General features: G+C 43.1%; 1 protein-coding gene and 2 pseudogenes across 1 annotated transcript; 2 read left to right on the top strand and 1 right to left on the bottom strand.

Annotated features, from left to right (window-relative positions):
- Positions 1-32,423: 32,423 nt before the first annotated feature.
- LOC108410597 lies at positions 32,424-115,844 on the bottom strand (annotated as a pseudogene).
- Positions 39,410-60,486, top strand: LOC108410596 (zinc finger protein 850-like). The gene is made up of 3 exons (XM_037532851.1): positions 39,410-39,489; positions 40,630-44,050; positions 58,801-60,486. The coding sequence occupies exons 2-3, from the start codon at positions 40,741-40,743 to the stop codon at positions 59,898-59,900; spliced, it is 4,410 nt and encodes a 1,469-aa protein (XP_037388748.1). The 5' UTR covers positions 39,410-39,489; positions 40,630-40,740; the 3' UTR covers positions 59,901-60,486.
- Positions 72,997-94,035, top strand: LOC119262037 (annotated as a pseudogene).
- Positions 115,845-126,737: the final 10,893 nt, after the last annotated feature.

Raw genomic sequence — 126,737 nt, 5'->3', positions numbered from 1 at the left:
GCAATTGCGACTGTGTCTGTTCCCTGAATCAAACAGAATTTCAGAAAACCTTTTCTACTAATCAATACCAGACGTGTTGAGCCAATTTGCAATGACAGCACCTTTGGGCTAAAACTTCTTAAGATAAGATCTCTTGCGTCTAAGGCGGTCATTGTAAATTAACTTTATACCGATCATGATTTTAATGCTCTGTGCGTGGTATAGACCTGAGGAAAACTTGGCTCTAAATGAAGCCACCTCCACAGGTTATAATAATGTTCATAGGCCTCACTTAAGTAGCTGGTGTGGAAGTATAGCTATCATTTATACACATGATATAGACTTCTTCTTCTTCTTCTTTCTACTGCTCCCTTTAGGGGTGGCCACAGCAGATCATTTGCCTCCATCTTGCCCTATCCATTGCCTCCTCTACTTTCACACCAACCATCTCCATGTCCACCTTCACTACATCCATAAACCTTCTCTGAGGTCTACCTCTTCTCCTTCTACACGGCAGCTCCATCTCCAACATTCTTTGACCAATATATCCACTATTCCTCCTCAACACATGTCCAAACCATCTCAACCTGGCCTCTCTGGCTATATTTCCAACCTTCTCCACCTTCACTGTCCCTCTGATCTGCTCATTTCTAATCTTGTCCATCCTTGTCACTCCCAACGAAAATCTCTTCATCTTCATCTCCGCCACCTCCAGCTCAGCCTCCTGTCTTTTAGACAGAGTCACAGTCTAAAACCATACATCATAGCAGGACGCACTACTGTCTTGTAAACCTTCCCTTTCACTCTTGCTGCTATCCTTCTGTCACACATCAGCCCTGACATCCGTCTCCACATCCGTCACCGATCCACAAAGACACAATGCAGCTCCTTCTGACCTTCTCTGTACTTCTCTACCAACACTCTCAATGCAAAAATTGCATCTGTGGTACTCTTTCAGGGCAGGAAAACAAACTGCTGCTCACTGATCTGGACCTCTCGCCTTAGCCTTGCTTCAACAACTCTTTCCCATACCTTCATGGTGTGGCTCATCAACTTTATACCTCTGTAGTTACTGCAGCTCTGCACATCACCCTTGTTCTTAAAAATGGGGACCAGTACACTGCTTCTCCACTCATCAGGCATCCTCTCACGCTCCAGGATTTTGTTAAACAACCTGGTTAAAAAGTCCACTGCCTTCTCTAGTATACATCTCCATACCTCCACAGGTATGTCATCTGGACCAACTGCCTTTCCATTCTTCATCCTTTTTAAAGCTGCCCTCACTTCCACCTAATTCTCTGCACTTCCTGATCCACTATCTCTCCCCCCGTTGTCCTCCTCTCTCTCTCGTTTTCCTCATTCATTAGTTCTTCAAAGTACTCCTTTCATCTACTCAACACTCTCTGTTCACTCACTAGTACATTTCCATCTCTATACTTTATCAGCCTAACCTGCTGTACATCCTTTCCAGCTCTATCTCTCTGTTTAGCCAAACGATACAAGTCCTTTACTCCTTCTTTACTGTCCAGCCTCTCATACAGCTCATCATAGGCCTGAGCCTTTGCCTTTGCCACCATTCTTTTTGCTATGCGACTAGCCTCACAGTACTCCTGCCTACTTCCTTCATCTCTCTGGTTATCCCACTTTTTCTTAGCTGCCTTCTTCTTCTAAATACTCTCCTGGACTTCCTCATTCCACCACCAACTTTCCTTGTCTTCTTTTCTCTGACCAGACGAAACACCCAAAACATTCTTGCCAGTTTCTCTCACCACCTTAGCTGTAGTTTCCCAATCCTCAGGTAGCTCCTCACTGCCCCCAAGGGCCTGTTGCAATTTTTCCCTGAACTGCCTGCAACCATCCTCCTCCTTCAGCTTCCACCATCTAATCTTTGGCTCTGTCTTCACTCTCTTCCGCTTCTTTGTTTCTAATTTCATTCTACAGACAACCACCCTATGCTGCCTTGCTACACTTTCCCGTGGTACAACTTTACAATCTCCAATCTCCTTTAGGTGGCATCTCCTGCTAAGGATATAATCCACCTGTGTGCACCTCCCTCCACTCTTGTATGACACCCTGTGTTCTTCCGTCTTCTGAAAATACGTGTTCACCACATCCATTTCCATTCTCTTTGCAAAATCTACAACCATCTGACCTTCCGCATTTCTGTCTTTCACACCATACATACCCAGCACCTCTTCATCCCCTCTGTTCCCTTCACCAACATGTCCATTGAAGTCTGCACCAATCACTAATCTCTCCTCTCTAGGGACACCATCTACCACTTCATCCATCTTACTCCAAAATTCCTCTTTCTCCTCTAACTGACAACCAACCTGTGGTGCATATGAACTGACCACATTCAAAACTACACCATCAACCTCCAACTTCAGGCTTATGATCCTGTCTGATACTCTCTTTACATCCAGAACACTTTTCCCAAGCTGTTCCTTTAGGATTATCCCTACTCCATTTCTCTTCCTCTCTACACCATGATAGAACAGTTTGAATCCACCTCCAATGTTCCTGGCCTTGCTTTCTTTCCATCTGGTCTCCTGGACACACAGAATATCTACCTTCCTTCTCTCCATCATGTCTGCAAGCTCTCTGCCTTTACCAGTCATTGTCCCTATGTTCAGAGTCCCTACTCTAACCTCCACACTCCTGCCTTTCCTTCTCTCTCGCTGCCTTCTAACCCGCCTTCCTCCTCTCCTCTTTGATGGTCTTCGACCTACAGTAGTCCAATTTCCACCAGCACCCTGCTGGTCAACAGGAGGCGGTCGTTGTTAACCCTCACCATTTATCCGGGCTTGGGACCGGCACCAGAAGTACACAAAGTACACCCCTAATGGCTGGTTTAAACTAAAATAAAGAATAAAACACATCATTATGGTGTAAAACACCCCTCAGACCTTACGGTACAGATAAAACGAAACTAAAATAAAGAATACAACACATCATTATGGCGAAAAAAAACCCTCAGACCTTACGCTACAGATAAAACTAAACTAAAATAAAGAATAAAACAGACCATTATGGCGAAAAACACCCCTCAGACCTTATCGTACAAATAAAACTAAACTAAAATAAAGAATAAAACAGATTATTATGGTGTAAAACACCCCTCAGACCTTATGGTCAAGATACAACTAAACTAAAATAAAGAATAAAACAGATCATTATGCTGTAAAACACCCCTCAGACCTTATGGTCAACATAAAACTAAACTAAAATAAAGAATAAAACAGATCATTATGGCGTAAAACACCCCTCACACCTTATGGTACAAATAAAACTAAACTAAAATAAATAAAACTGATCATTATGGTATAAAACACCCCTCAGACCCTATGGTACAAATAAAACTAAACTAAAATAAAGAATAAAACAAAAACACACACAACTCAGCTCTGAATACAGAACAGAGCTGGGAGAAAACGGAGCTCTCGGATTTTATAGAATTTTTCAGTCCTGGATTTCAGTCATGTCCAATACAACTCAGCCAGATCTGGCTGACTATGACAGCTGCCACTCAGCTGGAGCTGTCATTGGTTGTCATGTTCATTAGTCATTCATCACAACAGATGGGTTCATAACAAAGTCACAAAACCTGTTTAAAAAGCGATTCTAACAAACTACCTATAGTAAACGCAAAACTAACAAGAAAAAAAACAATTAGTGATTTAATGTAAATTTCAATATCCCCATCACCATCACCATCGTCATTGCTGGTTCTCATCACTATTCTACATTAAATCTCATGAACAGGTTCAAAACTACTGAGTTAGTGTCCTCATGCTGGTTATAGTCATGCTCAGAAAAACAACATTTCAAATTCATCACCTCACAATAAAGACAAACACATATACAGTAAAACATTATGATCAGTAATGTGTAAAATATGTATAATTACAGTCAGTCTGTGTGTAGAGGCAGTAAGTCAGTAACTCACTGTAGTTTCTCCAGTGCGCAGTGTGGATCCTCCAGTAGATCAGAGAGCAGCTTCACTCCACACTGTCCTGGGTGATTATAGGTCAGATCCAGTTCTCTCAGGTGGAAGGGGTTTGATTTCAGAGCTGAAGCCCGAGAAGAATAGCCCTCGTCTGTAACCATACAACCAGATAATCTGCAGAAAGGAAGAAAAATAGAAAGAGATGGCATTTACATACTATTTTAAGGGTTGATGGTGCTCACTTCAGCTGGACTGGAATTAAAAAATGACAGGACAACCTTCTTTTTGCTCGTCAACCCCAACTCCTCATCAATCCCCAACAAAATGACAACAATGATTAGATGATACACAGCTATTCCTCACCCTCTGACCAGATCATTACAGTCCAACAGACTCTGTGCCAATGTATGAGCCATATCATTTTCTTCATTTAAGTAAGGACAAAACAGAGATTAAAATTCTCAACATTATTTTGGCTCTGAGTTCACTCAGGTTCAGCTTCAGCTCACTGCTGCTCCCATAGTCCAACTGCCATCTCATGAACTAAGCAAACAATTCACGACATCTCCAGAACAAAATCTAGTATAGAAAAGTATAAAATTGAGAACAGTATTTGTAAAGAAGCTGTTTTTAAACTGTGCTATAGAGTCTATACATACATGCTATATGTCTTTACATAATATGAACTGTTTTTAAAATTGTTAAACACAAATTGATGGGGATATATTTACTGTTTATATATATATATATATATATATATATATATGTGTGTGTGTGTGTGTGTGTGTGTGTGTGTGTGTGTGTCTATATGTGTATATATATATATATATACATGTATGTGTATATATATATATATATATATATATATATATATATATATATATATATGAGATGTTACATTACGCTGCTACTCTGTACCTGCACTGTATATATACAGATCACTGTTTACACCACCAGTACTTCTGCATTTACTGTACTGTACTGCAATTCACCAGCACATTTCTGTCTATATACCTGATACACTTGAATATCTGACTATGCACTAACTGTCTATACGTCCAATATACCTGTTATAACTTTTGCCTGTGCACATTTTGTCTGCGTTCGATACTTGTACTTACTGACTATGCACATTTTGTCTTGTCTTTTACTGTCTTTTGTCTTTGCATTGTTTCCTATTTATCTTTCATTACTGCACTGGAAAAGTAGCCAGATAGTGTTTCGTTATACTGTACTACCCTGTATTGTATAATAATAAAATTGAATTGAATAGAATATATACAACCCCAATTCCATTGAAGTTGGGATGTTGTGTAAAACAAATAAAAACAGAATACGATGATTTGCAAATCCTTTTCAACTTTTCAACTCAATTGAATACACTACAAAGACAAGATATTTAATGTTCAAAGGGATAAACGTTATTGGTTTTTGCAAATATTCACTCATTTTGAATTTGATGCCTGCAACACGTTCCAAAGAATTTGGGACAAGGCCAACAAAAGACTGGGAAAGCTGAGGAATGCTCAAAAAACACCTGTTTGGAACATTCCACATCTGCTGCCATCCAAGCAGTGTCTTTTTCAGGGATGTCCCTGCTTATTTCAGCAAGACAACACCAAGCCACATTCTGCACGTGTTACAACAGAGTGGCTTCGTAGTAAAAGAGTGCGGGTACTAGACTGGCCTGCCTGCAGTCCAGACCGGTCTCCGATTGGAAATGTGGCACATGATATAGAGGCTTCTTGAGCACTTTATGTGTGAGATGATTTTATTGGCCATGCTGTGGTCACTGATTCTCTTCCTGAAGTACTCCTCTTTCCGAGGGTCACTAAACCCTCGTGCTTCCGTTACCTGGTTGAAACACTCAGGAGGGATCTGATTGGCTGCTGCTGGCCGAGTAGTGATCCATAGGAGAGCAGAAGGAAACAGATTCCCCTTGATGAGGTTTGTCAGCAGCACATCCACCGTGGCTGACTGCGTTACATCACTAAGCTCTCATTGTTCTGGAAATCTAGAGGAAGACGACACTCATCCAGACCATCGAAGATGAACATGACATTGTAGTGATGATAGTCTTTTGGTTTTAATGCTTTTATGTCTGTGAAAAATTGATGAAGAAGAGCCAGCATACTGATTTGTCTTCTTCATCAAATTCAGCTCTCTAAAAGGGAGTGGGAATATGAAGGGGACGTCCTGATTGGTTTTTCCTTCAGCCCAGTCCAGAATGAACTTCTGCACAGAGAGTGTTTTACCAATTCCAGCGATGCCTTTAGTCAGCAGAGTTCTGATGGATTTGTCTTCAAAGAGGTCATTACATTTGATAGCTTTGTCCTGTGTTGATGGCCTCCTGGATGCTGTCTCAATCTGCTTGACCTCATGTTCCTTATTGACCTCTCCACTCCCGCCCTCTGTGACGTAGAGCTCTGTGTAGATCTCATTCAGAAGGGTTGAGGTTCCAAGGTTTGGGATTCCTTCAGTAATTTTCTGAAACTTGTTCTTCAGTGTCGATTTCAGATTTTGATGACAAGAAGAAGCCAGTTCTAATAAAAACAATGCATGTTGAATAAAAGCATGTTAACAAAATAAACCCAATAGTTCTGTGACAAGTATTATTAATATTAATTTCATTTTCCTTATCAGTGAATCTCTTTATGTTAATTAATACGATGAGTCACGATCATATGATCCTGCTGGTCTTACTGGTCTGCAGTATGTTAGCGAGGTCAGTCTGGTTCATGTTCTTCAGGATGGTCAGGGTGATCTTCAGTGCCCCCTCTCTGACACCGCTCTGATCCTCCTCATCCTCGACCTCTCTCTCAGAGCATGCTGGGTAATCCACACTCAGCAGCTTCACAAACCTCTTCAGCTGATTATTCACCAGCGAGATGACTGTGTGCTCTAGATCCTGATTAAGGATCAAAGAATCAGGGTATCTTTAGCAGTTTGCGGGGGTCTGCACTATTTACTATTATTATTGTTGTTGTTGTTGTTTTGTGTCTGTTTTTAATAAGAATCATTACAGTTGTTGTAGTTCCATACACTTATTTGCAATTTGTGTCAGGAAAGATGAACTTTATTTACTTATTTACATCTTCCAAAATTCTAGTTCCTACACATGTGGCATTCAAACACTTAGATGTAACATTAGATACCTTATGCACTTACTTTATTCTCTCTCTCTCTCATTCTCTCTCTCTCACACACACACCTTAAATATGAGCTCCAGGTTTCTCCTGGTAATATCAGAGTTCTCCTCCTTGAGTCTGTTAGAAACATAATTATCAGTAGCGTATTCTGAACAAATTGAGTGGCACAATAAACACGATTCAATATATATCGTTAGAAATAATCTGTACAAACAAAACTAAAGCAAAGCCTGACGGAAAAGGAGTTCTGAGCGCTGAGCGCTGAGACTGATCACAGTACACTCTGCTAGTGCACACTTACACGTCTTTCCTGTGCAAAGAGAGACAGAGAGAGAAAGAGAGAGTGGCTCAGGCTGTGGTCTGTGATGAATTGACAAAATAAAAGTCTCTGATGATGTAGAATATCTATAAATCAAGGTTGAGTAGTAAATGTAAGGTTGTTAATATAAGCGCCCAGCCTCTGCTGCCGGCTGCCAGCAGAGGGCAATGGCGGTGAAGTGCCATAACTTCAGGGAACTCCAATTCCCAGAAGCCCTCAGGCTAATTAGGCCCTACCTGACACACCTGTGGGCTCCTCTACTTAAGGCTGCAGCAAACAGCAGCCTTTTGTCACACCTTTGTAGAGGGGTGACCGGTATGGTACACAGCCCGGGTCGGTATTTAAACACAAAGAAAAGAATAGAGGGCTGGAAAAAAACAAGAGTACTTTCCCCAAAACTACTTAAAAAAAGAAAATGACACAAGAAAGCTTGAGCTACAAACGGCTCCAAGCCATCCAAAAGCCGTTTGCTCCACTAAGAGCAAACGGGTGAAATAAAGTCGGCCTTCTCCTCATAATTCCAGAGGAAGTGAGTGATGATCTGTTTTGGTTCGTGCTGCTTATGTGAGGCAGCATTTGTTCTGTCCATGTATAGCAGGAGAAATGAACTTCACATAAATCAGTATCTCTCTGCTCATACTTCACCAGCTGCAGTCTGATCAGATCACCGTTTAGGCCAGTAAAGGCCTTTATCCACTGAGCACCGTTTATTCAGAAGACAGAAAATTGGAGCATGTGTGGTGATCTCTTGCCCACCAAATGGAATTTTTCGGTAACACTTTATTTGGATGGTCCACTGCAGAAGCTTTGTAAAGGCTTGATCTGTAACATTCAACTAAATATCTATTAAATGAAAGTGAGCTTCAAGTTCAGTCTAACCTTAACCCCAAGGCAAAACCTACACCTAACCATAACCACACTGTTGTTGATAATCAATTGAACATCACAAGAAAGTTTGTTAGTGATTTACGTATCTGTAAAGCATCTATTGGGGACCATCCAAATAAAGTGTGACCAATTTCAACAAGACCAAAATCAAACAGCAAAAACATGGCGTTATTTTATTTGCCCCCTGTTTGATTTTTGTGAACTTACTGACAAATCACTGTCATTACAAGTGAGCTGACGGAGCAGCCGTGTGCCTTCACATGCATAAGAAGAACTGTCCTCTTCCTCACAGATGCTGTTAGCATCTCCAAATCAAATCAGAGTTAGACACCTGGGCTGAATGCAAACGCTCTCCTAATGTTCCAGCTGCTGAAAGAGGTGGAACACTCTCTGCTCGTTTTCTCTTTTCGAAATGAAAAAGTGGTCATTAATTTCCATTTGGTTTGGAGTGTAGCAGCCTGAAACAGTTAAAATTGAAATTAAAATCGGAGTTAAAATGAATTGACTCTGTTTCAGTCTTATAGCCTTGACTGCACCAGGAGAAATGTCTTGTACACCTTGTGTTTGGTGAGTAAAGAGTAAGATTCTGATATAATTCAACAAAAATGAGGTACAGTGACAGGAATTTGACAGGAAAGATAAAAATAAACTGATTTAATAAAACTAGAATGATAAAATGGAAACACTACATAGATTAAACTATAGCATATGTCACGATTGAAAACCAGTAATATACAGCCAAAGTAAACACACACTAAAGAGAAAGTGGTGGAAAAAAGTAAAAGTAATGGGAGAACCCATACACAGCGTTCTATGGGATATGCAGCTCCTTCTGACACGAAAAAAGTATGTTAAGCCTTGTACATTTTTACTGGTTTTTCAAAACTTTTTTGGCTCATAAGTCATGATCAATCGATCTCATAGCTGCTGGGTTTCACTGAGTGCTCAAAACTCTTTATATAAAGAACTTCTGAAATGTCCGTGACGAAAATGAGTGAGCTTTTTACTTCTGGAATCAGAGCTGCTGAAAAAGTGGGTAGTCACTGTTTAGCTCAATAACATACAGCCCACGAACTGGCAAACTGCCACTCTACCCTCAAGCCCAAAAAACATGCTCGCCTTCATGGGAAAAGAAAAACAGGCTTGGGACTTGATTTATGAATAATATTGCAGAAAAAGAAAAACAAACACTAATTTAAAAAATCATTTGTATAAAATGTTCAGCTCTACTGCGACTAATGACTCCCCACAGATTAACGAGGGGGTGAGTTAGGGAGGTGTGAGTTCATAATGATGGGTTCCATAGCGTTTTAATGTAAAATTATTTTTCACAGCATCTGCATTTTGTGTTTACTCTAATGAGGGATGGGCTGTTTGAGGAAGCTCCTAAGTAATTGTGTGACAAGTTAATGAAATAATCCATTCTGATGTAAAACTGCCTCTACGTCAGTTCAGTAGAACTTTCTTTCCCTCAGATCAGTGGAACCGTCCTCCACTCTGAATCCTATTGGAGGGCCCATTGACCAATCGCTCTTCATGGACACACAACTGGGCTCAGGGGAGTGTGGTCTTTTTCTCTGAACCAGTCTATAACATACCAATGGGGGAAAATGATGCAACAGTAATACACACAGAAAATAAACTGGTAGGTAAATGTCAATGAACTCCCCTCTATTATTTATATATATTTAAGGTTTTAAGGCCAGTTTTAAGGTTAAAGTTTGGGAACCACTATTTTATTCATATATATATATATATATATATATATATTGTGACGATCGGCGGCGAGTCTCAGAGGCAGGAGACATGTTCTTTGCCAACAGAGCTCTTTATTTAGCTTACTACTCACTTACTGCATTTAAACTGCACGGAGAGTGAAACCAGACTTCCACCTTGAGGAAAACCGTGCCCAGGCCATCAGGCTGGCTGCACTTCTGCCAGAGGGTGAAGACGGCAGTAACCACATTTGCATAACCCCTCCCACTCTGACTGGAGGGCCGCAACGCGGCCAATCCAGGAAAACCCCGTGCTCGCCACATAACCCCCCCCTTAAGAGTCAGCCGACCCGGCGACTCCCCCATAACACACAACACAGAACCAATGCAACATTTTTTTTTTTTTTTTTTTTTTAACACCTAGTCCCTGATACAGTCTCTGAGGTGCGGGGGGGTCCGCCGAGCTCGTGTAGAAGCCCTTCTTTGGGCCCCCCCTGCGTTCTCCCCACCCAAAGTCCCTGGAGGTTCCTCAGCCACGTCATTGCCCTTAGGTCGGTAAGGGGCCAGTCGGTCACGGTGAACAACCACAGTCCTGCGGCTTGTTTGGACCCGGTAAACCACCTCAGACAGCCTGTGCAAAACGCGGCATGGCCCCTCCCAGTCGGACTGGAGCTTAGGGCAGCGTCCTGTTTTACGCCTTGGGTTGTAGAACCACACGGCAGTCCCCGGTGCCAGAGGGGCACCTTGGCAGCGCGTGTCGTACGCCCTTTTCTGGCGCGCGCTAGCCCCCTCTTGATTCTCTCGTGCAGTTCTGTGCACAGCCGCCAAGCGCTCTCTGAGGTTGCGGGCGTAACATGACTCGTTCACGGGGGTATCCAACCCCACGGGCAGTCCGAAGACCAAGTCCGTGGGCGTGCGCAGCTCCCTTCCCAGCATAAGCTGTGCTGGCGTGAAACTCGTAGACTCCTGCACTGCCGCTCGGCACGACCACAGGACCAGCGGCAGATGCCGGTCCCAGTCGCGCTGGTGTTTGTCCGTAAGGATGGCCAACTGCGTGGCGAGCGTCTTGTTGAACCGCTCGACCAACCCATCGCTCTGAGGGTGCAGGGGTGTGGTACGGGTCTTCCGGACCCCCAGACGTTGACAGACCTCAGCCATGACCTGCGACTCGAAGTTTCGCCCCTGGTCGCTGTGGAGCTCCTCCGGTAAGCCGAAACGGCAAAAGAACTCCTCGACCAGCCGCTCCGCGGTGGTGACGGCGCTTTGGTCGGGGACCGCATAGGCCTCTGGCCACTTTGTGAAGAAGTCCATGGCTACTAGTACGTAGCGATTGCCAGCCTCGGTGCGCGGAAACGGTCCCAACACGTCCACAGCGACCCTTTCCATGGGGGCGCCGGACTGCAATGGTTGGAGGGGTGCTCGGGACTTCCCCGTGGGGCCTTTCTTGGCTGTGCACGCGTCGCAGCAGTGCACAAATAGCTCAACGTCCGTCCGACAGCCCGGCCAGTAGAACCGCTGGCGGAGCTGCCTCAGTGTCTTATTGACCCCAAAGTGTCCCACCCCAACGGGCCCGTGCACCGCCTGGAGTACGCGCCGCCTCAAGCTACGCGGAACTAACAACTGCCACACGATTTTGTCGGGAACAGCGTCCTCCCAGCGCCGATACAGCAGCCCCTCGCGTTCGCTTAGACTGTCCCAGGAGGACCGATATGCTTTTAGGTCCGGCCCGTGCGGCGTAACGTCTTTCCACTCCGGCCGGTGCCCCTCCCGTTTCCACTGTAAAACTTTACGGAGGACCGGGTCCTCCCCCTGGGCCTTCTGAAACTCCTCGCGCCCGCAACTCTCTATCAATTCGCTATCTGCCACCCCCACGGCCGCTACCCGTTCTTCTACCTGCTCCGCCCTCTGCTCTAACCGCGCGCAGTATCGGCATTCTACCTCTAGACAGGGCCGGCGTGAAAGCGCGTCAGCGTTGCTATGTAACCGTCCCGCGCGATGTCGAATGACAAATTGAAACTCTTGGAGGGCAGTAATCCAACGAGCTACCTGTCCCTCTGGTTCCTTAAACTGCATCAGCCAGGTTAACGAAGCGTGGTCGGTACGCAGCACGAACGGGGTGCCATAAAGATAGTGTCTAAAGTGTCTCAGACCTGACACTACAGCAAGCAATTCTCTACGGGTTACGCAGTAGTTACGCTCTTGTTTACTGAGAGCACGGCTATAATAAGCTATCACACGCTCCTGACCCCCCTGAACCTGGGATAGCACCGCCCCGATACCGCACCCACTAGCATCAGTGTCCACAACAAACTCTCCACCCACCTGAGGGAGCGTTAACACAGGAGCCGCACACAACACTTCGCGGAGCCGCCGAAATGCCTTGTCCGCCCCGTCTGTCCACTGGAACACTGCGCCTTTCTCCGTCAACCGGTGGAGGGGAGCCGCGATGTCCGCGAACCCCTGAATGAACCTCCGGTAGTAAGAGGCTAGCCCCAGAAAGCTCCGAAGCTCACTCACGTCGCGCGGTGTCGGCCAGTGCCGGACGGACTGCACCTTTTCCGGATCGGTAGCCACCCCGTCCCCACTGACGACATGGCCCAGGAACTGCACCTTGCGCTGGAGGAGGAGACATTTCTTGGGATGCAACCGGAGATTGGCAGCTTTGATGGCGCCGATCACTTGTTCCAGGCAGGCTAAGGCCTCATCGAAGGTCGGTGCGTGAGCGAGCAGATCGTCCAGGTACAGGATACACCGTTCCTTAGGGATGCCCGCCAGGACTCGCTCCATCAGGCGCTCGAAGGTGGCGGGGGCGTTCCGGAGCCCGAATGCCATCACACGGAACTGCCATAGCCCCGCCCCCAGGGTGAATGCGGTCTTCTCCCTAGCCTCTGGCACCAGCTCCACTTGCCAGTACCCACTCCGCAAGTCCAGCGAGCTGAACCACGACGACCCTGCCACCTTATCAAGGGCATCGTCGATGCGAGGCAGTGGGTATGAGTCCGCCTTGGTGACCGCGTTGAGGCGGCGATAGTCGACACAAAAACGCCAACTGCCGTCTTTCTTTTTCACCAGCACCACAGGGGCTGCCCACGGGCTGTTAGATGGCTCGATGACTCCGCTCTCTGCCATTTCTTTCAGTTTCTGCTCAGCCGCTTGCTGCTTTGCGATGGGGAGGCGGTGCGCACGTAGTCGAATGGGTGCAGTGGAGCCCGTGTCGATCTGGTGCTGCACAAGACTTGTCCGGGTGCAATCCTCCTCCCGGGCCGCGAACGCATCCAGGTTCGCCTGCAACAGTGCCCACAGCCGCTGGCTTTGCTCCTCCGTGAGCCCCTCGCTGCTGCAGCGCCACAGTTCCCTCACCGCCTCCGGCGTGCTCTGGCTGGGGGTCTTTTCGGGAAGCGGGGTGACACCCTCCACTTCGAGCTGTGTCTGATCGGGCCCGACCGGCCCCTGGTCCCTGGCCTGTACGCTGGCCGTTGCCACTACACGGTCTTGCTCAGCAGTAGGACGCGCCGCCAGCGAAATGCGCGTCCTCCCCAGTATTAGCGCCGCAGTGGGGATGTCAAGGACTGCGCCCAGGGCCTCGAGAAAGTCCAGCCCGAGTATGCACGCATCGCGGATGGGAGCAAGGCAGAACTCATGCTGCAGGGTTCTCTTGGCTAGCCCCACGCACAGTCTTTTCTTCCCTCCCATCTTAATTCTTTCCCCGGTTACTGACCTCAGCATGGTGTCGGTGGGGTCCCATGCCACAGCGGCGTTCTTTCGGAGCAGGCACAGCACACCCGGCCGGACGAGTGACACGGTAGAGCCGGTATCCACCAGGGCTGTGACAGGCACGCCCTGTACGGTGCACTTGAGCCAGAGTCCGTGTCCTGTGCCCAGCCTCCCCACCACTAGATCTCGCTCGAGGGTGTTGGCTTTCAAGGGCACCCCATCCCTCACTGGGGGGCCCTGAACTCGTTTCCCGCTGGCTCTGGGGCGCGACACTGGCTGGCTTTGTGTCCGCGTCTCCTACAGCGCCAGCATCGGATAAGCCTTCCACCCGTGGCTCTTTCTGTACCTAGCGCTGGGTGGGCTCGGCACGTCATTGGCTCGTCCTTCTCCTCTGCTTCGACTTGGTAGCAGGCGGCAGGCCTTACGTCCTTCAGGATGAGCTCCGCTCTCTCTGCTTCCTCCACCGCTTGGCTAAGTGAGATGACTTTGCTCAGCCTGACATGCCGCTGCAGGCTACCGGGTGCTAGCGCATTGAAAAATGCGTCCAACGCGAGCTCGTCCCACACGCTGGCCGAGAAATCGGGGTAGGCTTGTCTCACCAGCGTGCGAATCTCGACTGCGAGGACACCCAGCCTTTCTCCCTTTTCTCGCCTCCTCTCTCTCAACTGTTGCCGCAAGACCTGGACCGCGGGGATCCTCCCGAAACGCTGACGGAGGATCGCTTTGAGGGCCTCCAGGTTCCCGTGTTCCTCCACCGGAAGGTCCACCAGAGCTTGCAGCGCTTTGCCCTCCAGCGCCAAGCATAACCTGGCCGCTATCGTCACCGAGGACCATCCGTAATGTCTTGCCACCACTCCCAGCTGTGCTTCATACGGCTCCCATGCGGCCTCTCCATTATAACGGGGTAGCTGGATACTCGCTGCCGTCGAAGCGAGGGGGGCGTGGCTCTGCTCGTGCCGTTCGCCGTCCTCCAGTCTCCTCTCGACGCCGCCGTCCAAACGCAGACGGTGGAGCTCGTCACTATCCAGCCGGGCTCGTGGCTGGCTAGTTCCGTCGGGCAAGGCTGGGCCGGCGTATCGCCCGGCACCCACTTCCCGCGGGTCGCCTCTTTCTCGCTGGAACTCTTCCGCATCCAGCTTGAGAATCTGCTGCTCCAGATAATCGATCTCGGCCATCACATCCCACTTCTGACACCATTGTGACGATCGGCGGCGAGTCTCAGAGGCAGGAGACATGTTCTTTGCCAACAGAGCTCTTTATTTAGCTTACTACTCACTTACTGCATTTAAACTGCACGGAGAGTGAAACCAGACTTCCACCTTGAGGAAAACCGTGCCCAGGCCATCAGGCTGGCTGCACTTCTGCCAGAGGGTGAAGACGGCAGTAACCACATTTGCATAACCCCTCCCACTCTGACTGGAGGGCCGCAACGCGGCCAATCCAGGAAAACCCCGTGCTCGCCACAATATATATATATATATATATATATATATATATATATATATATATATATATATATATATATATATATATATATACACACACACACGTATGTGTGTGTGTATGTGTGTGTGTGTATGTATATATATATATATATATATATATATATATATATATATATATATATATATACACACACACACACACACAAATATACATCCATGTGTGTATGTGTATATATTTTATATATATATAATGTGTGTGTAAAATACAGTGGTTCCCAAACTTTTTTAACCTTAAAACTGGCCTTAACCTTAAATCTGGCTACGAAACACTATGGGGCTACTTTTCCAGTGCAGTAATGCATAGTAAACAGTGCAATGACAAAAGACAGTAAAAGACCGACTTGTTGGATACACATGAGGTGCCTTCCTCAGCTACCTTAGCAGGTAGCTGTAGCCTTTGGCCAGGAGCAGATGTCATCAGGTGGTGTCCAACCTTCTCTGGGTGTTTCGGCCCTAACCACGACACCCTCCAGTTGGTAGGCCAGCAGTGAGTGGCCAGCTCACTGCCCATCTACTCCCGGCTTCCAGCTTTCCTCCTCTCTCTTACTCCAAATCCAGCATGAGGCACGTTCCGCCTCCTCCCCCATCCGGCGAGCTGCTTGCTTTTTACTGTGCTCATCCATTCCTATGGCAGAAAGGAAACTCCATGCAGACCTGGCTGGAAAGCCTCTGCACCCTATCTCCACCGGGAAGACCCATGTTTGCCAGCCTCTATCACGGCAGTCTTGAGCCAGCTGTTGGTACTTTGCAGCCTTCCTTTCATGGGCCTCCTCACAGCCCTCCTCCCATGGTACTGTCAATTCAACCAGGATTATCTTCTGGTCCTTGAATGACCACAGCACTATATCAGGGCGGAGGGATGTTTGCACCACTTCCGGAAACGGCAACCTCCTTCCAAGATCCACCCTCATCTCCCAGGAACTTGCAGTGTGGAGAATGCTAGTTCTTTTCTTTTTGGTGGTTTGTGCGGGTCTAACTCCTTCCTTGACAAAGGTGATTGCTCTCTGTGCGGTTGTGTGGGCTGGTCTCTTCTTAACCCTCTCCCGCTCTATGGTATCTGCCAATGAGAGGAGTACTTTGTCGTGGCGCCATCTATACCGCCCCTGGGTTAAAGATGTTTTGCACCCAGACAATATATGGGCCAGGGTCCCCCTCTTGTCGCACAGCTTACAAAGCGGATCCTCTCTTAGACCCCACGTGTGCAGATGTACTGGGGAGGGGAGGGTATCGTAAACCGACCGTAAGAGGAAGGAGATGCGATGGGGCTCCAGGCGCCACAGATCCCTCCATGTGACTTTGCGCCTGGGCAAGTCCCACTTTGTCCAGGCCCCCTGGGAACCTTGCTGAACTGCTCTGGCTACTCGCTTCTCCTCCTCTCTGCTCCTTACTTCCACTTGCACCATGCCTCTCCTGGTTTTTGTGTTTGCGCCTCCCCAGGTTTGGAATTGTGCAGAGCCGAGGCCTTGTCGATGGATGCACTGGTTGCCAACTATATCCCGCAACTTCAGGGAGCTGACCGCCTGCTCCACAGCTGCGTTGGCAGCCCACTTGCGTCCTGACCTAGTTATCATGCCAGCGTGTCTGATGAGGTCGTCGTTGGAGTCCCCCAGACTTAGGGCAACTCTGCATTTCGCCACCTTGTACTCCTCTACTACTGAAGACAAAGGGAGTTGCAGTTGACCAGACCAGCAGTTGACCAGACCAGCCCGGGAGTAAAGAATTGTCAATCTTCTTCAGCCACTCCTCGGTCTGCTTCACCGCCTCTGCAACATTGGCACCATCCGTCAGTGACACGTTAAACCACTTTCCCAGGCATTTTACTGGGTTGCCCTCGATGGGTGGGATGACCTCACCCTGGACTTGGAGACTAAACCTGCTGGTGACTCTGCCCTTCTTGATGACCATACTCCTGGACTTCCTGGCCTTGAACAGCATCCCTGCCCATGAGGCAACGCTGCCCAATGTATCCAGCACCCATCTTGCTTGGACATGCGTCACAGTGGTTACTGTGATGTCGTCCATAAACGCTCGCAGCACTGGCTGCACGACGCCAGTCTCCAATCTAGGGCCCCGGGTTATGCCCTCTGCGGCGGATAACAGTATGTTCATGCCCATAATAAACAAGATGGGGGAGATGGTGCACCCTGTTGGAATCCCCTTTTGGAGGTTCAGCCAATTGGTGGTAAAGAGTGCCGATGTAAACCTGAGTCGAAATCCTGCAAGGTAGTTGGTAATCAAACCTCGGATTGCCACAGGAATGTAATAATGGTCAAGTCCTTCTTGGATGAGATCGTGTGAAATTGACCCATAAGCATTGGCTAAGTCTAGCCAGACGACTGTTAGGTCGCTTTTCTTCCGTTTTGCTTCTTGGATCAGTTGGGTAATCATCGAGGTATGTTCCAGACAGCCCGAGAAACCTGGGATGCCACCTTTTTGGATGGATGGATTGATATAATGGTTTTGCATCATGTAGGAGGTAATTCTTCGTGCCAGAACAGAGAAGAAGATCTTACACTCTACGCTCAGAAGAGAGATTGTTCTGAACTGGGAGATTGCGGAGGACCCTTCCTCTTTCGGAACAAAGCATCCCTCAGCCAACTTCCAGCTTGATGGAATTGTCCCCTTGGCCCAGATCTTCCTCAAGATTTTCCACAGCCTCTTAAGAAGCTTGGGGCATTTCTTGTATACCTTATATGGTATACCATTTGGGCCAGGGGCAGCTGATGCTTTGGCCTTACGGACGACGTCCAGAACTTCTTGCCATGTGGGTTCCTTTGCATTCAACTCAGTTGTTGGCTTCTCAGGCCTTGAGATATTACAGTTGGCCCCTAGACCCTGACTCCTGTTAGGGTCGCTGTGAGCTTCCGCAAGGAACTCTTCAACCTCCATCTTTGAGCTGGAGAGTGAGCCAGATTTTTGTTGGCATAGAAGAGACTTTGCGAAGCTGTATGGATCCTTCACGAACTGAACTCTTCTCCTTTCTTTCTTCCGACGCTGCTTCCGGATGTGTTCTGCTCTTCTGACCCTGCATAGCTGTTCCCGGAGCTTTCTTGTTAGGTCTTTGATACCTTCCTTCTCGGTCGGTGAGCTGTTCTTGAAACGCTTGTTAAGGTTGAGAAGGTCCTCAAAGTATTCCTTCCACCGCCCAATGACGTCTTCAGTCGAAGTCAGCAGCACGCCGTCTCCACTATAAACAGTGCTAGTGGCACACTGCTTTCCCCTTCTGAGTCGCCTGACGGTTTGCCAGAATCTTTTCGGAGCCGACTTAGTCACTTTCCAAGGCCTCACCAAACTCTTCCCACACCCGGGTTTTTGCCTTGGCAACAACTGAAGCCGCAGATCGCTTGGCCTGTCGATAGCTGCCTCTGGTGTCCTACAGGCCAACCATGTCCGGTAGGACTCCTTCAGCTTGACGGCATCTCTCACCTGGGGTGTCCACCACCGGGTTCGAGGATTACCGCCCGACAGGCACCAACTACCTTGCGACCACAGCTACAGTCAGCCGCTTCAACAATGGAGGAGCGGAACATGGCCCATTCTGAGTCAATGTCCCCCACCTCCTATACGTTTGGGTTTGCCTGGTCTGACCGGCATCTTCCCCCACCACCTGATCCAACTCACCACCAGGTGGTGATCAGTTGACAGCTCAGCTCCTCTCTTTACCCGAGTGTCCAATACACATGGCTGCAAGTCCGCTGACACGACTAAAAAGTCAATCATTGAACTGCGGCCTAGGGTGTCCTGGTGCCATGTGCACTTATGGACATCCTTGTGTTCAAACATGGTGTTCGTTATGGACAAACTGTGGTTTGCACAGAAGTCCAAAAACTGAACACCACTCGGGTTCAGATCAGAGAGGCCATTCCTCCCAATCACACCCCTCCAGGTCTTACTGTCGTTGCCCACATGAGCGTTGAAGTCCCCCAGTAGGACAATCGAGTCTCCAGGAGGAGCACTTTCAAGCACCCCTCCCAACGACTCTATGAAGGCTGGGTATTCTGAACTGCTGTTCGGTGCATAAGCACAGACAACAGTCAGGACCCGTTCCCCAACCCGAAGGCGTAGGGAAGCTACCCTCTCATCCACCGGGGAAAACCCCAACATACAGGCGCCGAGTCGAGGGGCTATGAGAGCCCACACCTGCCCACCGCCTCTCACCATGGTCAACTCCAGAAAAGAAGAAAAGTCCAGCCCCTCTAAAGGAGATTGGACCCAGAGCCCAAGCTCTGTGTTGAGGTGAGCCCGACTATATCTAGCCGGTATCTCTCAACCTCAGGCCCCTTCCCCGCCAGTGAGGTAACTTTCCAAGTTCCAAAAGCCAGTTTCAGCAACCGAGGATCAGAACGCCAAGGCCCTTGTTTTATTTTATTCATTGTTTACTACTTTTTTGTCTTATTTTAATGTAAATAGTGTACATTGTGCATCTTATGTGATGACAAAAGACAACAATGCTGTTGTTCACTGCGCTTCTAATCAGCATTACAATCTGAAGAAAACTGGTGGAGAAGCTTAAGTTTCTACACAAATTGCATCTGGAATTCACTTCCACATACATTGCATCATCCTCAACACTCACACTTAACAAGCGCATTAAAACCTTATATACTCTACATTTTAAATCATCCTACTACAGTCCTACTTATTTACTGTAGATTTGAATGAACTGTCTTAAATCGGTGTACTGCTTTATGAATATTCTAGTGTAGGATGCAGTTCCTTTCCCCTGCCACTAGTTTTTGCCCGAAGCTGTCTGTTAATTTGCTGCAAAGAAAGCAGAAAGTGACAGTCCTGTGTTGTGTTGTGCTTTGTGAAGGTAAGATGCTTAGCTTTGTGAAGGGAGGACTATGCCATGAACGTGTGCCTAGCTGCTGTTGAGGGTCATATGAATGCCAGCCTCCAGGTTGTCCAACGTGCTGCATGTGAAAAGCCAGTTGGCGAATAAACTGCTGCTACTGTGCTGTGTTAAAAGAATCTACCAGTGTCCAGTCTCCCTCCTTCCCCAAAAGACACAAAATACACAATGCAGAGAAGAAGTGCCATTGAGGGTGGACTGAGTGTGCAGATGGTGGTGCGCACATGACACAGGGTTACACTAGTGTATGATTTTTCTCTGCTAAGTTAGTGTTATGAAAATAAATTGATGCAGAGCAAAGGACTCCTCAGTACTATCTGTGAGAAACTGAAAGCTCTGTTACCTTTTCTGAGGTTTGTCTAGGCGTCTTCAGTGAGAGTGCATCTTCGTTTGTGTTCATTTCCAGCAGATCTACAGGAGAAAACATCCCTTCATCTCCTTTTCAGTAGAGTGTCTGCTCCCATTGGAGCACGTTAGAGCATTACAGAGCTGAACTCACTCTGTCTCAGTCCAGACTGAACCACAATACGGCTGGACTCTTATCTTTGGAAAGTGAGAAACCGGTTTGAGCTCATTTCAGTCTCATTACATCACCAGAGAATCTGAAACTACACTCTGCTGCAGGTCTCTCATGGTTTGCCCATGACCAGCAATGCAGTGAATAACAGTGAATTTGTCTCCAGTTAAAGTTCTGAATTAAATTTCAGTCACACTGACCTTTCACCCGCAAACTGGTTTAACTGGTCTAAGTTATAAGTGGAACACAAGGAACGCATCATAAAGATGGTTACGCTCTGCTCGTTTGTGTCCACTGTTTGTGCAAGTCTAGGCAGTTCATCTAAATTGGACCCAGTCAGACTGCTGTTCTCGAGGTCAGTCGTTTCACTTCCTGAATGTGTTCTTGTGCAGTGGATGGTGGGGACATGTGGGACTGTGCAGGTGCCCTAGTGATGCAGATCTCCAGTGTGCAGTGCAGATTACCATTTCATTTGCAGGAGCTGCTCAGAAAGCATTTGAAGTCAGTACAGCAGTACACTTTCAACAACAAGATTCATTGTTGTTGTGGTTGTGCTTCAAGTGGTTGTTGTGGTTGTGAGAGGAGGACAACGGGTGGCGAGATAGTGGATCAGGAAGTGCAGAGAATTAGTAAGGTGGAAGTGAGGGCAGCTTTAAAAAGGATGAAGAATGGAAAGGCAGTTGGTCCAGATGACATACCTGTGGAGGTGTGGAGGTATGGAGATGTTTACTAGAGAAGGCAGTGGACTTTTTAACCAGGTTGTTTAACAAAATCCTGGAGAGTGAGAGGATGCCTGATGAGTGGAGAAGCAGTGTACTGGTCCCCATTTTTAAGAACAAGGGTGATGTGTAGAGCTGCAGTAACTACAGAGGTATAAAGTTGATTAGCCAAACCATGAAGGTATGGGAAAGAGTTGTTGAAGCAAGGCTAAGGCGAGAGGTTCAGATCAGTGAGCAGCAGTTTGGTTTCATGCCCAGAAAGGCATATGGAAAGGCATATGAGAAGGCATATGATAGATTGCCAAGACAGGAATTGTGGTACTGTATGAGGAAGTCAGGTGTAGCTGAAAAGAATGTTAGGGTGTTGCAGGACATGTATGAATATAATGAGACAGTGGTGAGGTGTGCAGTTGGAGTGACAAATAGTTTCAAGGTGAAGGTAGGGTTACATCAGGGATCAGCTTTGAGCCCCTTCTTGTTTGCAATGGTGATGGACAGGTTGACAGATGAGGTCAGGCAGGAGGCTCCCTGGACCATGATGTTTGCAGATGACATTGTAATCTGTGGTGAGAGTAGAGAGCAGGTGGAAGAGAATCTGGAGAGGTGGAGGTTTGCACTGAAGAGGAGAGGAATGAAGGTCAGTAGAGATAAGACGGAATACATGTGTGTGAATGAGAGGGAGGCAGGTGGAAAGGTGAAGATGCAAGGAGTAGAGGTCGTAAAGGTGGATGACTTCAAATATCTTGGGTCAACCATCCAGAGCAATGGACAGTGCAAAAAAAGAGGTGAGGAAGAGGCTGCAGGCAGGATGGAGTGGGTGGAGACTGATGTCAGCGCTGATGTGTGACAGAAGGATAGCAGCAAGAGTGAAAGGGAAGGTTTACAAGACAGTAGTGCGTCCTGCTATGATGTATGGTTTGGAGACTGTGGCTCTGTCTAAAAGACAGGAGGCTGAGCTGGAGGTGGCGGAGATGAAGAGATTTTCGTTGGGAGTGACAAGGATGGACAAGATTAGAAATGAGCAGATCAGAGGGACAGTGAAGGTGGAGAAGTTTGGAGATAAAGCCAGAGAGGCCAGGTTGAGATGGTTTGGACATGTGTTGAGGAGAAATAGTGGATATATTGGGCAAAGAATGTTGGAGATGGAGCTGCCGGGTAGAAGCAGAAGAGGTAGACCTCAGAGAAGGTTTATGGATGTAGTGGAGGTGGAGATGGAGATGGTTGGTGTGAAAGTAGAGGAGGAAATGGATAGGGCAAGATGGAGGCAGATGATCCGCTGTGGCGACCCCTAAAGGGAGCAGCCGAAAGAAGATTGTTGTTGTTGTTGTTGTTGTTGTTGTTGTTGTTATTATTATTATTATTATTATTATTATTATTATTATTATTATTATTATTATTATTATTATTGTCAGCAATTCACTATTTGGCCACTCTCCTGAGTACTAGCCCTGTTCCCAATCAAACCACCTGTACCGAATTTCCTCAGTCACACCTTAAATACGCCTCTCTTTCAGCCAGAGCCTTGCTGCCTTTTTTTTTGTTTTGTTTTGTTTTGTTTTTTTAACCTCTGCCTGAACCACTGGATTCTGCTTTTGCTCTGTTTGACTGGCTAACTGTTAATTTTTTTGCTTTAGTCTTTTGATTACAAGTTTTGGGCTGCCCTTTTTGCCAATAAATCTGCACATGGATCCTTCTCAAGTTCCTGAGTCTGCCTCGTCACAATTATTAATAAAACTTTATTTATATTATTTATTTTATTTTAAAATGATAATAGTTGTAAATACTGTAGTTTGTTTTAGTGAAAATAATGCAAAAATTGACTTAAATCCCTACATTTCTTTAATAAATACATAGTCGAAAAATTTAAGTAAAACAATAGATTCATGAAAAAACAAAGGTTATAATATATAACTATATAAATGTTTTTGCCTATTTTTGAATTCATTTACTGTGACTGCCTGGCAATTGGTAAATTGTTTTTGGTGTGGTAAGCATCAAACCTTGAATTTTTATTAAATTATCATTGTTAAGAATTATGATTTTTTATTATTATTATTATTGTTATTGTTATTGTTATTATTATTATTATTGTTATTATTATTATTATTATTATTATACAGTGAACTTTGAGCTCTGATTTTAACAGTGCCACCGTCCTCACTTAATCAACGCCTACATATGTGAAGGGAATCTATCCAGATGGCCAAAAAGTCTCCTCCAGAGGGCTCATTCTGTTATTAGCTGTTATAACCTTTGCCTTTGAGTGCAGTGGATGAGTTCAGCTTCTGCAGCAGCCAACTGCTCCAAAAGCAGCTGCATCTACACCAAACTATAATCCACTTTGCCATGCCTTACAACAATCCTTAACCTTTAAACATACTTACAAAGTCCTTATTCTGTCTGCTTATGGACAGAACTTCCTGCAGAGTGCAAACAGACAATATATTAAATGCTAATAACATCTGAACATGGTAGAAATTTGGTAATAAAGTGTTGATAATCTTCATTCATAGGATGCCTGAATGCTTGTGTGCTGATGTTCATAATTAGTCTGTCAGAAAACTTTAGTCAGAGGATCGTATTTATAGCCTTCAATTACTGATGCTATTTAAGCCCATTAACTTCTTAAATGTGTTCACTTGGTCAGGAACTAGCTGTCTAATTGAATCTTTGTGGGTTTTAGGGGGACGGACAAGGTTAACTTGCCAGGACTTGATGAAAGTGTGTTTTGATAAATGTGTGTTTCTATAGCAGCAAATCTGAAATGTATCTCATAAACATAGTTATTGTTTTTTTGAGCTCACATTTTAGAGAAAATAGTTGACTTTTACTCTTGTTCACTTATTTTGAATAATGTAAACTCAAAGGTATGATTTCTCTTTTACTTACAGGCTGAGATCAAACAACAAATATAGTCTCCTTGTTTGGGGGGGGGTGGGGGTGGGTGGCAGGTAGGACAGTGTCCTGTTTGTCACTTATAGCAGATGTATCTGCTATAAGTGCAGTACAGACTCCAGGAATGAGTATTGTTTCCAAACTCGCAGTCAGTCCTGAGTCCTTTCCTAGTGATTCATCTGTATGATACTGATATGCCAATGTTTCCACTCCACTGAACCTCCCAGTAACAGCATCCAGTCAGACTCTCCACACTCAGAACCTGCAGCCAGCCATCAGTCTGTCTGGATGATCTGGATAACGCTGATCCTGCAACACCCACTCCACCTTTCTGTTCCCCTCCGCCCATTTCACTGCATCCTGGGTGCACCACTTCCATCCTGTCCTGATCTCCACACCTGCTGAGGAGACCTTGGTGTCGGCGGAATCTCTGTAGAGCAGGACTTCTCTGGCTCGGATGACCTTGAACTCCTCCTCTTCCAGACTGCTGAACAGAAGCTGCAGCTTGGTGTTATGCCCAAGGAGTGCAGTGCTGCTTAGGCTCCGTGGCAGGCCCAGCCACCTGCGTAGGAACTGGATGATCTTCCTCTCAAAGCACTCCATGATGGTGATCAGGACTTCGTAAACTAGCAGCGGCCAGAGGAAACAAGGCAGGATGCTATGTTGGTAGATCCAGGCCTTAAACTTTCCAGGAAGTCCAGATTTGTCCACAGCCAAGAGCCACGTGTCGAGGTCATCGCTGGTACCTTGGCATGCAGCGGTGACATTCAGGTTGCTTTTGACACTGATGGAATATGAGTGTCTCCCAGGGTAAAGCGGAACCAGTCCGTCACTTTTCCTTTCCGCAAGACTAAGGACCTGGACTTCGTGGGCTTGAAGCTCATTCTTGCCCATGTAAAGAGTTGTTTGAGACCTTGGAGAAGCCACCTGCATCAGGGCACTGATGTTGTAGTTACCGTGAGATCGTCCATAAATGCTCTAATCGGAGGTTGTTCAGTGCCACATCTGGACAATGGACCGCTGCACTCAACTTCCGCTGACTTCATGAGCATGTTCATGGCCAGTGCAAACAGGGACACAGAGACTGTGCAGCTGGTGATAATGCCCTTCTCTAGATGATGCCACTCCAATGTTGAGGTCCCCGAGGACACCCCAGGATAAAGTTGCTATAATATTCAAGGATGAGGTTCCATATCTTCTCTGGGATGTGGTATCTGCTCAGGGCAACCTCTACCACCTTGTGTGGTATCAATCCATAAGCATTGGCAAGGTAAAGCCACAGCACTGCCAGGTCCCCCTTGCTCTCCCATGCCTCTCATCACCACACCAGTGTGCTCTACACACCCTGAGACACCTGGAACTCCTGCCATCTGCACCGAAGTGTCAATATAGGTGTTCTTCACTGCTGAGGTAACTTCCCCTTCCTCCAGATGACTCTGTAGATCTTCCAAAGACATTCCATTGCCTGGGGCAATACTTGAAGACATTATAAGGTACTCCACTGGGGCCTGGTGCTGATGCTGTTCTGGCAGATTTAAGCAAAATTTAGGCAAAATGTGACGATGTTCTGATGGTCTGCTTTGGGGTGTAGCTAGTGGTGCTAGGAGGTTCTGGGCACTGTGGGGTCTGTTCAGGCCTGGCTCCTCCTCCGTCTTACCAGGTGCTGTATCTAGTACTGGCACTGTGCGTTGCGCCACTAGCTTCCGCATGCAGCCCATATTGGTCTTATGTATCTTCAGACCTGTCGGGTTTTTGCAGACCTTGCCACATCTGCAGACTGCATTCGTAGTCAATTGAACATTCACGTAGGTCGTTGCCAGAACATCTGTCCGTTCGGGGGACTAATTTGTCTCAAAACCATGTTTTTTTTTGTGTGTGTGTGGTTTTTTTTTTTGCCGGTTTTTATCAGCTTACTTCGCTCTTCGAAGGTGAGCTTGCCTTTCATTTACTATGTAAGCAATTTTGCTGGCCTCCAAGCTCCACGTGCATTCTTAATCAAATGACTATCCTTAATCTAAGAAAAATCTATAAAATACTTGTGACATTATCAGAAACACATTAATTAACCCTTGTCAAAGGTGAATTAATGCTAAACTCCCAACACTTAGAAATTACTTTCCTTCTTGAATTGTAAACCAGTTTAATTAATTTAGGTTGTTGAGTATATCTTTGAGTTCCTTTGAATCATGGTTCCAATTTTATACCTGCTTTTTCACGTCTTCATGTAGTTTTGAAGTAGAATTAGTGTGTAGCTTGTGACTATATACATACTTGTTCTTGTAACAGTTATCAAACTGATATCAAGCTATCAAAACAATAATGATTTATATATGAAGATGCATGCTTTTAATGTTTTTTACTCAAGTTGTGACCAGACTTAAAATCCCTAGTCAGCATGCCATGAAACCTGAGCAGCCAGCAGACAAAGTAGTGCACATACATCAGAAATTGAGCATGAGGGAGGATTCTTCTCTCACTTCTTTTACTCAAGTGAGATGTTTGAATTGATTATTGTAATGATCGGTGCAAATCATTTAAACCCTGCATTTCATGTAAAATAGTACAACCCCAATTCCAATTAAGTTGTGACTTTTGTGTAAAACATAAAAACAGAATACGATGATTTGCAAATCCTTTTAAACCAATATTCAATAGAATTCACTACAAAGACAAGATATTTAATGTTCAAACGGATAAAATTTATTGTTTTTTGCAAATATTCACTCATTTTGAATTTGATGCCTGCAACACTTTCCAAAGAAGTTGGCACAGGGGCGTGTTTTACCACTGTGTTACATCACCTTTCCTTTTAACAACACTCAATAAGCATTTGGGAACTGAGGACACTAATTGTTGAAGCTTTGTAGGTGGAATTCTTTCCCATTCTTGCTTGATGTACAACTTCAGCTGCTCAACAGTCCGGGGTCTCCGTTGTCGTATTTTGTGCTTCATAATGCGCCACACATTTTCAATGGTTGACAGTTCTGGACTGCAGGCAGGCCAGTCTAGCACCTGCACTCTTTTACTACGAAGCCACACTGTAATAACGTGTGCAGAATGTGGCTTGGCATCATCTTGCTGAAATAAGCAGGACGTCCCTGAAAAAGACGTTGTTTGGATGGCAGCATATGTTGCTCCAAAACCTGTATGTACCTTTCAGCATTAATGGGGCCTTCACAGATGTGCCAGTTACCCATGCCATGGGCACTAACACACCCCCACACCATCAGAGATGCTGGCTTTTGAACTTTGCGCTGATAACAATCCGGACAGTCCTTCTCCTCTTTAGCCCGGAGGACACGACGTCCATGATTTCCAAAAACAATTTAAAATGTGGACTCGTCAGACCACAGGACACTTTTCCACTTTGCATCAGTCCATCTCAGATGAGCTCAGGCCCAGAGAAGCCAGTGGCGTTTCTGGGTGTTGTTGATATGTGGCTTTCGCTTTGCATGGCAGAGTTTTAACGTGCACTTGTAGATGGAGCGACAAACTGTGTTCACTGACAGTGGTTTTCTGAAGTGTTCCTGAGCACATGTGGGAATATCTGTTACAGAATAATGTGGGTTTTTAATGCAGTGCCCGAGGGCTCGAAGGTCACGGGCATTCAGTGTTGGATTTCTGCCTTGCCGATTACTTGCAGAGATTTCTCCAGATTCTCTGAATCTTTTGATGATCTTATGGAATGTAGATGATGAAATCCCTAAATTCCTTGCAGTTGCACGTTGAGAAACGTTCTTAAACTGTTGGACTATTTGCTCACAAAGTTGTTCACAAAGTGGTGAACCTCGCACCGTCCTTGCTGGTGAACGACTGAGCCTTTCTGGGATGTTCCCTTTTTACCCAATCATGACACTCACCTGTTTCCAGTTAACCTGTTCAGCTGTGGAATGTTCCAAACAGGTGTTTTTTGAGCATTCGTCAACTTTCCCAGTCTTCTGTTGCCCTTGTCCCAACTTCTTTGGAATGTGTTGCAGGCATCAAATTAAAAATGAGTGAATATTTGCACAAAAACAACAAATTTTATCCGTTTGAACATTAAATGTCTTTGTCTTTGTAGTGTATTCAATTGAATATAGGTTGAAAAGGATTTGCAAATCATCGTATTCTGTTTTTATTTATGTCAATTCATTGGAATTGGGGTTGTATTTGGCACAGGTTTGAATGTGCATTTTATGGTAAAATGTGAATTTTTTTTTTTTTTTTTTTTTTGTACAAAATATATCATGCACAGGCATTGTCCAACAGCTTTTGATGCCATAGAATGAATATTAAGTAAATTGATGAACGGTCAAAAAACGCACACAAAGGTAACAGTCTTACATCTTTTCGCCAATTTAACACATTGTTGAATGTGCATTTTATGAAGAAATTTGAATTTTTTTTGGACAAAATATATCATGCATAGGCATTTTCCAACAACTTTTGATGACAGAGTGAATAATAACTGAAGGAATGAATTATGAAAAAAGGCAAACAAAGGTAAGACTATAGCCTTACATATTTTGGCCAATTTGACTCAATGTTGTATGTGCGTTTTATGATGAAATTTGAATGTTTTGGACAAATCTCCTTGAGAGGGGCTGGACTTTATTCTTTTCTGGAGTTGCCCATGGTGAGAGGCGGTGGGCAGGTGTGGGCTTTCTCATAGCCCCTCGACTCAGTGCCTGTATTTTGGGGTTTTCTCCGGTGGACGAGAGGGTAGCTTCCCTACGCCTTCGGTTTGGGGAACGGGTCCTGACTGCTGTCTGTGCTTATGCATCGAACAGCAGTTCAGAGTACCCAGCCTTGTTAGAGTCCTTGGGAAGGACGCTTGAAAGTGCTCCTCCTGGAGACTCGATTGTCCTACTGGGGGACTTCAACGCTCACGTGGGCAACGACAGTAAGACCTGGAGGGGTGTGATTGGGAGGAATGGCCTCTCTGATCTGAACCCGAGTGGTGTTCAGTGCAAACCAGTTTGTCCATCACGAACACCATGTTTAAACACAAGGATGTCCATAAGTGCACATGGCACGAGGACACCCTAGGCCGCAGTTCAATGTGTTTTGGACACTCAGGTAAAGAGAGGAGCTGAGCTGTCAACTGATCACCACCTGGTGGTGAGTTGGATCAGGTGGTGGGGGAAGATGCCGGTCAGACTAGGCAAGCCCAAATGTATAGTGAGGGTTTGCTGGGAACGTCTGGCAGAAGAAGCTGTCAGATTGATCTTCAACTCACACCTCCATCAGAACTTTGACCAGATATCGGGGGATGTGGGGGACATTGACTCAGAATGGGCGATGTTCCACTCCTCCATCGTTGAAGTGGCTGACTGTAGCTGTGGCCGCAAGGTAGTTGGTGCCTGTCAGGGCGGTAATCCTCGAACCCGGTGGTGGACACCCCAGGTGAGAGATGCTGTCAAGCTGAAGGAGGAGTCCTACCGGGCATGGTTGGCCTGTGGGACACCAGAGGCAGCTGGCAGGCCAAGTGATCTGCGGCTTAAGTCGTCGCCAAGGCAAAAACCCGTGTGTGGGAGTAGTTTGGTGAGGCCTTGGAAAGTGACTAAGTCAGCTCCGAAAAGATTCTGGCAAACCGTCAGGCAACTCAGAAGGGGAAAGCAGTGTGCTACTAGCACTGTATATAGTGGAGATGGTGTGCTGCTGACTTCAACTGAAGACGTCATTGGGTGATGGAAGGAATACTTTGAAGACCTTCTCAATCCCACCGACACATTCTCCAGTGAGGAGGCAGAGTCTGGGGACATGGGAGTAGGCTTGTCCGTTACTGAGGCCGAAGTCGCTAAGGTAGTTAAGAAGCTCCTTGGTGGCAAGGCTCCAGGGGTGGATGAGATCCGCCCTGAGTTCCTCAAAGCTTTGGATGTTGTGGGGCTGTCTTGGCTGACACGCCTTTTCAACATTGCATGGACATCGGGGTGGTGCCACTGGATTGGCAGACTGGGGTGGTGGTGCTTCTTTTTAAAAAAGGGGACCGGAGGGTGTGTTCCAACTACAGGGGAATCACACTCCTCAGCCTCCCGGGCAAGGTCTATGCAGGGGTACTGGAGAAGAGAGTCCGGCTTATAGTCGAACCTCGGATCCAGGAGGAGCAGTGCGGGTTCCGCCCTGGTTGTGGAACACTAGACCAACTCTTCACCCTCTCCAGGATTCTGGCGGGTTCATGGGAGTTTGCCCAACCAGTCCACATGTGCTTTGAGGATCTGGAGAAGGCATTCGACTGTGTTCTCCTGGGTATTCTGTGGGAGGTGCTTCGGGAGTACGGGGTACATGGCTCTTTGCTACGAGCCATTCAGGCCCTGTACAAACAAAGCAGGAGTTTGATTCGCATGGCCAGCAGTAAGTCAGACTTTTTCCCAGTGAGAGTTGGACTCCGTCAGGGCTGCCCTTTGTCACCGATTAGAATTTCCTGTGAGTGAAATGAGTTTCCTCCGCAGGGTGTCTGGACTCTCCCTTAGAGATGGGGTGAGAAGTTCGGTCATCTGGGAGAGACTCGGAGTAGAGCCGCTGCTTCTTCACATCGAGAGGAGCCAGCTGAGGTGGTTCGGACATCTGGTTAGGATGCCTCCTGGATGCCTCCCTCGTGAGGTGTCACAGGCAAGTCCACCTGGGAGGAGACCCCGGGGAAGACCCAGGACACGCTGGTGTGACTATATTGCCCAGCTGGCCTGGGAGTGCATTGGAAGCCTCCTTGGCGAGCTAGTGGAAGTGGCTGGGGAAAGGGAGATCTGGGCCTCATTGCTTAGGATGCTGCCCCCGCTACCCGAACCCCGGAGAAGCGGAAGATGATGGATGGATGGATGGATGAAATGTGTCTTACCTTTGTGTGCATTTGTTGGCCATTTATAAAATCCCTTAAAATTAATTTCAAGACACCAAAATTTGTTGGGAAATGCCTTCTCATGATGTATTTTGTGCCAAAAATTCAAATTCCATTAGAAAATGTTTATTTGATATTGCACCAAATTTGCCAAAATATGTAAGACTATAGACACCTTCATGTGACATTCAAACCTTTCACTCTAAGGCAACAAAATTTGTTAAGAAATGCACCCACATAATGTATTTTGTCCAAAAAAAAATTTATAATTGATTTTGCACCAAATTTGCCAAAATGCGTAACGCTATATTGCGTAACGAGTTTTTGACCATTTATAAAATCCCTTGAAATTCACCGCAGAGCATCAAAATTTGTTGAACAATGCCCCCACATGATGTACTTTGTCCAAACATTTCAAATTCAATCATAAAATGCACATTTGATATTGCACCAAATTTGCCAAAATATGTAAAGCTTCATGTGCATTCCCTTCATGTGCATTTTTTGACCATTTATAAAATCCCTTAAATGCCTCCAAATGATGTTTTTTTTTTGTCCAAAAAATTCAAATTCCATCAGAAAATGTATACGTAAAATATGTAAGGCTACAAGTCTTCCCTTTGTGTTTTTCGGGCCATTCATAAATTAATTTAAAATTCACCCCAAGGTATCAAAATGTGTTGGAAAATATCTCCACATGATGTGTTTTGTCCAAAAAGCTAAAATTCCATCATAAAATGTACATTCCATATGGTGCCAAATTTGCCAAAATATCTAAGACTATAGTCACCTTTTGTGTGCATTTCTTCACCGTTCATAAAATCCCTTTCATTTCACTCTAAGGCAACAAAATATGTTGGGAAATGCACCCACACATGATGTATTTTATCCAAAAAATTCCATTTTAAAATGTATAGTTGATTTTGTGCCAAATGTGCTAAAAAAAAAGATGTTAAATAATAAATTCCAAAAAGAGTCGCAAATTCGATGCCTAGGTAGGCTTGTTGGCTGGGTCCATAGAGGGTGGGGTTTTAAAAACAACGAAGCTTGGCAATGACAGCAAAATGGACCAGTTCTTTAGTAAACAGTGTGAATGAAAAGAACACGCATTAGCAAACATATTAACAAAGGCTTAACTAAACTTTAAAAAGGGTTTGTCAAAACATCCAGCACTGCTTCAGAAACACTATGCTAGCTTTGATCTACTAAATTAAAAAGAGCCCCTCAGTACTGAATGTGGAGCTTCTTGGTTGTTTTCCACATATAATAGAAATAATACACATTTTGAGGAGAACATGAAGTACCACATCTCATTAGGTTTATGAGCTTTAGGCATGACTTAAAAAAAAAACAAAAAAAAAAACAAGAGGTGGTTGTCCCCAAAAACAGACTGAAATGTGGCATTGAATCACCATTTTCTGTTGAATTTTACTCTCAGACTGTGTTAAGGTTACACTCATTACTGCTGATTTCTGACTGTCCTTAGTGCACTTGTGTGTTTTTACAGTCTTTTAAAGCCTGAAATTCTTCCCACACTTTCAGCATTGATACGGCTTCTCTCCTGTGTGGATGTGCTGGTGCAGTTGGAGAGCCCTCTGTTGAGTAAAGTTTATCCCACACTCTGAGCAGTAATACGGTTTTACTCCTGTGTGAATGAGCTGGTGATCTCGGCGAACCCCTCTCTGCTGTGTGAATGCACTGGTGTTTTTGGAGATTACCCAGTCCATCAAAACTCTTTCCTCACTATAAGCAGTGGTGATTACTCTCTTTGCTGCATTTCCATGTTTGTGGGATGTGTTCATGTGGAGGGTACCAGATGGCGTTTCCGGAGTACGAGAATGTCTTCTGGATGCCATTTTTTTTCTCAACTGTTTCAGCAGCTTAACTTTCCTCTTGGTGGAATGTTCTGACATGTTTAAAAAAAGTGCAGAAGAAGACTTGAAAGAGGACATCATTAATTTCTACAAGGAAAAGAAAAGTGAAAATAAACTCAATTTGCAACAAAACCAGTCTAATGCAAATCAAAAACACTTACATCAACTGGCAGAAAGTGTAACGAAAGAATAAACTTCCATGTCTTGTGGAAAAAAACACAAAACCCACATATACTGGAAACTACAAGGCTAAATCCATTAACCTTTTATCTTATATTCCTTACATACGCAAATAGGCCACTGACCTTGGAAACTACAGGGTTAAACTGGATATCCTCTTGGCTAAAATGATAGACAGATCACTTTATTAATCCCAGAGGGGAAAGTCTTCTATTACAGCAGCAAAGCATTATGCATCTGTAAATAGAATACAACAGAAGAAGCAAAGACAAATAATTTAAAATATACTACATTTAAAAACAATGATAATATAATGTACAGTACAAAAATATGTAGTAAAATCACATAAATCCTATGCAGTTGACAATGCAGCGGTGCATGTCCCCTCCAGTAAATGAACCAAGTCATTATGCACTGTAAAAGGTAACAACAGTTTTGCACTGTGAACTACGACCCAAAAAGTTGGGACACTTTGAAAATGTGAAAAAAATGCAATGTTGTGCAAATCATTTAAAATCTATATTTCATTGAAAATGTTTCAAAGACAACATATCAAATGTTGAAACTTGTTGACATATTGTTTTTTGAAAAATAAATGCCCATTTTGAATGTAATGCCAATAATACATTTTTAAAAAGGTGATATGGTAAAAAAAAAAAAAAAACACCTGGTGGTTAACTGGCAACAGGTCAGTGACATGATTTGGTATAAAGAGAGCATCCTAGAGTCTTTCAGAAGTAACGGGAGTGTGATGATGTAAGGTACCTTTCACTCCCTCCAGGGAACACACAACGCTTTGGTTCTTCAGTTACTGATGGAGTTATTCTCTCCTTTGTGCTTGCGCTTTACTCTCCTTTAATCCACCGTCGAACTGTTCCAATATATAATGAACAGAACAACTACACATTCATATTCAAGCACACAACAAAAAAGAATGTAAAATGTGTACGTATAAACAGCGTTATTAAACATACCTCACTGGCTGCACACAACCGAGAGGGAATGAATTTTCTTGCAACACGAATCACCAAACAGGCAACGTAATGTCAATTTTAACAGCCTTTTTGCTCTCTTAAGCTTTAGCAGGGTGTCTGAACGTGTCCCGACTTGCACGTCTCAATAAAACAAAAAGAAGACGCACTAACAAAAAGGTCCGTGCGCAACACGGTTCGCAATCAGTTCCTTCTCATATAATGCAACTCAAATAAGTACATTCAAGATAGAAATAAATATTTTAACACAAAGTATCAAATTAAATGACAAATATTTATGGCAGTTAAAGTACCCCTTACACATCACAACATAAACATGGCTGTACAGACTTACCTGAGGACTGATTATCCTTGCTTTGTGGAGCAAAAGAGAAGTGAAAGGGTTCACCTGTGTTAGTCCATCCTTTGTAGAAGAGGAAGGAAGGACAAAACCTGAATGAGAGAGAGAGAATGGTGTTTAATTGTACACTGAACCGTAAATATACAGTACTGTGTGAAAGTCAACCCAAGACACATTTTCAAAATCTATTTATTTGTGTACTATGTCTTTATTTGCTGAGAAAAGTGTTAATATTTGAATAGACAAAAAAATTAAACAGTGATTTTATGGATGGTAGTTTGTTTATTTAACCATTTCCAGACTTCTCCTCAAGGAAGTCCAGTATTATATGTAGTATATGTATGTAAAAAAAACTTTCTAAATCGCTTAATATCATCCATCCATCCATCCATCCATCCATCCATCCATTTTCTAAGCCGCTTCTCCGTCAGGGTCGTGGGGGGGTGCTGGAGCCTATCCCAGCAGTCTTTGGGCGAAAGACAGGATACACCCTGGACAGGTCGCCAGTCCATCGCAGGGCCCGCTTAATATCAAATACTCTAAATATCTAAAACCGATATCTAATCCTCTTTTTTAATGGCTGCCTTGTCATTGCCATTTGTACATCATGTGGTATAACCTCGAGAGAAAAAAAAATGGATATTATTTTCATTATAAATTTCATAGTTACCTTTTATGGAAAACTAGCTTCTTTTCTTTCAGTAGCCAATTCTGTGGTGGTAAATTTTGACTGAACTTTAAAACATCATGTGGTGCGACCTAATGACCAAATTACCAGAAATAATGTGGTGCAACCAATGCAGAGTGTTTTCTATAATAGTGTATGCCACAGATTGGCATTTTGTGCTTTATATTCAAATAATGACTTATATACAAAAAGACATAAAAACTGATTTTAATTTGAGTATTTTTTTCTAATATTTTGGATAGTTTATGTTAAATCTTTGTACAAAATAATGAGGAAAGTGCAGAAAATAAAGCACATGTAATTAAATTTATTTTACCAGATATCATTGTAAACAAACAAAACAACAACAAAAAATATATATTCAAAGTAATAGTTTAGTTATTTTTTTTTACCACATTAAGTATTTTTTTAGGTTTTACTAAATCTTTTTACTTTGTACCACAGAAAAAAAAATTTAGTTAAAAATTGGTAAAAAAAAAATCTTTTCTGTCAACAAATTGTAAAAAGCAACTTGTTAATTCCACCTAAAATTATCACTTCATGTCGTAAAAAGCAATTAAATGAGTCTTATTCAATAAAAAATTACTTTGAATAAAATAATTGTTTATTTAGTTTGAATACAACTAGTTAATTTACATGTTATCAAATTAAGGTGGTTTTTTTTTAGGTAGAACCAAGTACATAATTTTATGTAATTATGTAATTTCAGTACATAATATGTGAAAAATTCATTTCTGCACACCGGTCATTTTCATTGCTGTAGCTAGTCTATGTAAATTTAGAATCGAAGAAGGTGACTTCAAAAATGGAGAGAAAACTTAGAAATAATAAGCAAATATTTTAAAATAAACATACACAGGGTCAATCACATGCCCCACTTTCACATGGACATTCCAAAATCCCATTAGCAGCATGACAACTGTCACGTTTGTAAAGGAATGCTGAAATGAATTGATGAAAATTTATTTATTCCAAGTTAAATTAAACATTTGTTCTAAACAAATCTGTGAATGTGCTGCAATGATGATTTGTGATATGACTATTTAGTGAAAAAAAGCTTTTGACAGAAAGAAACATTTGATAAACCTTTGCGATTAATGATAACACTGGTGCATATCTATTTTTTGTATGGAATTTACCATTTATTGATCTTTTAAAGACATTCATGTCATTTGGAGCAACTCCTCATCATGTGGTGCGACACATAATAGCAATAACTTATTCTTTTTTTTTTTAATATAATTTTTGTGGCTGAAATTTATTGCTAATGCAGGATGTTTTGATTTAATGGCTTTTTAAAAAACATTTTATACATTTTATGCAATTTGCAGGAACCATACGTCTGTTACTTCATTTAAGAAGGCAACTGAGACAAGACAGGACAAAAAAGAGAACATTGCAAAACCTTTGTTTCTAAACACTTTATACTACTGAGAACTTGTATAAATATAAATAAGTGTGTCAAAGAAGTGAATTAATTTTGAGATGCATCATGGTCGTACCACATGACATTTCATCTAGATGGAAAAAAGTTATTTTGATACTGAAGTAATTATTCAGTTTTGCATGTTTGCTACGAAAGCACTTAATCCTATTAACTATTTAAAAACAAACATCTTTTGACCTCAAACACCAGCGAATCTGTACTTATTGGTGCAGAATTATTATTTACTGTTTAGAACACAAAGATCTACAGCAAGAATTACTTCATTATAGGACTAAGAATAAGAGACCGTTATTAGTCCCACAACAGGGAAATTTCACCTCCGCATTTAACCAATCCTTGAAGTAAAAGTCAAGTTTTCAAGTCAAACAATAAATAGAAAATAATACAAAGAATACGGAATTTCTTCCCTTCAGTGCACTTCTGGCTTTCAACAAAAAAAAAAACAATAAGTGAAAATTAAATAAAGAAAGTATAAATAAAGAAAGACTATGTTAAGAACCCAATGCTACACTGCTGAGAACAAAGGATTACAGGTTTTTATTTAAGAACAGTATCATGTTCACATTTTTGGGTTTCAGTGCACATCGCCTGATGCTCAGTAGCTGTCCTGCCTTTGAAAAAAAGCCTCTCAGCCGGCACTGAGGTTGCAACAACCCCTAAATGTCTCTTTGCAAGTTTGGGAATGTTGGTGCATTGTTTTTCCACCAAAGTAGTGGATCCTGGTCCCTGGTAATAGGCCTTTCTTCTGTGTATCTGCGCATTTCAATTAGCGCATCAATGCCAGCTCTCCGATGGTGCTGAGACAAACGAGTCAAATTCTGCCCAAATCCCACCTTTTGCTGCAGATGTAGAAGTTGCAGGAGCTGGAGCAGAGCTGGTGGTATAACTAGTGGCAGAGCTGGTGGCAGAACTAGGGGCAGTTGAAGGAGGTGCTGCTGAGGGCTGACTCATTGTCTGCATCTCTGTGATAAGCCTTTACAGGCTCAACATTTGATGAGTCACGGAACCCCATGTTTTTGAACCTGATGTCCAAGTAAGTGCTGACGGCAAGGCCATAAAACGTTTCAGTGGTCCTGAAACGGCGTTGACATTGTGCCAGCTTGCTGCCTTCTCGCTCAGATGCAGACAGGGTTCTTTGAAGCAGTGACACCATGGGTATGACTTATGAAATGGAAACATGTTTTTCAGACGATATTTCCCTGGCTACCTCCTCAAATGGTCTTAGTGCATTCAGGGAGAGACTGATTTCAGACCATTCTTTCTGAGTCAAGCAAAGAGAGCTTTTGCCAAGCAGACAGAGGACCATGATAACTGCATCTTTTTGCTCTGACAGTCTCTCCCACATGTAAAATACTGAGTTCCCTCTGGTCTCGACTGATTGAAGCAGTTTTTGCTCAGGAAATTTCTGCTGCTTTTGTAAGTTCCTTGAGCTTGGATGTAGCAGTGGTGCTGTGGTGAAAGAAAGAAACTATTGCACTTGTTTTCTTTTGGATCTCAACCAAGTCTGGGACAGCTTTGAATGTGTCTTTTACAACCAAGTTTAAGGTGTGAGCAAAACATGGGTAATGTGCCCAACCTGCCTTGCGCACAGCAGCAACCATGTTGGCCCCATTATCTGTGACCACTGCCACAATCTTGTCCTTTATGCCCCATTCTTCCACAATTCTTGTGAGTTGGGAACAAATATTGTCAGCTGTGTGTTGACCGGGGAAACATGTTTCGAGTACATATGCTTGCATCTGCCATTGCTCATTTATAATGTGGGATGTGACTGTTAAATAACCTTCTGTGGCTCTTGATGTCCACATGTCAGTTGTCAGTACAACATTATCCACTTCACTCAATGCCCTTCTAACCTTGGAAGAGCAGTCTTTATAAAGAGCCGGCAGTTTCCCCTCCATTAAAGATTTCCGACTTGGAATTCTATACCTTGGGTCAAGGGTCTTCACAAAATTCTGAAAGCCCTCATCTTGCACAATGGAGAGAGGTTGCAAGTCCTTCACTATCATTCCTGCCAGGCTCCTGGTGATCTCCTCAGCTCTTGGGGAATCAGCTGAGGGAAATAATAACATAGTAAGTCTTTAACCTGTATGTAATCATGTGGGTTTTATTTATTTATTTATTTTTTTTACCTCTGTTATGTTTAAAGTCACTATAAATTTCATACTTCCATGACTGTGCAAATATTCCTTGGAGATAAATTGTTCTGTTCATGTTTTTTCTAGTCACCTCTTATGTATCTTTCAATCCTTTTGTAATTTTGTTTCCACTGTATGCACTTGCATGTTGCTTTGATTCCATAAAATTCCCTGTTGTGGGATAATTAAAGCTTTATCTAATGTTATCTTGGATAACACTTTACAATTGAATAAATGTACTAGGTTATTTCAATATCTAAATTTTATATATATATATATATATATATATATATATATATATATATATATATATATATATTTATTTATTTATTTTTTTTTTTTTTTCTAGTTGGCCCCAGTAACATATGACTTAAGTAACCTGCACTTTTAAACTTGATCTGAACTGATGCTGAAGATGACCACTCTATATCTACCTGGATATTCTCTGCTGCTAGACTGAAAAGCCTCTGCCAGTGACTTCTGTCTCTGGGTCGAGGGTCTGGGTCTGTCTGGGCCAGAGAATGGGGGATGTCTCTCCTCTTCTCTTCGTTTCTGCAGCTCCGGAGGGGAGGGGAGGGTGCGCTGCTCAGCACGGAGCGCACTGAGCGCGGCACTGACAGAGAGTAGACTTTGAGTCCGCGTGCGGGAGAAAAAAGCTTGAGTATCGATCTTTTTACACGAATATTGATCAATATCAATACCAGCGTTGGTATCGATATTATCGATATTTGGATCGATCCGCCCACCTCTATTGGGATTCAAACTCTGAGCGGTCCCGTCTCGGACGAGCAGGCGCTGCAGCTGCAGCGGGTTCGGTAAGTTATAATCATGAAAGATAAAGATGCGCGCTGTTTGTGAAGCGAGCCGGTTGTAAATACGACCGCCCTGCTCGAGAAGTCAGTAGAAACCGCTGAAAACCAGTCAGTGCTGCGCGCGGAGAGCTGGACGGAGCAGCAGCGCTCAGTGTTTTTAGCATGGTGGCTAGCTAGTTAGCAGGCTAAGGAGCCGGTAAACAGAGCGACGCCGAGGGCCCGAGAACCGGAGCGGAACCGAAGGCCCGAGAGCACCACTTTGGAAGTTTACGTAGTCATGGAACTCCTAACATTCGTGTGTAATGTAGAGTTACAAATACAATGTCGTCCCTATTTCAGTATATTTTTATTTTCACTAAAAAACATTGATGTTGACCCCCATTTTTTTTAAAAATGCAGACAAGAATTTATGGACTGAAAAAACTTAAAAATAAAATAAACCAAACTTCTTGAACAAATTAATGTTTTAATAATAATAATAAATTACACAATATAAATTTAAAAAGGCAGATTAAGAATTAATTCAACTAGTATATAGGAATTCAAACCTGTTAACATGTTCCAGCATGAAACAATAAGACAAGTGCATTAAAACACATTAAAAAACAATAGAACTAAGTTAAATAAATATCAAGATTTTATTCAGTCAAGCAAAGGAAAAAATAATAAAATAATTGGAAGAGAAAATATTACAATTAATAAAAATAAGAATGGAAGAATTTTAAACACTGAAACCGTTCCAGGCTGTCTGACGGTTGTTAGAGACTGAATTTTAATTGTTGTAGAAATAGTGACTGATATGCCGACATTATCCAAGGTGGCTGTAGATATTAGTACGGATGCGGTGAGAAATCTGCAGTTTGTTCTAGAACAGCATGAAGTTTCTCTTGAGAGCTGTGAATGTCTCGGTGGGGGTGCAGGGCATTGGCTGGTAGGAGTGTCTAATGGTGAGTATATGAGGTCTGTTTAGAAAAGGGGTTGTAGTGTAAGAGCTTTGAATTTCCTCATCAGATGGAAATTTATTCTTTCCTTACACTTTCTGCCAGTTGATGGCAGAGGAGCACTCATGATTTGGATCTACTACTACATTTGTTTTATTGTGCACTGAGTTTAGCTGAGATTTGTCTTTTTTTCTTCTTCCAGAAACGAAAGATATCTTGAAGACTTCTCCTGCACTTTCATACTCTGCCTGAACGTGCTTCCATAAACACATCAGGACATTCGACCAAGAGGAATATTAAGCTGCTGAAACAGATGAAGTATGAGAACATGGCATCCAGTAGATGTTCAAGTACTCAGCAAACATCACCTGGTACCCTCCACATGAACACATCTCACGGACAAACACAGAAATGTCACAAGGAGAGAAATCACTTCTGCTTGGATCCTGGGAAGAGTTTTACTGTACAGAGTGCTCTCACAGTACACCAGCGCATCCACACAGGAGAGAAACCGTATCACTGCTCAGAGTGTGGGAAGAGTTTTACTGTACAGAGTAAACTCAAAAGACACCAGCTCATTCACACAGGAGAGAAACCGTATCACTGCTCAGAATGTGGGAAGAGTTTTACTGTACAGAGTGCTCTCACAGTACACCAGCGCATCCACACAGGAGAGAAACCATATCACTGCTCAGAGTGTGGGAAGAGTTTTACTGTACAGAGTAAACTCAAAAGACACCAGCGCATTCACACAGGAGAGAAACCGTATCACTGCTCAGAATGTGGGAAGAGTTTTACTGTACAGAGTGCTCTCACAGTACACCAGCGCATCCACACAGGAGAGAAACCGTATCACTGCTCAGAGTGTGGGAAGAGTTTTACTGTACAGAGTGCTCTCACAGTACACCAGCGCATCCACACAGGAGAGAAACCGTATCACTGCTCAGAGTGTGGGAAGAGTTTTAATCAACAGGGTAATCTCAAAAAACACCAGCGCATTCACACAGGAGAGAAACCGTATCACTGCTCAGAGTGTGGGAAGAGTTTTACTGTACAGAGTGATCTCAAAATACACCAGCGCGTTCACACAGGAGAGAAACCGTATTACTGCTCAGAGTGTGGGAAGAGTTTTACTGTACAGAGTGCTCTCACAGTACACCAGCGCATCCACACAGGAGAGAAACCGTATCACTGCTCAGAGTGTGGGAAGAGTTTTACTGTACAGAGTGATCTCAAAAAACACCAGCGCATTCACACAGGAGAGAAACCGTATCACTGCTCAGAGTGTGGGAAGAGTTTTAATCAACAGGGTACTCTCAAAAAACACCAGCGCATTCACACAGGAGAGAAACCGTATCACTGCTCAGAGTGTGGGAGGAGTTTTACTGTACAGAGTGATCTCAAAAAACACCAGCGCATCCACACAGGAGAGAAACCGTATCACTGCTCAGAGTGTGGGAGGAGTTTTACTGTACAGAGTAAACTCAAAAGACACCAGCGCATTCACACAGGAGAGAAACCGTATCACTGCTCAGAGTGTGGGAAGAGTTTTACTGTACAGAGTGCTCTCACAGTACACCAGCGCATCCACACAGGAGAGAAACCGTATCACTGCTCAGAGTGTGGGAAGAGTTTTACTGTACAGAGTGCTCTCACAGTACACCAGCGCATCCACACAGGAGAGAAACCGTATCACTGCTCAGAGTGTGGGAAGAGTTTTAATCAACAGGGTACTCTCAAAAAACACCAGCGCATTCACACAGGAGAGAAACCGTATCACTGCTCAGAGTGTGGGAGGAGTTTTACTGTACAGAGTGATCTCAAAAAACACCAGCGCATCCACACAGGAGAGAAACCGTATCACTGCTCAGAGTGTGGGAGGAGTTTTACTGTACAGAGTAAACTCAAAAGACACCAGCGCATTCACACAGGAGAGAAACCGTATCACTGCTCAGAGTGTGGGAAGAGTTTTACTGTACAGAGTGCTCTCACAGTACACCAGCGCATCCACACAGGAGAGAAACCGTATCACTGCTCAGAGTGTGGGAAGAGTTTTAATCAACAGGGTAATCTCAAAAAACACCAGCGCATTCACACAGGAGAGAAACCGTATCACTGCTCAGAGTGTGGGAAGAGTTTTACTGTACAGAGTGATCTCAAAATACACCAGCGCGTTCACACAGGAGAGAAACCGTATTACTGCTCAGAGTGTGGGAAGAGTTTTACTGTACAGAGTGCTCTCACAGTACACCAGCGCATCCACACAGGAGAGAAACCGTATCACTGCTCAGAGTGTGGGAGGAGTTTTACTGTACAGAGTGCTCTCACAGTACACCAGCGCATCCACACAGGAGAGAAACCGTATCACTGCTCAGAGTGTGGGAAGAGTTTTACTATACAGAGTGATCTAAAAAAACACCAGCGCATTCACACAGGAGAGAAACCGTATCACTGCTCAGAGTGTGGGAAGAGTTTTACTGTACAGAGTGCTCTCACAGTACACCAGCGCATCCACACAGGAGAGAAACCGTATCACTGCTCAGAGTGTGGGAAGAGTTTTACTATACAGAGTGATCTAAAAAAACACCAGCGCATTCACACAGGAGAGAAACCGTATCACTGCTCAGAGTGTGGGAAGAGTTTTACTGTACAGAGTGCTCTCACAGTACACCAGCGCATCCACACAGGAGAGAAACCGTATCACTGCTCAGAGTGTGGGAGGAGTTTTACTGTACAGAGTGCTCTCACAGTACACCAGCGCATCCACACAGGAGAGAAACCGTATCACTGCTCAGAGTGTGGGAAGAGTTTTACTATACAGAGTGATCTCAAAAAACACCAGCGCATTCACACAGGAGAGAAACCGTATCACTGCTCAGAGTGTGGGAAGAGTTTTACTATACAGAGTGATCTAAAAAAACACCAGCGCATCCACACAGGAGAGAAACCGTATCACTGCTCAGAGTGTGGGAAGAGTTTTAATCAACAGGGTACTCTCAAAAAACACCAGCGCATCCACACAGGAGAGAAACCGTATTACTGCTCAGAGTGTGGGAAGAGTTTTACTGTACAGAGTGCTCTCACAGTACACCAGCACATCCACACAGGAGAGAAAACGTATCACTGCTCAGAGTGTGGGAAGAGTTTTACTGTACAGAGTAAACTCAAAAGACACCAGCGCATTCACACAGGAGAGAAACCGTATCACTGCTCAGAGTGTGGGAAGAGTTTTACTATACAGAGTGATCTAAAAAAACACCAGCGCATTCACACAGGAGAGAAACCGTATCACTGCTCAGAGTGTGGGAAGAGTTTTACTGTACAGAGTAAACTCAAAAGACACCAGCGCATTCACACAGGAGAGAAACCGTATCACTGCTCAGAGTGTGAGAAGAGTTTTACTGTACAGAGTGCTCTCACAGTACACCAGCGCATTCACACAGGAGAGAAACTGTATCACTGCTCAGAGTGTGGGAAGAGTTTTACTGTACAGAGTGCTCTCACAGTACACCAGCGCATCCACACAGGAGAGAAACCGTATCACTGCTCAGAGTGTGGGAAGAGTTTTAATCAACAGCGTGATCTCAAAAAACACCAGCGCATTCACACAGGAGAGAAGCCGTGACCACAACCTGAAGTGTATTTTTAAAATAAAAGTTTACAGTGCTCAATACGTTTTAATAGATACTCATGTTAATAATTCACTTTCTGAAAAATGTTCTAATAAACTTAATGGTTTAACATTAAACAGGAGTCACCACACACGTAGGAGTCTCTCCTACTATGGATCTGAAATGCCTTATTGCCTATTGTATTCACATTTAATGAAGGAAGGAGAGTTTTGTTTAAACTATTCATTGTGTCAACCTAAACCCATGGAAATTTACATTTATGGCATTTGGCTGACACTCTTATGCAGAGCAACTTACAACTCGATCATTTTACACAGGAAGGCCAGGGGGGTGTTAGGAGTCTTGCCCAAGGACTCTTATTGGTATAGTGTAGGGTGCTTACCCTGGTGGGGGATTGAACCCCAGTCTACAGTGTAGAAGGCAGAGGTGTTAACCACTACATTACACCAACCGTTTCATACACAGTTTTATACCAAATGAGTGTCACCGCACATGTAGGAGTACAATGGGTGTGACCTGCCTTGTAGCCTGTTTTTATGTAAATAAAACATGTACGTAGTTTGTCGGTTATTTGTTTCCTCATTGTTCTTATTCATTTGTCAGTTTGCAAATGTGTTTGGTTGTGTGTGGAAAACAATGTGTTCATTAAAGGTAATTGTTGAAAACACTCCATACCTACCCTATTTTGCTTCGGTTGTTATATCAGTTTATGTACTTTTTAAATATTACATAACATCAGATACATACTGTTTAAAGTCTTATAATTTACTATTTAATAAATGTCCAAATAAAGAAAATGGCTTGAAAATATGGAGATTATTAACCAAACAATCAGAGAAATGTTATTTTATTAAATACATACACATCTTTTAAGCCGCTTCTCCTTCTGGGTCAAGATGGGAGCCTATCCCAGCGGTCGTCAGTCGGAAGGCAGAATACACCCCAAACAGCCTGACTGCATGTCTTTGGGAGGAAACCCACACAGACACAGGGATAAAGGATGTTGGACACAGAAAGGATGCTGGTTGGCTTTATCTCCAAACTGCTCCACCTTCACTGTTCCTCTGATCTGCTCATTTCTAATGTTGTCCATCCATGTCACTCCCAACGAAAATCTCAGCATCTTCATCTCAGCCTCCTGTCTTTTAGACAGAGCCATAGTCTCCAAACCATACATCATAGCAGGACGCACTACTGTCTTGTAAACCTTCCCTTTCACTCTTGCTGCTATCCTTCTGTCACACATCAGCGCTGACATCAGTCTCCACCCACTCCATCCTGCCTGCACCCTCTTCCTCACCTCTTTTTTGCACTGTCCATTGCTCTGGATGGTTGACCCAAGATATTTGAAGTCATCCACCTTTACGACCTATACTCCTTGCATCTTCACCTTTCCACCTGCCTCCCTCTCATTCACACACATGTATTCCGTCTTATCTCTACTGACCTTCATTCCTCTCCTCTTCAGTGCAAACCTCCACCTCTCCAGATTCTCTTCCACCTGCTCTCTACTCTCACCACAGATTACAATGTCATCTGCAAACATCATGGTCCATGGAGCCTCCTGCCTGACCTCATCTGTCAACCTGTCCATCACCATTGCAAACAAGAAGGGGCTCAACGCTGATCCCTGATGTAACCCTACCTTCACCTTGAAACCATTTGTCACTCCAACTGCACACCTCACCACTGTCTCACTATCCTCATACATGTCCTGCACCACCCTAACATACTTTTCAGCTACACCTGACTTCCTCATACAGTACCACAGTTCCTGTCTTGGCACCCTATTATATGCCTTCTCTAGACCCACAAAAAGACACAATGTAGCTCCTTCTGACCTTCTCTGTACTTCTCTACCAACACTCTCAATGCAAAAATTGCATCTGTGGTACTCTTTCTGGGCATGAAACCAAACTGCTGCTCACTGATCTGAACCTCTCGCCTTAGCCTTGCTTCAACAACTCTTTCCCATACCTTCATGGTGTGGCTAATCAACTTTATATCTCTGTAGTTACTGCAGCTCTGCACATCACCCTTGTTCTTAAAAATGGGGACCAGTACACTGCTTCTCCACTCATCAGGCATCCTCTCACTCTCAGGATTTTGTTAAATCCTTTCCAGCTCCATCTCTCTGTTTAGCCAAATGAAAGTCCTTTACTCCTTCTTTACTGTCCAGCCTCTCATACAGCTCATCATAGCTCATCCTTTTGCTATGTGACTAGCCTCACAGTACTCCTGCCTACTTCCTTCTTCTCTCTGCCTATCCCACTTTTTCTTAGCTGCCTTCTTCTTCTGAATACTCTCCTGGACCTCATTCTACCACCAACTTTCCTTGTCTTCTTTCCTCTGACCAGACGAAACACCCAAAACATTCTTGCCAGTTTCTCTCACCACCTTAGCTGTAGTTTCCCAATCCTCAGGTAGCTCCTCACTGCCCCCAAGGGCCTGTTGCAATTTTTCCCTGAACTGCCTGCAACCATCCTCCTTCAGCTTCCACCATCTAATCTTTGGTTCTGTCTTCACTCTCTTCCTCTTCTTTGTTTCTTATCTCATTCTACAGACAACCACCCTATGCTGTTAAAGTACAAGAGAAAAAGTATAAAAATATCTATTTACAGTGGGGCAAAAAACTATTTAGTCAGCCACTGATTGTGCAAGTTCTCCTACTTAGAAAGATGACAGAAGTCTGTAATTTTCATCATAGGTACACTTTAACTATGAGAGACAAAATGAGAAAAAAAATGGTAGGATTTGTAAAGAATTTATTTGTAAATTATGGTGGAAAATAAGTAACCATGGCCAAGACCAAAGAGCTGTCGAAGGACACCAGGAAGAAAATTGCAGACCTGTACCAGGCTGGGAAGAGTGAATCTACGATAGGCAAGCAGGTTGGTGTGAATAAATCAACTGTGGGAGCAACTGTAAGAAAAAGGAAGACATACAAGACCATTGATAATCTCCCTCGATCTGGAGCCCCACTCAAGATCTCATCCCGTGGGGTCAAAATGATCATGAGAACGGTGGGCAAAAATCAAAGAACTACACAGAGGGACCTGATGAATGACCTGCAGAGAGCTGGGACCAAAGTAACAAAGGCTACCATCAGTAACACACTACGCCGAGAGGGACTCAAATCCTGCAGGGCCAGGCGTGTCCCCCTGCTTAAGCCAGTACATGTCCAGGCCTGTCTGAAGTTTGCCAGAGAGCATACAGATGATATCATTTGGTCAGATGAAACCAAAATAGAACTTTTTGGTAAAAACTAAACTCGCCATGTTTGGAGGAAGATGTATGCTGAGTTGCATCCCAAGAACACCATACCTACTGTGAAGCACGGGGGTGGAAACATCAGGCTTTGGGGCTGTTTTTCTGCAAAGGGGACAGGACGACTGATCCGTGTTAAGGGAAGAATGAACGGGTCAATGTATAGTGAGATTTTAAGCCAAAACCTCCTTCCATCAGTGAGAGCATTGAAGATGGAACGTGGCTGGGTCTTCCAGCATGACAATGATCCCAAACACACCGCTCGGGCAATGAAGGAGTGGCTCTGTAACAAGCATTTCAAGGTTCTGGAGTGGATTAGCCAGTCTCCAGACCTCAACCCCATAGAAAATTTGTGGAGGGAGTTGAAAGTCCATGTTGCCCAGCGACAGCCCCAAAACATCACTGATCTAGAGGAGATCTGCAGGAGGAATGGGCCAAAATACCAGCTACAGTGTGCTAAACCTGGTGAAGACTTGCAGGAAACATTTGACCTCTGTCATTGCCAACAAAGGTTGTGTTACAAAGTATTGAGTTGAACTTTTGTTATTGACCAAATAATTATTTTCCACCATAATTTACAAATAAATTCTTTAAAAATCCTACAATGTGATTTCCTGGATTTCTTTTCTCATATTGTCTCTCATAGTTGAAGTGTACGTATGATGAAAATTACAGATCTCTCTCATCTTTCTAAGTAGGAGAACTTGCAAAATCAGTGGCTGACTAAATACTTTTTTGCCCCACTGTACATATTTACAAGGCGTATGAGAGATTCGCTGTATTTATAGACAGCAGGCACTGAGTGTCATGAGGTCTAACACCACATATTACAGACATGACTAACTGAGCTGCATCAGTATTACAGCGTAAAGTGAAGTGCATAGTGAAAAGTGTCATTACAGTAATAGTTGTGATATATTGCAGTGTGTATTAATCAAAGAGGAGATACAGTGATGTGGTTCAGCACATTTCAAACAGCAAGAGATCAGTACCGTCTCTGCAGTAAGGAGAATTGTTGTAGAGCTGTATATCAGTGGGTAAGAAAGATCTCACACAGCTCTTTAAGTTAACTGACACTTTTTAATCCCACAAACAGGGACATTTCACCTCTGCATTTAACCCATCTGTGAAGTAAAGCACGCACACACACACACTCTAGCAGTGGGCAGCCCTATCCACAGCATCCAGGAGTAATTGGGAGTAGGAGTGGCTGAATGTCTGTAGGCTGAATAGGTGGAAGTACGTAAACTAGTTGGTCCTTATGACATCACAGAAGTTGTGTTTTTAAAATGAGATTTTTTTTTTAGTTTAGTTTAGTAATCCCAGATTACTATTTAGCACAATTTCTAAACTGACAGAGAACAAAAGAGTCACTGAACCCCAGATGCCATCAGCCTATAGCAGCAATGATTTTCTGAATTTCTTTAGTGATAAAATTGAAAAAATTAGACAGACAATTCTGAACACACAGTTAAACTCCACAAACCTGGTGGCTTATAATTCCAGTCTAGACCCTGAGAATATTAGAGTCACTCCAGATAGGCTGGAATCGTTTACATTACTCCAAGAAAATGAACTAATCAAAATAGTCTCTTCTGCAAAACCATCGACCTGTATTCTGGACCCGATCCCTACAGGTCTACTCAAGGAAATCTTACCAGAAATAACTAAGCCTATTCTGTCAATAATAAACTCCTCTCTTAGCCTCGGATATATCCCAAAAACTTTTAAACTTGCAGTAATTAGACCGCTGATTAAGAAAGCTAACCTCGATCCCTGTGAACTATCAAATTATAGACCCATCTCAAATCTCCCCTTCATATCTAAGATCCTGGAAAAAGTGGTAGCAAAACAATTAAGCCCTTATTTGCATAGGAATAATCTACACGAAAAATTTCAGTCTGGTTTTAGGCCACATCATAGTACAGAAACAGCATTAGTAAAAATTATAAATGATCTTCTATTATTCACGGACCAAGGAAATGTGTCGTTGTTAGTCCTCCTTGATCTTAGTGCAGCATTCGACACAATAGACCACGCTATCCTACTAGATAGACTAGAAAACCTTGTAGGGGTAACAGGAACAGCTCTTTCCTGGTTCAGGTCCTACCTCACCGATCGATATCAGTTTGTTAATGTAAAGGGTGAATCTTCTGTTCATGCAAAAGTAATTTATGGTGTTCCACAAGGTTCCGTTTTAGGACCTATATTATTTACAATATATATGCTACCACTAGGCACCATTATCAGTAAACACGGCATAAATTTCCACTGTTATGCAGATGACACCCAGTTATACATATCAAGTAAACCGGATGATAAAATTAAACTTGCCAAGATTGAGGACTGTGTAAAAGACATAAAAGATTGGATGTCAAATAATTTTCTGCTACTTAACTCAGATAAAACAGAGGTCCTGCTTCTTGGTCCAAAATTAGCCAGACACAGACTGTCTAACTCAACACTAAAACTTAACAATCTCTCAGTTTCATCAAGCCTATCTGTTAAAAATCTTGGTGTCATGATAGACGCTGATCTCTCTTTCGACACACATATATCTAATATCACTAGAACAGCTTTCCTGCATCTCCGCAATATCGCTAAATTAAGAAATTCATTATCTCTACAGGATGTAGAAAAGCTAGTTCATGCATTTATCACTTCAAGGCTAGATTATTGTAATGCCCTGCTGTCTGGATGTCACAGCAAAAGCCTTAACAAGCTTCAGCTAGTCCAGAACGCTGCAGCCAGAGTCCTCACAAGAACTAGGAGGTTTGACCATATTAGTCCAGTTTTATCAGCCCTGCACTGGCTACCAGTTAAATTTCGCATTGATTATAAAATTCTATTACTGACTTATAAAGCTCTAAACGGGCTTGCCCCTCAGTACCTGAGTGAGCTCCTCTCCCACTATGAACCATCACGCCTACTTAGATCACAAGGTGCTGGCCTACTACTGGTACCTAGAATAAATAAAGCTACATCAGGGGGGAGAGCTTTCTCATACAAAGCCCCCCAGCTCTGGAATAATCTTCCTGCCAATGTTCGGGAATCAGACACAGCCCCAATCTTTAAGTCTAGGCTAAAAACTTATTTGTACAGTCAAGCATTTGGTGATTAGTCTTCCCTGTCAGGTCTAGACCTGCTGGAGTCTACACTCTACGCTCTTGTTTTACTGTAATCTGTGGTCAGCCACTCTTTACAGTATTAACTCTGTTTTTTTCTTCTCCTTTCTCTGCCGAGCTGATCAGCTGCCCATCCTGTGCGCCTGATGCTGTTGCCTCTACTGCCTTGATTGGTGCCGCTGCTCACCAGCCTTCTGGACCGGTTTGACCACCACTGAGCTTCTTGCTGTACAGCGCTGTGCAGTCCTCACCCTCAGATCTCTCTCTTTCTTTTCCCACTTTACTATAATACTTCTTACTAATAATGTTCGCTGTCCGGTGTCGACCATAGGAGGATGGGTTCCCCTTCTGAGTCTTGGATCCTCTCAAGGTTTCTTCCTCTTTTAGGGAGTTTTTCCTTGCCACCGTCGCCGCTGGCTTGCTCATGGGGGCTCGGACCCGGAGTTTCTCTCTTCTTTTCTCTTCTCTCTGTAATGCTGATTGTTCTGTAAAGCTGCTTTGTGACAACACCTGTTGTAAAAAGCGCTATATAAATAAATTTTGCTTGCTTGCTTGCTTGCTTTAGTATCCATATGTGGACTGTATGGACTGGAGACTGAACGGTACATGGTGAAGCTTTAGCAGTGTTTACATTTTACTTCAAATCAAAGTTTTAAACTCTGGTTAAAAAAAATCCAATTAAAAGGAAATTTGATTTTCCATTGTATGGGCTCTTTAATAGGAGAAATCTAACAAGACGTCAAGTACAGTTTTAAAAAATAAGAAATTGTTTACTGTAGAAATTCAGTGCTAGAGCATTAAAGGGACAGCAAGGCACTCAAGAAATAAAGCCAAAACTTGGACACTTTGGAACTTGGAAACTTTAACCCATCTGTGAAGTAAAGCACACACACACACTCTAGCAGTGGGCAGCCCTATCCACAGCATCCAGGGAGTAATTGGGAGTAATTGGGAGCATCCAGTGTAGCTTGCAGAGGGTGTGAGGTGTTGTCAAAGATGGCTAACAGCTTGTTGAGCATCCTCTGTTCTGCTACAACCTCCAAAGAGTCAAGCTTGACTCCTACAACAGAGCCAGCCTTCCTAATAAGTTTATTTATTTTGGTCAGAGCACTGTTGTTAATGCTGCTGCCCCAGAACACAACAGTATAGAATAGAGAATGTCCAAAGGAGCTTAGTGCCCACACCAAAAGACTTCAGCCTCCTCAGGAAGAGGAGACGGCTTTGGCCTCTCTTGTACACCGTGAGAGTTACAACTCCAGTCCAGCTTGGTGTCCAAGTGCACATCCAGGTATTTGTATGTCCCAACCACCTCCACATTAACACCTTTTTCCTTTTCTTCTAAAAGAGCAAGAAAAGCACCTATAATTCTGTCGCTTAGCCGTCCTCTACTTTCAGCAACTCTAACTCTTCTTCCAATGCATTTTTTGGATCATGGTTTTGCAAAATTACATCTGAATGTCTGTAAGGGTTGGTTGACTACCGTAGCTGTGTACATTCATGTTTTGTCTCCTGCAATTTTAAACTTAATTCTCCAATCTTTGCACTTCATGAAATATAAAACTTGGAAGTAAAGAGCAACCCATTCTTTCTGAAAACACTTTACAATGTATTCTGTCTGAAAATGCAAGCTTTGCAAATTTTTTGTGTTGACGCCCAAATTTCAAATTATTTTTTAAAAACCCTATCACCTTGGGCGTTTTCTATTAAAAACACAAAGAATATAATCCATACTGCATACGGATGTCCAAGACCCACTCATTTAGCACATCTCACAAAGTTAAACGAAAGTTGTCAGATTTTAGGCTACGTGGAAGCTGCAAATGACCTGTGTACATATCAAAAAGGCCTCTGAGCTGAAAGAGTCCGGACGACTACAGCGTGAGTAGGAGTGGCTGAACGTCTGTAGGCTGAATAGGTGGAAGTAGTAAACTAGTTGGTCCTTATGACATCACAGAAGTTGTGTTTTTAAAATGAGATTTTTTTTTTTGTTTAGTTTAGTATCCATATGTGGACTGTATGGACTGGAGACTGAACGGTACATGGTGAAGCTTTAGCAGTGTTTACATTTTACTTCAAATCAAAGTTTTAAACTCTGGTTAAAAAAAATCCAATTAAAAGGAAATTTGATTTTCCATTGTATGGGCTCTTTAATAGGAGAAATCTAACAAGACGTCAAGTACAGTTTTAAAAAATAAGACATTGTTTACTGTATAAATTCAGTGCTAGAGCATTAAAGGGACAGCAAGGCACTCAAGAAATAAAGCCAAAAGAAGAGAATTAACAAGCAAGTGACCTATATATGTATGTAAAAGCATGACTTTACTAGAAACTCTTATTTTGAAAAATCCCCTTCGCTCGCTATTGTTGTCTACACGGCGAGCTGCGTTTGGGGGAAGCTCTGAAGCGGAGACTCCGTCAGAGGTTAAAGAGCTGTAAGTGCCGCTTTAAGCTGCTTTCAGTCCTGATATGTCAGCCTAACTGACTGACGAGTGTCTGTAAATGTCTGTTGGAGCCTCACTGATGGAGGTGCTGCTCGTCCTGCAGTGGTTTAGAGGAGGAGCTGCTGTGATCGGGGTTTGGGGATCTTCTATGCGTCTCCACGCTGCGTTTATGAACGTCTGCCGTCTGAAATGTTCAGATAGTGGGTGTAAAATCCTCATGTCTGCGTGTTTGGCTGTCCCAGGTGGTGCTTTGTGAACGGGCTGTGTGTCTGAGCAGCAGCAGATGTGGCTTTTCCCTGTCTGTGTCTGATATGGAGGTGTTTTTAGAAGAACACACGGGTGATCATGTGATGGAGTGATACCTCTGTTTGTCTTCATTTGTAGGATGTGGATTAATCAGTCGCTGCTTAGTGGGATCTTAAAATGAGTGTTTATCCTGCAGCAAATGGCTCAACCAAGCTGGTCGTTGTTCTGGATGGACTGAGTCTCTCTAAGGTTGAACCTGGTCCTCTACATTACAGATACATGGTGATTTATTAATGGCAGGAATCACATACATTGATGTTCTTTCAGGAAATTGTGGATTATGTGGAATTTGCTGTATTTTGGGACCCCTTTAATCTATTAATAAGGCAAACCTGAACACAAGTAGACTTTACACTAACTTTAGCTGTTTATACTGAGCTGATGTCAGAGAAATGACATCATTGGTGGTTTATAGTCTGTAGGATCAGCCTTTTAAAGACATGAGTACAGAAATTTCAGGTAAATGTGATTCAGACAGCTGCTTTATATCAGCCTGTGAACAGTTTGGGATACTAACCACTGTTAGCTATGGATTCTAGTTAGTGTAGCTAAATATAAACAGTGTCCATCAAATTCATCATCAAGTACCAGAGAGTCCGTTATATGTATGAATGTAGACAATAAGTTGTTTGTTCTAGAGGAGGTGTAGTGCGTGGGAGAGCCGTTCAAGAGCTTGATGGTCTAGTTCAGATGTGATTGGGCCAGTAGTCAAATTAATGCTGAAGCCATTCTTCCTGCAAATCTTTGAGGTCGAAATGATAAACAGTGCTTCGGTACAATTAAACACAAATCCATTTGTATTTTGGGTAGGAGTTCAGTATTAAAATCATAGTAGTATTTAAAATAACAATTGGCCTTAGTTCTGATGTAGTGGGTCTTTAATTTAGGGATGTAATATGTAGGAATGTCTTTTAATGGTCAGAGATTTCTTGCCCAGGCCTGACCACTCACAATTATTACAGTCTTTTGACTGTGGTTATTTGACAGTTATCATTCAATCTCACAATGACTGTTTGCACAGTCATTAGATTTCACATTTGTATCTTTCTGTAATTCTGTAATGATTCATAGCATGAAAAAAGTTATTTGTTGTGACACAGAGATGTCTAAGTATGATTTATCAATAAGCAGAAATAAGTATGGCCGTAATATGCACCTCATGGTCATGCATTGATGTCAGTATGTTGATGTATTTTACTCATTAAATCCAGTTAATCACACTTTAGTTTTGTTTTGACCTTTTAATTTCAGTAGCACTGGCTGTGTGGCAAACTAACTTATATTTTCAACATGTTTACATTACAGTGTGCACATGGTCGGTTGGTCGGTAACAGGCATGATGGTTGATTGTCGCCCTCAGTCAAGTAGCCCAGGATTTTGTAACTCCCTGGTCAGAATTTCTGTTAATGGGAACAATGAAGGGAGTACGACATGAATAACGCATGAAGGTAAAGTTGAAACATTCTTTTCAATGTTTACGTAAGATCCGTGTACTGTTCTGCTGTGAGTGACGCCTACACAAATATGACCTTTATGGAAGAGTCTTCACCACAAAATTCAGCATCAGAAATTTGCATAGGATCATCTAAATAAGCCAATTGCATTTAAAAAATTAATTTAAAATGAACTTTAAAAATGACTTGTTTGGATAAAAAAAAAAAGTGCCAAATTTCATGAAAAGAACATCTTAACTGTTATGCTTTGGGCTTGTGTTGGAGCCAGTGGCACAGGGAACGTTTCACTGGTAGAGGAAAGGAAGGATTACATTAAATACCAGCGAATTCTGGAAGCAAGCATAACACAGTCTGTAAAAAAAAAAAAAAAAAAAGCTAAGTGTGAAAAGAGGCTGATTTAAACAGAAGTATAATGATTTTAAACATGCCAAATAATTCACAGCGGACTACCTCGAGAGGCACAAGCTGATGGTTTTGCTATGGACCCCACAGTGCCCAGACCTAAAATCATCCAAAATCTGCCAGTGGGCTTCAAAAGAGCAGTGCATGCAAGTTAAAACTTTAAAATGTAAGGAAAGAAACATGTAGAAACAGGATTTCACAGAACTAGACAGCTTTTTCTGGCTGGTTCTGGACCTTATGCATTTGTATTTTCTCCTGCTTGGCAGCTGTGAGAATAAACAGTGGCTTGGGTGAGTGGAGTCCTTCAGAATCCTCCAGGTCTTCCTCAGGCAGTGGCTGGTGAATAATCCAGGAGGTTTGGGATCTGGACCCTGGTGATGTGCTGAGTTCTGCGCACCTCCCTCTGCAGAGTTTTCTGCTCGATAGCAGTTCCCAAAACAGGAGGTGACAGAGTCAAAATGCTCTCCACAGTACATGTGTAAAATGTTATGAGGATGCGGGGGTTCATGCCAAACATCCTCAGCCACCTGAGGTGGAATAGGTGCTCTTGTGGCTTCCTTACCACCTGTGGAATATTCAGTGCATGTCCGTTCCTTTGAGATGTGAACACAGAGGAACTTGAAACTGCTGACCCTCTCTACGGTGGCTCCATTGATAGTGATGGGGGTGTGCACTTTCTTTTGTTTCCTGAAGTCCACTATGAGCTCCTTGGTCTTGTTGACATTGAGAGAGATGTTGTTCTCCTGGCACCAGTGTGTCAGGAAGCTGATCTCCTCTCTGTAGGCCACCTCATTGTCATTGGAGATTTGGCCCACAATCATGGTGTCATCTGCAAGTTTGATGATGACATTGGAGCTGTGTCTGACTGTTCAGTCATGAGTGTACTGGGAGTACAAGAGAGGGCACACAGCCCTGAGGAGCTCTGGTTTTAACGGTCGGTGAGGAAGAGGTGATTGCCCATCCTTACCACCATGTGATGGGCATTCAGGGAGTTCAGGGTCCAGCTTCACAGAGAACTATTCAGACTTAGATCCCAAAGCTTCATGTTGAGCCTTGAGGGCATGATGGTGTTTAATGCTGAGCTGTAGTCCACAAACAGCATTCTCACATACATGTTCTTTTTATCTCGATAGGAGAGGGCAGTGTGTAGTGTCAGCGCTATAAGTGGATTTGTTCTGTCTCTAGGCAAACTGCAGAGGGTCCACAGTGGGCGGTAGTGAGGAGCAGATAAAATCTCTGATCAGCATCTCAAAGCACTTGCCTTAAAATTTTATGATTTGCCTTAAAATGGCCGTAGAAACTATTCAGCTCATCTGTAAGCACAGCTCTGATGTTTTTCACAGAACAAGTTTTTCTCCTAAAGTCTGTTAATTTGTTTAACCCCTCCTACAGGCTTCTCATGTTGGTGGTGTTGAACTTGTTGAAATTTGAGATTCAACTTTAGTCCTGTTCTCAGCCTCTTTAGCTGGTCTTATGGAGAGCAGAGCTGTTTTTTTTTTTTTTTTTTTTATACTCATCCATGTTTCATGATTTAAAAGAAGTGGTATTTGTGTTCAGAGTTGCACAAACTCCACCGCTGAGCCATGGTTTCTGATCGGGGTAAACACGGGCCATTTTTGTAGGTTCAGCCTCCTCTGGGCACTTTTTGATGAATCCGGTAACACAGTCTGCATATTCGTCATTGTTATTGTTTGATGCCTTCTGGAACATCTCCCACTGTGTGTCATCAAAACAGTCCTGGAGCACAGAATTTGATGTTTGAACAGCAGTGGACCTCTATGTTGGTGGGCAGTGCCCTTTTCAACTTCTCTATAGGTGGGCAGGAGCAGGATGGTGATGATGATCCAATTTGCAAAATGGAGGTCGGGATCAAGTTCAAAATTTGTTTTGAATTGCAAAATGCAATCCAATTGATCTGCCAAAACTTTAAAAATAATGTCTTTGTATTTTTTTCAGTTCAGTCATTGAGAATAGAATTTATACATTTACTGATTGAACACATTCTTATTTTTAAAATAAATTAAAATATTTATTCAAATTAAAATTATAATACAATTTAAAATTGTAGTGTATAAGCAAAGGTTTGGGCACCTCCTCAGTCAATGGTGGTACTAGCCAAAAAGTTCAATATATGCTTTATTAGACCAGCACATGATTCCAAAATGTCTCTGGTTTATCTTGTTGTTTATGCAAATTTCATGTGCTGACATTTCTAATGATATCATATTTAACGTTACGATCTGATAATCACTGCACAGTAGGCCAGTGTATCACTGTTCTCATTCCAGCCAAATCTTCCTGCATTATTTATGGCAGTGTGATAAGGTCTGCCTACTTCAACAGTTTTTTTTTTTTAAAAAGACATTTCTTAGTTTTCCTGATCTTGCTCTAACTTAGTAGTTAGGACCTAATAGTTGTCCATATCTTTCATTTCTTAATGTTATTTCAGACAATGAAAGTTTATAAACAGGAAGTTTTAAATTTTAAATGAGCTTGGGCCCAGAGAAAGTGGCAGCATTTCTGGATCCTGTTTCTATATGGTTTCTTCATTACATTTAAGAGTTTTAACTTGCATTTGTGGATGCAGTGATGAACTATTTTCATACACAGTGGTTTTCAGAAGTATTCCTGAGCCCATGCAGTGATTTCCTTTACAGAATCATATCTGTTTTTAATGCAGGGCTATCTGAGGGCTCACAGATCATAGCTATCAAATACTGTTTTTAGCCTTGTCCCTTGCATGCAGAGATTTTTCTAAATTTAATGTCTTTTAATGTTATTATGTACCATAGATGATGAAAGTTCTTCACTATTTTACATTGAGAAACATTACTTTTGAATTGTTGCACTATTTGGCCAGCGCAGTCTTTTATAGAATGGTGAACTCCTCCCCATCTTTATTCTCAAAACACTCTCTGGGATGCTCTTTTCATACCCAGTCATGTTACTGACCTGTTGCCAAGTAACCACCTGGTGGTGTTTATAGCATTACACAACTTACCATTCTTTTGTTTCCCCCGTCCCAACTTTTTTGGAATCTGTTATTGGCATCAAATTCAAAATGGGCATGTATTTTTCAACAAACAATACAATTTATCAGCTTCAACTTTTGATTTGTTGTCGTCATACTATTTTCAACGAAATACAGGGCATATGTGATTTGCATGTCATTGCATTTTGTTTTCATTTACATTTTGCACAGCATCCTAACTTGTTCGGTAATGGGGTTGTATTTTAAATTCTTGTCTTGTTCTGTAAGAGTCAATTACCTATAGTTTCAGATGAGCCCATGGCTGTGAAATGGCTTGTCCACATCAGATGGAAGTTTTATTCTTTCTTTACTCTTTCTACCAGTTGATTTAAGTGTTGATTTGAATTGGACTTGTTTTGTTGCATTGAAAATTGAGTTTACATTTTCTTTTTTCCTTCTTCTTCTTCCAGAAATGAATGATAGCCTGTTTCAAGACTTCTACTACGATTTCTTACTCAGTGTAAATGTGCTTCTGTAAACATTTCAGGACATTCCACCAAGAGGAAAGTGAAGCTGTTGAAACAGCTGAGATAAAAGAATATGGCATCAAGAAAACCTCCTCAGTCTTCTGGTACCCTCCACATTAAGACATCTCACAAACAAACACAGAAACACAGCAAGGACAGAAATCACTATGGTTTGGAGTGTGGAAAGAGGTTTACTGTACCGCGCACTCTTAAAATACGCCAGCACACTCACACAGGAGAGAAGCCGCATCACTGCTCAGACTGTGGAAAGAGTTTTACAGTACAGAGTGCTCTCAAAGCACACCAGCGGATTCACACAGGAGAGAAGCCCTATCACTGCTCAGAGTGTGGGAAGAGTTTTACTGTACAGAGTGCTCTCACAGTACACCAGCGCATCCACACAGGAGAGAAACCGTATCACTGCTCAGAGTGTGGGAAGAGTTTTAATCAAAAGAATAATCTCCAAAAGCACCAGCGCATTCACACAGGAGAGGAACCGTATCACTGCTCAGAGTGTGGGAAGAGTTTTACTAAACAGAGTCACCTCAAAGACCACCAGTGCATTCACACAGGACAGAAACATTATCGCTGTACAGAGTGTGGGAAAGGTTTTACTGAAGAGAGTAGTCTCTTAAAGCACCAGCGCATTCACACAAGAGTAAAACCTTATCACTGCTCTGAGTGCAGGAAGGGTTTTACTGTACAGAGTGCTCTCACAGTACACCAGCGCATTCACACAGGAGAGAAACCGTATCACTGCTCACAGTGTGGGAAGGGTTTTATTGTACTGAGTCATCTCAAAAGACATCAGCGCATTCACACAGGAGAGAAACCGTATCACTGCTCAGAGTGTGGACAGAATTTTAGACAACAGAGTAATCTTAGACTACACCAGCGCATTCACACAGGAGAGAAGCCATATCACTGCTCAGAGTGTGGAAAGGGTTTTACTCAAAAGAATAATCTCCAAAAGCACCAGCGCATTCACACAGGAGAGAAACCGTATCACTGCTCAGAGTGTGGGAAGAGTTTTACTGAACAGCGTAGTCTCAAAATACACCAGCGCATTCACACAGGAGAGAAACCGTATTACTGCTCAGAGTGTGGGAAGAATTTTACTGTACAGAGTCATCTCAAAACACACCAGCGCGTTCACACAGGAGAGAAACCGTATCCCTGCTCAGAGTGTGGGAAGAGTTTTAATAGACAGAGTCATCTACAAGAACACCAGCGCATTCACACAGGAGAGAAACCGTATTACTGCTCAGAGTGTGGGAAAAGTTTCAGGCATTCAAAGACTGCAAAGACACACAAGTGCACTAAAAGCTGTGGAGAATATCAGCAGTAGTGAGTGTAACCTTACACCTCCCAGGTGTAAAGGTCCGCAGTGATTCCAGGCCTGATTTCAGTATCTTTTTGGGGAAAACCACCTCTTTAGTTTTACACTGTTTCTAAAACATAAGCATTAAATGAAATGTTATGTCCTGTGCTGAACATCAAGTCAAACCTAAAGCTCATACACGCAATGAGAAAGTGTGGTACTACATATTCTCCCCAAAATGTTCACACTGGTCATGATGTGGAAAACAAACTGAGAAGCTCGACATTCGATAATAAGAGGCTCTCAACTTTCTAATTCAGTAGATCTAAGCTAGTGTAGTGTTTCTGATACAGTGACGGGTGTTTTGACAAACATTTGACAGTATGCTTGACTCTATTCTCTCTCTCTCTCTCTCTCTCTGTCTGCTATTTTTTCTTTAAACATTTTAGTTAAACCTTTGCATTTGAGTTAATGTGTGTTTTTGTGAACGTATTAACCTGTTCAGATTATCTTTCTCAGTTTTTCTCTATGATTCTACACATTTGTTTTTATCTTCTTGTAAAGTTGAAAAAAAGAATCCTATTAAATCCCATGATCTATTCATCTTTTGCAATTCAGTTTACTGTCACATTCATTCCATGCTCAGACTTGTTCTTTAAACCACCACCCTCTACGGAATCAACCAATGAGTCTTCATACAGGTCATCGGAGGATAAAAGCATCACCTTTTATGACTATTTATAAGAGGTCAATTTCCCCTTTTTCCACACCCCGCTCCCTTAACACCATAAACACATCAGAGTCGTAATGCACCCTGTAAAATGGATTATCAGAAAAGATTCTGCTTCTGTCACACATCCCCACAGTGCCATCTAGTGGCCCAGGTGGGAACTGTCATATGTTTAAAACGGAAGGCTTTCAGAGGACTCGTATTTGGGTTAAATTTCAAATATTGAAAGGGTTTTCTGTGTCTGTGGTCATGAATGTTTTGCTCCTAATTGTCACTAAAATTGTTTTAAGCTTCATTAAGATTTAGTTCTTATATAACGTTGAAGTGCATATTTTTGTTTTTTTTGTTTGTTTGAAAGACTTAAGTCTACAAAAATGTCTTCTTTTAGATGGTCAGGAAGAGGATGTAATTCCAGCATTAATAGTTCATTCTTAATAGCCTGTTATGAATTGTGTAATCAATGTTTTTTCTTTAGCATAAGTAGAATGTACTTGCATATAAAACAATGCAGACTGTAGAAATATGATTGTCAGTGTGCTAAACTGAATTTCCATGTATTACATTGCTCACCTGAATATGAGTTATTAGAACTGTCATTGGCGCGCCTGTATTAAGCTACTTCCAGATTAATGCTCCTTTCTCTGTTGCTATACAGGTAAAGTGCTTACCTGTACAGCAGACGTGCTTTGTGCCATTATCCTCCTGGGACATTCAAACCATGTACAGTGTTAAGCTTCCTGGCTAAGGTAGCAAGGGTTTGAATTTATTTCTTCCAAGACTTGATTGAGTCAATGATACTTTGAATCTGAAGAAATTGTCCAGGGCCTTTGGAAGAATAACTGCCCACCAATATTTAACGCACATATATTTTAGCATTTCCAAGTTTTGATCCTGCAGTCTCCCTGGCAAGTAGATTTTAGCATCTCTCAGCTTGGATCCTGCAGTTGACCAAGCTGGTAGAATGTTTTGGCGTGTCCTTTTTTTGATCCTGCAGTCCCCCTGGCAGGTAGATTTTGGCGTCTCATTTACATTTACAGCATTTAGCAGACGCTCTTATCCAGAGCAACTTACAAAAAGTGCTTTGTCAATCTAGAGAAAGTATCTTTGCTAGTTACCAATAGCTTAGAGAAAAAGACAGTCCTGAGCTCAGATACTGCTAGAAACAAGATGTCACTGCAGACACCAGGAGAAAAAGAAACAGTTGAACGCAGAACTCTGTGCCATTCAATGCAATACAATAACATACAATACAATAAACTACAATACATGGTGAAATACAATAAAAATAAGTGCAGCTTATAATTCAGTGCTCATTTAAGTGCTGTGTAAAGAGATGAGTCTTCAGTCTACGTTTGAAGACAGCAAGAGACCCTGCAGTTCGGACAGCCAGTGGGAGTTCATTCCACCATTTGGGTGCCAGTACAGAGAACATTCTCGACGCTTGTCTTCCGTGCACCTTGGATGGCGGGTCAAGCCGAGCTGTACTTGAAGCTCAAAGGGCTCATGGTACAGTTCGAGATTTCACCATTGCCATCAAGTAGGTAGGGGCTGGTCCATTTTTGGCTTTGTAGGCAAGCATTAGGATTTTTAATCTGATGCGTGCAGCTACAGGAAGCCAGTGAAGGGAGCGCAGCAGTGGGGTGACGTGGCTGAACTTGGGCAGATTGAAGAGGAGTCATGCTGCCGCATTCTGGATGAGTTGCAGAGGCTTGATGGTCTGCATGGGAAGACCAGCCAAGAGTGAGTTGCAGTAGTCAAGCCTTGAGATAACGAGACTGCACTAGCACCTGGGTGGCCTCTCGGGTAAGGAAGAGTCGGATCCTTTGGATGTTGTACAGGAGATACCTGCATGACCGAGTCAGGTTCGCAATGTGAGTCGAAAACGATAACTGGCCATCCAGAGTTACACCAAGACTTCTTGCCTCTACAGGTGGAACAATCAGGGAGTTCTCGAATGAGATGGCAAGATCATGATGAGGACCTGTAGTTGCAGGGATGAATATCAGCTCAGTCTTGCTGGGATTGAGCTTCAGGTGGTGAGCTGCCATCCATGTAGAGATGTCAGACAGGCATGCCGAGATGCGACTGGAAACCTGTGTGTCAGAGGGAGAGAAAGAAAACATTAGTTGAGTGTCATCAGCATAACAGTGATGAAAGAAGCCATGAGAAGATATTACATCACCCAGGACCGAGCTTTGGGGGACACCAGTGGAGAGCCTGCATGGAGAGGATGTGAACCCTCTCCATGTTACCTGATAAGAGCGATCCTCCAGATAGGACTTGAACCACTTCCACGCATAACCAGTGATTCCGAGGTTGTTGAGGATGTCCAGAAGGATCATATGGTTCACTGTGTCAAAAGCTGCAGAGAGATCAAGAAAGATCAGGACAGTTGACAATTTGGCTGATCTTGCAGATTGGAGGTTCTCGGTCACTGCGATGAGGGCAGTTTCTGTAGAGTGTGCTGGTTTGAAACCAGACTGGTCGGGGTCTTGGAGCTGGTTCTGTGTGAGAAAGAAAGTTGATTATAGACTGCACGTTCAAGAATTTTTGAAAGGAAAGAAAGAAGTGATACCGGTCTGTAGTTGTTGACATCAGAGCTGTTTAAGCATGGGTTTCTTCAAGATGGGGAGTACTCTTGCAGTCTTGAAAGTTGATGGAACTTCACCTGATGCCAAGGATTTGTTGATGGGAAACGTGATGAAGGGCAGTAGGTCCTCAGATTGTTTCAGTCTCTATGTCTCCTAGCTTGAATCCTGCAGTCCCCCTAGCAGGTATGTTTTTAGCACTTCCGAGCTTTGGATCCTGCAGACCCCTATGGCAGGTGTATTTTAGCATCTCCCAGCTTGGATCCTGCAGTCTCCCAGCAAGTAGATTTTAGTGTATCCCAGATTGGATCCTGCAGTCCTCCTGTCAGTAGGTGTATTTTAGCTTCTCCCAGCTTTCATCATACAGTCCCCCTGGCAGGTATGTTTTTAGCACTTCCGAGCTTTGATCCTGCAGTCCTACCAGCCGGTATATTAGCATCTCCTGGCTTTGTATCTTTTAGGCGTTTCCCTGCTTTGATTGTGCAGTCACCCTGGTAGGTATGTTTTAGTTTCTCCTAGCTTTCATTCTGCAGTCCCCCTGGCAGGTATGTTTTTAGCACTTCTGAGCTTTGGATCCTGCAGTCCCCCTAGCAAATATATTTTAGTGTCTCTCGGCTTGGATCCTGCAGACTCCCATAGCAAGTGTATTTTAGCATCTCCCAACTTGGATCCTGCAGTCTCCCAGCAGGTAGATTTTAGTGTATCCCAGATTGCATCCTGCAGTCCACCCGCCAGCAGGTATATTTTAGTTTCTCCCCGATTTGATCCTGCATTCCCCCAGCAGGTAGATTATAGTGTATCTCAGCTTAGATCCTGCAGTCCTAAGCCCTGCCTACAGTACTGAAGACCCTTCAGCAGAGCTGTTCTGGACCCCTAACACTGCTGAGGCTCCAACTGCACTTCATTTCGGCTGCACGGAGCAGCAGCTCAGAAAAACAGCTGGTGTCACAAGGGGGCAGGAACAAGCTTTGTTTTACGGGCGACTGTAATGAAGCATCTTCTTTTCCCATCAAATATTTGAGCTGGTTATCTGATCTGGTATCTTCTCCCTTTGCAAACGCACTCTAATATGGCTCTGAAACAGCACTTTTCTTTCAGAACCATGGTCTGCTGTGGCTGTCCAGAGATTAATTTATTAGATCTGACCCCCACAGTTCATCGTATGTGCTCAGATTAAACAGTTAAACTATGAACAGTCGAGCTAGTCTGCTGGCCAAATAGTGAGCCATCATGTTACGAAGTTTGCTCATCCAGCAAGCAGTTCAGGAATACTGATGGATATCAGAACAGGACATTGTAAGAAAATGCCCTCTGCAACTGGGTGCTCAAGTTTTTAACAGACAGACCCCAGTCAGTGAGAACAGTGAGCCCAGGGGTCCCCCAGGGCTGTCTCCTGAGCCCCCTTCTGTACACGCTCTTCACTTATACTTGCATGGCCTCCCAGGACAACACCAGCGTCATCAAGTTTCCTGAAGATACTACAGTCATTTGACTGACCACTTGTGGGGACAAGACAGCATACAGGAAGGAGGTGGCTGAGCTGGTGGCCTGGTGTCATAACAACAATCTCTCCTTGAATGCAGACAAGACCAAGGAAATGATTGTTGATCCAAGGAGGAAGCAGGAGCTGCACACACCCCTGTACATTGGTGAGACAGAGGTGAAGAGGGTGAAAACCTTCAAATTCCTCAGCATCCACATCAGTGAGGATCTCACCTGGTCTCACAACACACACCTTTCTGAGAAGGCTGAGGAAATTTGGCATGCCAGCCAAAATTCTCAGCACCTTCTAGAGGAGGATGATTGAGAGTGTTCTTACCAGTTCATCACAGTCTGTTATGGAAACTGCACTGCTCAGGACAGAAAGGCTCTCCAGCGTGTGATCAAAACTGCACAGTCCATCTCAGGAGCAGCCTTCCCCTCAACTACAGGACATTTATCACACCAGGGTCAGCAGGAGGGCCCACAACATCATCAGGGACAGTACACACCCCCAGCACAGACTACAGGACTGAGCAACAGTTGCTATTCACAGGCCATCAGGATTGTGAATACCTCACTCACTCACTACCTCTTCCCCGCTCCCATTCTGAACTGGTTTAACTTTGGCCAACCTTGCACTCAACAGCTGCACCTTACATACACTGTTTACATCTGTTACTGCACAGAGCACCACTTTTCTGTTACTTGTAACATGCACTTTATGAACAGCTACTCTACATGCACATATGCACATGTAACTTTAATTTTTTTCTTTCAAATTTGCACATAAAACTACTTTTTTACTATTGTTTTTAGTGGTTGTTCTTATACTTTCTTCTTAGAAATTTGTGTATTTGTTATTTATTTGTATTTGTTGTTTTCTTCTTTTTCATCTTCTTATTATTATTATTATCATTCTTTTTCTGCCATTAAGTGTGTGGAAAAGACACCGTAAGTCATCCAAAGACCAAATTTGGAAGGTAGGTGTAGAATGCCCCCCACTGCTGAATGACCCCAGTTGGCCTGATGGTGGCGCTATAGAGCAACATTTTACATTTTGGCTCATATGTCATGAACCGTGGGCCTACAGTCAAAATTCTTGCTTCACCATAATCCTTGCTTTATTCTACATAAACGCTTCACTGCATGTATTTAGCTCCGCCCCCATATCAACACAATATTGGTCTCAAAATGTTCAGATGTGTCTGGAGGTCAAGAATTGCCAAAAATATTTGAATATTTGTGAACAATATGGCTGCCACATGCCAATTAAGCCCCTCTGGTTTTGGCTTAATTGACATAAATGGCTACAGATCGAGATTGCTTACGTCAATTCTCATGAAACTTACCACCGTTATACTCCATATGATTCTGAGGAAGCCCACCTAGTTTGATACCAATTACTCAATAGGGGGGTGCTATAACGACCAAAAATCTGTTTCTCAGCAATGCTAAGCCCTCCAACTGCCAATTGAGCTGAAACTTTGTATGCTGTATAAATGGCCTAATATATACATAATCTTTTATGGACAATGGAATCATTGGATAAATATGGCTATCATTGGCCAATAAGATCTCAACTGGTATTTGGGTAAACCCCTACAATACTGAGAGAAATTAAGCTTCTATCTTCTGACCTGAGGATGGTCAGCTCCCTCCATTGTTCGTCCTATCTGCTGATCTGAGGTGGTCAACTCCCTGCATTGTTGGTTTGGCCCTTTGATTGCTGACCATAAGGTCACCTCTGTCCTTTTGATAGGGTAATCATCACCCCCCTGCTTAACCCCCTCTTCTTTATCACCCTCATCCCCCTCGCTTACCCCCCCTAAAACTCCTCTTCCGCACCTTTATCCTCCTCTCACAACTTCCAGTGTATATAAGGTTCTCCTAAAATATCCCTAATCAGACTGGCTGTGATAGACTGGCTGCGATCCACTAAGCTGTGCCCACATTTCCTGTGTTTCAATAAAGTCAAGTCTACGCGGAAGGTCTCCTGACTTCTGAATCCTGAAAGCTGAATTTCTAACAACTTAGTGCCGTGACCCGGATGGCATACTGAAACCTACTTGGTGAGTAAACGCCATTTCGAACCAAAGAGAAATTCTGGTTTTATAACACGGAGAAGTCAGTAAAGTTTAGCCTATCTGAAACAAGGGAAGTTTATTTGTTGTCACTGATAAAGAAACCTAGTGTTTTTTGTGGCTGTTATCCCCTTTGTTCCAAGGGAAGTTTATTTGTTGTCACTGATGAAGAAACCTACTGTTTTTTGTGGCTGTTATCCCCTTTGATCAAGGGAAGTTTACTTGTTGTCACTGATAAAGAAACCTATTTTTTTGTGGTTGTTATACCCTTTGTTTCAAGGGAAGTTTATTTGTTGTCACTGATAAAGAAACCTATTTTTTTTGTGGCTGTTATACCCTTTGTTTCAAGGGAAGTTTACTTGTTGTCACTGATAAAGAAACCTAGTGTTTTTTGTGGCTATTATACACTTTGTTTCAAGGGAAGTTTACTTATTTGTTTGTTTGTTTATTTGATTGTCTTGTCACTAGTCACCTCACCATGATTTCCAAAGGCCAAAATGCTCAGAAAAATGTTAAAGATTCCTGGAAACCTCTTAACTATAAAAAGAGCACACTAGTTAGGGGTGGGACTGAAATGCTGCCGTGGACTGACTCTGAATTTGAAATGGTAATGGACAACATAGTCAAAAAACATGTTAATAAGCAAAAAAAGTCAGAGTACTTTTCTTCCAAAGGTTTTCCTACTGATAGAGTGTGGTCTCCTACAGAATGCAAAACAGCTTTGGGCTATGGGATTAAGCATGATTCTGTGAAGGAATGTCTTTTTGTGCTAGAACAATACTGGGGGTATAAACTTAGGCATATGGAGGATAAGCTAGCAGAAGTTGAGGGAAAGATCCTAGAGTTGACTACTGAAAGTAAAAAGCACAAAACAGCTTCACTGAATGCCCAAAGAACATGTAAAAAGCTTCAACAATCACTGACTCACTGAGGTTGAACAGTTACATGCTAACTGCGAACCTAAGCGCCACGGTCAACCAGGTCAGCCATGCTACACAGAGGATGAAAATCCTCCAATGTTGCCAGGGCTGTACCCGGACATGGACGCATTCTGCTCACTCTCTGATGAAGATTCTGAATCTACTCAGAGTAAAGTATTTCAAATGAGACCTGTAACAATCAGATCTGCTGAGTTCCTCAATAGGGGTGGTGAAGTCAAGGAAACAAGGGTACAGATTGGCAACATTCCTTTGGATGCCGCCACATTGGAAAGACTGTCCAAGGAATTTAAACATCCAAGGGTAATGGGCCTTGACTTCATTGACCTTATTGATAAAAAGAAAAACCTTTATTCATTGCATCCTAATGACGCTGTGGCAATAGCAAGCCAAGTTCTTAACATTACTGATAGCAGGAAGCTTGCCAATAAAGTGTTAGATGGTTTGGGTGATAATGGCAAAGACATTAATAAAGGGTGGGAAATTTTCAAAGAGTGGATTAGCTACAAATGTCGTAAGACCACTGATTGGGGGCAGATAAGTAATTGTAAACAGAGAAAAGGAGAATCAGCTGCAGAATATTGTGACTGGTTTGAAAGAGTTTTTCTTCGTCATTGTGGCATTGATACTTACAACAACGATAGTATTGATTGCACCACTGGGGGTCCACACTTTGGATTTTGGACTTTCAGATCTTAGACAGGCTCTAGTGACAGCTGTTCCAAACTGGTGTAAGGTTAAATGGGGTGAGCTTAAAAGTGAACTGGATAGATTGGATCTTGATCTGGAGACAAGCCATGTTTCAGCGTCTGTATATGTCCTAACAGACAAAGGCTTCAACTCAAGTCCCAATCACAGGGTCACTAACCAGAAAAATGAGTGCCATTATTGCCATAGAACTGGTCATTTTGCAAGGGATTGTCATAAGAAACAGGCAGACAATTCTAGAAGGTATCCAAAGATGAGGGAAAACACTGCTGGAAGATCCTCTGAGGGATTTCCGCAGGATGATACAATAGGGAAGTCTTTCCAGGGTCTTTCACATGACCAATTGTCTATGTTAATCAAGGCAGTGCAGGGATATACAGAGGTGTCAACGTCTCCGTCTGCCCCAGCTTTAAACTAATTTGCCCAGCCGCTTCTGCCTATCTGTGTGCCATCTGTAGAGTTTTAGAGAATCGCCTTTTGTTGATGTACAAATTAGGGGACAGGATTTTTCATTTCTTGTAGACACAGGGATTCAGGTTACTACACTTTCTGACATTGTGCATCTTTAGGAGTATCATTAACAGACAGACACATCACTGCTGAGGGACTGGGTAATGCCGGAATATCCTTAACTTTATCTACACCCATAGATGTTAATCTAGGACCAAAATTTCATGGCAATTTTGGGTGAGAAAGGTTGAGAATATTCTTGGGATGGATTTTCTGAGAAAATTGAACTGTTCTTTGTCTATTAATGCTGATTCGTGTGTTTGGAACATTGCCTCTTTGAAACAATCTAATTTGGCTAATCACCCTATTTGCTCAGATGATAAGGATGACTGTGGCCTTCTAGAAATGGAACAAGTTGTTCTCACTGGTGGTCAACCTCCTTGTACTAAACAGTATCCTATCAACAAAGAGGCCTTGCAGGGTATTAAACCAATCATAGATCAGCTTGAGAGAAGGTTGGGACTTCCTGAGCAAATTGAGTCAGATCAAGGCACTCACTTCACTGGACAGGTAGTGCAGGCTGTCTGTAAACCTGTGAAGGTGAACTGGAAACTTCACTGTCCATACAGACCACAAGCTTCAGGACAGGTAGAGCGTGTAAACCGTGTCATCAAGGAACGACTGACTAAACTCCATAGGGTGTCAAATGGACTGCAGCCTTGCCAGCAGTACTTTGCAGTATAAGGGCAACTAGCAACAAAATGGTTGGGCTTAGTCCTTATGAAGTTGTGACAGGTAGACCAATGCTGGTTCCAGGGGTGATTGATCGCCGCAAAACAGATGTGCATTTACTGTCAGATGCACTTCTTAATTATTGCCAAACACTAACACAAGCAGTACAGGCAGCTCAGAGTCAGGTCAATAGCGCTTGGAGCAAACCAGCTGAAGGTGGCCATACAATAATTCCAGGTCAATGGGTCATTGTGAGGAAACATGACAAACAATCTCTAGAACCCAGATGGGATGGCCGATATCAGGTTCTTTTGATTACTAACTCAGCAGTGAAATGTGAAGGAAAGAAAACATGGATTCATGTTTCTCATTGTAAGGTTGTGCCTGCTCCTCAAAAATGAGTTTAAGGGCCAGTAAAAGAGGAGGTGGGTGAGTGGGTACTCAATTAGTGCATAATTATTAAAGATGTCATTATATTCTTCTATGAAATGAAATAAAGAAAAGACAGTGGTTTCAAATTACACATCTTATTAACATCTTAAACACTTTGGTGTAAAAGTAGAGGAGGCAGTGGATAGGGCAAGATGATCCGCTGTGGCGACCCCTGAAGGGAGCAGCCGAAAGAAGATTAACATCTTAAACACTACACTTATATGTATGTTCCAATATTGCACAGGAAATATGGAAATTTGACTTAAACCCAGGATGGCCACAGGGTAATATCTTTTCTGCCCAGCAGAGGGACCATGAGCATTATATGCAAATTATGACTTCAAACATACTTATGGTCATAATCTTTGCAACATCTATCTTGTGGCAAAGTAACTTTCTGAATTTTATGTTTTCTACTGAACCAAGCAATTTTGCTTATACAAGTCTTAAAAACTATTGTTTTTCTGTGAATCCTCAGGAGTTTGAAAACTGATGTTTTCCTACTGCTTGCTGAAATGTTTTTGTAACATCTTGAACTTGGTCTCTAAAAAAATGCCAAAGTCTCATGATCAATCACTATTTAAAATATCTTGACTTTTAAGCAGAATTTTATTGCACGTTATGGATCAATCAGTTCTGTCCAGCCTATTCAGAAACAATTGACCACAAAATTGACACTTATACTCTGATTGTGACCAAAAATGATATATACATTGAAAATAATCAGCTGACGAAACATATGACATTTGGCTTGAATTGGCTTAAGTTGGCTCTTACAATTCTCAATTAGATTGCCAACAATCTAAAGTGTAATTATTCCTGTCTAAGTTTAAAATAAAGACATGACTATTGTTTCAAATTATGCATCTTAATAAGAATTAACGCTCTGTAAATATGTGTAGATTGCTTAACTCTACAGGAAATCATATCACTTGATTTCAAGAAATTTTAATAAGAGGTGTTTTATATTTCTCTGGCCACCAGAGGGAGCCAAATCAATAACTGCAAATGTCGATGTTGTACTAATTTTAAAAATATATACAATTAATGGAAACGTTTACTGTATGTCTTTAGGTCGAGATCATTTTTATATTTTATGTATTCCAGCGTGCCTGACAATTTTGCAAATACATGTCTTTTTAAAAATTCTATTGTTTTTCTGTGTTTCTTGTATTGTTTCAAGCTTGGTTTCGAAACAACCGCTGAAGTCTCAAGACCAATAATTGTTTAAAAAAATCTTGCCTTTTAAGTACGTTATTGCAAATTATGGAATAATCAGTTCAGTCCAGCCTATTCGGAAACAAGGGACACAAATCTGTCACTTATGCTCTGATTGTGACCAAAATCAATTTGTATATTGATAATAATCAGTTGAAGGGAACGTATGACATTTGGCTTGATTCTGCTTATGTTCGCTCTTACAATGTTCAGTTTACTGCCAAAAATCTAAAATGTAATTATTCCTGTCTAAGAGTAAATACAATAAAAACATGACAATTGTTTCAAATTATGCATCTTAGAGAATTGTCACTTTGCAAATATGTGTAGGTTGTACTGTACAGGAAATCCTATTATTTAATTTCAGCTAATTTTATTCAGAGCAACAGTTTTTCTCTGGGCACCACAGAGAGCCAAATCAGTAGCTGCACATGTCATTGTTGACATATACATGAAATTTCATTTCATTTTTCTTTAAACAATCATATTGAAAATATGACTTTTAAGCACAGTGTTGCTGAATATTTGAATAAATTGGTATAAATTGGCTTATTCTGCCACAAAGGCTGAAATAATACTCCAATAATTGTCTGAATATAACCAAATTTGACACAAATATACAAAATGACAAACTGAGAGTGTACTTGTAGCTCAACATGAAAGCACCCACCTTTGAAGATTAAGGTTGTGGGTTTGATTCTCTGTCACAGAGGTCACGTGGTGCTGTAGCAGTTGTGAACACACACTTAATTACCTAAATTTTAAGGAAGAGTCTTTATTAAAAATCCAACGGTTTGCTGCCTTCTATGTCCAGAGACATGTAATTTGTTTATGCTACTACTTTGTCCTAAAATGGTGCATGGTTCCTTGTTGCTTCCTTTCAATAAATTGTTTCATGAGAGCCTTCACCTTTGAACTCCAGGGTCGTGGGTTCAAGTCCCTGTCACGGATGTTAAACTGAGTTGCTTAGATTGTAGCAGATGTATCACCTAGTGGTCTTAATCATAGGAAAAGTTCATTCTACGATCAGTGGCCACTACTTTACTCCTCGGTGTCTTCCTGGTGCTTGGACCCCACAGATTGCCACTTGCGGTTATATTATTGAGATTATATTTGATGAATGGAGGATCAGCAAAGTAAGAATTTGATTGTACAGTGTAACTACCTGTTCTGCTGTGCATATGACAATAAAACTCTTGAATCTTGAAAAAATTAAACATTGTGAAGACCCCTTCCAAGGATCCCTGTAAAACATCATAACTGTCCTCACTGATTTTTTTTGGTTTACTAATCTGTTGAAATTACTGATTCAATTCTAGTAAAGTACTGCTTATGTAATCCTGAGTTAATCTAGTTCAGATCAGTTAACCTGGATCAGATCTGTTGCTGTTCTCTCCATGATGGAGTTTAGCATTTAGGGTTATCAGTTCAGTCTGGAGCCACAAACGCTGACAAACATGCATTAAACTATTAGAGTCTCAGAAATGGCTGATTCTAGTCTGACCTAAGACTTTAATACATTACTGTACAAAACAGACAATTTAATATTATGGATGTGTTTGATTAATCAAACACTTCACTGTGTGATGCAAGTTAATCTCACTAAAGATTAATCAGAGTATAAAAGTAGAGACTGCAGCTCAGTGGACTTAATTTATCCTGTCTGGGCTGTTTGAGTGAACATACTGCAGAAGTGTGGATCACTGACCATTAGAATGGAACTCTACCTCATATACAAAAAAAAAAAAAAACCCACCGTGAAAAATGGGCACAGAATACCATGTACCCTGCCCAAGAGAGGGTCACCAGGACCTACCACTGGAGCCAGGCCCAGGGGTAGTGTCCCCCGGCGAGCGCCTGGTGGCTGGGCAACCCATGTAACCCGGCCGGTTTCAGCCCGAAGAGGCAATGTGGGGGGACCATGTGGTTCCAGCATGGGGTAGCGGGGGGGCCCTTGCGGCAGAAACTGGCTCTTAGCACATGGAATGTAACCTAACTGAGGGGGAAGGAGCCGGAGCTTGTGCGGAAGTGAGTCAGCTCTGGAACCAAACTCCTTAATAGGTGTTGGTCCCTCTCCTACTCAGGGGTTGCACAGGGTGAGAGGAGTTTGTCCCGGTGGACAAGAGGGTCACCTCAATGCGAATTAAAATTGCAGAGAGGAAAACTCTGACCTGTTGTGTGTACTTATGCACCAAACAGGTCAGAGTATTCGACCTTCTTGAAGCGAGTGGGCAGGGTTCTGGAAAGGGTCCCACCTATAGACTCCATAATCTTACTGGGGGACTTCAATGCTCATGTTGGCAATGAATGGGAGACCTGGAGAGGCGTGATTGGGAAGAACGGCCTGCCCGATCTAAACCCGAATGGTAAATTGTTATTGGACTTCTGTGCTTGGCATGGATTGTCCATAACAAACACCAAGTTTGAACACAAGGATGTTCATAAATGTACATGGTACCAAAGCTCCTTGGATCAGAGATCAATGATCAACTTTGTTGTCGTTTCATCTGACTTGGGACTGTATGTTCTGGACACTTGGGTAAAGAGAGGTGGATCAGATGGCAAGGAAAACTGATGGTCAGACCTGGTACGCCCAAGTGAATAGTGAGGGTGTGCTGGGAACGACTGTCGGAGGCCCCTGTTCGGAATTATTTGAACTCGCACCTCCGGGAGAGCTTTTCTCATGTCCCAGGGGAGGTAGGGGACATGGAGTCTGAATGGACCCTGATCAAAAATTCCATTGTGGAAGCTGCCATGCATAGCTGTGGCCAAAAGCTTGTGGGTGCCTGTCGGGGCGGTAACCCGAGAATGCCCTGGTAGACAACAGTGGTGAGGGAGGCCATCAAGCTGAAGAAAGAGGCCTTTAGGGACTGGATGGCCCGAAGGACTACCCACTCAGCAGAGAGGTACTGACAGGCGAAAAAGGTGACAGCCGCAATGGTGGCAGAAGCAAAATCCAGGCTGTGGGAGGAGTTTGGCGAAGTCATGGAAAACGAATTCCAGTCAGCTTCAAGGAGGTTGTGGACAACTGTCAAGCGACTCAGGAGTGGTTGGGGTGGCTGTGCCCAAGCTGTATTCGGCAATTGTCGGTCGGTGGAAGGAGCACTTTGAAGAACTCCTTCATCTGGGGGACATGCCTCCCTAACAGGAGTAACAGGAGTCAGAGCCGGAACCTCCATTTCCGTGGTGGAGGTCACTGAGGTAGTTGGCAAGCTCCTCAGTGGCAAGGCACCGGGGGGGATTTGCTTAAAGCTCTGGATGTTTTGGGGCTGTCGTGGCTGACGTGCCTCTGCAATATTGCATGGACCTCAGGAACAGTACCCTTGGACTGGCAGACCGGTGTGATTGTCCCCATTTTTTAAAAAGGGGACTGGAGAGTGTTTTCCAACTATCGGGCTATCACAGCCTCCCTGGGAAAGTCTATGCCAAGGTGCTGGAAAGGAGACTCCAACTGATAGTTGAACCTCAGATTGAGGAGGAACAATGCGGATTCCATCCTGGCCGTGGAACAATGGACCAGCTTTTCACCGTCTCGCAGACTGTTCAAATCAAATCAAATCAAAGAGATCACATATAAATAAATCACAGATTTATTGTCACATCACAAGAGTACAGTAGTACAGGTGAGTGAAAAACTTGGGTGCAAGTTCCCACTGAATGCAGCGACAGTATTTACAACATGGAGCAGAATGGTGAGAGAAAATAGTAATAATAGTAGTCATAATAATTAGAAAAAAATTAAGTAGAAAAAAAAAAAAAAAAAAAAAAATATATATATATATATATATATATATATATATATATATATATATATATATATATATATACATATAAATTAAAATAATGTTTTGTATATATAAAATTTATATTATATATATATATATATATATACGATATACAATATACAATAAACTAACTTAAACAATATACACAGACATACATTATATACATAATCTTATTGCACTGAATGTGAGGTAAAAAGTCATAAAATATAGATACTGCAATGCTGTGTACATGTGCAATAATCTATGTATGTGTGTGAGTGCGGAGATAGTCCAGTAGTTGACTTAGAGTAACTTAGAGTAAAGTGCATGGTAGAGAATGAGTCCAAATGTGCAGTGTAAAGTAAAGTAGTGGAGTGCAGGGTAAAGTGCAGAGTGCATTGAGTTCGTATGGGGTGGCAATGGGGTGGGTAGGGCAGAACACTGTTCTACTGTCTGTTCCACAGTCTGGTCGCCTGGGGGAAGAAGCTGTCTCGGAACCGGTTAGATCTGGTCTTCAAGCTTCTAAGCCTCCTTCCACTCGGCAGCTGTGAAAACAGGCAGTGGCTTGGAGTGGGTAGCGCTGTCACCTCACAGCGAGGAGGGCCTGGGTTCGATTCCCCGACCGGGCGGCCAGGGTCCTTTCTGTGTGGAGTTTGCATGTTCTCCCCGTGTCTGCGTGGGTTTCCTCCGGGTTCTCCGGTTTCCTCCCACAGTCCAAAGACATGCAGTCAGGCCAATTGGACATGCTAAATTGCCCCTAGGTGTGAGTGACTGTCTGTGTGTGTCTGTCTGCCCTGCGATGGACTGGCGACCTGTCCAGGGTGTATCCTGCCTTCCGCCCGAAGACTGCTGGGATAGGCTCCAGCATCCCCCCGCGACCCTGACGGAGAAGCGGCTTAGAAAATGGATGGATGGATGGATGGAAATGGTCGCATCAGTCACGACTGCATATGTGGACATATTGCTATATTGTGCTCTATTTACACAAAGTTAGGTTAGTTCATCATTTATGCTGCACTTATTTTATTTATTGTATTGTATCTTATTGTTATTGTATTGCATTGAATTCTGCGTTCAACTCCGTTTCTTTTTCTCTTGGTGTCTGCAGTGACATTTTGTTTCTAGCAGTATCTGAGCTCAGGACTGTCTTTTTCTCTAAGCTATTGGTAACTAGCAAAGATACTTTCTCTAGATTGACAAAGCACTTCTTGTAAGTCGCTCTGGATAAGAGCGTCTGCTAAATGCTGTAAATGTAAATGTTGCGCTGACGTTGAACCGTGTGCTGCACTGGGTCGGTATGACCAACAGGTCAAAACCAGCTCTAAACAAAGTGACTGCTCTGTCCTGATTGGTGCTCTGGCTTTACTCTTCTTTTGTTTTGACATGATATGTTTTTTATGCACACATAGACCAAAAGGAACAACAAATTTTGCATAATGTAGTGGGGTAAAAAGTCAGATATTTGACTTTGAAATCTAGTGGAGTAAAAGCAAATTCACCAAAAATGGAAATACTCCAGTAAAATACAGATACATGAAAAAAACTACTTAAGTACAGTAGCAAATTACATTTACCTCATTACAGTCCACCACTGTTCTTGGCAGACACCAACACTGCATCAAACACTGAACGTGGGTGACTCCATTATCAAGAACATGGGCAGCAAATCAGTGCTAAAATGACTGTCTTTGAAATTATGTGGAGCTTTCCAACATTGTATTCTTCAGGCTGGGTGGTGCTCACCTAAGCTGGACTGGAATGAAAAAATAAAGAACCATCTTCTTTTTGTTCTTCACCCAATCACTCCAACAGAATGACACCAACGATTACCATAGTTATGTAGATGACACACAGCTATACCTGACTCTCTCACCAGATGATTACAGTCTAACAGCCTCGGCCTGCTTCAGCTCACTGCTGCTCCCATAGTCCCACTGTCATCTGATGAAGTAAACAAATAAGTCACCATATCCCAGTAACAGGATTAGGATAGGTATTGAAAAATTAGCAGTTAGCTACTTTGTAGCTACTTTCCCAAAATTCGCAGCTAGCTACAATTTAGCTACTTTTTAAAAAGTACTGCACTACTTTTTAGCTACTTTTTGAAAAGTAGTGTGCTTCTTTCAAAGCACGATTGTCAGAATGTTTGTTTGTGAAACACCAAACAAACCCAACTGACAGTGTGAACAAGACACTGCATCTAATCGTGTGCCAAAAAGACACAATTGAGAAGCTGCAAATATACAAAAAGATCACAGAGCAAGTCCTATTTGGGTGGTGGGTCATTCTCAGCACTGCAGTAACCCTGATGTGGTGGCGTGTTAGTGTGTGTTGTGCCAGTCTGAGTGGACCACACTACTACTACTACTACTACACTTACACTAGCTAAATGCCATCGTGGCTATTATTATTATAAACAGCGGCTATTATACAATAAACAGAAAATAAACCACCAACTATGAGTGCGTCTACTTGCACTCAATAATCTAATAACTGCAGAAAATCAGATTTTGTCAATAATGCCATTATTGTATGACATTTACATGACCGTTTTGAATAATTGGATAACTGCAGAAATTGGATTCCTCAGTCTCATGCGAGACACAGCAAAAGTGTTGGAGCGATGCAGAAACCAAGCAAGAAATAAAGGATTTAAATATTGTTTATCTTCTCAATGACGTATGTTCATATCTTCAGGTGAAGTGGTGCGATGTTTAAAAAAAGTGACTTTATTGACTGGCTGCAAAGCAGAAATCTGATTACAGTCTGACTCATGTAGATCTGGCATTACCCCAGTATCTGATCACTCAAGTGCATTTAAACGTGTTGATCAGATTACTGACAAAATCAGATTTTCTGGATTATTGAGTGCAAGTAAAGGCACCCAATGTCATTTCTTTGACACCAGCTAAAGTTAGTGTAAAGTCTGCTTGTGTTTAAGTTCATCTTATTAATAAATATCTGTAATGTAGCGGATCAGCTTCAACCTTAGAGAGACTCAGTCCATCCAGAACAACGACCAGCTTGGTTGAGCCATTTGCTGCAGGATAAACACTCATTTTAAGATCCTACTAAGCAGCGACTGATTAATCCACATCCTACAAATGAAGACAAACAGAGGTATCACTCCATCACATGATCACCCGTGTGTTCTTCTAAAAACACCTCCATATCAGACACAGACAGGGAAAAGCCACATCTGCTGCTGCTCAGACACACAGCCCGTTCACAAAGCACCACCTGGGACAGCCAAACACGCAGACATGAGGATTTTACACCCACTATCTGAACATTTCAGACGGCAGACGTTCATAAACGCAGCGTGGAGACGCACAGAAGATCCCCAAACCCCGATCACAGCAGCTCCTCCTCTAAACCACTGCAGGACGAGCAGCACCTCCATCAGTGAGGCTCCAACAGACATTTACAGACACTCGTCAGTCAGTTAGGCTGACATATCAGGAGTGAAAGCAGCTTAAAGCGGCACTTACAGCTCTTTAACCTCTGACGGAGTCTCCGCTTCAGAGCTTCCCCCAAACGCAGCTCGCTGTCCTGATGGAGAAGTTCGCTCTGAACGTGGATCCACAGGCTGCTCAGCTCGCCAGGCTGCATCCCGCCCCCCTCGGTCACAGCCAATCAAATCACAGCATCGTCAGCTCCGCCTTCAAGCACAACCAATGAGGTCGCGGAATCACGGAGCCGCGCTGGGATTCAAACTCTGAGCGGTCCAGTCTCGGACGGGCAGGCGCTGCAGCTGCAGCGGGTTCGGTAAGTTATAATCATGAAAGATAAAGATGCACGCTGTTTGTGAAGCGAGCCGGTTGTAAATACGACCGCCCTGCTCGAGAAGTCAGTAGAAACCGCTGAAAACCAGTCAGTGCTGCGCGCGGAGAGCTGGACGGAGCAGCAGCGCTCAGTGTTTTTAGCATGGTGGCTAGCTAGTTAGCAGGCTAAGGAGCCGGTAAACAGAGCGGCGCCGAAGGCCCGAGAACCGGAGCGGCGCCGAATGCGGGCATTGCATTCAAAATTTGTTCATTTTCAAAATGCAGTCAGTTTGGGCAGCAAAAAAATAAGTCATTTCTTTGGACATTTGTTGGCTAAAAGGTTTAAAGAAAACGAACAAATCACAGATTCTTGTTTTTATCACGTTTTTAAAAATGTCACAACTTTTCTGGAAATGAGGTTTGTATGTTAGAGGGGAAGAAATTAAAATTAAATTGTGATGTTTGTGCAAATGTTTGGGCAGCCACTAAGTTTTTTGCAAATTCCAGACATTGACATTTGTGATGAGATCACAGGTAATGTTACCTTCTGATAATCTTTCCACATATAGGATGTCTTTGTAGTAGGTTATTTGTGCCTGTGCCAGCCAAATCATCTTGGAGGTCTTCGACAGTGAGTCAGGGGTTTTACTTTGCATTGATGGGCTGTTCACAACCAGTTTTTTTCAGAGATAATTCTTGGTCTTTTTCGTACTGCCATTTCATACAGTAAACAATTATAAGCCTGAAGTATTGAGATTTACATATTTTTCTATTGCTTTGTAAGAGAAATTGAGAATTACCCCAATGTTGACTAATAAGGAATTATCCTCAGTCAGCTGTGTAGATGAGCCAATGGCTATTACTAAGCCTAACCCTAAAACTCATTTCAGTTCGCCAACAACCTTGTAAAGCAGAGGATCCAGTAACACTCAGTGGAAATTATGCAAAATATATAAGCATGATGGTATGACACTTTGGTCTGTATGCGTATTCAGTGTTTGAGTTAGAAGGTTATTGGCTTTTCCAAATCAGATGGAAGTTTATTCTTTCTTTACACAGTCTGCCAAGTGATGTAAGTGGAGCATTCATGATGTTGATCAGACTGCTTTTATTGCATTGCACATCGAGTTTAGTTTTGATTTTTCTTTTTTCTATTTTCAGAAATGAATGATGTCTTGTTTCAAGACTTCTGCACTTTCATACTCAGCCTAAACGTGCCTCCATAAACACATCAGGAAATTGTACCAAGAAGAATATTAAGCTGCTGAAACAGATGAAGTATGAGAACATGGCATCCAGTAGACGTTCAAGTACTCGGCAAACATCATCTGGTACCCCCCACGTGAACACATCTTACAAACGCTTCTGGGAGAGAAATCACTTCTGCTTGGATCCTGGGTAGTTTTACTGTACAGAGTGCTCTCACAGAACACCAGCGCATTCACACAGGAGAGAAACCGTATCACTGCTCAGAGTGTGGGAAGAGTTTTATTGTACAGAGTAATCTCTCAGTACACCAGAGCATTCACACAAAAGAGAAACCGTATTACTGCTCAGAGTGTGGGAAGAGTTTTAACCAACAGGGTAATCTCAAAAAACACCAACGTGTTCACACAGGAGAGAAGCCGTATTGCTGCTCAGAGTGTGGGAAGAGTTTTACTGTACAGAGTGATCTCCAAATACACCAGCGCATTCACACAGGGAAGAAACTGTATCACTGCTCAGAGTGTGGACAGACGTTTACTCAACTGAGTCATGTCAAAAGACACCAGCACATTCACACAGGAGTAAAACCATATCACTGCTCAGAGTGTGGGACAAATTTTACTCAAAAGAGTTCTCTGAAAATACACCAGCGCATTCACACAGGAGAGCAGTTGTATCAATGCTCAGAGTGTGGGAAGAGTTTTAATGTACAGAGTAATTTCAAGACACACCAGCGCATTCACACAGGAGAGAAACCGTGTCACTGCTCAGAGTGTGGGAAGAGTTTTAGGCAACAGGGCTCTCTCCAGTAACATCAGCACATTCACACAGGAGTAAAACCATATCACTGCTCAGAGTGTGGGACAAATTTTACTCAAAAGAGTTCTCTCAAAATACACCAGCGCATTCACACAGGAGAGAAACCATATCACTGCTCAGAGTGTGGGAAGAGTTTTCGGCAACAGAGTAATCTCCAAATACATCAGCGCGTTCACACAGGGGAGAAACCGTATTACTGCTCAGAGTGCGGGAAGAGTTTTACTATACAGAGTAATCTCCAAATACACCAGCGCATTCATGCTGGAGTAAAACCGTATCGCTGCTTTGAGTGTGGGAAGAGTTTTAATCAACAGGGTAATCTCAAAAGACACCAGTGCATTCACACAGGATAGAAACCATATCACTGCACAGAGTGTGAGGAGTTTTACTGTACAGAGATCTCTTCAAATATACCAGTGCATTCACACAGGGAAGAAACCGTATCACTGCTCAGAGTGTGGACAGACGTTTACTCAACTGAGTGATGTCAAAAGACACCAGCACATTCACACAGGAGTAAAACTACATCACTGCTCAGAGTGTGGGACAAATTTTACTCAAAAGAGTTCTCTGAAAATACTCCAGCGCAGGAGAGAAGCCGTATCACTGCTCAGAGTGTGGGAAGAGTTTTACTGTAGAGGGTAATCTCCAAATACACCAGCGCATTCACACAGGGGAGAAACCATATCACTGCTCAGAGTGTGGGAAGAGTTTTAATCAACAGGGGTAATCTCAAAAGACACCAGTGCATTCACACAGGATAGTGTTGGAAATGCGCAATAATGGCCAACAACCAAAACACATAACATCTTAAGAGTGAAGGCCTGCAGGAAAAAAGTGACTTCTGGATTGATTTCAAGCTGTTTTTTGTTTTACACTGTAATTTTGTTTTACATTGTTTCTACAAGATAAGCATAAAATTAACTTTTGGTTAATTAGCTGGAGGTTAGGGAACCAGCCCTGTGACCGGAAGGTTTCCGGTTCGAGCCCTTTGACAGTCCATGACTGAAGCACCCTTGAGCAAGGCACCTAACCCCCAACTGCTCCCCGGGCTCTGTGGTTAGGGCTGCCCACTGCTCTAGGCAAGTGTGCTCACTGCCACTTAGTGTGTGTTCACTAGTATGCATGTATGTGGGTGTTTCACTGCACAGATGGGTAAAATGCAGAGGTCTAATTTCACAGTGTGCAAAACACAGTGACAAATGGTTCACTTCAATTCAATTTAATACACCCACTGAGAAAGTGTGGTACTGCATATTCTCCCTCAAATTTGTTTTGTTGTATTGTATCTGCAATGATGGATGTTTTGAGAAACAGTTGACACTGTGCTTGGCTCTTTATCCTTCTCTCTCCCTCTCTCTCTCTCGGCCTGCTGGTTTCTTTCTTTGAGCTTTAGTTTAGCCTTTGCATGCTGAATGTGTTTTGTTAACTGTTGAGATTATTTTTACCATTTCCTCTATTTTTGTTCTTTAAATAATCTCATTCATATATGTATATTAGTTAAATACATGAGTTAGTGCAATGTCCATCCATCCATCCATCATCTTCCGCTTCTCCGGGGTTCGGGTCGCGGGGGCAGCATCCTGAGCAATGAAGCCCAGACCTCCCTTTCCCCAGCCACTTCCACTAGCTCCCTGGGAGGGATTCTGAGGCGCTCCCAGGCCAGCTGGGCGATATAGTCACGCCAGCGTGTCCTGGGTCTTCCCCGGGGTCTCCTCCCCGGTGGACTTGCCTGTGACACCTCCCAAGGGAGGCGTCCAGGAGGCATCCTAACAAGATGCCCGAACCACCTCAACTGGCTCCTCTCGACGTGAAGAAGCAGCGGCTCTACTCCGAGTCCCTCCCGGATGACCGAACTTCTCACCCTATCTCTAAGGGAGAGTCCAGCCACCCTGCGGAGGAAACTCATTTCAGCCGCTTGTATTCGCGATCTCGTTCTTTCGGTCATTACCCAAAGCTCATGACCATAGGTGAGGGTGGGAACATAGATCGACCAGTAAATCGAGAGCCTTGCCTTATGGCTCAGCTCTTTCTTTACCACAACAGACCGGTAAAGAGCCCGCATCACTGCTGACCCAGCACCAATCCGCCTGTCAATCTCCCGCTCCCTTGTACCATCACTCGTGAACAAGACCCCAAGATACTTAAACTCCTCCACTTGAGGCAAGAGCTCATCCCCGACCCAGAGAGGGCTCTCCACCCTTTCCCGCGTGAGAACCATGGCCTCGGATTTGGAGGTACTGATCCTCATCCCGGCCGCTTCACACTCGGCTGCAAACCGATCCAGTGCAAGCTGAAGTTCACGGCCTGATGTCCCCAATAGGACCACATCATCTGCAAACAGCAGCGATGTGACCCTGAGGTCACCAAACCGGACACCCTCCATCCCCTGACTGCGCCTAGAAATTCTATCCATAAAAATTATGAATAGAATCGGTGACAAAGGGCAGCCCTGACGTCCAACTCTCACTGGGAAAAAGTCTGACTTACTGCCGGCCATGCGAACCAAGCTCCTGCTTTGTTTGTACAGGGCCTGAATGGCTCGTAGCAAAGAGCCATGTACCCCGTACTCCCGAAGCACCTCCCACAGAATACCCCGGGGAACACAGTCGAATGCCTTCTCCAAATCCACAAAGCACATGTGGACTGGTTGGGCAAACTCCCATGAACCCTTGAGAATCCTGGAGAGGGTAAAGAGTTGGTCCAGTGTTCCACGACCAGGGCGGAACCCGCACTGCTCCTCCTGAATCCGAGGTTCGACTATAAGCCAGTACCCTTGCATGGACCTTACCAGGGAGGCTGAGGAGTGTGATTCCCCTGTAGTTGGAACACACCCTCCGGTCCCCCTTTTTAAAAAGAGGCACCACCACCCCAGTCTGCCAATCAAGTGGCACCACCCCCGATGTCCATGCAATGTTGAAAAGGCGTGTCAGCCAAGACAGCCCCACAACATCCAGAGCCTTGAGGAACTCGGGACGGATCTCATCCACCCCTGCAGCCCTGCCGCCAAGGAGCTTTTTAACTACCTTAGCGACTTCGGCCTCAGTAATGGACAAGCCTATTCCCGTGTCCCCAGACTCTGCCTCCTCACTGGAGAACATGTTGGTGGGATTGAGAAGGTCCTCAAAGTATTCCTTCCACCGCCCAATGACGTCTTCAGTCGAAGTCAGCAGCACACCATCTCCACTATATACAGTGCTAGTGGCACACTGCTTTCCCCTTCTGAGTCGCCTGACGGTTTGCCAGAATCTTTTCGGAGCCGACTTAGTCACTTTCCAAGGCCTCACCGAACTCTTCCCACACCCGGGTTTTTGCCTTCCACCACCGGGTTCGAGGATTACCGCCCCAACAGGCACCAACTGCCTTGCGACCACAGCTACAGTCAGCCGCTTCAACAATGGAGGAGCGGAACATGGCCCATTCTGAGTCAATGTCCCCCACCTCCCCCGATATCTGGTCAAAGTTCTGACGGAGGTGTGAGTTGAAGATCAATCTGACAGGTTCTCCAGACGTTCCCAGCAAACCCTCACTATACGTTTGGGTTTGCCTGGTCTGACTGGCATCTTCCCCCACCACCTGATCCAACTCACCACCAGGTGGTGATCAGTTGACAGCTCAGCTCCTCTCTTTACCCGAGTGTCCAGTACACATGGCCGCAAGTCCGCTGACACGACTACAAAGTCAATCATTGAACTGCGGCCTAGGGTGTCCTGGTGCCATGTGCACTTATGGACATCCTTGTGTTCAAACATGGTGTTCGTTATGGACAAACTGTGGTTTGCACAGAAGTCCAAAAACTGAACACCACTCGGGTTCAGATCAGAGAGGCCATTCCTCCCAATCACACCCCTCCAGGTCTTACTGTCATTGCCCACGTGAGCGTTGAAGTCCCCCAGTAGGACAATCGAGTCTCCAGGAGGAGCACTTTCAAGCACCCCTTCCAAGGACTCTATGAAGGCTGGGTATTCTGAACTGCTGTTCGGTGCATAAGCACAGACAACAGTCAGGACCCGTTCCCCAACCCGAAGGCGTAGGGAAGCTACCCTCTCGTCCACCGGGGAAAACCCCAACATACAGGCGCCGAGTCGAGGGGCTATGAGAAAGCCCACACCTGCCCGCCGCCTCTCACCATGGGCAACTCCAGAAAAGAAAAAAGTCCAGCCCCTCTCAAGGAGATTGGACCCAGAGCCCAAGCTGTGTGTTGAGGTGAGCCCGACTATATCTAGCCGGTATCTCTCGACCTCGCGCACCAACTCAGGCTCCTTCCCTGCCAGTGAGGTAACGTTCCAAGTTCCAAAAGCCAGTTTCAGCAACCGAGGATCAGAACGACAAGGCCCACGCCTTCGGACACTGCCCGATCCACAATGCACCGCACCCCTACTACTGCCCCTCCCATCGGTGGTGGGTCGATGGGAGGGGGGACTCATGTAGCTCCTTCGGGCTGGGCCCGGCCGGGCACCATGAGTGAATGCCCGGCCACCAGACGCTCGCTGGCGAGCCCCTCCCCCAGGCCTGGCTCCAGGGTGGGGCCCCGGTAACCCTGATCCGGGCAGGGTACACGAGTCCTGCTTTGTTGTCCTCATAGGGGTGGTTATGGATCACACTTTGTCTGGCCTGTCACCTAGGACCAGTTTGCCATGGGAGACCCTACCAGGAGCTTTTGCTCCAGACAACATAGCTCCTAGGGTCCTTCAAGCACACAAACCTCTCCACCACGATAAGGTGGTGATCCATGGAGAGGTTAGTGCAATGTTTTACCTTGTAATGCATTATTTACTAGTTAATGAATAATAAAGCTCATTATTGAATCCTTTGTGGATGATTTTGTAACTACCTTTTCAGATCCCTGACTACAAAGGAATTCATGTCCCAGATTTGTAACCGAATTAAACTGTCATGTGTGAAGTAGATTCGATCGCTCCTACCGCTACAACTGTGCTCTTCTCTTTTTAGTTTCTGGGATCTATGATTGGGTGTTTTCCAGACATTTCTTGTTTTTATCTTGGGCTGTGGTAAATCTTTCCAACATTAGATAAGCTTTACTCTGCTTTAGCTTCTGAGCAGAGACATCACTACAGATTTATGTATGGGGGGCTAAGCCTTTATTAAGGGGCTGTGGTGGCATGCTCCCTCAGAAGGTGTTTTTAATGGCCTTAAAAACCTGGGCAGATTGAAGACGAGCTGTGCTGCTGCATTCTGGATGAGTTGCAGAGGCTTGATGGCCACATGGGTAGACCAGCCAAGAGAGTCTTGAGATGACCAGAGACTAAAATAGTACCTAGGTGGCCTCTCAAGTGAAAAAGGGTCAGATCCTCCGGTTGTTTTACAGGAGAAACCTGCATGACCGAGTCAGGTTTGCGAGTCGAGAACTATAACTGGCCATCCAGAGTCACACCAAGAATTCTTGCCTTTACAGACGGAACAATCAGAGAGTTCTCAAATGAGATGACGAGAACGCGATGAGGACCTGTAGTTGCAGGGATGAACAGCAGCTCAGTCTTGCTAGGATTGAGCTTCAGGAGGTGAGCTGCCATCCATAATTTTACCTTACAGTGATCCAGATGCAGCTATGATTCCAAACAGCTAATGAAGCAGGTTACAGTTTACCAGGTGTCTTCGTGTCTCTAAAATATACAACATTAGCAATTTGTTCATGAGAGTACCTTCAAATTTTAGACTGAAGAAACCACTTAATTTATGATACCTAACCTTATTCTTAGCTAGCATAACATAGTATAGCATAACTGTCTTAGTTCTTAGCTGGCCACAAAGAGACAAAGCAGCAGAAACATAATGAATTGTGTTCAAAAATGACAAAAGATCTCTGCTCTGTGAGGATCTGTTAAATGCGGCTCAGGAAGAATATGATATAGTTACTGACCTGAAATAAGATGGATGAATTTGAGTTGAACTGGATGTGGAATTGATTTGCCATTATTCTTTCGTATATTTTATCATATGTGTTCAGAAAATAATGACATTTGTGTGTTGCTCATATTTATTTCAAAAGTAAAGCTAACAAACTGCATGTGTACAGTAGAAGCAACTGAGTTTGGTAAGTGAGGCCCGTTGAGTCAAAGAATTTTTTTTTTCAGTTCAGTTCAGCTGGACTGAATCAGAAGTATGAAGATAATCACAGACGTCTTGCTAATTAAACATTTGAAGTAAGGAGGAAAACTACTGTGCTGGGTCTTTAGAGCACCTGAGTTGATATCATTAAAATTATTATGTCTCACATTTCATTATTATTTTAATCTTTTATTCCTGTGTTTCTGATAAAAAATATATGCATAAAAATAAACTGTTTTAAAAGCTTATTATTTTCATTTAATACTCTGAAACAACATAAAGAAGCTGACGAGTGTTTCTCTGTGTGTTCACGTTGTTTCCAGAACAGGTGTCTAATATAAACGGATTGTATTATGGATAACTAACACTTAGAGAGGACGTTTTTACACAGAGGTGGTGATAGGAGCCAGACGTCCCCCTAAAAAACGCTGCCTGATGTCGGACACACTGTTGTAAAATGCGTCCATTCATAGAGAATCTCAGCAACACTCAACTTATTAAAACGTACACAGAAAGTACGGCATGACAGCGGGGACAACATGCCAAGCCGAACAATAGGAGGCGTCATTAGCTCCACTCTGGCGACATCTACTGGATATTGAGGGAACAGTAGCTGTTCTGATAAACGTTTCACAGTCTCGGCTGATCAGAATGAAGCTGACTTTGACTCTGATGATTGATGGAGTGAAACAGGGCTAGTCACAGCGCTCCTCCGTCATGATGAGCGTTATGTTGTCCATTATGCAGCTTCTCTTAGCTGTATTTGGCAGAAGAAATGGATCTGGAGGTTTCTGCTGGGTTAAAGTAAAAGTGTTCTCCAGTGTGTCCACATCTGGATAGTTATATAGGCCAGTCTTCAGTCTGTTTCACACTAACAACAGATCCAGCTTTTGATTATTATGAACATCGTTCTTAATCAGAAAGAAATCTGCTTGTTCACTCATTCATTCAATGGTGAAAGAGCATGATGCCAAGGGGCAGTCGTGGGCTGGAGGTTAGGTCCTGTGACCGGAAGGTTGCCGGTTCAATCCCCAGCACTGACGGTCCATGACTGAGGTGTCCTTGAACAAGACACCTAACCCCCAATTGCTCCCTGGGCGCCTTGGATAGGGCTGCCCACCGCTGTGTGTGTGTGTGGTGTTTCACTTCACGGATGGGTTAAATGCAGAGAAATCCCCATTTTTTGGGATTAAAAAGTATCACTTAACTCAAACAGGGCCCCACTGAGATTCAGTGAAACATCATTTTAATTCCAGTAAACATCGATCAGTCATAGTGATCAGCGCTTTCTGTGCTGTTCGTGGCTGAGTGGGTATGGTTTGTGCGCCCAGGTGAGGCGGATCTGAATCGGATCACCGGTTTAAAGTGAAAGTGAAAGTTGAGCAGCGTATGTTCAGAGAAGAGAAGGACATGATCAGAGAAAAGCTCTGAGGTATTGACTGAGGATCAACACACACAGTTTACTGAGGAGAACAACGAGAACCACACTGATCTGAGAGGAACAGCTGCTGGGATCTGTTTTAGGTTCTGCTGAAAGTGTCTGATAAAGTCAGCCAACTGAAGCTAAGCTAATGCTCAGGTAACCCAGCCAAAACCCAGCAAAACGTTGCAGTTTTCAGAGCATCAGACGTTCTTTCGGCGAATCTTTTCTGTGTGTGAAAAACTACGTTTTGCTTATGAATAGTTCAGTATAGGAGCTTCTTAAAGACTTTTATTCTGGGTAAAGATGCTAACGGCTAGTTTAGTTTAGTGTAGTTTAGCTGTGGAAGACTTGTTTGTTTGTGTTGTAGTTGCGCTGTGGAAGACTTGTTTGTGTTGTAGTTGCAGAGTGTAAGACTTGTTTGTTTATGCTGTAGTTTATCTGTGGAAGACTCATTTGTTTGTGCTGTAGTTTAGCTGTGGAAGACTCATTTGTTTGTGCTGTAGTTTAGCTGTGGAAGACTCATTTGTTCGTGCTGTAGTTTAGCTGTGGAAGACTCGTTTGTTTGTGCTGTAGTTTAGCTGTGGAAGACTCGTTTGTTCGTGCAGTAGTTGCACTGTGGAAGACTCATTTGTTCCTTTATGCTGTAGTTTAGCTGTGGAAGACTCGTTTGTTCGTGCTGTAGTTTAGCTGTGGAAGACTCGTTTGTTCCTTTATGCTGTAGTTTAGCTGTGGAAGACTCGTTTGTTCGTGCTGTAGTTTAGCCGTGGAAGACTCGTTTGTTCGTGCTGTAGTTTAGCTGTGGAAGACTTGTTTGTTTGTGCTGTAGTTTAGCTGTGGAAGACTCGTTTGTTTGTGCTGTAGTTTAGCTGTGGAAGACTCGTTTGTTCGTGCGGTAGTTGCACTGTGGAAGACTCATTTGTTCCTTTATGCTGTAGTTTAGCTGTGGAAGACTCGTTTGTTTGTCCTGTAGTTTAGCTGTGAAAGACTTGTTTGTTTGTGCTGTAGTTTAGCTGTGAAAGACTTGTTTGTTTATGCTGTAGTTTATCTGTGGAAGACTCGTTTGTTCGTGCTGTAGTTTAGCTGTGGAAGACTCGTTTGTTTGTGCTGTAGTTGCGCTGTGAAAGACTCGTTTGTTTGTGCTGTAGTTTAGCTGTGGAAGACTTGTTTGTTTACGCTGTAGTTTATCTGTGGAAGACTCGTTTGTTCGTGCTGTAGTTTAGCTGTGGAAGACTCGTTTGTTCGTGCTGTAGTTTAGCTGTGGAAGACTCGTTTGTTTGTGCTGTAGTTGCGCTGTGAAAGACTCGTTTGTTTGTGCTGTAGTTTAGCTGTGGAAGACTTGTTTGTTTGTGCTGTAGTTGCCTTGTGGAAGACTCGTTTGTTTGTCCTGTAGTTGCCCTATGGAAGACTCGTTTACTGTAGTACCATAATAAACTCCTAAAATTTACTATAAATACACACATTTTAAACTATGTAGTGTATATTATATATACACTGCTCAAAAAAATAAAGGGAACACTCAAATAACAGGTCCTAGATCTGAATGAATGAAATATCCTCATTGAATACTTCACACAAAAGTCATCAGTGGAAATCAAATTTATTAACCAATAGAGGCCTGGATTTGGAGTCACACATAACATTAAAGTGGAAAAACACACTACAGGCTAATCCAACTTTGATGTGATGTCCTTAAAACAAGTCAAAATGAGGCTCAGTATTGTGTGTGGCCTCCACGTGCCTGTATGACCTCCCTACAACGTCTAGGCATGCTCCTGATGAGGTGGTGGATGGTCTCCTGAGGGATATCCTCCCAGACCTGGACTAAAGCATCCTCCAACTCCTGGACAGTCTGTGGTGCAACGTGACGTTGGTGGTTGGATGTCCCAGATGTGCTCAATTGGATTCAAGTCTGGGGAACGGGCAGGAAAGTCCATAGCTTCAATGCCTTCATCTTGCAGGAACTGCTGACACACTCCAGCCATATGAGCTCTAGCATTGTCCTGCATTAGGAGGAACCCAGGGCCAACGGCATCAACATATGGTCTCGCAAGGGGTCTGAGGATCTCATCTCGGTCCCTAATGGCAGTCAGGCTACCTCTGGCGAGCACATGGAGGGGCTGTGCGGCCCTCCAAAGAAATGCCACCCCACGCCATTACTGACCTACTGCCAACCCGGTCATGTTGCAGGCAGCAGATCGCTCACCATGGCGTCTCCAGACTCAGTGTGAACCTGCTTTCATCTGTGAAGGGCACAGGGCACCAGTGGCGAATTTGCCAATCCTGGTGTTCTCTGGCAAATGCCAAGCATCCTGCACGGTGTTGGGTTGTGAGCACAACCCCCATCTGTGGACGTCGGGCCCTCATACCATCCTCATGGAGTCGGTTTCTAACTGTTTGTGCAGACACATGCACATTTGTGGCCTGCTGGAGGTCATTTTGCAGGGCTCTGGAAGTGCTCCTCCTGTTCCTCCTTGCACAAAGGCAGAGGTAGCGGTCCTGGTGGGTTGTTGCCCTCATACGGCCGCCTCCACGTCTCCTGGTGTACTGGCCTGTCTCCTGGTAGCGCCTCCAGCCTCTGGACACTACGCTGACAGACACAGCAAACCTTCTTGCCACCGCTCGTATTGATGTGCCATCCTGGATGAGCTGCATTACCTGACCCACTTGTGTGGGTTGTAGAGTCCGTCTCATGCTACCACGAGTGTGAAAGCACCACCAACATTCAAAAGTGACCAAAACATCAGCCAGAAAGCATAGGTACTGAGAAGTAGTCTGTGGTCCCCACCTGCAGAACCACTCCTTTATTGAGTGTGTCTTGCTAATTGCCAATGATTTCCACCTGTTGTCTATTCCATTTGCACAACAGCATGTGAAATTGATTGTCAATCAGTGTTGGTTCCTAAGTGGACAGTTTGATTTCACAGAAGTTTGATTTACTTGGAGTTATATTGTGTTGTTTAAGTGTTCCCTTTATTTTTTTGAGCAGTGTATTTTGTGCATATATGGCTCCAGTATCCTCTGTTGTTATGCATCAGGGTGATTCAGAGAGACCAGACTCACCTGATCTCAGCTATGAGTCCATGAAGTGTCACATTATTGATAATGATGATCAGGATTATAGAGATGATCAGTTCTTCTGTCTGTTTATACTGAGATTCTATCTGAAAATGCCGTTCATTAATAATGAACTGACAGATCAGAGAGAGAGAGTCATGTTAATAAATAAAGATTTTTTCTTCAAAACCTTTTACAGGGCTGATCTTCTTCTTCTTCTTCTTCTTCTTCTTCTTCTTCTTCTTCTTCGTCTTCTTTCGGCTGCTCCCTTTAGGGGTCACCACAGCAGATCATCTGTATCCATCTTGCCCTATCCATAGCCTCCTCTACTTTCACACCAACCATCTCCATGTCCACCTTAACTACATCCATAAACCTTCTCTGAGGTCTACCTCTTCTACTTCTACCATGCAGCTCCATCTCCAACATTCTTTGCCCAATATATCCACTATTCCTCCTCAACACATGTCCAAACCATCTCAACCTGGCCTCTCTGGCTTTATCTCCAAACTGCTCCACCTTCACTGTCCCTCTGATCTGCTGATTTCTAGTCTTGTCCAGCCTTGTCACTCCCAACGAAAATGGCAGCATCTTCATCTCCGCCACCTCCAGCTCAGCCTCCTGTCTTTTAGACAGAGCCACAATCTCCAAACCATACATCATAGCAGGACGCACTACTGTCTTGTAAACCTTCCCTTTCACTCTTGCTGCTATCCTTCTGTCACACATCAGCCCTGACATCCGTCTCCACCCACTCCATCCTGCCTGCCCCCTCTTCTTCACCTCTTTTCTACACTGTCCATTGGTCTGGATGGTTGACCCAAGATATTTGAAGTCATCCACCTTTACGACCTCTACTCCTTGCATCTTCACCTTTCCACCTGCCTCCCTCTCATTCACACACATGTATTCCATCTTGTCTCTACTGACCTTCATTCCTCTCCTCTCCAGTGCAATCCTCCACCTCTCCAGATTCTCTTCCACCTGCTCTCTACTCTCACCACAGATTACAATGTCATCTGCAAACATTATGGTCCATGGAGCCTCCTGCTTGACCTTATCTGTCAACCTGTCCATCACCATTGCAAACAAGAAGGGGCTCAACGCTGATCCCTGATGTAACCCTACCTTCACCTTGAAACCATTTGTCACTCCAACTGCACACATCACCACTGTCTCACTATCCTCATACATGTCCTGCACCACCCTAACCTACTTTTCAGCTACACCTGATTTCCTCATACAGTACCACAGTTCCTCTCTTGGCACCCTATCATATGCCTTCTCTAGATCCACAAAGACACAATGCAGCTCCTTCTGACCTTCTCTGTACTTCTCTACCAACACTCTCAACGCAGAAATTGCATCTGTGGTACTCTTTCTGGGCATGAAACCAAACTGCTGCTCACTAATCTGAACCTCTCACCTTAGCCTTGCTTCAACAACTCTTTCCTATACCTTCATGGTGTGGCTCATCAACTTTATATCTCTGTAGTTACTGCAGCTCTGCACATCACCCTTGTTCTTAAAAATGGGGACCAATACACTGCTTCTCCGCTCATCACACATCCTCTCACTCTCCAGGATTTTGTTAAACAACCTGGTTAAAAAGTCCACTGCCTTCTCTCCTAAACATCTCCACACTTCCACAGGTATGTCATCTGGACCAACTGCCTTTCCATTCTTCATCCTTTTTAATGCTGCCCTCACTTCCACTTTACTAATTCTCTGCACTTCCTGATCCACAATCTCTCCCCCCGTTGTCCTCCTCTCTCTCTCGTTTTCCTCATTCATTAGTTCTTCAAAGTACTCCTGGGATTGAACCCCAGTCTACACCACTACACTAACCAACCACCCATTTCCATCGGCACCCTGCTGGTCAACAGCACCGGAGGCGGTCGTTGTTAACCCGGGCCTCGACCGATCCGGTATGGCAATAATATTTGTGATCTGCATGATAGTTTTGGCACAAGTTTTACGCCGGATGCCCTACCTGACGCAACCCTCACCATTTATCCGGGCTTGGGTCCGGCACCAGAAGTACACAAAGTACACCCCTAATGGCTGTTTTTTTACAGGGCTGATGATCTGCACAAAATAAAAACAGTTTCTAAAATAGTAACACAGACATATTGTAACATGAGTGTATAGTTTGTGCCGTCTTTACTCACGTGTCCATCTGATCCTGATCATTTAAACAGTGTTATTCTGATGGTAAACATTCTTTTTCTCTCTGTATAACTTCTCTGTTTCCACTGGTGAAGACACGTCAGCGATAACACCCAAGGACACTGTCACCACTACAGAGACACAACATCCTCCCCCCAAAGAGGATGAGGAGTTATCAGATGGGAGCCATGTTGTGCTGTATCAGCTGCCTGAAACACCACAACTGAATAAACAATCCACACCATCCTCCATCTCTACCCCATCCTCCACCTCCACTTCTTCATCACCTCACCTGAACTTCCCAGAAACCATGGAGAAGCTCGTATCTGTAGGGACAAGACTGACGCTTTCACTGTCAGCGAGTCCTCAGGTACAGCAGAAAATCACCTCAACTTCTCCACAGTCACCTACTGCCTCAAGGACCCAGCAACCCCTCTCCTCATCACCACCACACACCCCAATCAAGGAGTTAGTGAAAGGGGCCAAAATTAAGCTCAGCCAAATTGATGATTTATTAAACAAATCTCCCCCATAACCTCAAAGGAAAAAACAAGCTCATAAACCATCAGATAGACAGCTCCGCTCGCAAGCTCATCACCAGCAGGAGCTCCACCCACTCTCCACCACCGTAAAGGAACAGGCCACCCCATGTAATCCAGGAAATTGACATCTTTTGGGTCCGTGCTGCTACAGTGATGATATCAGCAGTACTTGTTTCCAAAACAAGCATGGACCCTGTGTCCCAATTATCTCTCCCATTCCAGTTCTTATCAGAAGCAGAAAGAACAAGGAGTTTAGGTCAGATACTGTGAATACATCCAACCTGCAGTATGTTAGAAGTAACTCACAGTCTTTGAAACAAAGTGCACAGGTTATTAAGTTAGCTCTACTAAATATCAGATCTCTTACAAACAAGTCTTATATAATTAATGATTTAATTACAACTCACGGGCTTGATTTTATGCTTTTAACAGAGACATGGTTAAACTCATATAGTGCTGATATTGTGTTAACTGAGACGGCTCCACCAAACTTTAACTTTTTAAATGTTTCACGCACCGGCAAGAAAGGTGGAGGTGTAGCAATGCTGTTTAATGATACTTTCCAATGCAAGCAGTTACCACTTGGTGATTTCACATCTTTTGAATATTTAGGTATGATTTTAAAAGGGGCACAAAGAATATTATTAGTAACTGTCTACAGACCTCCAAGGTACAATGCTAATTTTATTGATGACTTCACAGATATGTTATCTTTTCTACTGAATTTGATCATTTTGTTATTGCTGGTGATTTCAACATTCATATTGATAATCACAAGGATAATTACGCCATTATGCCAAAGAACTCTATGATGTACTTGAATCTTTTGAACTTTCTCAGCATGTGACTGGAAGCACACATTGCCATGGTCACACTTTGGATGTGGTTATCTCAAAGGGTCTTAACATTTCAGCCTCTATTAAGGATGTTGCATTGTCTGATCACTACTGTGTATTTTTTTAAATGTGGACTTCAATCCACAGCAGTGCCAGGCAAGTTAGGTTTAAGAATAGACAGATACATGACAGGACAGCTGCACTTTTTGTTACCAAAATGTGCTCTTCACCTTGCCAACCATCTGGCTCTGTTGATACTCTGCTGGAAAGTTTCAACTCAAAAACTGCCAGTGTTTTGGATCAGATTGCACCAGTTAGAGTTAAAACCATGCAATGCAAGCAGAAAGCTCCATGGAGAAATGATCCTGCAGTTCAGCACCAAAAGAGAGAATGCAGAAAGGCTGAGTGCAGATGGCGTAAAACCAACCTTCACATACATAAAGAGATTTTCAAAGATAGGCTGTGTGATTACAATAGAATAATGTGCAAAGCTAGACAGTCCTTCTTCTCTAGCATTATTAACAATAATGTTAACAATAGACAAGTGCTTTTCACTATGGTTGACAGACTAACAAACCCACCTACATATATGGCCCCTGAGCTAGTTTCAACTGAGAAATGTAATGAGTTTGCAAATTTTTTTTATACTAGAATCCACACCATCAGACAAGCTATCTGTATGCCTACATCTACCAACGAGACGAGTTTAGTGTTATTAATGAAGAAGGTTTAATTGATACAGTGAGTCATCTCAAATCATCCACTTGCAGTCTTGATACATTACCAACCAAGTTTTTAAAGAATGTCTTTTCCTCAATATTAGTGAACATTCTTCAAATAGTAAATTCCTCACTCATGTCAGGTGTATTTCCGAGTGCATTAAAAACAGCAGTTGTGAAGCCTCTCTTGAAAAAGAAAACTAGATACAAGCCTGTTAAATAGTTATAGACCAATTTCTAATCTACCATTCATTGGAAAAATAATAGGAAAAATTGTCTTCAAGCAAATTATGCACTTTCTGTCCACAAATAGCTGTCTAGACAAATTTCAGTCAAGCTTCCGACCTAATCATAGTACTGAGACTGCACTAATTAAGGTTATCAATGACAATCGCCTAAATACAGACTCAGGAAACATGTCTGTTCTACTACTGCTTGATCTCAGCGCTGCCTTTGACACCATTGACCACAAAATTCTCATAGATAGACTTGAGAACTGGGTTGGACTCTCAGGAACTGTCCTAAAATGGTTCCGTTCATACCTTCAAGGAAGGAGCTTCTTTGTGGAGATGGAAGGTAATGTTTCTGAGATTGTGCCAGTGACCTGTGGTGTACCCCAGGGTTCAATTCTTGGGCCACTCTTATTTAATTTATATATGATTCCTCTAGGTGAAATCATGCATACTTATGGGATATCTTACCACAACTATGCAGATGACACTCAGATCTACATGGCTCTCTGCCCAAATGACTACGGTCCCCTAGACTCACTGTGCAAATGCCTTGAGCACATAAACAAATGGATGAAGTTTCTGCAGTTGAATAAAGATAAAACAGAGAATATTTTATTTGGGAATAGCAATGAAAGACACAGACTAGCTGCCTATCTAGATTCGAGAGGCCTAAAATCTAAAGAACTAGTACGTAACCTTGGTGTACAAATGGACTCTGATCTCACTTTTAACAGTCATGTCAAAGCTGTCACCAAATCAGCTTTCTATCACCTCAAAAACATCAACAAAATCAGAGATTTTCTGGCTAAAGCAGACCTGGAGAAACTCATCCACGCCTTTGTTTCTAGTAGGATTGATTACTGTAATGGGCTCCTAACTGGACTCCCAAAAAAGACAATCAAACAGCTTCAGCTGATTCAAAACGCAGCTGCCAGAGTTCTCACTAGGAGTAAAAGAAGGGAGCACATCACTCCTATCCTTAAATCCCTACACTGGATACCAGTATGTTACAGGATAGACACTAAGGTACTATTACTGGTCTATAAATGTCTTAATGGTGCAGGACCAGTATATTTATTAGATGTGCTCCAGCAATATGAGCCAGGCAGAACTCTCAGATCATCAGGAACTGGTCAGTTAGTGCAGCCTAAGGTAAAAACTAAACACGGAGAGGCGGCATTTAGCTACTACGCTGCTCTGAAATGGAAGCAGTTGACAGAGAGTATTAGAAGAGCCCCAACACTAGACACTTTTAAATCCAGAATGAAAACCTACATGTTTGAGCAGGCCTTCAGCTCAGTTTAATCCACATTTATCCTGTAACGGCACTCTTATGCTCATTCATTTAACTTCTTTATATCTATTGTTTTAATCATGTTTCTTATTTTTATTCTAATTTTTTATCTCCTTCTTTTAAATTTGATTAACTTCTTTTAAATCTATTGTTTTAATTATGTTTAAAAAATTTTTTTTTTAATTTACATAAATTTAATTTTATTTACATTAATTACATTTTTCTGTATTTTTTCATTTGTAAAGCACTTTGAATGACCGTTGTGTATGAAAGGTGCTATATAAATAAACTTGCCTTGCCTTGCCTTGCCTTTTAACTTTGAGGCTCATGTCTCCATCTGTCTGCTGTGTTTGCTGACATGGTTAAAGGACGTTTCTCAGCATTGTGATTCCAGAATGCTGACAAAAATTTACTTCTGGTTTTAAAAGGTGGAAAAAAAATGACGCAAAACTGTCTACAATGTGTTACTCAGATTTGTAATCAGATATAAATGTAATCAGCTGCACTTCCATCAGCTCCGCCCATTTTGAGTGATCTTCCATCAAATGTGTGTGGAAGAGAAGACCATAAACTGTACAGAACACACAGACAAAATGGCTCCTATTTGGACCCGAAACTACATTAAAAAGCCTAGCTCATCGGTCCCTGACTGATTCCATCAACTGCTTCTATATGAAAATCCTGAAGATGCCATAACAGGATTAGTCCTGTGTAAACTAAATGTGACCTAACTGTAGCCTAATGGAGAGTCTTGAGGCTGTATTGGCTCTGAGTAGGGTGGTCATCTGTACACGGCTGAATTACAGCAGCTCAGAGTGATAGAATATTTACTGAGAGATCAAATTACTGTTCCACTCCAACACAGCATGAGAATGAGAGCACAGTTCTGAAACTGAATGTTACACCCAGAGGTTGTTATTATGTGGTTGTTTAGTGTAGTGGGTAACATCTCTGCCTTCTATGCTGTAGACTGGGGTTCAATCCCCACCTGGGTAAGCAGCCTACACTAAACCAGTAAGAGTCCTTGGGCAAGACTCCTAACACCAGCTTCGCCTACCTGTGATCAAACTGTAAGTTGCTCTGGATAAGAGTGTCTGCCAAATGCCATAAGTGTAAATGTAAATTATGGTGCTCAGATGAAGTTGAAATATGTGATTTACATCCCCACAACATCATTCAAAAGTCTGTTTCTGTCACTCTGTATCACACTTCATGTGGATTAATAGATATTGTTCACCTTAGTTGAATATAAATAAAAAAAATAACAGCTGTTTTCATTTGACTTTTCCATTGAAATTTTCTGATTTCCATTAAAAACCGATAGTATCATATAATGACTAATTATGATTAATAAAGAATGTGTCTACCTTAACCACATCTCTAGTAGTAAATGGTGCTGGATTATTTTTAATGAAAAAACATCCATTGCCTAAAGCAAATGTTAAAATCAATAAAGCATCTATCTATCTATCTATCTATCTATCTATCTATCTATCTATCTATCTATCTATCTATCTATCTATCTATCTATCTATCTATCTATCTATCTATTCACAGAGAGCAGCATCTGCAGTGTCCAGGTGTGTGAAGAGTAAAACCTCAGTGATGGAGCTACATCACTCCAGCAGTGGAGGAAGAACCTCTGACCCAAAGTGAGTAACATTATATCAGTTCTTAAACTAATTGAAAAGAAAGAGGAAATCATGACTTAGGCTAAGATTAAGATTGAGTTTTTTCATACAAATTAATTATTCAGGACGTAAAACACATTGTGGATGAACTTTCCGCAGAGTGAAGCGTGCAGCATCTCCAGAACCAAGCTGTGTGTCTGTGAAGAGGTACCACTCCATGAAGAACCCTCCTAAGTTCAGCAGTGGAGAAGGAGAACCCAGCTGTGTGTCTATGAAGAGTGACCAGTCCCTAGGGAACCTTCCTAAGTTCAGCAGTGGAGGAGGAGAACCCAGCTGTGTGTCTATGAAGAGTGACCAGTCCATAGGGAACCCTCCTAAGTTCAGCAGTGGAGGAGGAGAACCCAGCTGTGTGTCTATGAAGAGTGACCAGTCCCTAGGGAACCCTCCTAAGTTCAACAGAAGAGGAGGAGAACCCAGCTGTGTGTGTATGAAGAGTGAGCAGTCCATAGGCAACCCTCCTAAGTTCAGCAGTGGAGGAGGAGAACTCAGCTGTGTGTGTATGAAGAGTGACCAGTCCATAGGGAACCCTCCTAAGTTCAGCAGTGGAGGAGGAGAACCCAGCTGTGTGTGTATGAAGAGTGAGCAGTCCATAGGGAACCCTCCTAAGTTCAGCAGAGGAGGAGAAGAACCCAGCTGTGTGTCTATGAAGAATGACCAGTCCATGTTGGAGCCAGCACAGTCCAGTGGAGGAAGAGGAACTTCTGACTCATGGTAAATATCTGCTATCATAAAGGACAGTTCTAATAATGAAGCATTTCTAATATTTTTCTGAGCTCTGGACTACATGTTGAGTTTTTCACATTTTTAATATGAGCAGGACTGAAACCCAGTGATAAGGACCGACCAATTCGGGTCCGATCGTGGAAGAGGAACCAGAGAGCGGCTAGCACCTGTCCAGTAAAATCTCTCAGTCTCAGCGAGCATGTTCGGTGCAGGAAGACAGAACCACTCTCGTAAGCAATCAAAGAGTTTATTAAGTCTTCTGCACACAGAAAGAAGGGCACTCCTTCTATTATACAAACACTCCCTGCCCTGTTGCATACAAACAAACAGGGTGGACCCAATACTTGTCTAACAGTCATAGTGGTAAGCTGACAGAAACACCTACACTCACGGACCACAGGAACTGCCTAAAGGAGGGGTGCTTCTGCTCTGTGTACGATAATCTTACCCACAAAAGGGAACAAGTGGTTCTGGACGGAATGTTTTCATGATAAGAGGAGCAAGTTGTTTGTGCAAACTGCCAAGGACAGCAGCTATGCTTGCTGCAAAATCAGCTTAGAGCAGAGTTAACCCTTTCACCCAGTTTATCCAGTGTCCAGCTGGATGTCTATAAAGAGTGATGTGACCCACAGTGAGTGAAACTCTTCAGATACACTTCGCTGGGCACCGGAGAAACGACTGTCAGAATATAAGTCTTGCTGATATTTAACAGTAACCCAAAAGGGTGTATTGGTGATGTCTGGGCTCTCGCAGGACATCAGGGTATCACTGACAGGAGGTGATGGATGACCTGCTCTTAACCTGGCATCATGTTTAACCAGTGGTGTCGTGTACATGTGATGTCATGAAACACATGCACATGTCAGAGTTGTTTTTAATAATATAGTGAATACAGTCTACATGTGAAGACACCAAGTTTTGTTTTCTAGATATTAACAAATTAATCAAAATCGAATTCAATTGATTTGGAGATAACTTGTACCATAAAAGTTGATGTTTGAGTGAATGCTTTACATTTATACTGAACCTGAATGCTTTCTTTAAACCAGCACTAAATGCTGTTTGATCTTTCAAACAGCAAGGAAACCCAAATTGATCTGCTTTTGATTGCTAGGCTTTAAAAAGTGACTGGAAGTTGATGGCTTATATCTGCCAACATCCAGAAGTACCCCATTCACTTCCATGCATTTGTGTTCATATGGTAAACAATAATTTGTGGTGGTACTTTAATCAAAAGTTCGATGATGCTTATTGCAATGAAAACAATTTAATAGTAGTGACAGGAAATCACAGTACATACATTCTAGTGACTAAAAATATTTACATAAACTTTTTGCATGAGTCCTTTGTTTTTCCATACTATTATATATATGTACTTTGCATGAATTTGATTGTATTGTTGAATAATAATAATAATAATCAATCATAATTATATCACTTTCAGCATGCTCATAGACAGGTTGGTTATTTTCGCTGCACACTGAGATTTGTGTCATCAAGATGCCTGCTCTGATTCATTGCCTAACTTATCTTAGAGCTTAGAGCTTATCTTAGATTAGAGAGACTCAAACTGTGTGTTGGTGAACCATCTATAACCAATTCTGTAATATTTAAAACCGAGTTTAACCTCAATTTGTAATATACATTATATATTACTTCATTATTACTTGGAAATATTTATTTAAATATATCTTTGGATTCTGAGATAAACCAAAGAAAGTATCATTTTTAACTAAATAGGTAAACTTTAATGAAATATATGTTTAGTATATTAACATGGGTATTTGTATTAATGAAGTTTGTTATTTCATTTGACCCTTGTTAGGCAGCGCACCACACTGACAGCACAGAAGATAAACACTCTGGCAGATATTTACCAACCTGTGGATGATTCTCTTCACAGAGTCTTAGAGAGACACAAAAGCAGCATGAAGAACAAGTACAAGAGCAAGGACTCCTGTGAAACTCTCTGTTTGATTCTGCAATCTGTGAACGTTCTGAAAGAACTGGACCTCAGTGAGAATAACCTGCAGGATTCAGGAATGAAGCAGCTCTCTGCTGGATTGAAGAAATCACACTGTAAACTGGAGATACTCAGGTGAACTTTCTGTGAACTTTTTTTTTTTATCTAAAAATTGACAAGCCATAGTAAACTATACATACAATCATAAATGTATGTTTATGTACAATCATGAATTTATTTAATTGTTCTCAAGAGAGGAAATTAGTTTTCACATCCTGTGCTGTTCATACAGTGTTGTGGCACATATGAGATCAGACGTTTTAAAATTACATGCACTTGAATAAACACTATCAAGACAAAGTGCAAGCAACGATACCCATCCATAAAATGGCCTACATATACACATCAGTTGGTCTCTTTGAGAGCAGGCTTTAAAAATCTGTTTCAACTGATATGGCTGAAGGTATGAAACTTTTTGCAAAATGGGCTTTTTTACATACTAGCGCTCTGTATCTCCATCCTGATGGAAGTAAAGAAAGGATGGAGTGGGTGATTTAGGTGTAGTGTGTAGCTGCAGTGGCCACTTCGGGAATAACAAAGTGGTGCTTTTTGCTTTTTTGTTTTTCTACCTGTCGCTGTAACTTGGCCAAATCTCAAAAATCTGCAACAACCAGCACCATTGTTTACCATTGCCAGAGCCTGCTACAGCTGAGAAATTAGCCACAATCTCTGCTTTCACTTGGACTGTGGGAAGAGCTGTGCTTGCTAGGCATACTACGACCCACGGCCCTGCATGAGCCTGCTGGCCGAAACGGGGCTCATAAAAACAGTGTAAAAGAAGGCAGAAATAAGGCAGATGATCTGGGGTGCATGCATGGCTAATGGCTAACTCCAGGTGACCAGCTGTGCCATCAGTTGTGTTTTCTAACATTTGGAAAATAAACTGTGCTACCTTCGGATCCAGCAGGCTACCCAGCGTGAATCAGAGGCTGCAGTGTTTTGTTTTTATGGAGACGCTCCACTACAGAGGGCTGTGCTTCCGGGTGGACAGAGACACTGAACAGACATGGCAAGGCTTGAGGAGGGAGCCTGTGTGTTTACATCAACACTGAATGGTGTAAAAATGCAGTGCTAGTCTCTAGTCACTGCTCATTGTTGATGGAGTTTGCAATTTGCAGAGCCAGGCCATGTTCAGTACTGTTCGCTCTGCTGACCCACGACTGTACTGCAAAGTTCATGATGAGTCAGCGTACAGAGAGAAGGTGCAGAGGCTATTGGACTGATGCAGAACCAACAACCTGTCTCTAAGTGTGAACAAAACTAAGGAGATGGTGGTTGACCATCTTCCAAAGAGTGCAAGATGACTGAACAGTTCCAGCAAAGACTGAAGAAAGCTCATCTTACCCTTCCCATCCTTACCATGTTCTACAGAGGGACTGTGGAGAGCATCTGAGCAGCTGCATCATCGCCTGGTTTGGGAATTGCAATGCATCTGACCGCAAGATCCTACAGCGAATAGCCTCTTGACTTGACCTTATTGTTTAGATGTGACAGGCTATATTTGGGAACACCTTACCAATTCTCTGCACTTCCTGATCCACTATCTCTCCCCCCGTTGTCCTCCTCTCTCTCTCGTCTTCGTCATTCATTAGTTAAAGTACTCCTTCCATCTACTCAACACTCTCTGTTCACTCACTAGTACATTTCCCTCTCTATCCTTTATCAGCCTAACCTGCTGTACATCCTTTCCAGCTCTATCTCTCTGTTTAGCGAAACGATACAAGTCCTTTTCTCCTTCTTTACTGTCCAGTCTCTTATACAGCTCATCATAGGCCTGAGCCTTTACCTTTGCCACCATTCTTTTCGCTATGCGACTAGCCTCACAGTACTCCTGCCTACTTCCTTCATCTCTCGGGTTATCCCACTTTTTCTTAGCTGCCTTCTTCTTCTGAATACTTTCCTGGACTTCCTCATTCCACCACCAACTTTCCTTGTCTTCATTCCTCTGACCAGATGAAACACCCAACACATTCTTGCCAATTTCTCTCACCACCTTAGCTGTAGTTTCCCAGTCCTCAGGTAACTCCTCACTGCCCCCAAGGTCCTGTTGCAATTTTTCCCTGAACTGCCTGCAACCATCCTCCTCCTTCAGCTTCCACCATCTAATCTTTGGCTCTGTCTTCACTCTCTTCCTCTTCTTTGTTTCTAATCTCATTCTACAGACAACCACCCTATGCTGCCTTGCTACACTTTCCCCTGGTACCACTTTACAATCTCCAATCTCCTTTAGGTGGCATCTCCTGCTAAGGATATAATCCACCTGTGTGCATCTCCCTCCACTCTTGTATGTCACCCTGTGTTCTTCCCTCTTATGAAAATACGTGTTCACCACAGCTATTTCCATTCTCTTTGCAAAATCTACAACCATCTGACCTTCTGCATTTCTGTCTTTCACACCATACATACCCAGCACCTCTTCCTGCCCTTCCTGACGCAACCCTCACCATTTACCTGGGCTTGGGACTGGCAAAAGAAGTACACAAAGTACACCCCTAATGGCTTGATGAGACATCCAAAATGAATATTTTTTGCACATTGTAGTGGTTGGTGGTGGACAAAGTTTATTTTCATGTGGGTTAATGCCAGGTCTTTTTTTTTTTGAGGGAGAGGGTATGACAACCCTCTTGGCCATCTGGTTTGTTTTGCTTTAAGTGTGCTGCAGATAAAAATGGGAGGCAGAGCTCTGACCTACTTGATTACTTAGACACCCCAGCTTGCAGGTGTTTGGGTCCCTTTAAAAGGCTTTCCAACATGAAGAGTTGGAACCAGTTTTTTTTTTTGTCTGTCTTTGGTGTTGTAAATGCCATCTGTTCCTCTTTCCCCTTACATTCTCCAGACTGTCTGGTTGTATGGTTACAGATGAAGGCTGTTCTTTTCTGGCTTCAACTCTAAAATCAAACCCCTCCCACCTGAGAGAACTGGATCTGACCTATAATGGCCCAGGAGAGTCTGTGAAGCTGCTGTCTGATCTACTGGAGGATCCACAGTGCACAATGGAGAAGCTACAGTGAGTTAACTGCTTACTGTCTATATACACTGACTTTAAATATACACATTACTGACTAATATTTTACTGTAGATGTGTTTTTTTAATTATTTGTGACTAAACACAGCTTACACACTGAGTTTAACTTCTTACAGACACAATAGCCTAGCAGGGTGTCACGGTTGGCTCCTCCCAGTCCTGTCCATGTGCTCATGTTTTGGTTTTGTAACTCCGCCCCTGATTGTTATCACCTGTCCCTCATTGTTCCGTGTATTTAAGCCCTGTGTTTGCCCCTTCCGTTTGCCAGTCTTTGTACCTTTGTATCGTGTCTTTGTACCTGGTCTTCGTTTGTGTTGATTCTTGAGATGTCTTACCCTAAGTCTGTACGTGTCGGCTCACTGACCCTGGAATGTTCTGACTACGACCCTGGATTTGCCCCTAATAAATCTCGCTTATCTCAGCGTGTGCGTCCGCCTCCTCGCTCCCCCTTACACAGGGTGCTTTAAAGCTAACTATCTTGGCTGTCTAATTTAAAAATAAATAACATGGCAGTTTGATTGGTCTGTTTTTTTCTTTATTTTAGTTTACTTTTATCTGGACTGCAAGATCTGGGGGATGTTTTATACTGTAATGATCTGTTTTATTCTTTAGTGGTGTTTTAATTTTGATTTGATGAAGTTTAATGAATGTATATAATGTGTTTGATTGTTCTTCAGGGTGGATCACGAAGGGGAAGTCAGGATGAAACCAGGACTGAAGAAATGTAACACACACAAACACACTGTACACACTATACACCCACAAAGCAAACTATACACACTCAATCACACAATACGTAGTATATACACACACCCCCATACACATATACAATCACACACACACTCACAATACACACACATCCACATCAATTCTATCTTTTTTTGTCTCCTCTGTATGTGTGTACAGATGCATGTGAGCTCACTCTGGATCCAAACACAGTGAACAGTGAACTCTCACTGTCTGAGAGGAACAGAAAGGTGGAGTATATGGGAGAGGATCAGCTGTATCCAGATCATTCAGACAGATTTGAGCACCAGCTGCAAGTTCTGAGTGTGGAGAGTCTGACTGGGCGATATTACTGGGAGGTTCAGTGGAGTGAAGGAGCCGAAATATCAGTATCATACAGAGGAATCAGGAGGAAAGGAGTCAGTGATGACTGTGTGTTTGGACTCAATAATCAGTCCTGGTGTCTGGAGTGCTATAATCTCTGTCAGACACAATAATCAGAGAACTGACCTACCTGCCCCCCCTTTCGCCTCTAATTCAATTCAATTCAAGTTTATTTATATAGCGCTTTTTACAACAAGGTTGTCACAAAGCAGCTTTACAGAAAAAACAGGTCCACGCCTCTTATGAGCATCACCACAGTGAAGCCAATTTTGTGGTGACTACAGTGGTAAGGAAAAACTCCCTTTAAGAGGAAGAAACCTTAGAAGGGACCAAGGCTCAGTCCGAGGAACCCAACCCCCGTGGGTCGACCCGCACAGAAGAAACAGAACAGAAACAAGAACAACAGTACAAAGAGAGTGCAAAAAGATGGCTGGAACGCTGGAACCACGAATGGGGCACCTCCAGACAGGCCAACGGGGCATCTCGACACATGTGAGAGAGATAGAGAGAGAGAACGGAGTGGGAGGGAAGAAAGATAGGTTAGAAGGGTTGTGTTAATCTCTGTTGAGCGGGACAGGGCCGATTCCAGAGTGCTGCAAACACGAATCGGCACCTCCAGACAGGCCAACCGAACATCTCGACGCATGCGAGAGAGACAGAGAGAGAGAACAGAGTGGGAGGGAAGAAAAAGAGGTTAGAATGGTTTTATACTATGCTGAAGAGCGGGGCACGCCTGTGAAAAAGCACAGGGACCCTGGATGGACACCTCCAGACAGCAGCTCAGGACATGAGGGGAAAAAGAGAAAGATAATGATTAGAACAGGGTTTGTGTTTGGTGTGTGAGCTGTAAGAGAAATCGTTAAAGGGAGACCAACAGTACAGACTAAGTTTGTGTGCACTGGACAATAGTAGAATAGCTGCAGGCTACAGCTAGAGAGAACCGCTATGATAAATTTATCTAAAAGCTTGTTCAAAAAGAAATGTTTTGAGTCTGGATTTAAAGACTGAGAGTGTGTCTGAGTCCCGTATATTAATAGGGAGATTATTCCAAAGTTGCGGAGCTTTATAAGAGAAAGCTTTACCTAATGCGTTGTTTTTTCTAATACGCGGGACTGATAATAAGCCGGCCTCTTGCGAGCGGAGTGTACGTGGCGGGTTATAAGGGATAAGGAGTTCCGCCAGATATTGCGGGGCCAGCCCTTTAAGAGATTTATACGTCAAAAGGAGTATTTTATAGTCTATACGGAATTTAACAGGTAACCAATGTAGGGATGAGAGGATTGGTGTAATATGATCAAATTTTCTAGCTCTGGTGAGCACCCTAGCAGCTGCATTTTGAACCAGCTGGAGCTTATTCAAAGATTTACATGAACTTCCAGCCAACAAAGCATTGCAGTAGTCCAGTCTAGAGGTTATGAATGCATGCACTCTAACAGAGTAGGAATGTATCTGGACTGGGTGTCTGGCTCCCTGTCCTTCTACACCATCTCCCTTGACACACAAACACTGACCCACCTACACACATTCACCACCACATTCACTGAACCGCTCTACGCTGGATTCTGTGTTCCTGCTGACTCTTCAGTGAGTCTGTGTGAGATAAAATAACAGACAGACACAAAGAGAGAGAGAGAGAGAGTGAGAGTGAGAGAGCATGTTCCTGAAAAATAGGTAATAAGTGGAAAGAGAATAAAAATAAACTGTTTTCTCTAAAACATGAGTTCAGAAAAAAGATTCACTAAACAGAACAGAAATACAAGACCATGTTTTTGAACCTGAAATATATCATATGCAGTACATATTATTACAGAAACACATTTATTATACACACACAAACTGCGTTCTGTTTATTTTCATTTATTCTAATGGTATGTAGATGTAAAACCACTGAGAAATAGTTTAAATGTTGTTTACAGAGTCTTTTCCACCACAGTGCTGTATATACACTAAATATATTTCTGTAGAGTTGCAAATGCAGTAAAATGAATAAAACTCAGGTATTTTAGTGGAACACTTTCATCAGTGTTAGCATCATCACTGAATGACTCATTAATGTTAAAGCACTGCAGTACTGCATTTACTTATTTACTCCTTGTTGACAGTAATTCAGTAATGTAATTGGTATGTTAGTTCTGCATTACTGGGATTCATTGTTGCGTAATTGCCAGGTACACCTGACATATGCCCACCTGTCAGCACAGGCCTCCATCCTAATAAGGAGGATGAGAACAAGTTATTTCTTTTATGCTCTTTAACAAAGCACCATACAGAAAAATGTTCAAAAAGTTCAAAAGCATCAATGACCAAAACCATGTTGAACGCACTTCCAAGACTGTTGAGCACCCTAATGCCCTCTATCACAATGCCAGTGTCTCCTGGCTCAGCATCATCCTCATTACTATCTCTTCAAATTGTGTAAATCCCCCTGCTTGTGCACTCGCATGTCCTTCTCCACACAAACCAATGACAGACCTGAACATAGATACAAACACAATCACTGTCCGACAGAGAAGTAGACAAAGCAGATGTCTGTCTTTCCAAGACTTGTGAAAAACACAACTGTAGCTCAGCTCTTCACCAACGTTAGCTCAAATTCAATCAGACTCGGTGTTCGCTGCTGTTCTATTAGTAATATTAGAAATATTAAAAGCACTTATTTACTGACTTAACTGGCCTTGATTTACTTGTCTTTGACCTATGAACTGGTAATATTCTGAATCAGCTGTAGATAGAATTCACACTGCTGATGTTGAAGTAGCATCTCAAATTTCAGTGGGACTCTTTCAAACGGTCATTCTTGAAGAACGTTTTCATCAAGTCCTGGCATGTTAACCTTGTCCAAGTCCCTCTGAAATTTGAGATGCTACTTCAACGTCCGCAGTATGAATTCTATCTACAGCTGAAGCAGAATCTAATCAAGTCACAGATAAATCAAGACAGGTAAATCAATTATGGCAATTAAGTCAGTAAATAAGTGCTTTAATATTTCTAATATTACTGACACAACATTAACAGCAGTGAACAGTGTGCTTGTATACAACCTTTTGATCGGATGTATGATTCTACTACAATCCTCTTTAGATTATTATTTTTTCCTCTAAAGGAACAAATGGGGCATGTTAAAGTTGTATGTTCATCTACTGTACTTCTGCTCCACTGAAATACTATGTTTTGCATATACTGTCTCAGGGCAGACCTCCGAGCATGAATTCCCTGTTGTTCTGACCCACATTCTGGCTCATCGGTTCATCTTTTCTTTTTAATTTTCAACACCACATACCTACCACCTGACAGTTCCCTACAAACAACTTAATAAACACCTCATACACCATGGCCATTCCTAGAAACAATTTAGCAACCACATAGGATACCATAGCAACTGTCTAGCAGCCACATAGCAACCACCTGGGATAGCACTGAAACCACCTAGCAACTCCCTAGTAGCTACCAGGGATACCAGAACCACCTAGAAACCACCTCTGATACCATAGCAACCATCTAGCAATGCCTTAGCAACTACCTGTGTTACTATAGCAACCACCTTTGATACCATAGAAATCTTGTAGCAACACCCTAACAATGACCTGTTATACTATAGCAACACCTTGCAAAACTATAGCAGTGACCATGGACACCAAAGTAACTTCCCAGAAATACCCTAGCACTCACTTTGTATACTACAGCAACTAGGGGTGTAAATAGTACTGAAAATCTACTGTTTACTGTTGTCTACTGTAAGTACTGTTACTGTAGTGATCATTTACTCAAGTAAAAGTATTAGTAAACAAAATTACTCAAGTAAAAGTAAATAAGTAGTTTACTGAAAAACTACCCTAAGTTACTAAATTATCTTTTTGTATTTCTGCTGTCACAACCTGAAAATATTTCTGAGTTGAGTTGGCTACATCACTGGAAACAATCTGTACAGAAAAACACTAAAGCAAAACATGATATTTGGGGTGAAAAACTTCTGAGAGCTGTGTTACGTCTCCTAGGGGTAAGTCGCATAGAGAGGAAGCAAGACTGCTCGCCCAGACGCCAGACCAGAACAAAAAATATCTAATTAATAAACAATAATACAACTCCAATTCCAATGAAGTTGGGACATTGTGTAAATCATAAATAAAAACAATACAGTGATTTGCAAATCCTTTTCAACCTATATTCAATTGAATACACTACAAAGACGAGACATTTAATGTTCAAAGAAACAAATTTTATTGTTTTTTCAAAAATTCTCTCATTTTGAATTTGATGCGTGCAACATGTTCCAAAGAAGTTGAGACAGGGGCAGGTTTACCACTGTGTTACATAACCTTTCCTTTTAACAACACTCAATAAGCATTTGGGAACTGAGGACACAGATTGTTGAAGCTTTGTAGTTGGAATTCTTTCCCATTCTTGGTTGATGCACAACTTCAGTTGCCCAACAGACCGGGGTCTCCGTTGTCGTATTTTGCACTTTATAATGCGCCACACATTTTCAATGGGAGACAGGTGTGGACTGCAGACCAGGCCAGTCTAGTACCCGCACTCTTTTACAACGAATCCACGCTGTTGTAACACATGCAGAAAGTGGCTTGGCATTGTCTTGCTGAAATAAGCAGGACGTCCCTGAAAAAGACGTTGCTTGGATGGCAGCATATGTTGCTCCAAAACCTGTATGTACCCTTCAGCATTAATGGTGCCTTCACAGATGTGCAAGTTACCCATGCCATGGGCACTAACACACCCCCATACCATCAGAGATGCTGGCTTTTGAACTTAGCGCTGATAACAATCCAGACAGTCCTTTTCCTCTTTGTCCCGGAGGACACGACGTCCATGATTTCCAAAAACAATTTGAAATGTGGACTCGTCAGCACACAAGACACTTTTCCACTCTGCGTCAGTCCATCTCAGATGAGCTCGGGCCCAGAGAAGCTGGTGGTGTTTCTGGGTGTTGTTGATATATGGCTTTCACTTTGCATGAGTTTTAACTTGCACTTGTAGATGGAGCGACAAACTGTGTTCACTGACAGTGGTTTTCTGAAGTGTTCCTGAGCCCATGTGGGAATATCCGTTACAAAATGATGTTGGTTTTTAATGCAGTACTGCCTGAGGGATCGAAGGTCACGGGCATTCAATGTTGGTTTTCTGCCTTGCTGCTTACTTGCAGATTTCTCCAGATTCTCTAATCTTTTGATGATATTATGGACTGTAGATGATGAAATCCCTAAATTCCTTGCAATTGCACATTGAGAAACGTTGTTCTTAAACTGTTGGACTATTTGCTCCCGCAGTTGTTCACAAAGTGGTGAACCTCACCTTGACCTTGCTTGTGAACGACTGAGCCTTTCAGTGATGCTCCCTTTATACCCTTTATATCATGACACTCACCTGTTTCTAATTAGCCTGTTAACCTGTGGAATGTTCCAAACAGGTGTTTTTACAGCATTCCTCAACTTTCCGAGTCTTTTGTTGCCCCGTCCCAACTTCTTTGGAACGTGTTGCAGGCATCAAATTCAAAATGAGTGAATATTTGCAAAAAAACGAGTTTATCTGTTTGAACATTAAATATCTTGTTTTTGTATTTCAATTGCTTTGTATTCAGTTGAATATAGGTTGAAAAGGATTTGCAAATCATCATACTGTTTTTATTCATTTTCAACGTCCCAACCTCATTGGAATTGGAGTTGTATGATACATTCCTCTTCAATTGGGGCAGAGGTGTGGTGATACAAGATCCTCAACCTCAATGTAGTGATATTGGTCATGGAAGTGCCTGGGCTGCCCGCAGTCTCAACACACCTGCCCAAGCTTCACCCCAGCACTCATGGGCTCAGCTAATGCCACCAGTGTAGAGAGAGAAGGGAGATGTAAAGAAGAGGTGGGAGAGTTTTGAGAGAGAGAGACATGGGGAGAAACAGGGGACTCGCATATGAGGAAGAGGTTTAGAGGCCAAAGCTTATTTTCTCCTTAGTGCAGGAGTAGGAAGAGAGAAAGGTTGCTGTGTTTTGGTTCCTGCCCCCAAGTACGCTGCCACATGTACCTCTGCCAGCTTGACAACTTCTTCCAGTGACTCTGGCTCCTCCAGCAGTAGAGCAATGAATTGCTCCAATACCACAAGGTCAAGGGCTTCCTATGAATGGCTTCCTTCCTTTTCTCAAACAGAAGCCACCTCCTACAGGAGCTGGTATTCTTGGTATTGGTAGTCTTTGCACATCGGGGAGATCTTGATGTTAGGTATGGTGCAGGACGGAGAGAGCTCTGACAATTTCTCCAAATGGTGAGGTTTCCATTGTAACATTTGTCTGCTGAGCTGTTGAGAGGAGTAAAGACACTGAGAGCGGGGTATGATGACACAGAACTTTCTTTTATTCCACAACAGAACCGCTTAAGATTTTCAGCTTCTACAACAAAATGAGAACAAAATGAGAACTACACATGACTTTTCCGCCTCGATTCTGCTCAGGTTCTTTGTTTCTCCTGTTCTTCTGTATGCCAACTTAAAACTACTAAATTAGAACATAAAAAGCCTCTTGTCTTTTGATCCATATACAACACATTTGAAACTCATTTCAGGGAGAATATGCAGTACCACACACTCTCATTGGGTGTACAAGCTGCAGGCTTGACCGTGTTCAGTACAGAAAATTACACTTAATTTTAAGCTTATCTTTTAAAACCAATAGAAAAAAGATGACAGTGTAAAACAAAAACCAGTCTGAAGTCATGGTTTCCTGCAGACATTTACTTTCAAGACATGTTATGATTATGGTGTTATGCACTTTGGTTAATGTCATTACTGCACATTTCCAAAACTGTCCTTAGCACACTTTTGGATTGTCCCAGTGTTAAAAGACTTTCTACACTCAGAGGAGTGATGCGGCTTCTCTCCTGTGTGAATGTGCTGGTGTACTGTGAGAGCACTCTGTACAGTAAAACTCTTCCCACACTCTGAGCAGTAATACGGTTTCTCTCCTGTGTGAATGCGCTGGTGTTTTTTGAGAGTACCCTGTTGATTAAAACTCTTCCCACACTCTGAGCAGTGATATGGTTTGTCTCCTGTGTGAATGCGCTGGTGTACTGTGAGAGCACTCTGTACAGTAAAACTCTTCCCACACTCTGAGCAGTGATACGGTTTCTCTCCTGTGTGAATGCGCTGGTGTTTTTTGAGAGTACCCTGTTGATTAAAACTCTTCCCACACTCTGAGCAGTGATACGGCTTCTCTCCTGTGTGAATGCGCTGGTGTTTTTTGAGATCACTCTGTACAGTAAAACTCTTCACACACTCTAAGCAGTAATACGGTTTCTCTCCTGTGTGAATGCGCTGGTGTATTGTGAGTTTACTCTGTACAGTAAAACTCTTCCCACACTCTGAGCAGTGATACGGTTTCTCTCCTGTGTGAATGCGCTGGTGTACTGTGAGAGTACTCTGTACAGTAAAACTCTTCCCACACACTGAGCAGTAATACGGTTTCTCTCCTGTGTGAATGCGCTGGTGTATTGTGAGTTTACTCTGTACAGTAAAACTCTTCCCACACTCTGAGCAGTGATACGGTTTCTCTCCTGTGTGAATGCGCTGGTGTACTGTGAGAGTACTCTGTACAGTAAAACTCTTCCCACACTCTGAGCAGTAATACGGTTTCTCTCCTGTGTGAATGCGCTGGTGTATTGTGAGTTTACTCTGTACAGTAAAACTCTTCCCACACTCTGAGCAGTGATACGGCTTCTCTCCTGTGTGAATGCGCTGGTGTTTTTTGAGATCACTCTGTACAGTAAAACTCTTCCCACACTCTGAGCAGTAATACGGTTTCTCTCCTGTGTGAATGCGCTGGTGTTTTTTGAGATCACTCTGTACAGTAAAACTCTTCCCACACTCTGAGCAGTGATACAGTTTCTCTCCTGTGTGAATGCGCTGGTGATTTTTGAGATTACCCTGTTGATTAAAACTCTTCCCACACTCTGAGCAGTGATACGGTTTCTCTCCTGTGTGAATGCGCTGGTGTATTGTGAGTTTACTCTGTACAGTAAAACTCTTCCCACACTCTGAGCAGTAATAAGGTTTCTCTCCTGTGTGAATGCGCTGGTGATTTTTGAGAGTACCCTGTTGATTAAAACTGTTCCCACACTCTGAGCAGTGATACGGCTTCTCTCCTGTGTGAATGCGCTGGTGTACTGTGAGAGCACTCTGTACAGTAAAACTCTTCCCACACTCTGAGCAGTGATACGGTTTCTCTCCTGTGTGAATGCGCTGGTGTTTTTTGAGAGTACCCTGTTGATTAAAACTGTTCCCACACTCTGAGCAGTGATACGGCTTCTCTCCTGTGTGAATGCGCTGGTGCTTTTTGAGATCACTCTGTACAGTAAAACTCTTCCCACACTCTGAGCAGTGATACGGCTTCTCTCCTGTGTGAATGCGCTGGTGTTTTTTGAGATCACTTTGTACAGTAAAACTCTTCCCACACTCTGAGCAGTGATACAGTTTCTCTCCTGTGTGAACGTGCTGGTGTGTTTTGAGATCACTCTGTACAGTAAAACTCTTCCCAGGATCCAAGCAGAAGTGATTTCTCTCCTTGTAACGTTTCTGTGTTTGTCCGTGAGATGTGTTCACGTGGAGGGTACCAGGTGATGTTTGTTGAGTACTTGAACATCTACTGGATGCCATGTTCTCATACTTCATCTATTTCAGCAGCTTAATATTCCTTTTGGTGGAATGTCCTGATGTGTTTATGGAAGCCCGTTCATGCGGAGTATGAAAGTGCAGGAGAAGTCTTCAAGATATCTTTCGTTTCTGGAAGAAGAAAAAAAGACAAATCTCAGCTAAACTCAGTGCACAATAAAACAAAATTAGTAGTAGATCCAAATCATGAGTGCTCCACTGACATCAACTGGCAGAAAGTGTAAGGAAAGAATAAATTTCCATCTGATGAGGAAATTCAAAGCTCTTACACTACAACCCCTTTTCTATACAGACCTCATAGACTCACCATTAGACACTAATTAGACATTAGTTCTATTGTTTTTTAATGTACTTGTCTTGTTGTTTCATGCTGGAACATGTTAACAGGTTTGAATTCCTATATACTGGTTGAATTAATTCTTAATTGGCCTTTTTAAATTTATATTGTGATTTATTATTATTATTAAAATATTAATTTGTTCAAGAAGTTTGGTTTATTTCATTTTTAAGTTTTCTTTGTCAATTCTTGTCTGCATTTTTTAAAAATGGGGGTCAACATCAATGTTTTTTAGTGAAAATAAAAATATACTGAAATAGGGACGACATTGTATTTGTAACTCTACATTACACACGAATGTTAGGAGTTCCATGACGACGTAAACTTCCAAAGTGGTGCTCAATAAATAAAAGAAAATAATCAGCCTAACCAGCCGGAGAGGGAATTACTTTAAAAACAATGTTTTCCCATCCGCCTCTGAAGCTACTGCACTTCACATCAGCCTGTAAGGCATGTAACCAAGTAAAGCTTTCACCGTGGCACATTTCACACCAGCCTTGAATTAAAACGTTAAGGATGTCCAACAACAGTGTGAAACTGGCCTTCTGACCAGCCTGGGTGGTGTTAATCTTTACTGTGATCCTCTAAGACCACCAAAAGGCCAGAGCAGCTCCAACATGAAGATATAACTGCATCTGAATTTTGTATGAGAAATATTTTTTGTCAGCTTTTGAGGAAAGTTCAGGTACATCAGCCTGGAAAAGATGCATTTTCCAGTGTCTGACTGCAAAGGTAAGAACTACATATTCAGCGCCGCTCCGGTTCTCGGCCCATGGGCGCCGCTCCGGTTCTCGGGCCTTCGGTTCCGCTCCGGTTCTCGGGCCCTCGGCGTCGCTCTGTTTACCGGCTCCTTAGCCTGCTAACTAGCTAGCCACCATGCTAAAAACACTGAGCGCTGCTGCTCCGTCCAGCTCTCCGCGCGCAGCACTGACTGGTTTTCAGCGGTTTCTACTGACTTCTCGAGCAGGGCGGTCGTATTTACAACCGGCTCGCTTCACAAACAGCGCGCATCTTTATCTTTCATGATTATAACTTACCGAACCCGCTGCAGCTGCAGCGCCTGCCCGTCCGAGACTGGACCGCTCAGAGTTTGAATCCCAGCGCGGCTCCGTGATTCCGCGACCTCATTGGTTGAGCTTGAAGGCGGAGCTGACGATGCTGTGATTTGATTGCCTGTGACTGAGGGGGGCGGGACGCATCCTGGCGAGCTGAGCAGCCTGTGGATACCCGTTCAGAGCGAACTTCTCCATCAGGACAGCGAGCTGCGTTTGGGGGAAGCTCTGAAGCGGAGACTCCGTCAGAGGTTAAAGAGCTGTAAGTGCCGCTTTAAGCTGCTTTCAGTCCTGATATGTCAGCCTAACTGACTGACGAGTGTCTGTAAATGTCTGTTGGAGCCTCACTGATGGAGGTGCTGCTCGTCCTGCAGTGGTTTAGAGGAGGAGCTGCTGTGGTCGGGGTTTGGGGATCTTCTATGCGTCTCCACGCTGCGTTTATGAACGTCTGCCGTCTGAAATGTTCAGATAGTGGGTGTAAAATCCTCATGTCTGCGTGTTTGGCTGTCCCAGGTGGTGCTTTGTGAACGGGCTGTGTGTCTGAGCAGCAGCAGATGTGGCTTTTCCCTGTCTGTGTCTGATATGGAGGTGTTTTTAGAAGAACACACGGAGCTGAAAGTGGGTTTATACACTGGCTGCAGCGGGTGATCATGTGATGGAGTGATTCCTCTGTTTGTCTTCATTTGTAGGATGTGGATTAATCAGTCGCTGCTTAGTAGGATCTTAAAATGAATGTTTATCCTGCAGCAAATGGCTCAACCAAGCTGGTCGTTGTTCTTCATGGACTGAGTCTCTCTAAGGTTGAAGCTGATCCGCTACATCAGTGGTCCCCAACCTTTTCATCACTGCGGACCGGTTAATGCTTCACACTTGAGATTGTTTATATTGCGAATATAATAAACGTGATAATAAATAATAATATAATAATAAATAATATAATAATAAATGTTATAAAAAATACACGTGGAGAAAATAAAGAATAAGAACCAGCGATTCTGCATTTCATTCTTTGTTATTTAAATATACATACACAACAGTTCATTTTTTTATTATTAAACACTCCATGAATGTTATTTTTCAACAGCTGCGCCACAATACAGACACCACAAATATAAATAATATAGTGCATGAACATTTTAACTAACCATAACGCTAAATCAATGGGAGCCCTGAGCTTGTTTCGCTGCAACAAGATGGTCCCTTCTGCGGGTAATTGGAGACAATGACACCCAAAGTGTGTTGCTTATGTCCAGTCTACTCCGTTGTCTTGTTTTGGTTGCTGTCACTGCAGAAAACCCCGCTTCACACAGATAGGTTGTCGGAAATGGCAACAGGTTTTTCAGTGCTGTGGTGGCGATCTCCGGGTATTCTGCCATGACTTTAATCCAGAACATCGACAGAGTTGTTGTCTCGAAAGTACTTTTAAAGCCGCCGTCATTCGTGATCTCCAGCGGTTGATCTTCTTCTTGCACAGACGTGCTGGATTCACCTGGTTTGTTGATAAATGGGTCACGGATCCATCCCTTGCCAGTTCGTGGGTCCTTTTTGGTTGGGAAGTAGCGCTCGAACTCTTTTAAAAGCAAAGAGAGGTGATCGTGCACCAGCTGTGAGAATGAAGTCTCAGGCTCAGTCTCACAAAAAATCCCTGCTAATGTTTGAAACACGTCCAATATGCCTCTGTTCATGCGCCGTCCCCACAAATCCAGTTTCGCTTTAAATGCAGCTACTTTATCTGCCAGCTTGAAGACTGTTGTCATTTTCCCCTGAAGTAACAGATTGAAGTCATTGAGCAGGCTGAATATGTCGCACAAGTAAGCCAGTTTTGCGACCTATTCCTTGTCACTGAAATGTGCTGCCAGTGGTGACTTGTTTTCTGAGAGAAATCTTTGCAGCGGCTCTCGTAATTTGAACACTCTGGTCAGCGATTTCCCTCTGGATAACCATCTTATTTCTGTGTATAAGAGAAGCCGTTTGTGCTCTGCATCCATCTCCTCACAAAGCTGCTCAAAAAGGCGAGAGTTAAGGGCGTGTGCTTTGATGTGGTTAATAACTTTAACGACATCACTCAAAACGCTGTTCCGGTGGCATTTTTCAGCTTGCCAGCATTTCCCTGTGAATGATACAATGCGTAGATTCACATTCAGGTGCAACCTCCTTAATCCGAGCAGTTAAACCAGACAGCCGTCCGGTCAAGGCAGCAGCTCCGTCTGCGCATATGCCAAAACAAAAGGACCATTTCAGTTTTCTTTATATATAACCATCCAGCGATTTGAAAAGTTCTGTGGCTGTGGTGTTGGTTGGCAACAACAGTGCACATAACATATCCTCATGTACATCGTCCTGATAAAGATATTGCACATAAACAAGTAGTATTGCCTTGTTGTCAACATCTGTAGATTTGTCAACCTGGAGTGCGTACCACGGTGATGTATTAATCCTCTCTAAGAATTGTTTCTCAATGTCTTCGGCTATTTCCTCAATGCGCAGAGTCACGGTGCTAGCCGACAGAGGTACCTGTGCTATCTTTTTAACAGCGGCCTCTCCTAGAAGTTCACGGCAAATGTCTTTAGTGGAGGGCAAGATCAATTCTTCACCAATAGTGAAAGGCTTTTTAGCCTCAGCAATACGGTTAGCCACCAAGTATGATGCTCTCAGTGCATTCGCATTTATTGATGTGGTGGCCACCAGTTATTTCTTCTGTCCTTCGTATTCCTGTTTTTTTATTTCAAAATACTCCCGGGGCTTGTCTTTTAATCCAGGGTGCTTGGTCTCCAAGTGGTGAAGCAATTTTGAAGGCTTCATTGCTTCATTAGAGAGCCGTTCGCTGCATATTATGCAGAGCGGGCCTGGTCACCTGTCGCGACAAATCCATATTTCAAGTAGAACTCCTGGTATTGTCTGGTACCGGTCCGCGGCCCGGGGGTTGGGGACCACTGTGCTACATTACAGATACATGGTGATTTATTAATGGCAGGAATCGCATACATTGATGTTCTTTCAGGAAATTGTGGATTACGTGGAATTTGCTGTATTTTGAGACCCTTTAATTCATTAAATCAAATCAAATTTATTTGTATAGTACTTTTTACAACGGATGTTGTCACAAAGCAGCTTCACAGAATTTCAGAAAAGACAGAGTTTTAACAAGAATGTGAAAAATGTAAAAAAAACCCTGGCGCGCAAGCCAGGGTCAACAGTGGCAAGGAAAAACTCCCTCAGAACTGAGGAAGAAACCTTGGGAGGAACCAGGCTCACCAGGGGGGACCCGTCCTCCTCTGGTCAAACTACCTACAAGTGATTATACTACTAATATTGATAGCAGTAGTATTGTTAGTAGGAATAGCTAGGAGTCTATGAGAACATCAGTGTAGGGTGGGCAGCTAGTCCAAGGCAGGTGGTGGTAGCTGGGGCGTGGGCAACTGGTCTGAAGTGGGTAGCAGGAGGGCTCGACAGTCAGTCGTCCTTCAGAGTCCAGCCGGACATGTGGGCGGTCGTATACTCGGAAAAAAGGCAGGGAGAGGGAATTAGTTTTATCCTGTCTGTTTGTACGTAAAACAGGGAATGTAAATATTTACAGAGTGTGGCTAACGACTCCGGCAGATCTGACTATGACAGTTTAGCTAAAAGGAGAGAAAGGAGAGACAGTTTTAGTGAGGACTTTTGGACTAGTTGGTGTTTGTTTAAATTCCTGCTCGTACATCCTGACAGTAGTGCGTTACAGTAGTCTAGCCTGGAAGTAATAAAGGCATGCACTTGTGTTTCCGCATCACGCAGGGATAGGGCATTTCTGATCTTGGCAATGTTGCGAAGATGCAGAAAAGCTGTCTTAGTGATGCTGCCTATGTGTTGATCGAATGATAAACCTGAATCAATTATGACGCCAAGATTTTTTGCTGCTGAGCCAGGTGTGGCTGGAAAGTCAGCGAGATTTAAAATTAAATCTGGTAGTTTATTTCTTGCTATTTTTGGACCCAGAAGGAAAACCTCTGTTTTGTTACTGTTTAGTAGGAGGAAGTTCCGTAACATCCAGCATTTCACGTCTTTTACACAGTCCTCCATTTTCTTTAACCTGTATTGGTCAATGAAAGTTAATACCATGGTTACAAATAACTGTGCCTAACGGTAACATGTATAGAGTAAATAATAAAGGTCCTAAAATAGAGCCCTGCGGAACTCCATCTTACTTTTGAATAATTGGAAGATAAATTGTTTACACTAACGAACTGATAACGTTCTGATAGGTAAGATTGGAACCATGATAGAGCTGTCCCTGTGACTCCAACCATGTTTTCTAACCTTTCTAGGAGAATATTGTGGTCTATTGTATCAAAAGCTGCCCTGACGATACGGCGATAAGGCAATAAAAAAAAAATTAAAAAAGGGATAAGGCAAACCTGAACACAAGTAGACTTTACACTAACTTTAGCTGTTTATACTGAGCTGATGTCAGAGAAATGACATCATTGGTGGTTTATAGTTTGTAGGATCAGCTTGAACATCAGGATTGGCAAATTCGCCACTGGCGCCCTGTGCTCTTCACAGATGAAAGCAGGCTCACACTGAGCACATGTGTTAGACGTGACGGAGATGCAGTGGAGAGCGATCTGCTGCCTGCAACATCCTTCAGCATGACCGGTTTGGCAGTGGGTCAGTAATGGTGTGGGGTGGCATTTCTTTGGGGGGCCGCACAGCCCTCCATGTGCTCGCAAGAGGTAGCCTGACTGCTATTAGGTACCGAGATGAGATCCTCAGACACCTTGTGAGACCATATGCTGGTGCGGTGGGCCCTGGGTTCCTCCTAATGCAGGACAATGCTAGACCACATGTGTGTCAGCAGTTCCTGCAAGATGAAGGCATTGAAGCTATGGACTGGCCCGCCCGTTCCCCAGACCCGAATCCGATTGAGCACATCTGGGACATCATGTCTCGCTCCATCCACCAACGCCACATTGCACCACAGACTGTCCAGGAGTTGGAGGATGCTTTAGTCCAGGTCTGGGAGGAGATCCCTCAGGAGACCATCCGCCACCTCATCAGGAACATGCCCAGGCATTGTAGGGAGGTCATACAGGCACGTGGAGGCCACACACAATACTGAGCCTCATTTTGACTTGTTTTAAGGACATCACATCAAAGTTGGATCAGCCTGTCGTGTGTTTTTCCACTTTAATTTTGTGTGTGACTCCAAATCCAGGCCTCCATTGGTTAATAAATTTGATTTCCATTGATGATTTTTGTGAGATTTTGTTGTCCGCACATTCAACTTTGTACAGAACAAAGTATTCAATGAGAATATTTCATTCATTCAGATCTAGGATGCTATTTGAGTGTTCCCTTTATTTTTTTGAGCAGTGTATATATATATATATATATATATATATATATATATATATATATATATATATATATATATATATATATATATATATGAAGAAAATGTAACAATAAGGGAAGAACGGCAAACATATTTATTGTTGTCTGTCAATATATTTAAATATCTGAAAGCCTTCTTTCAGTTGAGTGGATGACTGGAAGTGATGAGTGTATAGACTTTTATGACTTTGCATTCATTGCACTCATCTGTTTCATATTTGCAGAGACTATTTCCATTTTCTTCTTCGTTTGAATGTGTGCATGTGTGAATATGTACTTATCCATGAGTGTTGGAGTGTAAATAAAGGTGGCGGGAAGAATAACTCTTGTGTTTAAGTTCTGACAGGACAAATATATTGGAGTTTTATTTATCTGTGGTATTCGCAGGAAAGTTCATTAAAACGTTCTGCATATTACTGCATATTTTCCCCAAAACGAGTTTCATTTCTATTATATGTGGAAAACAGTTGAGAGGCTCCACCTTCAGTATTAAGAGGCTGTTCTTAATTTAGTAGATGTAAGCTAGTGTAGTGTTTCTGATGCAATGCTGGATGTTTTGAAAAACACTTTTTCTGGTTTAGTTAAGCCTCTGCATGTTTGGTAATGCATGTTTCTGTGAAGGTGTTAACCTGTTGATGATTTTTTTTCAATTTTCTTTCTTATTGATGTTTTAAATATCCTTTTTTTATTATTCTTTTGAAATTCACTGTTAACTAAAGAACTGACCCATTTTGCTGTCACTTGCCAAGCTTAGTTGTTTTTAAACCACCACCCCCTACGGAGCCAGCCAACAAGTCTGCATAGGCGTCAACTTTTCCAATTGCCAACTTTTTATTTTTATTTTTTTTTTAAAAACCCTGTCCACTTTAACGCCATAAACATTACAGAAAGTTGTAAAGCCACCCCCCCTTTCTTCCTTATTTGAATCAAGCCTCCATCATAAAACTGCTGCCTTCTCAAATTAATATGAACTTAAAAGTAACACTAAAGACAAGAACTCTTCATGATGACCCAGAGAGTTCAAGAATCACGCCCGTGCTGTGCTCCAAAGCAGAGAAATGAATTCCATAACTTCCATAACTGTCCATAGAAACAGTCATAAACCTAGAACTAAGAGCTAGTTAGTGTCATATAATGCTGAATTGCATGTTTTTGTTACATTTTTCTTTATTTTTCTTTGTTGTCCACAAAAAAATGTTTTTTTTTATAGTCATCAGGAGGAGGATGTAATTCCGGCATTAATAGCGAATTCATAATAGCCTGTTATGCGTTGTGTATTGAAAATGTTTTTTTCTTTGTTTCTTCTTTTTGAAAGGTGTATTCTTTAGTGTAGTATGGCCAGGTTGAGATGGTTTGGACATGTGTTGAGGAGGAATAGTGGATATATTGGTCAAAGAATGTTGGAGATGGAGCTGCCGGGTAGAAGGAAAGGAGGTAGACATCAGAGAAGGTTTATGGATGTAGTGAAGGTGGACATGGAGATGGTTGGTGTAAAAGTAGAGGAGGCAGTGGATAGGGCAAGATGGAGGCAGATGATCCGCTGTGGCGACCCCTAAAGGGAGTAAGTAGAATGTATTTGCATAAGAAAGGATGCAGATTATGGTGATATCAATGTCGGTTCGCCAAATTGACTTTCCGTGTATTATACTGCTCGCCTGAATGTGAGTTATCAGAACTGTCATTGGTGACTGCTGCTCCAAACTAATGCTCTGTTCTTTGTTGTTTCTTTATTGCTTAATTGTCTGTATCAATAATATTCTATATTGTTTATCCTTTTGAAGACAGAAATGCGGAAGGTCAGATGGTTGTAGATTTTGCAAAGAATATGGAAATGGCTGTGGTGAACACGTATTTTCAGAAGAGGGAAGAACAGAGGGTGACATACAAGAGTGGAGGGAGGTGCACACAGGTGGATTATATCCTTAGCAGGAGATGCCACCTAAAGGAGATTGGAGATTGTAAAGTGGTGCCAGGGGAAAGTGTAGCAAGGCAGCATAGGGTGGTTGTCTGTAGAATGAGATTAGAAACAAAGAAGAGGAAGAGAGTGAAGACAGAGCCAAAGATTAGATGGTGGAAGCTGAAGGAGGAGGATGGTTGCAGGCGGTTCAGGGAAAAATTGCAACAGGCCCTTGGGGGCAGTGAGGAGCTACCTGAGGACTGGGAAACTACAGCTAAGGTGGTGAGAGAAACTGGCAAAAATGTTGGAGAGTATTCAGAAGAAGAAGGCAGCTAAGAAAAAGTGGGATAACCAGAGAGATGAAGGAAGTAGGCAGGAGTACTGTGAGGCTAGTCGCATAGCGAAAAGAATGGTGGCAAAGGCAAAGGCTCAGGCCTATGATGAGCTGTATGAGAGGCTGGACAGTAAAGAAGGAGTAAAGGACTTGTATCGCTTGGCTAAACAGAGAGATAGAGCTGGGAAGGATGTACAGCAGTTTAGGCTGGTAAAGGATAGAGAGGGAAATGTACTAGTGAGTGAACAGAGAGTGTTGAGTAGATGGAAGGAGTACTTTAACTAATGAATGACGAAGACGAGAGAGAGAGGAGGACAACGGGGGGAGAGATTGTGGATCAGGAAGTGCAGAGAATTAGTTAGGTGGAAGTGAGGGCAGCTTTAAAAAGGATGAAGAATGGAAAGGCAGTTGGTCCAGATGACATACCTGTGGAGGTATGGAGATGTTTAGGAGAGAAGGCAGTGGACTTTTTAACCAGGTTGTTTAACAAAATCCTGGAGCGTGAGAGGATGCCTGATGAGTGGAGAAGCAGTGTATTGGTCCCCATTTTTAAGAACAAGGGTGATGTGCAGAGCTGCAGTAACTACAGAGGTATAAAGTAGATGAGCCACACCATGAAGGTATGGGAAAGAGTTGTTGAAGCAAGGCTAAGGCGAGAGGTCCAGATCAGTGAGCAGCAGTTTGTTTTCCTGCCCTGAAAGAGTACCACAGATGCAATTTTTGCATTGAGAGTGTTGGTAGAGAAGTACAGAGAAGGTCAGAAGGAGCTGCATTGTGTCTTTGTGGATCTAGAGAAGGCATATGATAGGGTGCCAAGACAGGAAGTGTGGTACTGTATGAGGAAGTCAGGTGTAGCTGAAAAGTATGTTAGGGTGGTGCAGGACATGTATGAGGATAGTGAGACAGTGGTGAGGTGTGCAGTTGGAGTGACAAATGGTTTCAAGGTGAAGGTAGGGTTACATCAGGGATCAGCGTTGAGCCCCTTCTTGTTTGCAATGGTGATGGAGAGGTTGACAGATGAGGTCAGGCAGGAGGCTCCCTGGACCATGATGTTTGCAGATGACATTGTAATCTGTGGTGAGAGTAGAGAGCAGGTGGAAGAGAATCTGGAGAGGTGGAGGTTTGCACTGGAGAGGAAAGGAATGAAGGTCAGTAGAGATAAGACGGAATACACGTGTGTGAATGAGAGGAAGGCAGGTGGAAAGGTGAAGAGGCAAGGAGTAGAGGTCGTAAAGGTGGATGACTTCAAATATCTTGGGTCAACCATCCAGAGCAATGGACAGTGTAGAAAAGGGGTGAAGAAGAGGGTGCAGGCAGGATGGAGTGGGTGGAGACAGATGTCAGGGCTGATGTGTGACAGAAGGATAGCAGCAAGAGTGAAAGGGAAGGTTTACAAGACAGTAGTGCATCCTGCTATGATGTATGGTTTGGAGACTGTGGCTCTGTCTAAAAGACAGGAGGCTGAGCTGGAGGTGGCGGAGATGAAGATGCTGAGGTTTTCGTTGGGAGTGACAAGGATGGACAAGATTAGAAATGAGCAGATCAGAGGGACAGTGAAGGTGGAGCAGTTTGGAGATAAAGCCAGAGAGGCCAGGTTGAGATGGTTTGGACATGTGTTGAGGAGGAATAGTGGATATATTGGTCAAAGAATGTTGGAGATGGAGCTGCCGGGTAGAAGAAGAAGAGGTAGACCTCAGAGAAGGTTTATGGATGTAGTGAAGGTGGACATGGAGATGATTGGTGTGAAAGTAGAGGAGGCAATGGATAGGGCAAGATGGAGGCAGATGATCCGCTGTGGCGACCCCTAAAGGGAGCAGCCGAAAGAACAAGAAGAGTTAGTACTATATCACACCGCCAGGCTAGTTAACTCTAAACAACACTGCTAGACTAGTTAGGTCTTATTCAAACTGCTGGGTTGTTTAGCATCTGGGTTGTTACATCACATTGCTAGGTTAGTTATCATACATCATTACATAAAACTACTAGGCTAGTCAGCTGTAAACCACATTGTTACACTAAAGTGTGAGATGTGTTGATTTGTTCTGTAAGAAGCTAAAGTCAGTGTATTAAATCCATTGTCATTTTGTAAGAAGTTAAATTCTGTGTGTAAGATGTGTTTAGTCACAGTTCAAAAACACACACATTGACAGTAAAACATTGTCAGAAATGTGTATAATGACAGTCTGTATATAGAGACAGTAACTCAGTAACTCATTGTAGTTTATCCTTCATTAAATCAGACAGCAGCTTCACTCCCGACTCTTCTGGTGAGAGGGGTTTGATTTCAGAGCTGAAGCCAGAGAAGAACAGCCTTCATATGTAACCGGACAACCGGACTGCTCTTTTAGTTTTTCCAAAAAAAGTTGAATTTGCGCTGAAACCTGCACTGGCTCAAATGAAGACCAGCAAACTGTCCACACTTGTGTAAAATTGTCATGATATTTTATCAATGTGGGGACATGTGGTCCCCATAATGGTAGTGTCGGGACTCAGAACACCCCGTCCTTATTATGGTAGATTATGGTGTGGTGTTGTTTTTCAGGAGTTGGGCTTGAACCCTTAGTTCTCGTGAAAGGAACCCTTAATGCTTCAGCACCAAGAGGTTTTGGACAATTTCATGCTCCCAACTTTGTGGAAACAGTTGGGGACGGCCCCTTCCTGTTTCAACATGACTGCACACCAGTGCACAGAGTTCTGACATCAACCCATAGAACACCTTTGGGATGAATTAGAGCGGAGACTGTGAGCAAGGCCTGCTAATCAAACATCAGTGTCTGACCTCATGAATGCACTTCTAGAAGAATGGTCAAAAATTCCCATAAACACACTTCTAAACCTTGTGGAAAGCCTTCCCAGAGGAGTTGAAGTTGTTATAGCTGCAAATGGTGGGCTGACATTATATTAAAACCTATGGATTACGAATGGGATCTCAGTTCATATGCGTATGAAGCCAGACATGCGAATACTTTTGGCAATATAGTGTCTATAAGATCATAAAAGACAATGTTCAAAGTGTACTGCACGCACACAAACAAGTTTGTCTTATATTACTTGCGACGACTTCCATTGATTTTTATTGATCTTTGTATGACTGTAGCAAAGTAATGCTACACCAAACCCTGAGTGTAACCTCAGTAGCCAGAAGGTAACGTTTCTGCTCTTTTCGTTTTTCCAAAAAAAGTTGAATTTGCGCTGAAATCTGCACTGGCTCAAAAGAAGACCAGCAAACTATCCACACTTGTGTAGAATTGTCATGATGTTTTATCAATGTGGGGACATGTGGTCCCCATAATGATAGTGTTGGGACTCGGAGCACCCTGTTCTCCACTCTCAAAGTCCCAAACGTTACTAATTAATCAATGTTAAGTTAAAGTTTTAATTCT

This window comes from Pygocentrus nattereri, chromosome 22 (genome assembly GCF_015220715.1).
Source record: "Pygocentrus nattereri isolate fPygNat1 chromosome 22, fPygNat1.pri, whole genome shotgun sequence".
In the NCBI taxonomy this organism is placed as follows: Eukaryota; Metazoa; Chordata; class Actinopteri; order Characiformes; family Serrasalmidae; genus Pygocentrus; species Pygocentrus nattereri.
This window is presented reverse-complemented; position numbering and strand designations above follow the sequence as displayed.

Coding starts and splice junctions, on each gene's coding strand:
- LOC108410596 (XM_037532851.1), top strand. CDS start 40,741: ATGAAGTATGAGAACATGGCATCCAGTAGATGTTCAAGTACTCAGCAA. Junction 44,051..58,800: donor TCACACAGGAGAGAAGCCGT/GACCACAACCTG, acceptor GAGAGAAGCCGC/ATCACTGCTCAGACTGTGGA.